At 44.2% G+C, this 140,668-nt stretch overlaps 12 protein-coding genes, 3 long non-coding RNA genes and 2 pseudogenes across 20 annotated transcripts; 6 read left to right on the top strand and 11 right to left on the bottom strand.

Annotated features, from left to right (window-relative positions):
* The first annotated feature begins 17,795 nt into the window (after positions 1–17,795).
* LOC127772597 (jasmonate-induced oxygenase 2-like) lies at positions 17,796–24,239 on the top strand. Its single transcript, XM_052298542.1, has 3 exons — positions 17,796–18,519; positions 19,190–19,523; positions 23,708–24,239. Exons 1-3 carry the CDS (start codon positions 18,029–18,031, stop codon positions 23,987–23,989), a joined length of 1,107 nt encoding a protein of 368 aa, XP_052154502.1. The 5' UTR covers positions 17,796–18,028; the 3' UTR covers positions 23,990–24,239.
* A 4,937-nt stretch (positions 24,240–29,176) lies between these two features.
* On the bottom strand, positions 29,177–33,146 carry LOC127775148 (uncharacterized). The gene is made up of 3 exons (XM_052301464.1): positions 32,831–33,146; positions 32,377–32,741; positions 29,177–30,002 (listed from the first exon to the last, which is right to left on the bottom strand). The coding sequence occupies exons 1-3, from the start codon at positions 32,990–32,992 to the stop codon at positions 29,561–29,563; spliced, it is 969 nt and encodes a 322-aa protein (XP_052157424.1). The 5' UTR covers positions 32,993–33,146; the 3' UTR covers positions 29,177–29,560.
* A 3,274-nt stretch (positions 33,147–36,420) lies between these two features.
* LOC127772564 (putative serine/threonine-protein kinase-like protein CCR3) lies at positions 36,421–39,515 on the bottom strand. Its single transcript, XM_052298500.1, has one exon. It carries the CDS (start codon positions 39,137–39,139, stop codon positions 36,752–36,754), a length of 2,388 nt encoding a protein of 795 aa, XP_052154460.1. The 5' UTR covers positions 39,140–39,515; the 3' UTR covers positions 36,421–36,751.
* Positions 39,516–45,026: 5,511 nt separating this feature from the next.
* Positions 45,027–52,016, bottom strand: LOC127774548 (phosphoinositide phospholipase C 2-like). Of its 2 annotated transcripts, none has more exons than XM_052300807.1 (8): positions 51,416–52,016; positions 48,535–48,731; positions 47,565–47,700; positions 46,998–47,470; positions 46,772–46,889; positions 46,264–46,413; positions 46,050–46,136; positions 45,027–45,639 (listed from the first exon to the last, which is right to left on the bottom strand). In XM_052300807.1, the coding sequence occupies exons 1-8, from the start codon at positions 51,755–51,757 to the stop codon at positions 45,346–45,348; spliced, it is 1,797 nt and encodes a 598-aa protein (XP_052156767.1). In that variant the 5' UTR covers positions 51,758–52,016; the 3' UTR covers positions 45,027–45,345. The 2 variants fall into 2 exon arrangements, with proteins under 2 accessions (XP_052156767.1, XP_052156768.1); XM_052300808.1 differs by lacking the exon at positions 51,416–52,016 and adding an exon at positions 49,538–49,669.
* Positions 52,017–59,192: 7,176 nt separating this feature from the next.
* On the bottom strand, positions 59,193–59,663 carry LOC127773252 (uncharacterized). Its single transcript, XR_008017554.1, has 2 exons — positions 59,529–59,663; positions 59,193–59,438 (listed from the first exon to the last, which is right to left on the bottom strand). It is a non-coding gene; the product is annotated as an uncharacterized LOC127773252 (long non-coding RNA).
* Positions 59,664–59,726: 63 nt separating this feature from the next.
* On the top strand, positions 59,727–60,735 carry LOC127773249 (uncharacterized protein At4g08330, chloroplastic-like). Its single transcript, XM_052299285.1, has 2 exons — positions 59,727–59,869; positions 60,009–60,735. Exons 1-2 carry the CDS (start codon positions 59,802–59,804, stop codon positions 60,349–60,351), a joined length of 411 nt encoding a protein of 136 aa, XP_052155245.1. The 5' UTR covers positions 59,727–59,801; the 3' UTR covers positions 60,352–60,735.
* Positions 60,736–62,442: 1,707 nt separating this feature from the next.
* LOC127773251 (uncharacterized) lies at positions 62,443–66,852 on the bottom strand. 2 transcript variants are annotated; one of them, XR_008017553.1, is made up of 3 exons: positions 65,948–66,852; positions 65,176–65,311; positions 62,443–64,679 (listed from the first exon to the last, which is right to left on the bottom strand). It is a non-coding gene; the product is annotated as an uncharacterized LOC127773251 (long non-coding RNA). The 2 variants fall into 2 exon arrangements; XR_008017552.1 differs by having other exon boundaries at positions 62,443–65,311; positions 65,948–66,048; positions 66,683–66,852.
* Positions 66,853–73,135: 6,283 nt separating this feature from the next.
* LOC127773239 (uncharacterized) lies at positions 73,136–81,311 on the top strand. Of its 3 annotated transcripts, none has more exons than XM_052299272.1 (5): positions 73,136–74,242; positions 74,409–74,742; positions 74,851–75,633; positions 76,240–77,340; positions 78,163–81,311. In XM_052299272.1, the coding sequence occupies exons 2-5, from the start codon at positions 74,547–74,549 to the stop codon at positions 80,934–80,936; spliced, it is 4,854 nt and encodes a 1,617-aa protein (XP_052155232.1). In that variant the 5' UTR covers positions 73,136–74,242; positions 74,409–74,546; the 3' UTR covers positions 80,937–81,311. The 3 variants fall into 3 exon arrangements, with proteins under 3 accessions (XP_052155232.1, XP_052155231.1, XP_052155230.1); XM_052299271.1 differs by having other exon boundaries at positions 73,136–74,311; positions 74,413–74,742; XM_052299270.1 differs by having other exon boundaries at positions 73,136–74,311.
* A 1,431-nt stretch (positions 81,312–82,742) lies between these two features.
* On the top strand, positions 82,743–84,492 carry LOC127773248 (uncharacterized). Its single transcript, XM_052299284.1, has 3 exons — positions 82,743–83,080; positions 83,277–83,398; positions 84,042–84,492. Exons 1-3 carry the CDS (start codon positions 82,789–82,791, stop codon positions 84,204–84,206), a joined length of 579 nt encoding a protein of 192 aa, XP_052155244.1. The 5' UTR covers positions 82,743–82,788; the 3' UTR covers positions 84,207–84,492.
* A 1,458-nt stretch (positions 84,493–85,950) lies between these two features.
* On the bottom strand, positions 85,951–88,849 carry LOC127773246 (tetraspanin-6). Its single transcript, XM_052299282.1, has 3 exons — positions 87,851–88,849; positions 86,888–87,207; positions 85,951–86,124 (listed from the first exon to the last, which is right to left on the bottom strand). Exons 1-3 carry the CDS (start codon positions 88,349–88,351, stop codon positions 86,085–86,087), a joined length of 861 nt encoding a protein of 286 aa, XP_052155242.1. The 5' UTR covers positions 88,352–88,849; the 3' UTR covers positions 85,951–86,084.
* Positions 88,850–91,063: 2,214 nt separating this feature from the next.
* LOC127773243 (uncharacterized) lies at positions 91,064–92,459 on the bottom strand (annotated as a pseudogene).
* A 4,412-nt stretch (positions 92,460–96,871) lies between these two features.
* LOC127773247 (uncharacterized) lies at positions 96,872–98,435 on the bottom strand. The gene has a single exon (XM_052299283.1). It carries the CDS (start codon positions 97,913–97,915, stop codon positions 97,316–97,318), a length of 600 nt encoding a protein of 199 aa, XP_052155243.1. The 5' UTR covers positions 97,916–98,435; the 3' UTR covers positions 96,872–97,315.
* A 4,471-nt stretch (positions 98,436–102,906) lies between these two features.
* On the bottom strand, positions 102,907–104,291 carry LOC127773244 (uncharacterized; annotated as a pseudogene).
* Positions 104,292–109,827: 5,536 nt separating this feature from the next.
* LOC127773242 (isovaleryl-CoA dehydrogenase, mitochondrial) lies at positions 109,828–113,743 on the top strand. 2 transcript variants are annotated; one of them, XM_052299278.1, is made up of 14 exons: positions 109,828–110,068; positions 110,176–110,317; positions 110,591–110,715; positions 110,832–110,899; positions 111,009–111,049; positions 111,142–111,251; positions 111,511–111,587; positions 111,808–111,858; positions 111,932–111,996; positions 112,186–112,340; positions 112,449–112,489; positions 112,563–112,617; positions 113,031–113,087; positions 113,426–113,743. In XM_052299278.1, exons 1-14 carry the CDS (start codon positions 109,958–109,960, stop codon positions 113,570–113,572), a joined length of 1,245 nt encoding a protein of 414 aa, XP_052155238.1. In that variant the 5' UTR covers positions 109,828–109,957; the 3' UTR covers positions 113,573–113,743. The 2 variants fall into 2 exon arrangements, with proteins under 2 accessions (XP_052155238.1, XP_052155239.1); XM_052299279.1 differs by having other exon boundaries at positions 109,832–110,068; positions 110,832–110,876; positions 111,001–111,049.
* Positions 113,744–114,445: 702 nt separating this feature from the next.
* LOC127773250 (probable serine/threonine-protein kinase PBL26) lies at positions 114,446–117,337 on the bottom strand. The gene is made up of 5 exons (XM_052299286.1): positions 116,877–117,337; positions 116,363–116,580; positions 116,073–116,262; positions 115,419–115,810; positions 114,446–115,234 (listed from the first exon to the last, which is right to left on the bottom strand). Exons 1-5 carry the CDS (start codon positions 116,983–116,985, stop codon positions 114,821–114,823), a joined length of 1,323 nt encoding a protein of 440 aa, XP_052155246.1. The 5' UTR covers positions 116,986–117,337; the 3' UTR covers positions 114,446–114,820.
* Positions 116,451–122,662, top strand: LOC127773254 (uncharacterized). Its single transcript, XR_008017555.1, has 5 exons — positions 116,451–116,588; positions 116,961–116,995; positions 119,795–121,012; positions 121,102–122,139; positions 122,243–122,662. It is a non-coding gene; the product is annotated as an uncharacterized LOC127773254 (long non-coding RNA).
* A 2,608-nt stretch (positions 122,663–125,270) lies between these two features.
* On the bottom strand, positions 125,271–128,551 carry LOC127773241 (L-type lectin-domain containing receptor kinase VIII.2-like). Its single transcript, XM_052299277.1, has one exon. It carries the CDS (start codon positions 128,476–128,478, stop codon positions 126,163–126,165), a length of 2,316 nt encoding a protein of 771 aa, XP_052155237.1. The 5' UTR covers positions 128,479–128,551; the 3' UTR covers positions 125,271–126,162.
* Positions 128,552–140,668: the final 12,117 nt, after the last annotated feature.

Below are 140,668 nucleotides of genomic sequence, written 5' to 3'. Positions count from 1 at the left end.
TCATCTTCTTCTTCTTCTTCTTCTTTCTTTCTTTCTTTCTTTTTAATAATCCGATGATTTCAAATGTTCCGATATTTATATATAGGATAAATCGATTTTCATGAACAGGATGAAGCAAACATGAGGCAATAGCCAGCCACGCGAGCCAATGTCATAATCCGTTATGGAGTGCAACGTACGAACAATTTGTTTTTATCTCTACTATTATAATAATTGAAGATGTTTTTGCTAAATCTTTCGTACGTCACTAGTATCCAAGTCGTTGTCTGATACACATGTAAGACGGTTTGTATACGAGTTAATCTCAACTCCATCCCACCCTCACGCTTGCAAGCCCCCATATATCTCGCCAGATCGTTTGTTTCCGTTTTCAGCTGTGTTTAGTTCCTAAAAAAAGTTGGAAGTTTTAAGTTGGAAGTTTGGAAAAAAAAGTTGGAAGTTTATGGCTCTGTTTAGTTCCAAAGTTTTTTTTCCCAAACTTCCAACTATCCATCCCATCAAACCTTTCATACATAAACAACTTTTTAGTCACATCGTTCCTGTCGGAGATATGGGCCTGGGGGTATGCGAAGTGAGTGGAATCTACCTTCCCATCATGCCACGTGTCCCTACAGCCTGGTCCTGTCCCCGCATTCCGCGAATCGCAGGAGCGGCCGGGGGGTCGGGGCCTCGGGGTGCCACGTCATGCCCCTCGGGCCCTTGCACTGCTTTGCCCCGAGGCCCTCGCCCAGCCGCCGTTTGGCGAGGGGAGCAAGCGAGGAGGGGGCCGAGGCTAAACTTCCTTTAATACGCGCAACGCCCCAACTGCCCCCTGTCGCATTTAATGCAGTGGGGCAGATGTGCGGCGTGCTAAACTGACGCGCGATGGTCAAGAATGACCGGTCTGTGACCGGCCTGACGCCGGTCACGTCTGACTGGACGGACAACCGTGCTCCCACGTCGCATCTGCTTCCGGTGGAGTGGAGGTAGGTATGACCCGTCCCATCGGGGGGTCATTCGGACGGCGGCCACCACAAGTCTTCACCTATTAATGAGGGAATGATAGAGCTGTCCCCCGTGTCAGGCGAGGGACGGCGCTGGGCCCCGCTCAAGGACAAGCTGTGGTTTAGCTTCCAAGCGAAGGCACGGGTCGAGTTCCAGTCAAGATAAGGTGGGTCCCCATCTTATAGAAGAGTAGGTAGAGGCGGTGCATGTGGTATCCCCTTGAGGTATAAAAGGAGGACCTTGCCCACCGAGAAAGAGGACGACTCTCAGAAAACCTGAGCTTGTGGAGGAGGGAAGTAAAAGTGTTCTCCCGAGTTCAGGAACCCTTGTAACTCTTAGTCTAAATACCATACACAGGAGTAGGGTATTACGCTTGATAGCGGCCCGAACCTGTATAATTTGGTTGTCTGCGAGCTAGCTAGGAGCCTTCGGGACGGATACGCGATTTCTAGAGCGAGCTTCTTCCTCCGGCAGAACTCACAAAAGGGGGGTCTCACGATCTCCTGCTAGAGAGGATCACCCCTCGACAGCTGGCGTGCCAGGTAGGGGGAAGTCGCGTGCTTTAAAGAGAAGTCGTCGCCTTCTGTCCCAAGTTTCCCTTGACCCTCGACGATCATGGTCGAGGTCCTGGAGGAGGAGGTGGTGGTGTTCACCCCCACTCCGTCTGGGAGTGAGGATGCTAGCGAGAGCCACGGCCCTCGTCACCGCCGCCGCAACTCTCCAACTCCTCCCCGCCGTGATCCCTCGCAGAGGGAGGACCCCACCCGTTCGGGTGGTTCGGCCCTCTCCCCGCCCCCAGGCGGAGGGAGGCCACGACGCGTCGGGGCACGGCGCCGCCTCACTTACGGTGACGGCGGCTCGCCCCGAGGCACGCTTCAGGCGGCGGGTGCCCTTCTGTGGCATCCCCCCGTGAACTCGGAGCCGGAGACCCTTGTCCAGCGCTGGTTGGACGACGTGGCCAACTTGGTCACCACTGCCCAGCGGCAGTTGGCCGCGGGCGGCCGACCCGCCGTCACCGGTACGTCGCATACCCCCATTGCCCTCTCCTCGTCAGCGAGGAGGAGGGCCCGTCGATCAGCCACGGCCTCGAGGCGGTCCACGGCTCCAACATCGTCGGGGGCCTCGGGAAGCCGGAGGCGTCCCGACGGTCTCTACGGGGAGCAGGACGCTCGAATCAATATTGAGCAACGCCGGGACGAGCGCCGAGCTGCCCGCATGGGGGAAGGCGCCTCCTCATCTGGAGTGCCGCGTTCCTTCTCACGAGACGGCCCTCCCCCACGCTCACCCCTGGAGGGACTGGTTGTAGGGCATTCGTGGCGAGTCTTCGGAATGTCCGGTGGCCCCCGAAGTTTCGCCCCAACCTCACGGAGAAGTATGATGGCAGCATCAATCCCTCCGAGTTCCTCCAGATCTACACCACGATCATCATGGTGGCAGGGGGCGACGACCGGGTCATGGCGAATTATTTCCCCATGGCCCTCAAGGGTCAGGCGCGCGGCTGGCTGATGACCCAGCCCCCCGACTTCATCCACTCCTGGGAGGACCTGTGCCAGCAGTTCGTCACGAACTTTCAAGGCACATATCCCCGCCCAGGAGAAGAGGTGGACCTACACGCTGTGCGGTGGAAGGACGACGAGTCCCTCTGCTCATACATACAACGCTTCTGCCAGGTCCGCAACACTATTCCATGCATTCCGGCCCACGCGGTCGTTTATGCGTTTCGGAATGGCATGCGGCATAACCGCATGCTGGAGAAGATCGCCTCCAAGGAGCCCAAGACCACTGCCGAGCTCTTCGAGCTGGCGGACGAGGTGGCTCGAAAGGTAGAGGCGTGGGCCTGGAACTCCCCCGGCACCGGCGCAGCGGCTGCGGCTACCCCCAGTCTGTTCCCCGCTCTAAGCGGCGAGATAGAAGGGGCAAAAGGAAACTGGCCCGCTCCGATGACGAGGGCCATGTCCTTGCAGCTGAAGGGCCCTCACGGGCCCCGCACAAGGGAAAGGCCACCGGTGATAAGCCAAGCTCCACTGCTCCATCCGGCGAGGGCCGGTCGGCGGACAAGTGGTGCTCGGTGCACAACACTTATCGGCACAGTCTCGCCGACTGCCGCTCAGTCAAGAATTTGGCCGAGCGGTTCCGGAAAGCCGATGAGGAGAAGTGGTAGGGTCGACGAGAGGGCAAAGCCCCCGCGACCCCAGCCGATGACCAGCGAAGGGAGACCAAGAAGAAGGCCCCCGCCGATGATGGTGATAAAAGCGAGGATCTGGAGTTCCAGATACCTCAGGGAACCGTCGCCACGCTCGACGGGGGGGCTTGCGCTCACACCTCCCGCCGAGGCTTCACGCCATGAGGCGAGAGCTTCTGGCCGCCGTCCCAACCCACGAAGCGGCTCGGAAGGCGCGCTGGTCGGAGGTGAAGCTCACCTTTGACTAGAGCGACCATCCGACAGTGCTCGCTCGAGGTGGGAAGTTGGCCCTCGTGGTCTCCCTGACCATTCACAACATCAGGATTAAGCGTGTCCTGGTTGACGGGGGGGCCAGCCTGAGCATCATCTCCCCAGTCGCCTTCGACGCGCTCAAGGCCCCGGGGATAAAGCTCCAGCCGTCGCTGCCGATCATCGGCGTGACTCCGGGACACACGTGGCCCCTCGGCCACGTCGAGCTCCCGGTAACCTTCGGCGACTCCACCAACTTCCGTACCGAGCGGATCGACTTCAATGTGGCGGACCTCAATCTGCCCTACAACGCGGTCCTGGGCAGACCTGCGTTGGTGAAGTTCATGGCCGCCACCCACTACGCCTACCTCCATATGAAGATGCCGGGCCCTAGTGGTCCCATCACCGTCTTTGGCAATGTCAAAGTCACCCTCGCCTGCGAGGAGCAGCGCGCCGACAACCTGGCAGTGGCCATGGAGCCACAGGCCCCGGAGGCCTCCGCGTCCCGCGCCTCCAAGAAGCGCCTCACCACGGCTGACGAGGTGCCCGTCAAGGAGATCCCCCTTGGCGATGATCTGTCCAAGACCGCCAAAATTGGCGGGACCCTAGACGCCAAATAGGAAACTCCGACGTCTTCGAATAGAAGCCGTCGGACATGCCCGGGGTCCCCAGGGAGGTGATCGAGCACCGCCTCGCCTGCGGCCGGATGCGCGACCCGTCCGGCAAAAAGTGCAGCGTCAAGCCCCGGAGCGGCAGGCCTTCATCCGAGAGGAAGTGGCGCGGCTCCTGGAGGCTGACTTTATCCGCGAGGTTATCCATCTGGAGTGGTTGGCGAACCCGGTGGTCGTCCCAAAGGCCAACGGCAAGCTCCGGATGTGCATCGACTACACGGACCTCAACAAGGCATGCCCTAAAGATCCCTTCCCTTTACCACGCATAGATCAGATAGTCGACTCCACTGCGGGGTGCGACCTTTTGTGTTTTCTAGATGTCTACTCTGGGTATCACCAGATCCGCATGGCTAGGGAAGATGAGGATAAAACTGCCTTCATTACTCCCGTGGGCAGCTTTTGTTATACAACTATGCTTTTTGGGTTAAAGAATGCTGGCCCTACTTTTCAGCGTATGACTCGTATTACTTTGAGTAATCAGATAGGGCGCAATATAGAGGCGTATGTCGATGACCTGGTGGTAAAGACGCGCCACCAGGACACGTTGTTGTAGGATTTGGCCGAGACTTTCGACAGTCTTAGGTCCACACGAATGAAACTGAACCCCGACAAGTGTGTGTTCGGTGTGCCGGCGGGCAAACTCCTCGGTTTTCTAGTCTCCTCCCGAGGCATAGAAGCTAATCCCGAGAAAATACGCGCGATAGAGAGGATGCGCCCCCCCAGCAAGCTTAGGGATGTGCAGTACGTCACTGGATGCATGGCTGCCCTAAGTCGATTTATATCGAGGCTGGGAGAAAGGGCGCTGCCCCTATTCAAGCTCCTCAAGTGCTCCGGGCCGTTTGTGTGGACGAAGGAAGTTGAGCAAGCTCTCAATCAGCTGAAAGCTTACCTCACCTCCCCCCCATCTTGGTAGCCCCGGGGCCGGAGGAACCGTTGCTGCTCTACTTGGCCGCGACCCCCCATGCGGTGAGTGCCGCCCTAGTAGTCGAGCGCGAAGAGAGCGGACCGGAGGCCCCCTTGACTCGCGATGGCCCTTCGTCCCCCGAAGGCCCGGTGCCCGAAGCCCCCAACCCCCGGGAGGACCCTGAGGACCCCGTGGGAGGAGGGGAGGCTTTGGCGAGTGGTCCCGAGGCCTATGGTCCTGACATGACTCGAGACCCCCCAGGGGCCCCCGGGCAAGGGCACCCCAGATCATCTGCCCCTGACAGCACGGACCGGCACCACCGAAAGGTGCAGCGGCCCGTCTACTTTGTCAGCGAGGCACTCCGAGACACGAAAACCCGATACCCACAGGCCCAAAAGATGCTTTATGCAATCTTAATGGCCTCAAGAAAATTGCGCCACTACTTCCAAGCGCATCGGGTTTCCGTAGTGACATCCTACCCTCTCGGCCAAATCTTGCACAACCGAGAGGGCACCGGCCGGGTCGTAAAGTGGGCCATCGAGCTTGCTGAGTTCGACCTGCACTTCGAACCATGGCACGCGATCAAAAGCCAGGTTCTGGCTGACTTCATTGTGGAGTGGACCCTAGTGGACGACCCTATTCCGTCCAACGTTCCCTCCCTCCCCGGGGATGGAGAGGACCCAAACGCCGACATTCGTAGTGGGCACTGGGTTATGCATTTCGACGGCTCCCTCAACCTTCAAGGTGCAGGTGCCAGAGTCACGCTGACTTCGCCAAGAGGGGACGTCCTCAAATACGTCGTTCGGCTCGACTTCCAAGCCACGAACAACATGGCGGAATACGAAGGACTCCTCGCGGGGTTGAGGGCGGCGGCCGGAATGGGCATCCGCCGTCTCCTGGTCCTAGGCGACTCCCAGCTGGTCGTGAATCAAGTATCCAAAGAGTACCAGTGCACCGACCCACAAAAGGACGCATATGTCCGCGAAGTGCGGCTCATAGAACGCCACTTCGACAGACTCAAGCTCCGTCACGTGCCCCGACGCGACAACACAGTCGCTGATGAGTTGTCGCGTGTCGCGTCGGCACGAGCCCCACTACCCCCGGGGACCTTCGAGGAAAAACTCGCGCAGCCGTCGGCGCGAACGAACCCCCCGAGGGACCCCGACACCACGCCCTCCGCCCCGACCCTTGGCGACCTACGGGCCTCGGGGCCCGAGGGGGTCGGCCCCGACCCCCCTCGTCAGGTCGTTTGGATGACTGACATCCGGGCGTATCTCGACAAAAATACTCTTCCTAAGGATCGCGCAGAAGCTGAGAAGCTCGCGCGCATCTCCAAGCGGTACGTGCTCGTAGAAGGGACCCTCTACCGGCGTGCCGCCAACGGGATACTCTTGAAGTGTATTTCTCGGGAGCAAGGCATCGAGCTCATAGCCGACACCCATCAGGGTGAGTGCGGGGCCCATTCGGCCTCACGCTCTTTGGTCGGTAAAGCCTTCCGATAAGGTTTTTACTGGCCGACTGCGTTGCAAGATGCCCAAGAATGGGTCCGGCGGTGCAAGGCATGCCAGTTCCACGCCAAGCAAGCCCACCAGCCAGCCCAAGCCTTGCAGGTCATCCCACTCTCTTGGCCTTTCGCGGTCTGGGGGCTAGACATCCTTGGACCATTCAAAGCGGCTCGAGGCGGGTATCAGCACCTATACGTTGCCATCGACAAGTTCACCAAGTGGCCCGAAGCTTACCCGGTCGTCAAGATCGACAAGCATTCCGCCCTCAAGTTCATCAGGGGCATCACGTCTCGATTCGGAGTGCCCAACCGTATCATTACAGATAACGGCACCCAGTTCACCAGTGAGCTATTCGGCGACTATTGCAACGACATGGGCATCAAATTGTGCTTTGCCTCGCCCGCCCACCCCAAGAGCAACGGCCAAGTCAAGCGAGCCAACGCCAAAATCCTCAAAGGCCTTAAGACCAAGACATACAACGTCCTGAAGAAACACGGGGATTCGTGGCTCGAGGAGTTGCCCGCCGTGTTGTGGGCAAATCGGACCACTCCAAGTCGCGCCACGGGGGAAACGCCCTTTTTCCTAGTGTATGGCGCCGAGGCGGTCCTGCCTTCGGAGCTTTCCCTGGGATCGCCTCGCGTTGCGCTGTACGATGAGGCCAACCAGGATGATCTTCGCCGCGACGACCTCGACTATCTTGAAGAGCGGAGAAGGCGCGCGGCTTAGGGCCGCCTCCAGCCCCGGCTTCCGGGCCGTGACCTCCCTCGGCCCCCGCTCCCGGGTGGCGCTCCGCATGGATCCGGGCCTCGGAGTCGCCCCTGGGAGAGACGCTGCCGCCGCTATCGCTCGCAGCGGGTCGAGTCCCGGCTGTGGTGAACCCAGGGCAGACCCGGTGTGCGGCTCGTGGGCCCCGCCGGGAGGCTGTGAAGGTCCCGCGGCCTTGGATCGGCCGAGCCCGGGCCGCTCCGGTCGTTCGGACTTTGTCCCCTGCGAAGGGTCGGACCCCGAGATCCCTTGGGAAGGAATCTCGCTACAGAATAACCCTGATCGCGTTAACAAAGAAAAAGAAGAGGAAGGAACAAGAGACCGAGATGAGCAAAAAGCACCGAAGCGGGTGCCGGCAGTCGTACCTGCAGGGAGGGCGGTTGAAAGTCCACTTCGGGGGCTCGATGAAGCTCCCCTGACATGGCTCCGTTTGACCTATCTTCTGGAGTTGCTTCTTCTTCCGTCCAGCCTCAGGCGCGGCGGGACGCTTGTGGTCCGCCGGTGGTCGGTCCGCCACGTGCTCGGCGCCCCCTCCACGCGGGGGAGAGGGCGGTCGGGATTCGGACATCTTCCGCTTCCCTTTCGGGTCGCTGGCCGAGTCGACCCCGGGTCCGCGGCTCGGGCCGAGAGCCCTGGAGCTGCCACCCCCGCCTGGGCCACTGGTCCGACTCTCGCCTGCGGTCGCCCCGCCGCTACCCGCGCCGACAATGCCACCACCGGCGCCGCCCCGGCGGGACTGACCCCTGCCGGCGCCGACGGCCGACATCACCGCCAGAATACTCTCCCGGTCGCGGTCGCTGCAGAGGGGAAGGATCCCGTCTGGAATCAGTGTTTGCCCGGCGGTGTCCAAACCCAGCACCCGCCGAATCACCGTCTTCACGTCCTCCTCGCCCCAATCCCAGCGCTCGCCCACATGCGTGCGCATGGGGTCGTTGGGTCCAGTGTACTCCCACGCGCCACGGGGTCGATCTTGGAGGGGCGCAATGTAGCGGCGGAAGTAGTCGCCAAAGACCATTGCCCCCGTGAGGCCCAGGCTTCGCAGGCCCCTGAGGCGATCCCGCACTGCGTCATACTCCTCTCCTAGCTCCGAAACCGCCAGCCATGCGGCGGATCGTTCGGGAGGGCCGGCGGGGAGCCGAAGTCGCGGGTGGTCCGGCAGCGCGATGTAGAACCCGTCCTTCTTCCAGTCCTACCATTTCTTGCGGAGATGACTCTCGATGTATTGCCCCGCCGTGCCTGGCTGGGGCTGGAAGTAACATCCCCCCACCACCGCACCATGCAGCAGCTGCGGGACGAAGAAAGACTGGAACAGCCGCATCGTCGGCCGCACCCCGATGAACATCTCACACAAATGTGCAAAGATGGCTAGCGTCATCACGGCGTTGGGTGCGAGATGCAAGACATGGATTTCGTAGAAATCCAAAACCTCGTGGAAGAATCCGAAGAATGGCGGGATCAACCCCGCCATAGCAAAGGACAAGAGGTGCACAGATCGCTCCGGGTACCGCGGCCGCGGCCGCGACTCCCCCGCTCTCACGGCGGCATCTTCCGGCATGATCTTGCGGGGGAGACTAAGGTGCCTATCCGCCGTAATGCGCGATGCCGGAAGCACTGCGTCGCCAGCATCTTGAGCCATGATGACCGGCGGAGAAACAACGAGGGGCTTGGTGTGCGGAGTAGCGTGGAGAAACTTCCTTTAATGCGCGCAGCGCCCCAACTGCCCCCTGTCGCATTTAATGCAGTGGGGCAGACGTGCGGCGTGCTAAACTGACGCGCGATGGTCAAGAATGACCGGTCTGTGACCGGCCTGACGCCGGTCACGTCTGACTGGACGGACAACCGTGCTCCCACGTCGCATCTGCTTCCGGCGGAGTGGAGGTAGGTATGACCCGTCCCATCTGGGGTCATTCGAACGGTGGCCACCACAAGTCTTCACCTATTAATGAGGGAATGATAGGGCTGTCCCCCGTGTCAGGCGAGGGATGGCGCTGGGCCCCGCTCAAGGACAAGCTGTGGTTTAGCTTCCAGGCGAAGGCACGGGTCGAGTTCCAGTCAAGATAAGGTGGGTCCCCACCTTATAGAAGAATAGGTAGAGGCGGTGCATGTGGTATCCCCTTGAGGTATAAAAGGAGGACCTTGCACACCGAGAAAGTGGACGACTCTCAGAAAACCTGAGCTTGTGGAGGAGGGAAGTAAAAGTGTTCTCCCGAGTTCAGGAACCCTTGTAACTCTCAGTCTAAATCCCATACACAGGAGTAGGGTATTACGCTTGATAGCGGCCCGAACTTGTATAATTTGGTTGTGTGCGAGCTAGCTAGGAGCCTTGGAGACGGATACGTGATTTCTAGAGGCGAGCTTCTTCCCCCGGCAGAACTCACAAAAGGGGGGGGGTCTCACAATCTCCGGCTAGAGTGGATCACCCCTCGACAGTTCCAATTTCAACCAAACTTCCAAACTTCATTGTGAACTAAACACAGCCTATGTGTGTAGGAAAGTTTTGGATGTGATGTGATGGAAAGTTGGAAGTTTAGGGTAGTTGGAGGTGAACTAAACACACCCTTCCTTTTATCGTCAGAGATCACATCGGACACGGGATTGCAAGAACATGCCCATCCAGCTTTTAAGATTAAAGATCCCAGTCAAATTGGTCTTACAAGTTCGTTTTGCTTCTAGGTCAAGGAAACTGTCGTCAATCTTGTCAAAGATGAGTAGATGGCGAAAATTGACGAGGCAAAATTAAGAAGCTGTAGCCTGGCTATCATTAGAAAGCGTTTAGTGTCGAAGCCGCAACAACCTTGTTTGTTGTACAATTGTAATTTAGGCACCCTTTCTTCTTAATAAAAAATGGACCTGGCAAAAAAATATCTTGTGAAATCTATATACCTACTTAAAAAAATACGTGCTTCGTCCGTCATTGTTGTTTGAGTCTGAGTCATCCGTCTTTAAAAAAAATCCCTGAGCAAATCGGTCGATTGCTCCCAACACCTTTGTCCCCAATTCCCAAAATACATGAATCACAAAATCACTCAATTGCAATCCCAAATCAAAATCAACAATCCCCACAAAATCAACATCCCAAATCAAAAATAAAATCCAAACCCTAACCCTAGCCGCCTCGTCGTCGCTGTTGTCGTCGTCGTTGTCATTGTCGTCATCGGCATCGCCGCTTTCCGCCACGACCGGCTCCCGAGCCCACCGCCGCTCCTGGTCGCGTCGCCATGCCGGGGATGGGGAGCAGCAGCCGCCGGATTTGCTGTTGCACCGGACCACTGTCAGATGCACATGCGGTCGCCGCCGATGCCGCCGCCGCTGTCAGATCCGCCGCAGGAGGGAGCCGAGAGGGGTCGGCGGGAACCGCCGCCGCCGGATCCGTCCTCGACCGCCACCACCGCGGTCGGATCCATCCGCGGTCAACGTCATCGGATCCGTCGTGCGATGGAGGTGAGAGAGGGGGCGAGGGGAAGGACGGTCGGGAGGAAGATGGGGAGATGGAGCGGTGCCGTCGGGAAGTGGGAGGAGTAGCGGCAAAGGGGGAACGTTAATGATTTTAGGGTTAGATTTTGGACGGTTGAACTTTTATATAGTTCTGGATAAATCAGGACCGTCCATCAGATCGGATGGCTCCAGCTTCTCTCGTGTCGGGTCGGGCGCCGTTCCCAGGCCGCCCACACTATTGGGCTGTGTGTAATCTCCTGACGGAATAAGTTCACTTTATGTCCCTAAAGTTCTCCGACTCTGTTCCTAGGCCGCCCACACTATTGGCCGCCTCATGGGCCGCGTGTACGATCCGTGCGGAATAAGTTCACTTGAGGTCCCTTAAGTTGAACTTTTTTTTATTTCATTAGGAATAGATTTTCTTAAAGAGCTCATATCATGTAAAACTAAACCCTAATAATCTAATATTTTTATATTTGGTATAATTTTAGTTTACCCGTTGCAACGCACGGGTATTTTTTCTAGTTAAGTAGAAGTATATAGTATATGTAAGAGTACACATATATGTATATATAATATCTATCTCTACTATTATAAAAATTAAAGATGTTTTTGTAAAGATTTTGATACGTCCTTCAAGTTTAAGTTGGTTTCTTGCTATGCCATCCGATTCATGTCCGTGTGTGCGTTTCATCATATCAAGTTCCTATTACGAACATCATAGCTTTCCTACTAAGTTTCTACTTTTGACATATGGGGGGGTCCCTAATGGGCGACTGGTCGCGCCCACGCCCAGGCGCGCGACCACCCCCCAGTCTCTAGTCTCTACTATATACTAGTACTACTACTACACTATAACTAGTGTAATACTAGTATTAATGTAGTAGTATATGTATATACATGTATATAAACTTTGTGTGTACGTATAAAAAACCTAAAAATACGTGTATACAAATTTTATAAATATGTATACAAACTTTATATATGTGTATAAAAATCTAAAAAAATACATGTATATAATTATTTTTTTTTATTTTTATACACATATATAAAGTTTGTATACGCGTATACAAAGTTCATATATGTGTATACAAACTTTATATATGTATGTATAAAAATCTAAAATAATATACATATACAAAGTTTGTATACACGTATACAAAGTTTGTATACGTGTATATAAAGTTTGTATTTTACACGTATATAAAGTTTGTATACGTATGTATTATAAAAACCGAAAAAATGAAAAAGATACGAAAAGAAAAAAAAGGAAAGTACGGAAGAAAACAGAAAAAACGGAAAAAAAAAAAGGAAACTGTACACGCGCGGTAGAAGAAAACAGGAAAAAAAAAAAGAGGGGGGAACCGTACGTACGTGCAGTCCGCCGCTCCTCTCCACGCGCGACATGTGTCCAGTCGCGCGCCAGAGGGCGCTCGCGATTAATAGCTGATTAGGAATTTCGCGACATATGTGCACATACGTAGAAAATCCCTACGTAAAATCCACTTATCCTAATAGGAGTTTTTGGGATGGGCTTAAGCAGAGAACTGAATCGGGCTTTTTTCCAAGACTGGGTTGAGATATTTATTGGGCTTTTTTGGGATGGGCCTTCCATTGAGAAAAGGAAGATATATGCTCAATTCTTTTCAGCTAATAATAGGCGATTTATGTAATCTGCTCGTCTCCATGGCTCCATATGCATATAAATGTACATCCAATTCTTTTAGGGAAACTACTGTAGGAGAGCATCCTACACATGCACATCCAATTAAGCTCTCTGATGCAAATATGTAGTTGTACATGTTTATGAGGACATGGCAGGATCGCTCCCTGCAATGAAGCAAACATGTCTAAATTAAATCCCAATGGTTTCATACATATTGAGAAAATTCTTATCAAAAAATACATATTGAGAAAATAAGTGAGTTATGAAATACTATTGTACATGAGAACGATCATGTGGGGTCTGGACCCTCGTATCAATGACATATATACGCTGATATTTTTCAACTTCATGATCTTCGCGGCAGTACCAAGCAAATTGGCCATTTAATTAACCATAAATATTAATTACTTTTTCCCTGCGTGCACTTTTTTTTAGTCTGAATATAAGTATTTCGTTCACTAGATGTAATTAAATCCGAAGCCTAATTTCTCAGGAAAATCCTCGGCCGATCGAATGGAAACAAAAGACAAAAACCTTCCCCAAGAAAAGAAAAACACAAGTCGCTTACAATATATGGGCTTCAGCCCAAATGCCAATTCACCGGCCCATTACAGACTAAGGCTGTGTTCTGTTCAGTGTTCCCAACCCCTCGTGTTCCGTGCGCACGCTTTTCAAACTACTAAAGGTTGCGTTTTTTTAAAAAAATAGTTTCTATACAAAAGTTGTTAAAAAATCATATTGATCCTGAAAAAAAATAACTAATACTTAATTAATCATATGCTAATGAACTGTTCCGTTTTTCGTGCGGTAGATGGGTTCCCAACCCATAGAAAAGAACACAACCTAAGGCCTCACGCATGCATGAGTTTACAGGGCCCAGTCCATATATATGCTCCTGCAATGCCGGCCCACTGGATGAGTAGAAGAATCCAGTCCATGTATATACTCCCCCTGTCTGAATTCTGAAATCTGAATAATTGGGAATAACCATCTCATGCCAACTCTGAAACTGCTTCAGCTAAAGTTCTATAAGTTCAATCTGATATACGAAACCAATGCAACAATAATTCTCTTGTGTCCCTTTCTTTTGAACGCCCAACTTGTTTTCTTCAGTACGAATTCACAGGGTTTCAAATGGTTTCATTTGAAATCCATTCATTCCAAACATTTTTGTATACATCTGTCAATCTTAGTGCATGGATAAAAAGCTCGATTGGTCTGGTTGTCGGTCGCTTGATCTTTCATGCACGTGGACAATACCATGAACACTAATCATGGCAAATCTTAAAAGTATATATACACAGTTGACAGCAACTTCATCAGTTGACGACAGCCACACGACCTTAATCCTGAAAGTACTGTTTAGTACTATATATATACCAAAGCATACTCCGCTATCAACTTTATGTCCCACTGTCCCAACATTTTTTTCAATAATGGAACACGACACTTCGATCAGTCTCTGTACCCAAAGATGCACAAAGACACGCCACTGTCATTAGCTAATCCAAATTGATTGTTTTCTGGCATTAGCAGTACAAAATTACTGCTAATTCAGTCTCTGAAATCTGAATGACGATCCATCTTTTTGACAGCAATAACGATGAATCGAGGTGAGGTCAAGACTGAAACTGTGAAACATGCATCTCACCATCAGTAGGAAAAGAGGCATTTAACAATTTGATGATAGCATCGGAGATTCAGAGGTGAAAACTTTGACTCGATTGATTGATCAATCTGCTCCATGATAGTATTACTAAATCTTTCAGATAATGCATCGACGGATCGACAGCAAATAATTCCACTGCCAAATGGAATCGGACAATGCCAAGTGCATGCATGCGTCCACGAGAAAAATAAAAAAAGCAACCCTGAAAACAACAGCATGCAGCTAGCTAGCATAGCAATATTGTCTTTCAGACAGCAAGACATATTTACATATTGCATCTTAACTCTGAACTTTGGAAGAAGAGTATTGTTTTACATCTCACAGAGTTGGCCACTGTTCAGTTGTTGCTAACTGTAAAGATTAAGATGCGTCAAAGTTAATCTAGGTCTCAAGAGGTAAACTAAATCTGCACATGAAAGGAAACAAGATGGACAGGCTAAAAAGCACAGAAGCTGACGATAAAAACTTGTGCTTTTTCAGCATGAAACTTTGCATCAACTATATTGATACGCATGGCATGAGGTTTCTTGTCGGCTATGATGTTATGGAAATTTTGCAGGTGCAGATTAGCCTGAAAGTGAAAGCCCATCTAGCTAGAGGGGACAAATAGAATGTGCAGACAGTGGTGCAGTAGTAGAAGACAAGTGTAATCCTTGATATGATTCAACTTGCTTGCATTTGCATATCTTCTTCAGAGAGAACAAACAGAGAGTACCAAACTCAATGACCTTTCACTTAATGTTTGCATGAATCGATTTCCCACCATCTCGATGTGATGTGATGTGTGTGCACAACATATGGACAAGTGGGCAAATCTTGTTTAAATTGACCCAATTGAATTATTGGTTCCTTGCATGCAGTGTGACTCAATGTGCTTTTTATTTCTTTTCCTCGAAAAACAAAGACTATCCTTTGAAAATCAGAACAGAAACAACGATAACAAAAAAAAAAAGAAAAGAAAAAAGGCCCTCATCATTGTGGTACTCATCAGTTTTCCACCACATTTTCTTAGATTGTGTTTCACATGCTCTATGCTCTATATGTTACATAGTACGATAATGCTAAATCATATATATTCCATATATGTACTACTATTTTATTTCCATCATAAAAAATGTACCAAATAATATTTTAAAAGGACAGATAATTCCAATATGTTATGTGTGGTACAAGAAGATTCTAGGCATGGCATGGGCTTGAAAAGTCAAAGTGGGCCGGCCTGGAAAAGTGGCAAAGGCCCTAATGCTGATCACTAATATAGAAAAATCTCTTGATTTGAGCCAAACAGCCAGTGGCAGTGGTCAAGACAGGTCAGGTCCTTGTCACCCCCAAACCTGAACAACCAGTGGAGACTGGCACTAATCAGGGATTCAGCCATTATTAATAGCCTCATTTCTTTTCCTAATATGATGTATGATTTACCTTTTTTACTAGTATTATCATTGCAGGAGTAATATTTATTGGTCTCTGGCTGACATTATCCTGTGCTTTACATAACTTAAAGGGAATGAAAGAAGCAGGACCACGTGTGATTTCCTACTCCCTCTGTTTCATAATATAAGGGATTTTGAGTTTTTGCTTGCAACGTTTGACCAGTCGTCTTATTCAAAAAATTTTGAAATTATTATTTATTTTATTTGTGACTTACTTTATTATCTACAATACTTTAAGCATAACTTTTCATTTTTTATATTTGCAAAAAAAATTTAAATAAGACGAGTGGTCAAACGTTATAAGCAAAAACTCAAAATCCCTTATATTGTGGGACATAGGGAGTACCTTATTTGTGCATGCAGCCATTGAATGCTGCAGTGTGCAGGAGTATTAATTATTTCATCAATATAGTTAAATTTTACAGGAACTAATTATGAACTGGCCCCCATTGCTAGCAAACTATACTGAACAGTGCAATACTATCTCTGTTTTCGAACTGGTCCTCCGTTCTCGCATCAATATAGTTTCCAATGCACGTGACAATTTATCTGTCAGTCTTTTTCTTTTTTTAATGATAAATCGAGTAACAATGCTATCTATAAATCGATAGAAGATGACGTGTGCGTGAAAGACGGCGAGCCTTACAATGAAGAAAGAAGAGGAATCAAGGGATAAGATGCAATGTATATAAATGGACATTATAATTGAACTTTTGGCTCCTTTGTTACAAGTTGAAGCTTAATTTCCCAACAACATGTCAATTAAGCTTTTTACATGGAGAAATTTTGTAATTCTTAAGAAAATACCTTGAGCTACCTAAATTTACATTAAAATCTTTGTTATATTGAGATAATTAATACCTGTAGGTACCAAAATTTATACTAGAAAATATGGTAATTTCTCAAGGATAATAAAATTACCTTTTACATGGTACCTAGTGACTAGGTTTCTAGCTATCAATAGTTTCTCAATCGTTAGCCTCACCCAACACTAACTTTTTTTTTAATCTTAGAATAAAACAACAAAGGCTCCCATATGGAGAAATGTAAAATTACATTCTAAAATGTAAACTAAGAGTCATAGTAAAATTATATTTTGTACAATATTCAATAATTCAATGCAAGTTACTTCACTAATTTTCTTCACTCGCACTTTCCTAATTCCCTGCTATAAATTTTCAGGGGCCTGAAGTCTAGCAAATCTTATAAAATTAACAAATAACAAAACAAACTTGTTTATTTGCGTGCTGCTTATGATAATGATGAATCATGATTCGATCGAGTCGGTTTCAAAGGTACGGAGTGACAATGATCTGCCAAGATATTACAGCAACATGGTGGGTCAGTAAATAGTTGTTTTCCAGCTACCATACAATACAAGCAGTCAATTAACATGTCCAGATTTACCCTCCATTTATTGACAGAGATGGTGGTGGGCCATCTCCATCTCTCTCAAATAAGATGGTGATTTTTTTTTATTTTTCTTTTTGATATGGGGTTGGGTCACTGTAGTGGTAGTAAGTGGCACCACGCCGCAGAGCAATCAGACACGCACGCATATAAACCCCATAGAGCCAAGCACAACCTGATCCTCCCTATTTCAGTCACGTTCCCTATTACAATTAGTAGCTTTCGTCCTCTTGCCAGCTTCCTACCTAGCTACTCTCTTCTCGTTCCAAAATAAACGAACATAATATTTAGGATAATATTTAGGATGATATATTTAGGACTATAAATCTGAATAACGTAGTACCAGTATATTTATTTTGGTATTCCTCCGTTTCAAAATATGCATCACAGTCGATAGTAGGCTGTTACTCCCTCCGTTTCACAATGTAAGTCATTCTAGCATTTTCTACATTTATATTGATGCTAATGAATCTAGATAGCATCAATATGAATGTGAAAAATGCTAGAATGACTTACATTGTGAAACAAAGGGAGTATATTTTAAGACGGAGGTACTAGCTACCTGCACAAAAATTAATCAATTACTAGTTACACTAAAAAGCACAACAATTTAATGTTAACATGATTCCTGTAGTGCTGCCGTCCAAATCAATCAATAAATATATACTTCCTTTATTTCAAAATATAAGATACAACCGTATTTTTTATGTCTCACATATAAGGCGTGCGTGCATGTATATATTAATTATCACCTCTTAGTTCTTTAAATTTGGTTTAATTTATTTCCTGTACTATTAAGTCTTCTAATCACACTGTTTGCATGTATGGATGTAATTATATTCTTTATTTGATCTCTATGTTAGAAGTGGTTGAGCCTTATCTTTTAGGATGGAATGAGTATATATACACACACCACCCTGAAGCTGGAGGCTTGCAGTGAGTCGTACAAGTGTAGAACAACACTTGTGTTACCTAGCTTAGTTATCTCGTTGCCAGCTGCACAGTTCCAGCTTCAGTTTCAGCTAGCGCTAGCTGATCCACTAATCACATCACTGCGTGCTTAATTAGCTAGGATTAATCGATTCATAGATATCTCCTACAAATTCCAAGTGAAACAGCAGCATCAGCAGTGGCTAGCTGAGTGATCGATCGATCATGGCGGAGGCGGCGGGTGATGGGGGTTGGCCGGAGCCGGTGGTGAGGGTGCAGGCGCTGTCGGAGAGCGGGGCAGCGACGATCCCCGACCGGTACGTGAGGCCGGAGACGGAGCGGCCGTCGTCGTCGTCGGAGGCGAACGCCGTCGCCAACATCAACATCCCGGTGGTGGACATGTCGTCGTCTCCGGGGACGGCGGCGGCGGCGGTGGCGGAGGCGTGCAGGGAGTGGGGGTTCTTCCAGGCGGTGAACCACGGGGTGCCGGCGGCGCTGCTCCGGCGTGCCCGCGGCGTGTGGCGCGGGTTCTTCCAGCAGCCGATGGAGGTGAAGCAGCGGTACGGCAACTCGCCGGCGACGTACGAAGGGTACGGCAGCCGGCTCGGCGTCGACAAGGGCGCCATCCTCGACTGGGGTGACTACTACTTCCTCCACGTCAGACCACCCCACCTCCTCTCCCCTCACAAGTGGCCCCACCTCCCCCCTGACCTCAGGTACGCATCACTCATCCACTAATTTCCACCTATAATTATTACTATTCAACACAAAATTCCTCCTTGCTCCCTCCGTCCCATAATATAATGGATTTCAGATGAATATGACACATCCTACACCGTGTTTAGTTCCAAAGTTTTTCTTCAAACTTCCAACTTTTCCATTACATCAAAACTTTCCTACACACAAACTTCCAACTTTTCCATCACATCGTTCCAATTTCAACCAAACTTCCAATTTTGGTGTGAACTAAACACAGTCCTAGTATAATGAATCTGGACATACGGTATGTCCAGATTTGTTGTTCTAGGATGTGTCACATCCATCCAAAATCCCTCATATTATGGAACGGAGGAAGTAGTTGTTTTAGCATTTTTCTTAAATGTTAGTATAAGGCTGTGCTCTTTTGAGGAGTTCAGAACATTTCCCTCTCAACATGCAAAACAGAATAATAGACTAGCGCGTGATTAATTAAGTTTTAGCTTACAAGAACTTGAGAAACATATCGATACGACTATTTAAAGAAACTCAAGTATAGAACTGTTTTTCTTCCAAAAACACAACCTTTAGCAATTCGAAAAGCACAAGCGAGGGAATACAAGTTTAAAAGGGAGAAAAGGATAGGTCCTAATTACATGTGCAAAAATACTAATTAATATATATGTATAGGGAGACGACGACGGAGTACAGCGAGGAGGTGAGGAGGCTATGCGAGAGGTTGATGGCGGTGATGGCGGTGGGGCTAGGGGTAGAAGAGGGGAGGCTACAGGAGGCGTTTGGTGGTGGAGAGGGTGCTGGAGTGTGCGTGCGGGTGAACTACTACCCGCGGTGCCCACAGCCGGATCTAACGCTAGGGTTGTCCTCGCACTCCGACCCCGGCGGGATGACGGTCCTCCTTGTCGACGACCGTGTCAAGGGACTCCAGGTTCGCCACACCGGTGCATGGGTCACCGTTGACCCCGTGCCTGGCGCCTTCATTGTCAACGTCGGCGACCAAATTCAGGTATTTGCATTACATACATTTCAACCAGTAACTATTACACGTGTGTTATCTACCACTCCAAAAATGCACTGGATTTCTTTTTCTACCTCCATATATATAATTTTATTTTAATTTTCACCTGCATTTTCCTCCTTTTTTTTCTTATAAATATACACAATTTCTCCGGTTTAAAATGGTCGTCTTCACGGCCTCATGGGTGCACCGTGTTCTAGCTAGTTTTTTTTCCCTTTCTAGTAGTTAATTTTCTCGATTTTTTTACTCCTCTTCCAAAAGTATGTAAAGATGGTGATGCATGTGTGTGTTAGTTTTGTCAAACACACATATCTATCGATCACATCCATCAATATAACCTAGTTATTATCTCATCGATCGATTCACATAACGATATTAATAATTAGTGGGCTATATTAGGACAACGAGAAGGGATTAACACAATCCATAAACTAGTAAAGTACAGCCAACCTACTACTGTTACCTGACGTGGATCGAAGAGGGTAAAATAAAACAATTAGAAAGGTAGGATGTTTACGTGGTATATATCCAACCTTAGCTTCTACTTGCAAGATAGTTATAGCAAAGCTCCAGATTTTTTTACATGATTAGTAGAAGAGGTGGACATTAAAAATGTTTTTGTCCCAGCATATTTTTGGTTGTTTTTCACGTGGCAACACACGTAATTCGGCAGTTTTGACGGTCACATGCTTCAGTTTGATTTGATCGCTACTAGTATCTAATATATAAATAGTTTGATTGTGATGAAAGGGATTTATATGTTCAGTAATTAGTGTTCTTTTGATACTTGTAATTAAGTTTATCTATAAAATATGAATGGTCAAACTAATGAAACAAACTATGTATAAAGTCAAAATTGTCATGCATTACGAGACAAAGGGATCGAGTACTATATATATAATAGGCTAGCTAGTGCATATGCATGTTGGTAAAAATAATAGGCACGTGGGAAAAAATAATGAACCGTCTTCATGGTAAAATATATGGAATAATTTGTAAGGGCAGCCATAGTGGCGGAAACAGCTTCTGGGTATGTTAGGTGATCGTCTGGACTCCGCCACTACCGTTATTATTACCGAATGCAATCAATATATGTAAAATTGATCGGTCGTCGTGAAACGCTATTAATCGTTCGGGCTTGACGACGATGCTAACTCCGCCACTGAACAACCACATAAACATAAAAGAAAAAAGAAATATACATAATCTTAGAGTTCATCAGTCCAAAATATAAACATTTCTATACTAAATATGGCCTTAGGCGCACGCATTCGAGTAGAGCCATGTGGCTGCGCGAGATTCATGTAGAGATGCTATTGTTTTATGGTTATAAGAAATGAGTTCTTATGAAATAAATATCTTCGACGCATGTTTTTTTCCTTTTTATGGATGCATGCATGACATACTACCAGTTTTTTTTTTTTTGTTGAAATTTGATATTGTGGCTAGTCGATCATTGGCTGAGTCGTTTAGTCCTCTGTATATATATGCATTTTCTGTGGTCCTAGCTATGACGACTATTCTAAATTAACTAGAGGACAAATTTAGGAGTTATCACATAGTACTGGACTAAATGAAATAACATGACTAATTTATGTTTCTTACTCCTTCTGTTTTTTTTAAATTATAAGTTGTTTTAACTTTGACCAAAGTCAGAGACTTATAATTCATTTAATTTATGCAAGTCGATAGATAAAAAATAAAACTGATTATCTCGTGCGTTTGTATTGTATGCGTCCGTCACCAGGCGAGAAGAATCGGAGCCGTTTGCTAGCAGCTATCTGTGTGTGAATGCATGCCTACTAATCAACCAATTAATCAATTAGGCTAGCTAGTTGCTGACGTGGTGGTATTTATACGTACTCCGTATGTACAGTATGCGTACGTGTACACACAAGTTTGACCTTTCTTCCAACGTCATCAGCTAGCTTGAATGTTTGTGCAAACACTATATAAATAAATATGTACTGCACCTATCAACTAAACCAAGCAATGATCATGTGCTTAATTTGTGTTTGTTTAGTAGGAGAAGGTTAATTTTCTCATCTTAAAAAATATAATTAAACATAACATGATGATGATTAACACTACCGTAAACCATTGATCATCTTTTCTGTGGCTGTATTCCGGATTGGGCATACAACAATGTGCAATCATGAATGCATGTCTGTCACTTGTTAGCCCAACCACACGAATCAGAGGTAGGAAAATCACTCCCCAACAAACTCCCTGATCTCTAGACATGTGTTGCAATTTTTTTCCATCTTGTTTCCTTCTGCAAAAAAATAAAAAGAAAAAAGTATTCTGGCAGGGTTTTCAGTGGCCACATCATCTGAATATGTCTGCAAAATAGGAACAGTATGCTACAATGCCCTTTTCTGCTACTATATATACCCTTTGTTGATGCTAACCTATTGCTACCAAATTTTAGAGAGAAGAATATATTGCTGATAATCTTAGTTGCCTAGCTAGCTAGCTAGCTACCAAAACCTTGTAGTAGTTGGACAGATTTGTATATGGGGGCGATTACGTTCTTATCTCTGTTTTTCAACTCTAACTATCATTGTGTTTAGTTCTGAAATATTTCTTCAAACTTTCAACTTTTCCATCACATCAAAACTTTCCTACACATATAAATTTTTAACTTTTCCATCACATCGTTCCAATTTCAACCAAACTTTTAATTTTGACATGAACTAGCCTATAATTTAATCGTACGTTCTTTAAAAAACTTTGTGATTTTGTCTTGTTTTTCTTAACTGAAGCATGTGTAATATTTGCATGGTCGAATAAAGTTCAGGGTAAATTAAATAGGTAGAGCAGTAGTAGCAGTTGCAGACATAAGGCTGTTGGCAGTGTAGTGCATTTGTGCTGCTAGCTCCTGTGAGCACGTTTTCCACAGGGCCATGCAAATGCAAATGCAATTCAGAGCAAAGGAATGCCTTTATTTCACATCCCAACCTTGCAAGGTCCCCTACACATCTCTCTGATTGCTGCTCTTCCTTCATGGAGTAGTATATAGGACCAGTACTGCACTGCTCCTTTGAAGTAGTAGGATGCTTTCTTTGCACGCCAGACATATCACTATCTACTTGCATCACACTCACACACCCGTGAGTATGCCTCGATCGGTTTAATGCGTCCTCAAGAGATGAGGAGTATTTTTTTTTTTTTTTTTGCCGGGAAGACCTAATGAGGCCATCTGAATGTAGAGATGCAGAGTTGGGGGAACAAGCAATTAGTCTTATACTACCTCCGTTTTTTAACAGATGACGCCGTTGACTTTTTCTCACATGTTTGACCATTCGTCTTATTCAAAAATTTTATGCAAATATATAAGATATAAATCACACTTAAAGTACTATGAGTGATAAAACAACTCATAACAAAATAAATTATACTCCCTCCTTCCCTAAATGTTTGACACCGTTGACTTTTTTAAACATGTTTGACCGTTCGTCTTTTTCAAAAACTTTTGTGATATGTGTAAAACTACATGTATACATAAAAGTATATTTAACAATAAATCAAATGATAGAAAAAGAATTAACAATTACTTAAATTTTTTGTATAAGACGAACGGTCAAATATTTTTAGAAAAGTCAACGGCGTCAAACATTTTGGGATGGAGGTAGTAATTACGTAAATTTTTTGAATAAGACGAATGGTCAAACATGTAAGAAAAAGTCAACGGCGTCATCTATTAAAAAACGGAGGTAGTAGTTATTTGTTTTTCAAAATCCTATTAAAAATATAGTTGTGTGTGTAATTTTCGTTGCCACCTTACCACACCAAAGATGCTTAATTTATGACGGCAAGATAGTGCAAAAATTCTAAATAAGTAACTATATTTCGGTAACTCGGAAAAATAATTAAGGTTTCGATTTGGCTATTTATCGTGCATATGAGTTTTATCTAGCCTAGAGTTGCACCCGTTCTTGAAAAATACTAAGAACTCATTTGGAATAGAGGAATTTTATGAAAATTTAAAGGAAATTAATAAACTGTCCTTTTAAACATCTTGTAAAATTTATGCGTTCCAAAGTAATTAAAGAGGTCTAGTACTCTAGTGTGTGGTGGTCATATAAATTTTACTATACCTTTAGCTAGTAGGTGCATTATTATCTAATAAAGAGGAAATTTGTGAATTAATTAATTAAATTTAAACACAGGTGGTGACGAACGCATTGTACCGGAGCGTGGAGCACCGGGTGGTGGTGAACGCGGCGGAGGAGCGGCTGTCGATCGCGACCTTCTACAACCCTCGGAGCGACCTGCCGGTGGCGCCGCTGCCGGAGCTCGTGTCGCCGGAGCGGCCGCCGCTGTACAGCCCCATGACCTTCGACGACTACCGCCTCTACATCCGCCGCAACGGCCCCCGCGGCAAGTCCCAGGTCGATCGCCTCGCCGCCGCCGCCGCCACAATACCTAATTCTACTACCACCACTCAATAATATCATCATCATCATCATCATCTCCGGCCATCGCCGCCGTCGCCGGCCGTCGCCATGTATGATTCATAATTAGTTAGCTGATTAGTAATAAATTAATTAATATGGACATGCTAGCTAGCTACTAGCTATATGTGCAGGCATGTGATGAAATGGAATTGATTTAAGTTTGTTGCGATCTGCAATTGATCGTCTTGTCATCGTCGGTTCTCGATCAAATTAATGATCAGTTTATATACTAGTATTCTCTTGTTGTTCTATCTGATTTGATTCACTAATCCATGTGATTTAACAAGAGGTTATCCCTTCTAGCTACCTATAATTATTAACTAGCTATAGCTAATAGCATGATTAGCTACTAGCATATGCGCACATCCTCCCACGTCACTAATTGATCATCACATGGTTAGTTATATCTAGACTCTCTTCGTCTCAAAATAAATAAATCTAATATTAGAGGCTGATCAATATGTACAAATTCGTAATACCAGAACGTTTTATATCTCGGTTTGTTTATTTGGAGATCAGGAAAGTATGAATAAACATATATGGATCGATATGATCTCTTTGGAATAATTAATTATCTAATTAACTAATAACTGGCTAGTTAGCTCGAGGAAGATACTAAGATAATGACATTACTTGCTATCTACCAAGGAAACTCCTGGTCATGATCATCACCTTAACCATAGCCACAATGGAAGGCAAAGGTGAAGACAAAAGAAAAAAGGGTTAAAAAAAGAAATCGAAACTCCATTATTGTTGCTTGAAAATGACATTGGAAAGCATATATGGACTAATTTGCTCAAATGCATCCACAACCAAATGGTATCCCAAAATATATTATTCCCTTCACCTGGCACGTGAACGAAAACGATTTCTCGTCTTTGTCAGCGACATGTGTGTGCAGACTAGCTTATATTACATGTTTTTTTCCCATTTGTGTGTTCATTCGAAATAACGGGTGTCAAGAAAGATAAGGGGGGACTTGTGCACGCAGGTCACTAACGTGTCGATCAATGAGCGAGTGAGGTTTTTCCTAATTTTTTTTCTTCTCTGACTCAAAATATATGGCGTTGTTAACTTGTCCTATAGCGTTTGACCATTCTTCTTATTTAAAAATAAATATTATTTATTTGTTGTGATTTGTTTTATCATGTAAGAAACTATAATATTATGTTATACTTTTACATATTTATATGAAACTTTTAAATAAGATAAATATTTTTTTAACGGCTAACACTAAACAGTGCGAAAAAATCAACACTGAAAATAATCAAATGTTATGAAAAAATCAACAACGTCAAACATTTTAAAACGGAGAGAATATATACACACCACTACGCATGTACACTAAACATGCACACTCAACTCACTGAGTGTGCTCTCTTAATTAACACCGGCTCAAACAGCGAATTAAATTTAAAAATATATCTCTTTTTTCATTATCTTGCGTTTATATATCTATGTGACGAAAATTTACACAAATATACCTCTCCCGCAGTGTGGTTACGCGGGACCGAGATGATCCCGCATTACCATTCCGCGGGACCGGCGGTCCCACAGCCCAGCCATGCAGCACCGCCTCGCTCCCGCAGCCCGGGAGAGCGGTATCGTGGTGGCACACGGGGGGACACAACCACCGCGTCGGTCCCGTGGACCAGCCGCATGGCACCGCGCGGTCACGCAGGCCGGCCGCGCGTGACCGAGCAGCCCGCTGCACATGCATGCATATATGCAACACATGCATGCATATACGCATGTATGCACACACACGGGTCGATGCCGCAGGGCAGGCCTGCGTGACCACGCAGGACTGGGTTGTTGCGCGCGGGAGCGGGGGCGTCGGCGAGGAGCGACGGTCCCGCGTCCTCATTCCGCGGGAGTGAGCGGTCCCGCGTCCCCGTTCTGCGGGAGAGGTATATTTTTGCAATTCTTCTCCATGCATATATATATATATATATATGCAATATATTTTAAAAGGAGGTATATTTTCAAAAAAAATTTCCTCAAACAGCTATATTGTTAAAGACAAATCACTAATCTCACTAAATTTAAATTTTTATTGAAAGTGCTCACCTGCTCCTATAATTGATTTTTGAACTCCTGGTAGGGTGGAACCATGCACACACGCCTTTAATACTACACATCTAGTGATTTCCCTTAGGATTTTACATTTTTTAGATTAATAAAGGATTCCTCTATAAGATAGTCATGAAAAGTTCTTTTTTAAGGCAAGATAGTCATGACAAGTTGAATGTACCCTGTGACGCGTTGTTTGGAACATAGGGATTTTTTCTCAACTCCTATGGGATGAATTGTGGTCATGATATTTTAAAATCTTCAGTCTTTTACACCCCAGGTATAGAATTGGATGTATCGAATCTGTACACGTGGATTTACACCAAAAATTGGTTTCATAATATCATAATTTTAGCAGGTTCTATAAAATGCCTTGGTAGAAAATAAAATAGCTACCAAGAGTTTTGCTTGGAGCTCTTGGCGACACCCAAAATAATGTGTTTTTTAATATGTTTTTTCTAATAACAAATAATGTGTTTTTTTGAACATGGGAGGACTTGATCAGTTGTCGGTACATACTGCCGCACCTGCAAAATCGATCGTTATCTGATTATAAAGGTAGCAACCAATAAAAAGGAAAAGGCATAGCGTTGTCTGACAACCACAATGGGAAAGCAAGATATACTCCCTAGCTAGGCAAATATTTTCTGATGGCTATTTCGCCCCTTTTTCCTAAGATCTTGATGGACCACTCTTGACAGCAACCATCTTAAAGGGGCATTATAGCTGGCCATTAATTTGCATTATTCGTAATGTCATCTGCTTGTCATTACATAAACATTGACAAAGTGAACCTCTTGGAGAATGACAAATGAAAACATCATATTCACCGTCATGATGTTGTGTTCCACGGGATGCAATCTTTGATGAGGAGATTAGTGATGAAATGCTTAGAGGACGCCATCCTCTGGGAGGAATGTCTTAACGTTAATGATAGAGTGGTTGTTTCCTCGTGAAAGGAAACCCTTTCCTCCTCTTTGAGATACCCTGTAATCTGATCCAAAACTGTGTAATCCCTCTTTTCGAACTGTTATATGAAAAAATTCAGGTGGAAAAACTCCCCCCCTCCCTTGACCATTCTTTAAAGAAAAAACATCATAGTATATCATAAGAATACAACAGCAACATTAAGCATACGTTTGGTTAAAGGGTTGAGATGAATCGGGTTGGGTTGAACCTATTTTTCAATGTGTTTGGTTAGGGACATGTGAGATAAGATGATCCTTGATAGAGAATATTTCCCTAAGATCCAGTTTAGCATGATCCTTCAAAAATTGGCGGACCAATCCAACCAACTTTTTCTCTGGTCGATATGTGGGCTATTACTTCAAAAGTATGATCATCATATCCCTTATGCCAACAGATAGATGGGATAATCTCATCCTAAAAAAAAAAAAAGATGAGTCACACCTTGTCCCCAAACCAAACACATGCTAATTGTATATTCTTTCCCTTGCCCCTTATCGGTTCTCGCTAGAATATACCAAGAATTTACCATTACTAAAATATAGGGTAGATAACCAAACATACCAATAGTTTCGATGCTGATTTTCGGTTGTTACTTGCCGACACATCGCGAGCCTCTTGTTCAGCAATCCATGACACTCTTGTGCTTCTATTATTATATTATGATAACTCCATATCAAATGAAGCCTTTCTGAATTCCCCCAGGATCAACCTCAAGTCACCTCAACCATTGGTTTGCGATCCGATAAATTTTTCCAATCCCCTAAAGTCCACACTAGAACTGTAGTATTTCTACAACTAAAAAGGGAAATATGCACTGTTGCTACACTGTTTTTGCACTGTTGCTGAGCAGTGGAGCACCTACGGACACGGCAGATCATCATCATCTCCTCAACCTCCGGTCTCCCTCTCCGACAGCGACTCCGGCCAGCGACACCGGCCGAAAAGGCCAGCCAGCCGTCTCACTGGAAGACGGCAATGGCGATATTCCGGCCAGGAGAAGATGATGATGATGAGACCTAGTTGCTGAAACCCTTTCTTAGGACTTGTTCGGTTAATACTTGTGAGGAAAGGATCAGAGAGAGAATCTTTCTTAGGGCTTGTTTGGTTAATACTCATGAGGAAAGGATCAGAGAGAATCGAAGAGAACTAATTTTAGATCTTCATAGATGGTGAGTGATAAATCTCTTTCAGAGTGAGATTAACCGAACGTCCAAACAATGCCTCAGGAGATTTTGGAATAAGAATTCCAGGGGATTTCAAAACGTGCCGTCAACTTCATAGGGGGTTAATACTCGTGAGGAAAGGATTGAAGAGAATTGAGGAAAATTAATTTCACACTTTTATAGATGTTAAATAAACTTCTTTTAGAGTTGGGTTAAGCGAATTAAGGTCTCAGTAGGATTTGGAATTGGAAATCTAGGGGATTCCAAAACGTGCCGTCAGCCTCATGAGGGGCACTCGGACATACCTCGTCCAAGAAGATCACCATCCTGCTTTTAACGCTTGCAGTCTTCACTGACAACAATCATCGATCGACGGACAGGAACTTTCTGGAATCTTACCACCATGTCGTCGTCTTCACCATTTGAAGCAGCAGATGAGGTCAATCTCAGGTAGCAACTATAGCAAGGAAAACACTTACGGAACCCACTGGATCTTATCATCACCATGTGCAAATTTATATGTCATATATCAGCAAAGCATTCCCCATCTGTGCATAGTTTTCACTGTTGATTGAGCAGAGTTTTCATTGCTTTTACTGTTTCTGTGGATGAGGCCTGACTGAATGTATCTGTGGATCAGACCTGGCTAGAAACACTGCAAAATGACAAAATGGCAGGAGTAGTTTTCAGGAAATAGCCAAGAAAAGTTGAGATATGACCCAAGGATTACTTGTGTCTAGTAACAAGCACTCCCTCCGTCCTAAAAAAAAAAAAGGCAAACCCTTGGTTTCCGTGTCTAACTTTGACTGTCCGTTTTATATAAAATTTTTTTATAATTCGTATTTTCATTGTTGTTAGATGATAAAACATGATTAATATTTTATATGTGACTTGTCTTTTTAATTTTTTTCATATTTTTTTCAAATAAGACGGACGGTCAAACGTTGGACACGGAAACCAGGGTTTGTCTTTTTTTTTGGGACGGTGGTAGTATATGCACCTGGGAATTGAGATATGGTCCAAGGATTACTAGTGTCCAGTTGCAAGTATGCACCTGGAACATATTTACAAGTGTTAAGCTAGGAGAAAGAAACAAAGGAACGTTTTAGGATATATCTCAAGGAAGGAAAATCTGCTTTTCCACAATGAAGCTGAACACATTGACAGAATGAACTGCTGCTACTCTGTTAGCAGTTGGCAATCAATTGGAGTAATGTTGGAAATACCAATGCAAACATGTTCTTCAATACTTGCACCGAAGCAGTGATTGTACATTCAGCAACTGTGATCAAGCCCTCTCAATGTATTCCCAACTGCTAAACAAACGACTAAATACAGGTTCACAATATTGTACTACCAGTTAAGGCTTAGGCAAAAGTTGCTGGATCCCTGACTTTTGGTCAGACGTTAGATTGGTGGGGAACTTGATCTGAAACCTGATCTTCAGATCCCCTTTCTTAGACGGTTCCTTTGTGATTGGCATCCCTTCGCCCTTCACAACCTCTTCAGAAGTAGGATTGATGACGGACTTCACTGGAACGGTTAAATTCCGCCCATCCAGAGTTGTCAGTTGGACTGTGCAACCGGTCAAAGCCTCCACGAGCGAGATCCTATGCGTGTAAATAAGATCATCCTTGTCTCGCTTGAATCTAGCGTGCGACCGCTCTTCTATTATAAACACTAGGTCTGATGGTATGATGTTAGGCTTCTCATTGCCTTTCTTGGGAAAGGTTACCTTTGTACCCTTCTTCCATCCAGGCTTGATATCGATTGTCAGGATCTCCTCCAGGTTTGTCGGTTTCCTGCACAAAAACATAGAAACATTTTGTAAAAAGGGCACGGAAATAATAGGCCTACCTTTTCCCCGAAAAGTCAAAGCTCCTTTTACGGCAAAGAAGAATTTGAAGTTTCAGAAAATCATTGAATGTCATACGTAACACCTTGGCATAATCAATTATGAAGCCTTATCCATGCAGCATACAGTAAACCATAATAACTTTCATATAAACAATTACGCATATTTATCCATGACATCACTATAGCCCAAACACTAATAATCATCAAGATGCCCGATATATGAGGTTATATTATTATCTTTATTTACAAATCACCAAACAAACAAACAAACTGTATGAATCATTTGTCTAAGCTTTAGTTTTCCAAAGCACCATTATTTCTGCCATTATTTTTTATGCTACTTTTTTCAGAAGACAATGGACTTGATTAAAAATGATTGCTACGTGTCGAATGACAATAACAAAAATTGACATAAAACTGACATAACAAATAGTAAATATCCTGTAGTGCTGCTCCAAACTCAATTAAATAAATACGGAGTAGGTTCTTTCATATTAGGTAAGTCATCTCATACCATTACAGGTTCCAATGGGCCATCTTTGCATACTTAGAGGACAGACAATGCCCTAAGTGTTCTTGAAGATGAAATTTTTATGTCAACTAAGTGCAGTAAGCTTTAATTTAAAAGGAGTAATACATTTTGTTCAGGTGCTCTCATAGTCATAAGTATGCCTGACTTTACTACAGGCTATACAAAAAATACCTAAGAACTAAGGGCCCCAACCACTGTAAGTAAACAAGTAAACACAGCACCACAATACATCTATTCTGAATGCTGAAATTAATGACAATTGTCTATCTCTGATGGTGGACATTAAATCATCCCACAACAATAAAGCCCAATCACCAAAATCTATGCATGCCTCTGAGCACTCTGATATCCATCCTATTTGTAATCTGTGGACTTAGTACACAAGCTAATTATGCTCAGGAACCCAACATTCTAGAAGTTAAACCCTCCAAGATCCGTTTTGAATAGGACCCCTAATTGCAGCAAAATATAAGCTATGAACGTAGTAATAATTTTCCATCACATAACAGCGTCTGCGAGAAGGCAATTGTCAACTGTCACACCAGCTATCATTAGATGACAAAGTGGAAATAATACTTTTTTTTGTCAGCAAGTACATTAGCTGACGAATATTGACATATTGGTTACAAACAGTACCAGAAAAGGCAAACAGGGTGCACAAAAATATTAAAATGCTACTTTATTTTAATGTTTATACATTATACAGTAGTAGCTCCGTAGCTGCAATGTCAGAAAGTGTTTATTGAGAAGGATTCTTTATGAAGCTGGAAAGGTTATAAAGGTAGAATTTATTATTATCTCAAACAAACCATAACACAAGAGGACACTAGCAGCATGCTGAGCTGGATGTAGATCGGATTTCTCAACACGTGGAACAGTTTATGCAGTTTACAATAAATACAGACCATAAAAGCATTCCTCCGTTACTGAAATAATCTATTTCCAACTACACATAAATGATGCGTGGAGCTCAAGGTTAACGCTAAATACGAAGTTTACATCAGGCTACATGGAGCCACACCAAAGAGCTAGGGTTCAGTCATATCAGTTATCGTTCAAAAGTTAGATTAAGCACCAAGAGGCTATACTCAACAGAAGTAATGAAGTATGGATTGAAGCACACTAATGCTTGCACATTTTTATGCCATCTCAATGGAGCAAACATACAGGAAAATGTGAAGTGGCATAACCCATGAGGACATCAGGCAAGCTAAGCAACTATTGCAATGTCCTCACCTTCTCTCATGTCTCCTCTCGTGTACTACCCTCAATCTTCCTCTCCTCTCAACCTTCCTCCCCTTTACTCCGTCTTCCCTACCATTACATTGTGCTATACATTAACTAATCAGCAATTGCAATGAGGCCGCTGGTTCACCGCATGACAGAATAACGTCTAGAACATAAAGGTCGCTATGAGGTTACTCGTCTGGAGCATGACAGAATAAAATCTAGAGCGACAGGATTATCTACAATGGCAGGCTAAAATTAGATTATGTACAATGTCAGGCTGGAATCTAGAGCAACATGATTATCTAAGAATCAATGGCAGGCTAAAATTAGATTATCTACAATGGTAGTCTAGAACTAGTAGGTGCATGCTATGAGGCAAGAAGAGCTGGTTACCAAGGGTGCTACTGCTACTGCCTAACCTCGCAGACTCGCTCACCAAGATCACAAATACACAACAAATTAACAGCAATGCCAATTTTTACAAGGAACTCTAAGCAATAACCTGTTTGATTTGAATCGATTTGAATAGAAAAAAAAGGGAGAAAAATCTGTCTCACCCAGTGGCGTCGAGGACATCCCTAGAGATCTTCATCTTCTTGGTGGCGCCCCTGTAGAGGTCCTCAAGGCTGCAAGCCAGCTGCCGCTCGATCGCCGGAGCTTTCGTCGCCGACGTCTCCCCTGCCCGGGGGGACCCACCGAACCCCGGGAACCCGGCGCCGGGGGCGCGTGGCCCCGCGCCGCCGAATGCGCCCCCGAACATCTCCGAGAAGATCTCCTCGGCGCTCCTCGGGCTGAAGCGGAAGCCTCCTCCGCCGCCGTGGGAGGAGGAGGAGGAGGTGGTCGGCGGCGGCGCCGCGCCGGCCTTGAGGCCTTCCTCGCCGAACTGGTCGTAGATGGCGCGCTTCTGCGGGTCGCTGAGCACCTGCACGGCGGCGGAGGAGGAGGAGGTGGGTGAGTGAGAAAGGTGGAGTGCGGCGGCGGCGGCGATGGAGGAAGGGGAGGTGTACGGACGTCGTAGGCCTCGGAGACTTGCTTGAAGAGGGAGTCGTCGGCGTGCGGCGAGCGGTTCTTGTCGGGGTGGTGCTTCATGGCGAGGCGGCGGTAGGATCTCTTGAGCTCCTCGTCGGTGGCGCCGCGGCCCACGCCGAGCACCTTGTAGTAGTCCAGCCCCATCGCTCGCTGCTGGGCTTCGATCGATTCGACGGCGGCGGCGGCGGCGGCGGCGGCGACGGCGAGATGGGTAGAAGAAGAAGAGGGTTATCGTGGGTTGCTTTCTTCCTCGATGAGATGGTTTTTATCGCTTTTTTTTTTCGTTCGAGAAAAGATAAATTTGTAGTAGTCTGTTTTGATTTGATACTCCACCGTTTTTAGCCATTAACGTAGGTATTTATATAAATTAATTAATGAAGATAATGTAACGGGACATCATCGATGGTAGAAGTTTGTTACGACTTTGTAAGCTGTATACAAAACTACTGCCTCCATCTCTCTTCTTTTAACATAAAAGAAACGCATTACAAACTCACCCTATAAGTGCACACGCCACCCCTATAATTATCTCCCTTCTTAAATATAAGTATTTTGGTATGGACAGAGTATTAAGAAACTAGGTAAAAATAATCTAATGAAAGTTGTGATTTGTTGATATAAATAAAGTGGGTGAATAAATTAAATAAAGAATGTTTGGATTCATTTTGATGAAAAACATCTCATTTTGGGACCGAGTGTTGTGTTGGAAATAACTTTATTTTAGGACAGAAGTTGTAGTATACTCTTGCTATGAAAAAAAAATCCTAACTATATATCTAAACATAGGGTATGTCCAGATACATAGCTAGGATTTGGTTTTTTTAATGGAGGAAGTAGGTTACAATGATGGATTAGTACATATTAAATGTCTATATTTATATGATAATATCTGCTTAGAATTTTAAAATATTAGGAAATAACAAAATAAATTATCTGTTCTTAAAAAAATTGCTCTTATCAAACAATGTAAAGAGTTGTCTGTGGATTATTTCAGAAAAAAAAAAGAATCATTTTATCACCACTTGATTTGTTTCTCTTCTCTAACCGCAATTGTGGACCATTGACTTGGAACCAACAAAAAGCATTCATCATAATTTACTTAGTCTTTATTTTCTACCATCCTTTTTCTTCAGTCTTGGAAGCAATGTCAAACAACTTCACTTGTTTCACTATTTCTGTTTGAACCTGAACGAAACCAAATTTGATCAAAAGAACCCAAATATGAGTACTCTTTATTATTTGCCATGGACTCTCAAGTCAAATTTGAGGAAGTGAAACAGAGAGATAGGCAATTGAACTATCTATACAACACATCTCAAAAAAAAAAGGAACTATGGGCCTGTTCACTTTGATGCCATTTTCAACCTTACCAAATTTTGGTAAAATTGCCAAAAAAAAAAGTGGTTACATTTAGTTTGCTGCCAAATTTTGGTAACTATATAAGAAATCCTGCCTGCCAAAATTTTGACACAGTTGCCAAAATTTCGGCAATACCAAAATTTGGTAAGGTTTTTTTTTTATCAAAGTGAACAGGCCCTATACAACATGGACCCAAATGGCCCACTGGGCACAGTCATCTGTAGGCCTTGAACATCATCAGCCCAGTCCAAAAATCATGGCCCATAAGGCCATAAGAAACCCACTTAGAAATTAACGCTTAATCTATTACTCTATATTATATTATATATATGCTATAAAATTTGCAAGATCCTTTCAAGACAATTTTTTAAAGTCTGCAGGAACATCATGTATAAGTATAAGTATGATGAAAAAACATATGATTAAGAGAAAAATTGCAGCTAGAAACAATATTCGGTAAGAAAGAAAAAGATTAATAAAACAAACACTTTTGAGCTGGAAAAAGACATCTCCAGAATTCAGATAACCTTCACTTATAATCCATCAAATCAAACTAATCGAGGGGACGAAGTTTCGGTTTTGGCTATTCAAATGCGTCCATCAGCAAAAGCAGAATCATGAGCTCACGACAATGGAAAGGCATAAGTTTCGTCAAAGCTCATTTTTCACAACCGCTTTTGAGCTTTCTGCTGAATAACTTTTGGCCGCCTCAAGTCGGCTGCATTATTTCACTTGACATGCCCAGCTGTTTCTTACTCATCTTGCTAGTAGCTCTGTGTAAAGTGGAGGCTAATTTGCAAGCTAAAAAAGATTCATATTATATACTGCAATCCAGCATGGCTGCAGTGCTGCTTGCAAAGAAAAGGTCATGTGTTCCCATACCTTGACAATAGATTAATTAATTAAGGTGAGTGCCAAATGGAAAGTGACATGGTTGGTGATGGCAAAACCAAGCTGATTGATCATATGTCCTGACAGTGATATTGTCAGTAGTGATTCATCAGAGATTAGCATTTTGTTGTTTGTGGTTTTTGCAGGTTCAGTGATCCATAATCTGATGAGACTGTTTTTCTCCAGACCAAGCTGATTGATCATATGTCCTGACAGTGATATTATCAGCTGCGGTTCATGCCGTTCATCAGAGATTAAGCATTTTGTTGTTTGTGATTTTTGCAGGTTCAGTGAGCCATAATCTGAAGAGACTGTTTTTCTGCAGTATATCTCTGCTTTTTTGTGGAACAGGATTACAGGAGGGAGTGCTATTAAGGCACAAGCTTTTGCGTACTCAAATCGAATGATTGTTCTTCCTCAATCATTAGATACTAACCTTTACTACATTTCACTGACAAACATACTACCAGCTTTAGCTTTCTGAAAATTTCAACACTGTGCATCTTCTTTGACCTGCTCCACTATCCATTTCAAGATATATTGAGTCTTTAAGAAAAACAAAAGATGTTCTTTTTCCTTTTCTTTTCAAGCATGATGGGCATGAAATGTGGGGATACCTAGATTAGATAGAGTAGATAGATAGTATAACTGAAGCTGAAATGCAATTTAAAGCAACAAGACGAAGGATTTGTTTCACCAACCATATGGATGCGGCCATTTTCTTCTCCTCTAATGTTCCTGTATGGACAAAATGCAATTTAATGCAATGTTGTGTAAGGTAGGAGTAGGACCATAATGTACTATGTCAGGGACAAAGATCACAGTAATTAAATCCCTATGCATTTGTACTAATATAATATACTACTACCTCTCTATGAAATGTGGAGATAGCATTTGTCGGCACTACTGTTTACTAGGGCCTAATGGCGCTAATGTAATCCCTAATAGAACTATTCTCTGAAGATTAGTAGGAGCTTTGTCACTCTAAATGTACAGCATCTTCTTGAGTTAGAGTGTCCTAACAAATTCAGCTCACAATTGATTAATGGCATTTGCTCTCTTGCTGAATTATGGTCTTCCCATCATGATTAGTGTGGGTTGCATAAGGATCAAGGAAGAAGAGTACATATTGATCATGGAAGAGTACAGGATCCACGACCAAACCGATGTGAATGCAGAGAGAATGGAGAAAAGTAAACGGCCTCCTTTTGTTGTGCTTGCATTGTGTATAACCATGTAGACCAACCAAACAACCAACTGCTCTCTTCAATTCACACGCAATTTGTTGAAATTTCACTTGTGAAAATTCAAACACGATAAAATGATATGGCATGGACCATTCAATTGCAATTTGCAGAGGCAAGAAGTTATGCTTCCATTATCGAAAGAATTGAATGAAATCAATGTGGTTGGTTTCTTGTTGAATGTTTGTAGTAGAAAAAAAAAAGAGAGAAATTTTCTCATCTATGAAAAGAGAAATCAGTTCAATACAAAATCATGTACAGCCACCATGAACAAAATGTGTGAGAGAATCACACAAATGATGTTCTCCTCTAAAAAAAATGAAGTGAAGCAACAAATTTTAAAATCTCCTTCCGGGGCTAATCACAATTTGAAACTCTGGATTTGAATTAGGGAAGCTACTAATCTCAATCAATCCATCCTACTCAACTCCATGGACGTGATGGAGAGGCTGGCGCTGGACGAGCTGTTGCCATGGCCGGCGGCGCCGCCGCCGGTGGCGCTGTCCTCGCAGAGCGCCACCGCCGTCTCGAGGTTGGCCACGATGTCCGCCATCGCCGGCCGGTCCTTCCCCTCCAGCCGGACGCAGTGCACCGCCGTGTAGGCGACCAGCTCGACGGCCTCGGCCTCGTGCGCGTTCGGCTCCGGCGCGCGGGCGTCGAGCACCTTGCTGAGCTCGCCGGCGACGATGCTGGGGACGGCGTAGTCCACCACGCTGACGGGGCTCCCGCCCTCGGCCTCCTTGAAGATGGCGCGCTTCCCGGTGAGCGCCTCGAGCATGACGACGCCGAAGCCGTAGACGTCGCTCTTGACGGTGAGGTGGTGGAGGCCGTAGTACTCCGGGTCCATGTACCCCACCGTCCCGGCGGCCTTCATCGACAGGTGCTTCACCTCCTCCGTCTCCGGCCCCATCAGCGACAGCCCGAAGTCCGACACGCGCGCCACCCAGCTGCCGTCGAGCAGGATGTTCGACGACTTGATGTCGCGGTGGATGATCGGCGGCACGGCGTACGAGTGGAGGTAGTCGATGCCGCGCGACGCGTCGAGCAGGATCTTGATGCGCAGCTTCCACGACGTGGCCACCGGCGACGCGGACGGCGAGGACGAGCCGTTGGGCTTGGGGTGGAGGTGGTCGTAGAGCGCGCCGTTCTTCATGTACTCGTAGACCAGCAGCCGCTCGTCGCTCTCCTCGCAGTAGCCGACGAAGCCGACGAGGTGCTTGTGGTGGAGCCGCGAGAGGAAGGCCAGCTCCGACCGGAACGCCGTCTCCTTCTCCTGGAACTTGCGCGCGCGCGGCCCCGACTCGCCGCGCTTGATGGCCACCTCCCGCCCGTCGGGGAGCTTGCCGCGGTACACCGTCCCGAAGCTCCCCTCCCCGATCTTGGCCTCCGCCGCGAAGTCCTTGGTCGCCGCCGCGAGCTGCGCGAAGGTGAACTCCTCGGCGGGGTCCTTGAACGACGACGGCCCGCTCCGCTGCCGCGTCATCACGCGCGACAGCTGCCGCCGCAGGCGGCCGAGCGACCCGTTCGGCGACCCGTACGGGCTCGGCGCGCCACTGCCGACAGCTGCGGCGGCGCCGCCGCCGCCGCCGCCGTTGTTGTTGCTGGCGATGTTGGGCTGGACAGAGTTGTGCACCTTCTTGTGGCTGCAGAAGCCGAAGAGGAGGCAGTAGACGATGGAGCAGAGCCCCGCGAAGCAGCCCACCGCGCCGACGACGGCGAACGCGATCCAGCCTTTGGACACGCCGCGTCTCGAGCTCGGGGTCGCCGGCGGCGACGGCGTACGAGGAGACGGCGGCGGCGACGTGTCACAGAACCTTCTGCAGATGACGTCGCCGGAGACCTTGCAGAACCTCCCGGAGTCCGGGAGCGGGCCGCATTTGCACGAGCTGTTGTCGGAGACGCAGACGCCGGGGAGGATCGGCGGCAGGTTCACCTCCGCCGCCACCAACCCATCCCTCGACCAGCAGAGCAGGCTGAAGTTGGCCGACACGAGGCCGCACGTGAGGTTACCGCCGGCGACGAGGAGCTCGAACGCCGTGCCGACCGCCGGGTAGTAGAGCGTGGTGGTGGCGCCCCCGAGGCTCCAGCACGCGGCGGTGTGGTTCGGCCGGAGGAGGCCGCACGCGTGGGAGTCTCCGACGGCCAGGCCGTCCACGTACAGGTCCTCGCGCGGCGCGAGCACGCCACCGCCGGAGCAGAGCACGCCGCCGTCGTTCCTCCTCACCCCGCACGCGCGGGAACCTCCCGCGGCGAGGGCGGAGACGGAGGCGTTGAGAAAACCCGCCTCCACGGCGCCGCCGCGCGGGCCCCAGCACCGGACGGCGGAGGTGCTCGTCTCCACGGCGCAGGTGAAGTCGTCGCCGGAGACGAGGGAGGCGAACCCACCGCCGAACCAGAGAGGGAACCGGTCCCCGCCACGCCACCACCGTATCACCCGCGCCGCGGCGTCGTACGCCGCGACATGGCCGCCCCCGACGGCGAGCTGTGACAGCTGGCCCGGGCCGTTGTACACCCGCCTGAGCTGACCCGGCGCCGCGGCCGGCCAGCAGAAGAGCGCGCGCCCCCCGACCTGCAGCCCGCAGACGAACGCCCCCCCGCCGCCGGACACCTGGGAGAAGCTGACGAACGGCGCGACGGCGGCGGAGGAGGACGAGTTGGTGGCGGAGGCGCAGTAGACGGTGGAGTTTCCCTCCGCGACGGCGCAGGCGGTGGGGCCGGCGGCGATGGCGACGGTGGAGGCGGAGGCCGGGGCGAGGAGGAGGAGGGGGAGGAGGAGGAGGAGGAGGAGCGGGGTCATTGGATGAGGCGGGCGGCGACGACGGCGGCGGTGGCCGTCATCTCATCGGGAGTCGTGTACGGCTGCGCGGGGGAAGGAGAGGAGTACGTAGAAGAAGAGGAGACTTGTGAGAGGAAGGCGCGGATTAAATTGCTCAAATTAAAGTGCGTGGAAAAAAAAGGGGAGGTGGAAAAGGAGAAACACGACGAGACGCGTGGCCGCGTTGGGTCGGTCGGGTCGTGGCCGCGTCGCGCTTCCCCGGTTTGGTTTGGTTTTTTTTCTAGCCACGCTGGCTGAGACTGGTTTTATTGCGGTCCGCCACGCGGACACGACACGACACGCTACTGGGGTGGGTCAAACCGGGTCGCCGGACGGACGCGTCGGATCGGGTGCCAGGCTGGAATGGGTAACGAACAAAAGAGTGTGGAGTCACGTTGCGTTTGATGAACGTTTCGAGGCACCACCGGTTCCGAGGAGTATGTCAGTCCAGTCGTAGCGCCACACCACTATCACTCCGGTCAAAATTTATTTGTCATTTTGTACTACTACTGGTAGGATCTTCCAAATACTTTCCCTGCGTGTACTCTCTCGTTTTCTCATACATATGGACAACTTCTATAGATTAATCTTAAAAAATACTTTAATGAAAATTATGTATTTATTGATAGTTGTACATATACTGTAGTACTCAAAGAGGCAATGTCTTTATCTAAAACAATAATTATTTTCAATCTAAAGAAAATAAAAAGATATTTTTGCTTTAGCCTTTTTATGCTTGAGTTGGAACATACTATAAATGAGAAATTGTTATTTAGCTGGAGGAAACACATAGTAAAATATTGTGGGCCTGTTCACTTTGTTGCCAAAAAAACCTTACTAAATTTTGTCATAGTTGCCAAAATTTTGTGGCAGAATTTCTTATATAGTTACCAAAATTTGGTAGCAAACTAAATGTAGCCATTTTTTAGCAACTTTACTAAAATTTGGTAAAGTTGAAAATGGCATCAAAGTGAACAGGCCCTGTGTTAGGCTACTAGCTTAAGCCTCAATTCTTTTTAGAGTTAATTGCACTTTGGTCCACCTTTTATTACCAAAGTTTCACTTTGGACCACCCTCTAGCTAATATTTTCACTTTAGACTAGGTAAGATTACCTTTGTTGCAGTTTAGACCACCCCAAGTCACTTTTCTAGCTACATCTACCTTCTAATCTTACGAAGAATAGTCTATATAAGTCGGAAAGATTATCGGTTTATGGGTGCCGATGTGGTTAAAGTCATTTATGTGCTCGAGAAAAGTTTTTGGGGTGGTTCAAAGTGAAATAGAGGCAAACTAATCTAGTCCAAAATGAAAAAATGGGTTAAAGGGTAGTCCAAAGTGGAACTTTAGTGATAAAAGGTGGCCCTAAATGCAATTTACTCTTCTTTTTATTTGCAAACCAGAGCTATAATAGATACGGATATGTTCTTTATAGAAACTTTTTTCGTGGTAGGGAACTACCGTTGATTTACATTACATCTTAGCATGTTTTATGAGGCGCATTCGCAAGTGTTTGTTTATAGTGTGCGTAGGACAATAGATACTGGTGTGCTCATATGTGCTCTTCGCCTCTTCCTTGTTATCGAAAAAAACTTGTTATCGAAAAAATATATAATAAGTTATCCTAAAATATGAATCTATTGTACCTAATCAGTTGAATTAGTGGTAAAAGGAAAAGGGCTTTATCTAACACCTATTTTTTTGCAAAGTAGTAATACCTGCTAAAGTTGGGGCTTCTGTGGTGTTGTATTGTATGGCCATAGTTTTGGCTTTTGACTGGACTACTACTATTCATGGTTCAAATGTTATGATGGTCTCAAGTAAACAAACTCCAGGTAAACGTCAAAAAGGCATGTTCGAAACACGTAATCTATGACAATCTAAAATAAATACTACTATTCTACTAACTATATACTGTTCCCTGGTCAAAGCACCGAAATCAATTGTGTACAATTGCAGCCAAGACTATCATTGTTCTCTCCAAATGCAGCATAGTTCATAGTTAACCCTGCATCACCTCTCCTAAATTAAATAAAGATCATTATTGCCAAGAAATTAAAGAACCATATACTACTGCAGGCAGCAGCTTGTGTGTCCTACCATTGCTCTTTTCCTTTCAAGCTCTGACTGAAAAGAAAAAGGAAAAGAAAGTGGGGGAAAAAGAAATAAATTTGCACAAAGCAAAATTGGAATGGCTGGCCGGTGTCAAGAACGAGAAGCAATCACCATCATCGCGTTGCAAAATTACCAGTAGGATTAGCCTAATCTTCCGTGTGCGTTTCGCGGTCAGAATCAGATTCTGGTGCCCGAATCTGGCCGTCAGGTCGGCAGCTTCGCATCCCCTGCAGTTGTTGTACTGCTTCTGTGCTACTGTGCCAACTCTGAATTTCACCTAATGCAGCCGCCACTTCTGTTTCCATTTTTTGTTTTTTTAAACAGCCTGAAGAACAACCTAAGGGCTCATTTTGAAATGTAAGAATTGAAAAGAGTAGTAACAGAAAAAAAATATAGAAATTAGGGTGATAGTATAGTCCTTGGGAGGATTGCTGAATTGTGTTGTTTGGAAAATTTTCTATAAGCTTGGACCTTACGGTAGATTTCCTCTAAAATTCCTACTCCAAACAATTATATATTTGTCCATTTTACAGGAATTTCAAAATCCTTTGTTCTAAAGAAGTATTAATAAGTATGTAGGAAGATCATACAAAGATTCATATCTTACCCATTCCTTCAAAAAGAATCTTTCGATTTCAAAGGAGCCCTAATTGGGTTCATAATCTACTCACCAATCTAATAAGTAACCTTTGTGGATTACAATACTAAACTTCTAATGCTGATCTAGTGGAGTATATTTAATTACAATACATCGTCTGGTCAGGTATAAACTTGACGGCTGTCATCGCTGATTTCGTTCTGAAAGATCATTGACCAGGTCACTATTCTCATACTTTATTCTTGTATATGGCAACTTAATTATACTAGTAGTAATTAGTTCTCTCCTAACACGTGCATGTGCGATTAATGAGCCAGTTCTTCACCTGATCGATTGACTTTTTTGCAGCTGTGGCTGCTACTACGAACCATCAAAACTAGCATTGACTTCCACATGATCAGTTGATTAGCTAATATTACTGACATGCCTTTTGCATGCTTGATTAGTTGCTGATTTATGAGGATACAGTAATAGACTAGCTTTACCATGCTTTGGACTTTTTGTTTAGCCATGGAAGAAATCAAGGGCACACGCTACTCCAGCTTGTTTTGTGTACGGTCATGATCCGACGGTGCAGGGAGTGCCACGTTCTCCAGTCATGCATGACCCAAGCTGGGTCAACGGTCAAAGCAGTCAAAGGCAACAAGGTTAGCTCGTTCAGAGTCCAAGTCAGGACTAGATTAGTAGTACTACGAGGACTAGCATGTTTCTGGAAAAATGCTTATTTTGTACATGTATATATATATCCACGTCATGATAATACTAATATGGTAAAATGTAATTTCAAAGATTAGACATAGAATACTTAATTGGAGTTTGAGAATGAATATTACTTATGGTTGTAGTTTGTCATCACACGATATGGCATTTGTTGTCATGTCATCTTTCTTTTTTAAAAAACAATAATCATAGGGTGTGTATCCTAATTATGCTGAGGCTGAAAGTGATTTTAGAGTAATTACGATATAATTGTCTAAGATCTATAAAACTTTATTTATCTTAAAAGAGATATGGAATACTTGTTATGAGTTGTCACCATATGATTAGTTCTGAATATTTGATCAGAATTCAGAAGTCCAGTAGAATACAGATATGCAGGTATCTTGCATGTTGTACTGTACATATGCGTATATAAATACAGGATCGATCGATGGGGGCAGGATGGCTAATCTGCTCCTTGGGTGTCTTTCAATTCCGGGTTGTTGTTGTTGCTCTTCGATTCACACATGAATGGTGACAGATTCAGATTATGGATGGTGGATGTTGCTTTCGTTTCTCTGATCGTTTCCCACTGTTCGTTCACACCTCACTCACCACTCACACTGAATGATCCTCCATTTATGTCAAGACAGTTAGTTATGGAGGAGTTGGTTAAGTATTATTTTGTCCAAGCATCTCACTCAATACTAAGTAGTATTGATGAACCCCAGCACAGCATATTAATACATGAGTACTATACAAAGCTAGGCAGCTAGCAGGATTAACCCAAGAATTAACGTGCATGAGAATTCTGAAGTCTGAAGAATGAAGAGCAGGTCAGAGTAATACTGGTCCTGAATTGCGTGCAATTACAGGCACTACAACCAGTCTTGGTTGGAATCTCTCATGATCCAGGCAGGAATCCTTTCTACACGTTATGAGTGCCACTTGCTGTCTCTACTTGTCATCTTAACAATGGCAAATGGAATCCTTTTTCTCAAGGCTAATAGGCTATGAATGAATCTTGATATTTTGGGCCATTAATTGGTGTGCCAGCCGCGTCAGGATCGTTGGAACTTTGCCGTCAGAATATTTTTTTTAGATAATGGAAGCTTTATTAATCTCAGTAAAATTCTATCAAGTGATACAATTATTCTGAGAGCACCTCCGGCTTCTGCACCCAAAGAGTGCACACAGCCGTCAGAATATGGTTTCAGGTTCTAGAAATTGGGTGGACATCCTCTTCTTCACTGGAAAATTCAGAAACCTGACTCAGAAAAACCTTCTGTACTGAAGAAATGACTAATCCTCTGATGAACTGCTTATCTCGCATGACTAATCCGCTGTGTTACCTCACAGGAAGCACAGTTTCAACATGGATGGAAGATTCAAGATTGGCCGATGAAAATGGAGTTCATATGAATTAGTGGTGGGGATGCAGTGGAACACATCAACTTCAGAGTTGAGAACGGTTGGTACCGACAATTAATACATCTTCCAAGTCTCCGCAGAAGATGAATTTATATTAATACCACTTTTCATGAGAAGATGAAGTAGCAGTAGCAGATTAACATTATCTCTGGCTGGCAATGTTGTCTTCTTCTTCTTCTTCTATTCAGTTTCAGCATGCCATGTCTGACCGGCTCAATGCATGCAGAAAGTCAAGAGCCGGCTGAAATTTGACATTGAAACCGTAAAATTGAATGGTACTGCAACTGCAAATATGAGTTCTTTCTTTTCCATGATCTGTCACTTTTCATCAGATCAGCTTCTACTCTAAATTAAACCAACTTTTCGTTTCAGATAATAGGAGTAGGAGTACATCACAACATCCTCTGCTCTTAATAAATGATCTGTCACTTCATAGAAACATCATTTTTTACCAGCTATCTTGAGGCCTCAATATTCATGTCAGATAATTAATCCAGCTTCCCTCAGATAGCCCGATGTGCTTACTGCTGAATTCCAGAATTTAGACAACTTACAATTGACATTTCTGCTTTGTTTAAAAAAATCCAAAACCATGTCCTAAATGACCTTTACCACACGCTAGAATCGCCTTAAAAACATCCATCTTTTCCTGTCCTCATAAATTTTATGCAGCAACTATCTTCCCTTTGACTTACGTTTTGAAACCTCAAGATTAATACTATTAAACTTGGACTTAGTCTTATCGACGCGTGGTCAACCTCATCTACATGGGAGAAAAAAAAAACCATTACCCAGGCATGGATGTAGCTTCAGCATTGAATTGAATTCCAAATTATCTTGGACTTGGCTACTTGTAGATCAAAGACAATTGCACAGCATATTGAAAGCTAGAGGTCTTGTACATAAACATGAAAATAATTAAACACCTACCTAGTTGGCCTTTGTGAGTGATTCCTAACAATGATTTGTGGCTCAACACCAACATGTAATCAATGGCAACACCTTGAAATTAAAAGAATCCTTCCCTCTTTTATTAACACGTTTATTAATCAATAACAAACAATGTACGTACAAAATGTACAATCACACCTTCCGTTTCGCACAAAATTTATTCTTTTTTAAAACAAAAACTTCTAAAATTTTATGTACTATATTCGTCCTAAAACATAGCAAACCAGAACTAGATAGGACATATCCAGATTCGTAGTATTAAGATGTTTCCATCTAATCCTACATTGCTATATTTCGGGACGGAGAAAGTACGATCAATGCTTCATCCCTCATGATATCATACATGGAACTACTACTACTAAGACGATGACGATGATGAAGAAGAAGATGGAGTAGTCAGGTGAAGTCGAAGCGCATGAGGAGCTTGACGGAGCGGAGGGGCTCGCCGCGGTGGTCGCAGAGCCTGACGGACCGGATGCCTCGCCGGAGCTCCCACACCGGCAGGCAGGTCTGCCCGCCGAAGTCGTCCTTCTGGTGGTTGTCGGACTCGTGCACCTCCACCCGGAGCAGCGCCAGCTCCGGCACGCTCAACGGGAACTCGAACTCGTGATCCCATGCCGGAATCCACGTGTCCATCTTCACCTTCGTCTGCTCCATCCTCGTGTCTGCTTCTACTCCGGCTATACCCACCTGCAGTAGTTTTCAGTTTTTCTTTTCTTGTCAGCCATTTGCCATGTCTGAAGTCTGAACTGAACATTCAGAGTTTGCTTCTCTGTGTACAGCTCATTCAGAGTTTCAGTACATCTTAGGTAATCGATTAATTTGTTAGATATGTAGTACTCTCTTTGTTTTTTAAAAGATGAGACGTCGTTAACTTCTGGGCTCACGTTTGATCTTCGTCTTATTTAATTTTTTTTGCAAATGCATAAGATATAAATCATGCTTTAAAGTAGTTCTAGTGATAAAAACAACTCACAACAAAATAAACTATAATTACGAAACTTTTTGAATAAGATGAATGGTTAAGCATGTGTCTAAAAGTTAATGACATCATCTATTAAAAAACGGAAGTAGTACATGAGATTGATCAGAATGCTAACCCTTGCATAGAAGTCTGGGGGTGAGCATTTGTCGAAATGTGTCTTGCGGAAGTCGAATCGCCATCCGTCTCCCATGTACACCGTCACCTTCAGATTTTGTAGCATTGGCACAATGGTTACAGACTTTCAGTTACTGTAGCAGATATGAAAAATAGTAGTAGCACATTTGGGATCTTCCGGTAATAAAAGGAAATTTAGCTTTTGTCCAGTTTACCTTTAGTCTTGTCTTTACTGGTAGTTTGGATGTAGGATCAAACAGTTTATCTGGATCGTTGTTCATCAGAATATCAGGCTTTTTGACGTAACCGCAACCGCCGTTTGCTCGGAACATCCCCTGAGTCAGCCACAGCTTTCTTCCATGGCCCTGAACATGAATGGTAGCAGATAGCTCAGATCAAAGTGGGTGAACTATTATGTATCTTCACAAAGCCTTTTTTTTTTTTAACTATTCAGTACTTTCCTTGTGCTAGACCTGATTTTAGAAAAAGACACAAAAAATGTTTCCTTGCTACAATCCTTTTATACTGCAACTCTGCAAGAGGATATCCCAGTTCACTAGTTCAAACTAAGTTGTGATTTGTTAAATAGAATACCACTCCACTATATGTAACACAATTGCAATGCTGAACTGAAAAAGTAAACATGATGACTCATGTGCTTATCATGCAGAATAAGACCATTATTAATAGTGTGACAGAAATAACATAAATTGCACTAGTTACCTGCATGTTTGCTGCAACCATCTGAACTCCATACCTCCAACCCATCAAAGGATTATAATTCGAAGACGTAATGCGCGTCGACCGAGGGAATATCCTCAGCAAGTTCCACTGCGTAAACCTGAACAAAAACAAGAACAAGAACACTAACCCTGTCAGACACAGAGTTCAGTTCAGAATAAGCTGTACATGCAAACTAAACCTGTCATGTTACTAAAGCTGAAATCACCTGATAATGTGAGCTCCATGGGTGACAATGGCCTTCTCGTAGGCCTTCTCCCCGAGGCTGAGGCGCGTCACCATGTCGGGATCGACCTTGAGGTCCTGATCCATGTCGTGCTTTCTTCTTGTCAGAGGGATGGCGATGAGGCGCCTGTACTCGTTGTCCACCCCGTGCTGCGTCTTCTTGTCCGTCTCGGCCTCCTGCATCTCCTCGTCGACGGCGGCGGCGGCGACTGCTTCCTCCGCCGCCGCGCATTTCTCTTCTGTCGTCATCGCCGTCGCCGCCACCTTGTCGTCGGTGATCTCCTCGCCCCAGACGCCGGCCTCGTCGGCGTCGGCGTCGTTCTTGGTCTGGAGGTACTCCTTGGGCGGCTTCGTCGACACGATGATCTTCCCCTTGAGCTCGTCCGGCGAAGGGAATTCCGCCATGTTCTCAGTTTCAGAGACGTAGAGCATGTCACCGAACGTCTCCTTGATCATCTGCGCGAGTGAAAATCCATCGATCGATGCCGCCATTGTCAGTATATGGAGGAAGAAGAAGGTGAGGTGATCGAGATGGCAAATGCGTGTTCACCTTGGCGACTTTGGATTGGAGGTCGGGAGTGAGGTGATCTTCGAGGGTGAGGATGACAGGGTAAGGGGAGGCGACGAACGCGTGCTCCCTGATGGCCTCAAGGCATTTCATCAGACCCACCGGCGATGTCAGCGTCCTGCGGGAGCGAAATCGTCGTCAGCTTCTTCTCCGGCGACGGCTGGCAACGGTGAGCTGAAGCCGACGGGTCGCGGCGCGCGCGGCGGCGTCGTGAAGCAGGCCGGTGATGGACGCGGCCCATGGGCCACCTCATTGCCCATGGGCCTACTCTATCTCCTAATGACGGGCCGGTAGATTTATTTTGGCCCATATAGGTCCATAGTTTGGTCTGGTTTCCATTTCATTAATTTAATTTAATTCGTTGAATCTGCAGTAGTTAATTTGGTTTTCTAATTAATTAATTTAGGACAACCCATCAGCAAATACACAACGGCTAGGATAGCCACTAAACCTTTTTTTTTAATTTTAATGCACTTTTAATCATAGTCACTGTTATATTGAACATAAATTTCATAAATTAACATAGTTAACAGCTACTTTCATCCAAAAAATATGAGTATTTTAATGTTTTAGAATATAATAAAATTAAGATAAAATTCATACCACGATTTCCATCGCCTAGTTAGGATGAGTAGTAGATGATGAAATTACATGAGAGGACGATTGAAATGGAAAATTAAAACAAAAAATTAGAGTAATTTTAGCGTCCAATATTTGGTACCAATTTTTGGGTACCTCGAGGTACTTTATAGTGTAAAAGTTGATATCCAAGGTATTAAAATTTTATGTGCAAAATGTGGTACCTGGAGGTATAAATATAGGATGGGTAAAATTGCTCAAAATCTGTGGACAAAGGGACTAGTGTCGTATAGCAAAAATCTGTCGTGAATTGAAATTAAGGATGCAATGGAGATTGGAGGAAGGTAGGATGGTGGTTGATCGAGCGGATTACCTGCCGTGGAGGACCTCGACGGCGTCCTTGGCAGCGTTGGGCCAGAGGTCGAGCTCGATGACACGGACGCCGTCGTGGAGGGCCTTCACGATGGGCACCTCGCTGCACCCGCTGCTCAGCTGGTTCCCCGTCAGGTATGAGTTGTGCCCCGTGTAGATGAAGTAGTGTGACAGAGGCAATCCCATGTCTTGATATACCTGCACCCATAACATAGAGAGACATCTGCTTATTTTGTAGCTATATCTTTCAACTTATTTGTATAGCGAGGATTATTTTTTTACATGAATATATATTCAGTTTTTACGGTTTGGTTTTGGTTTATCGAGTAACAAACAAGGGAAAAAGTTATGTAGGACTTCGGTCCTTCGCTCACCGAAAGGACTTGATATTTTCACATGGCATGTGTCCTAGGCGAAACCGCAAAAGCAGTCTTCTCGTAGCTCTGCGCATGGGCAGCAACATGCTCATCTGAATTTCCCCTTCTACACTATTGAATTGTACACACCGATCCCCCCCCCCCCCCCCCCCCCCTACTTCCCACTATTAATTGAGTTGTCTTTATCTAAAAAAATAGAGTTGTACACATCAACCTCCCTCTTCACTTCCCACTATTGAGTTGTACACACCGACCTCCTCTTCACTTCCCACGATTGAGTTGTACGCACCGACCCCTCTATAGACTTGACCAATTTCTCCTCCACACCATTGAGTTGTATACACAGATTCTTTTCACTATTGTGTAATACATCCCGAACAGTTTAACCCAAAAATTTAAGCTGATGAAGAAAAACGGACAATTCACTTATATTTCAACACTTCCCTTCACACGAGGTCCCCCTCAAACCTCAGATAGAAATAGGTTGCATTTTTTATTTAATTATATGCCAACTAGGGTTTAAACTTGGGACTGATACTATATTGAGTTGCATGCGTCGATTGGTTTGAATAAAAAATTTAGACTGATAATGAAAGACGGGAATTCACTTATTCCAACATCATCGACCTGTTCTCCATTCTCATATGACCAGGGACCTTATCTTCTTTTGTTTTGGAGGCGCTTGTGAGAGCTCATCCATGGTCCCTAGGTTGCCTCTGCCTAGGCAACCGCAATGCCAAGTTGCCAACGGACCACCTGCCCTTCTAAGCCAGCTGAAAGTGAGGATGGAAGGTGGAGATGAGAAGAGGGGGAGAGGGAAAAAAATCAAACCAGTAGAAGAAGCCGCTTTAAGATTTTGTGAGGGACACTAGTGAAGAAATATTGAGTCTGTTTGGTTCAGTTCAGCTGCTAAAGGTAGCAGTGAAACACAAGGTTCACCAAACCATTATGGGTGGAGTTATCGTCACCCAACGGTTTGATGATTATCATGATAATCACGTGGTTACTGTGAAAATTGTATGATTATCACGATATATACCGTGGTTTCACAAACCGAGAAGATTATCATACGTGATAACCACCATAATAACCGTATGGTTTTGTAAACTCTGCCGCAACACTCATATTAGAATTTTGCTTGCTGAGTCCTGCGGCAGCCACAGCTAGCTCAGTCCACGCGGAGAACTGGAGAATCTTTCGGGTCTGTTGCTTGAAATTGATACAGGTACTAGGTTGGCTATATTTTTCTTTGGGTGTCAGTTAACAATGTTTTTACTTAATATTGCGTCAGTCAAGATCCGAGTTGCTAGCAATTCATTTGTACTTCCAACGTAATACTATCCAGTTTGTATCGATCGAGGAGCAAGTGACAGAAGGTACTAATTAAGACCTGAAGAGATATAACACCGGAAGCTAATTAAAGACTGCGTTTAGTTCACGTCAAAATTAAAAGTTTGGTTGAAATTGAAACGATGTGACGGAAAAGTTAGAAGTTTATATGTGTTAAAAAGTTTTGATGTGATGAAAAAGTTAAAAGTTTAAAGAAATATTTTGGAACTAAACACGCCGAAAGTAGATCAAGACTGTCCATATTAACTGCTTCTATATGAGTCTAGGTGATCCTTATCGATCTTTTGATGTCTCATCTGACCCACCATGTAGATGCTAATGTAAGCTTCTACTAGCTTCTCATGTGCCTAACTGTTAATCAACAGTACAGTGATGCATCATGTTTTGGCACCAAATAGAACAAGCTTTAATCTATCTTTTTCCTAATAACCAACCAACTGCTCCTCTACCTAATTTAATTTACTAGTTTATCTGGCCATAAAAAACTATTAAATTAATGCCAGATAGTATATATACACAAAGGATTAGTAATATATATATGGCACTAAAAAAATATTCCCTTAGCTTTTTTGCATGGCCATGGTTAGCCTCTGTATGATTATCCATGTACAGTATCTGACGATGAAGGCCTTGCCTAGTTGCTCCTGAATGTGAATTAATTCCTTATATATATACGCATAATAAGTAACTGGGATATAGTTTCTATAGAAGAACATAGGCATGCACATATATCTGTAAATTATCTCTTTTTCTGTTTTGGTTTGTTCTGCTTTTTGTTCTTTTTTTCTATCTGATAATTCCCACACCTAATATGTAATCTGTAAACCTCATTTCTATTAATGAAATGACTATAAGGTAAAGCCTACTCTACATTCTTTCGTAAAAAAAAAGGAAAAGCATAGGAGGAGCATTATTATCAATTATTATTATTATTATTATTATTATTATTATTATTATTATTATTATTATTATTATTATTATTATTACAGATTGATTTCACACTCATTTGTTAATAGTAGTATCTATTGAACACAAGAGTAGCTAATTAAGCTATATGATGGAGGAAGAGATCGTCGAATCCATGCATAATCATGATTAATTAGGTGTTAATTACGAGTTTAATTAGCTAACTAATCACGTAAATTAAGTACGTACCCGTTTCTGAGGATCCAGTGCAGCGTTGGCGTCGCTGCACAGCCAGCGGTGGAAGCCCTCGACGGTGAGCCCGCCGCCGGCGGCAGCGGCGCCGCCCTTCCTGAGCAGCCTCTGCTCCGCCGCGAAGGCCATCACCTCCCTCGCCGTCGCCTCCAGCTCGTCGTCGCCGCCGCCGGCGGCCTCCCCCTGCACCTCCCGGAGGAACCGCCTCAGCGCCTCCTCCCCCATCACGCCGCCGCCGCCGTCGGCGTACGCCTGGAACACGTCGCCGAGCTCCTCCGACGGCTCGTTCGACGCCGCCCTGAACCGCCGCAGGAAGCAGCACACCCTGTACGTCGTCATCGCCGGCTGATCACCGCCGGCGACTTCGCACGGCTACTTACTTTTTAGCTAGCTAAGCTAATCTTCTTCTTGATCCGTGATGACCAGCTGCTTGCTCAGCTACCTAGCTATATATATACACATAGCGAGAGAATCTATTAATTATATATCAGATATATCGTCAAAATCCCTTATATTTTGGAACAGATCGACATGGTAACTTAGATATATAAGAATGATGATGAGGTAGAAGAAAACACCCGCTGAATTAGCCCAAGTGGTGTGGCAGTGCCAAATGTGCATGACCAATATATGCAATATAAAGGGCTAAAGGCAATATGGATCATTCACATATAGGCATGTTAATGCTAAAAAATCGTTGAGAAAAGGGAACAGTGGATGGGGACAGGGCATGTAGAGTGGTTGCATGCCTTGAATTCTTTGATAGATGCATGTTGTGTCAATGTGTTTTCTAACCCAGGACCAACTAACACACAAGACTATTTGAAAGTTACTTTTGTGTGCTTTGTGAGGACACCAATGACTGACTTGCTAGTGGAATTGCAGGCTAGCAGGCAGGGAAAATGTTAATTAGAGATGAGGCCAATGAACCTGCTGGTCGATCAGTCATCAGTGGTCACCACACTGTGCATGCACGGATGCCTCCTATTATCTCAATCGCTGCTGGATGCACATGGTTTGTCTCTTGTAGGCTGGGGATGGATTTTCACCCTTTAAGCTAGGCATATCCCTCAATTTTACATGTTATTTAAATATTTATGAAAACATATATATGAAAACGTTTGATAAGATAAACCAATATATATGTGATATATTACTTTAACATTTCACAAACATGCAAATTCAAATTCGGCATATGATTTTGAATATGTGTACTATTTATATGCACATTTGTTTTCTTATTACAACTTGTATATGTTGAATTTAAACTTGTATATTTGTAGAGTGATATATTATTACATATTGATTTATCTTATCAACTTTTTCAATTTTTTATAATTATTTGTATAGCAAAAAAATATAAGAGGATATCTCCTTAGGGATGATATTACTTTTCCCATGTAGCCTTACACATTTGGGTATCGCACTGTATGTGTATTGATATGTGGATTGATATGTGGGTCCATGAGGACAGTTTTGCACCCCGCTAATAATTAACAAGTCTGAAAAATCTGTATGCATATGATATATAGATGAGTGTTTTTTTTTCAGGCAACTTGTCTCAAGGTGTCGGGTGTATTTTTCTGGCACATTGGATAATATGTCATGCATGTGTATTTTTCTGGTAGATGCCAGTTACCTTACTAATGAAATGGCACTTCAATTTTTTTCATGGCACAGTGTGTACATATAGCAAACAGGGGCTAGCAGATCGCCTGACCATACATATATATAGTTTGTGTACATATACAAATATGCCAATCCTATGCCCATCAGAAAGGTTAGTGAGTACCTGTCGCCAACGTGAATCTCGCATGCAAATCCCCTTCAATTCATTTTTCATGTCATTTTATGAAGGCTTAAGTGAGAACCAGATAGAGCACATCATGATGAAGCTGAGTCGCCTTCATTGGGTCTTGCCTTTGATCCCTCTTTTTGTAACACACATCAATTCATAGTGCGAAAAAGATCCATGGGCAGACGGTCAGACACGTCAGCTACCTTGGCTGTAGAAGCCAACAATTTTGATCATACTTTTAATTTGTGGTTTTGTTCTTAAAAAAATACTTTTGTGGTTTGTACGAATCTTATGATTCACTTCGAAATTGGGCTTTTCTCCGTACGTGATTGATTAATTGATTTAATTTCTAACAGGACTTTATTATGTACTCCCATGACTCCACCACCACAATACTGGTGTTTCCCCTAATTGTTTTCTATATATATTTGTAGAACCTGATCAAGTGTCTTAGGATGTGTTCGGATAGCCTGGTTCCCAACCTTAATAGTGCATGTGCACGGAAAACGAAGCAGTCCATTAGCGTGTGATTAACTAAGTAGTGTTAGCTATTTTTTTTTAAAAATGGATTAATTTGGTTTTTTAAGCAACTTTCATATATAATTTTTTTGAAAAAAACACACCGTTTATCAGTTTGAAAAGTGTGCGCGCGGAAAATGTGGGAGAGGGGTTGGGAAGAAGGGGTGCCAAACACACCCTTAAAACCCCTTATAGATTATCTATATTTCATATAAATTTTTAAAGAAATTTATGTAGAACTCATTAGTTCAAACATTGTTCCATTAGAATATTGAATCCTCTTCAGTCATGCGTGTTCCTTAATTAAGCACTTGTCTTCCAGAAAGGCCGAAATATATACTTGTGTCGTCACTTTCATAATATTGTACCAATTAATTTTTGGAACACAAACACGATAATATATCACCATTCATTTTGAGAAAAAAATCAAATGTATATATTCTAGCGTCATCGAAAATGAAGAGAATAAAAATAAATGGGCATGTACGAGCAGCTGGCCATATACATACGTATTGTCTCCTGTTTAAATATATACATCATTTTTCTCTCATTTCTTTTGCTTCCTTTATTTCTCTTTTTCCCTCCGGCAATAGGTCTTCTGGCCTGTTGTGATGTGCAATTAAAACTTTTTTTTTCTAATATACAGACGTGCAATTTTTTTATACGTTCGCGAAAAAAAATATATTGTTGAGTCCTGACTGTCGGTTGTACGTGTCCAGGCATCGAAACCTCTGCTTTTCGCAGATCATATTAATTAACAACAGTCGCTTACTTTAGTTTGTTGCTTTGGCGATTAATTTTCCAATCATTCAGCATAAACTAGTTACTAGGGATAATTTAATTACACAAGTAGGAGTATTTATCGAATCTTGCCAGGAAATATGGTTAGTTCCCTGTCGAGTGATAGCAGATAACATTGTAAATTAATCGGAGCTAGGTAATCGGGGATAAAATTATTCAAGCGCCATGTTAAAGCCGTGTCCAAGTGTTGGCAGTTCCATCGTTAAGTTGGTCAAAGTTTATAATGAGCTATACCTGAATGATTCGATTTTGCTAGCTAAGGTTACATGGATGACATTTTTTTTTACAAATGATTTGGTGCTGCCATTGTTATATTTGCAACCAATGAAATCGGGCCATGCATATGCTAGTTGGTTAGCGCAAATCATAAGATTATTGGTGTAACATCTTGTTTTGCGGATATCATGGATGATTATGATGTTTGTGTCCGGGAGACGACCACAAATCTTGTCAGATTAAATTTTGTTCATACCTGATTAATTGCCACCGTGGGTTACAATTGATAGCTAGGTTGTTTTTGTGGATGGGAATTAATTCCCTTTTAATTAATACTATGTTTTTTCTACAAACCGACATAAGTCGGTGAAAATTTTATTGGATAAAGTAAAACTAAATATAAAAACTCAAAAAACATATGCATATGGATTTTAAGGGATGGCCTCTTGTTTGATTTTCCCCACCAAGACTGTCACTGGCATTCTTTGTGATTAAAGACTCTCTGATTTCTCTTCCCCCAAATCTCCCATGATGGCAAGAAGATGAGCAACACATCTCTATTTGGGTAAGCCTTGACAGAGGTGGCTAGCTTTTCTCTTTCGTAGGCTTAGCAGTTTTTTCCTTTCTTTTTATTTTTCCTTGTCCTCGGACAATGGCTTTTTGATTTAACTAAAACTCTGCTTTTTTCTAATATATTAATAATGTGATATTTGTTTACGCGTTCATGAAAAGACATATGACTAGCGCTTTCCACCACTCATGTGTGGACCATCAGACAACAGGCTTAAAGTTCGCAAGATTAATTATACGTTTGATAGCCATTGCGGATTGAAGCACATTACCCCAACCGATATAGATGGAGCTAGCCAAGCCTAGAACAATTAGGGTTTAGCTAGCTTTTCAGCTTGTTTATTAAACCCAATTATTAAAATTATATTATAATTAAAGTGGTAAAAATATGTGATGACTAGTATAAATATATTAATTGGTTTAGTACCTTTTAGACAATTTCTAGCTCCAATCCTGCCAAGAGCTATCTCGTGCAAAAAGATATAGTAGCGCACTAGCTTGATGTACATGTTTTGTCAATTAAGTCTCAAAGAAATTAATCATGTCTCTTATGAAAACTAATCCAAGTTGAAAGAGAGAGGCATGTAGCTATTGCCACATCCTACATTGACTGTTAAACCACTGCCATCGAAGTGAACCATTATGCCTGGTTGTTTAAATATCAGCATCTATCCCTAAAGGTCGATCCGTGTGATGTTTCTTCTCAACAGGCGAACATGCGTGATTACTGTTAACCAGACACTGACTGCGTTATTATTATATGTTTATTTATCCTGTTGTGATTTGCATATTTGATTCATGTGTTAGCTAGCCTTTGTTCGTTCCATTGGATGGATACCAATGGCAGACACACGTTTCTCTTTCTGGGCCACTGGGATGGAATTATAAATTATTGGTGGTGGGACGCACAAATCCGGGCACGATCAAGAACAGATCGAGATATTAATCCAATTGGGAGTTTTGGAGGAGTTTGTAATGCTTTTGAGAACGAAATGTAGCTCATCTAGTTGGTGCATTGTGGAGAGTTGTCAGGGTAGGTTTTAATTAAGGCTGTGTTCGGATCCCTGCATTCCCAACCCCTCTCCATCGTATACCGTGTGCACGCTTTTTAAACTGTGAAACGGTGTGTATTTTTTTAAAAAAAAGTTTCTATACGAAAATTGCTTAAAAAATCATATTGATCTATTTTTGAAAAAAATAGCTAATACTTAATTAATCACGCGCTAATGGATCGCTCTGTTTTCCGTGCGCGCTGTGCGTGTTGGGAATATATACTTCCGAACACAACCTAAGGGTGTAAAAGCAAGTTTAATAGTACAATCAACTATTATCTAAAAAAATAGTATAGTCAACTACTAGCTCCAAATCATCTATAGCCAATTTAATAGCTCATTCATATAATAGTTACCTATAAATATATACTACACTATAAATACATGGTCCAACCTCTCATACACACATAATATTTTAGAGTCCGTGCAGCAGCTAGCTACAAATATAGCTCGTTTTTCTTCTCTCTCTTCTCTTATCCCATCCATATATGTTTATAACTGATTTGGAGCCTGCTATTATACTCGCTCTAAGTGTCTAACCTGTAAACCTTACTTATAGGTCCAAATAATTCGCGAACCCGCTTATTTTGACCTATAAGTAGATTTACGGGTTAGCCACTTACATCCCTAAGTTTGATCCCCTTTAAGACACAGGTTTCTCACCATTTTATTCACTATCAATCATAGTATATGCTAAGGTCCTCCTTAGCATCTTACTGTAAGCCTTCGAAAAACGGATTTTCTCTATGCGATGAAGTTGTCTTTTTTTTCCCTCTCTTTTGAACCCAAATCGATTCCTCTACGAAACTTGAGGAAAATTCACTAAATGTCTTCCGAAAGTGGACGGACAAACCATATTCAAAAATTAAACTTTAAAATTCAAAATAAATATGGATCGACAATTGAGAAGCGGAGCATATGAATTGGGCGTTATATATTATCGGAATAAGTTCATTTCGTGACCCTCAAAAGTGATCGAAATCTAATCCGTGACCCTAAACCACAAAACCAGATATCTCGACCCCCAACTCTTAAAACCGGTGCAATTTGACTCCCTCGGCGGTTTCGCTGACGTGGCGCCTACGTGGCAGTATTGACTCGGTCTTCTGTCCAAGTAGCGTTGACGTGGCACTTACGTGTCATTAGAAATAAAAAATATGGGTGGGACCTATTTGTCATTCACCAAAAGTACGGGTGGGACCCACTGACATGTGGGGTCCACATATTATCCTCTCTCCTCTTCATCCTCCTCCCTTTCTCTCCCTTCTCTCTCTTCCCTCCCCTTCGCACGTCTGTAGGGATGGGAGCTGGAGCGCCGGCGGCGGGGAGCGCTCGAGGGCCGGCAGCGGGGAGCGCTGGAGGCTCGGCGAGGCTCCCGCCCCTCGCATCCCCCTCCTCCATGGCCGTGCCATCGTCCATACGAATCTACTGCTCTGCTTGCCTATCTGCAGCTTTGCTCGGTCGGTCAGCCCTTTGCTTGTTGGCTTGTTGCTTGATGTTAGTACACACATGCACTGCCTGTTGCTACCGCTTGCTAGCCGTAGCCCTCATCTGTCGCCCCTTGCCGATTGCCTTGGCAACCAGCAGGAGAATGCTCGACGCAGATGCCTCCCAACTCCTATGTGGTCGTGCCGTTGTCGGCCGGCTCGGCATGCTGACCACGTCCATCGGTGGTACCGCCGCCTCCCTCGCCCGCGCTGCTCCTCCCGCCTTCAACGCCGCCGCCGCAGGTGCAGAAGAAGCCACTGCCGGATGCCGCCATCTTCGAGAGGATGCCGACGTGAGTCGCGGTGGCGAGACGTAGGCGGCCCTTACGTGTTCGTGGGCACGGCGGGAGAACTGCGAAGGCAGGTGCGTCGTGGCCGGCAGAGAGGGCGTCGAGCGCAGCGGTGGATAGTGCGGTGGTGGGGCCGAGGGTGGCGAGGACGCGGCCGTTCTCGTGGCCCGTTTTCTTCCTTCCAACGGCCAACCTTCCACGGCGGCCTCGATCTCCGCCGCCGCCGCCGCTCTGGCCCTCGCGCGCACGTCGCTGTCGCCGCTCCAGTGCCACTCCCGGGTCTCCGCCGCTTGCGCGCTGACGCACCGCCGCCACCAGCAACGACGCCGCGGGAAAAGGGGGGAGGAGGCTGTGGATGGAGTTGGAGGAGGCGCCGGCCACCGCCGCTAGCTCCCGTCCAACGCTCGCGAAGAGAAAGAGAGGGGGAGGATATGATTTATATAGGTCCCACATGTCAGTGGGTCCCACCTGTACTTTTGGTGAATGAAAAATGGGTCCCACCCATATTTTTTATTTCTAATGACACGTAAGTGCCACGTCAACGCCACGTGGACAGAAGACCGAGTCAATACTGCCACGTAGGCGCCACGTCAGCGAAACCGCCCTCCAAAACCGCCAAGGGAGTCAAATTGCACCGGTTTTAAGAGTTGGGGGGGTCGAGATATCCGGTTTTGTGGTTTAGGGTCACGGGTTAGATCTCGATCACTTTTGAGGGTCACGAAGTGAACTTATTCCTATATTATCAAGATATACAAAGAGAGGCCGGACACAAACTTATTCACCGGCCTCTTAGCCCAGATTGATCAGTCTCTTTGAAATTGAAATTGGGCCTCATTTAGTCTGTTAGGCTTTCAAGCTTCCAGCCCAGTTTAGTTCAACGCCCATTTTGGAAGGTCAGAACTAATGAACTACGTACAGTACTAGTAATCAGTAGTACTGTACTGAAATCATATTACTGAAATGGAGACTTCTTTAGGCGTTGACTTCTCCCTTTTCCTTTACTATTTCTTTTCTCTTGGCTAGAGTACACAAAACAAATACTTAATTAAATCATTGTTGTTTACTTTAAAAGTTGTAGCACTCCTACATGTGCACTGTGATTCTCTCAGTTTTGTACATCAAGATAAGAAAAAAAAAAGAGTCGATGATAATACTATTATTAGTGCTTATCCAGATTCCAGGGTCGATGATTGATTGGGTTGGTTGGAACGTGCGATGGAATGATCGATCGATCGACGCCGTGGCGCTGGGAGCACCGGCCACATCAATGAATCATACTGTACTAACCTGCATTAATACCACTAATCAGTACAATTAGTTAGGAGCTCTGCATAGTGCATATGATATGGTAGGAGTATCAATCTTGGCTCGTCGTACCTGCCGTGGTCGGTCCTGACCCACACGTTCTCCCGCCCAATTTCCTCGCAAAATCATTAGCCGCCCCAGCTTTCCTCTGAATTCCACACGCATTGAACCATATATAAACTCCCCCATTTCTCGATGAGCTCGTCGATTGGTGAACACAACATCATCAACTACCAACCCATCCAGCAGAATCTAGTTAGTTAATTAAGGAGTAGTGTGCTAACTACGACTTGGAAGAAGAAGAAGAAGAAGAAGCAGCAGCAGCTGAGCTCGATCAGCTCGTCAATGGCGATGAAGAAGCCAGATCAGCCAGCTCTTGATCTTCCCAGTAGCCTCTCCACTGTCTCCTACTGGTCAGTCTCTGATTACGATCATCATCTTCTTTCTTGATCCAATCTAGCTTGGCAGATTAATTAATATACGGTATTAATTAAGTAGGATTAATTAGTAAGGAGTAGCTTACGAATGGATGAAATGTGTATGTGTTGTCAGCTGCGGGGCGTGCGGGTACGACCTGAAGCTGAGCTCGTCGGCGAGGGACACGGCGGGGATGGTCGTCGCCGGCGGCGGCGGGGGATACCGGAGGCGGCGGGGGGTGGTGAGGTTCGGCGCCATCGACGACGCGAGGTTCGGGCACGTGGACGAGTTCCGGTGCGTGGACGTGCGCGCGCGCCGCCTCTTCACGCGGCGGACGCGCCTCCTCTGCCGCAAGTGCGGCGCCCACGTCGGCTTCGCCTACGACGACCGCGCCGCCCGCTCGCCGCCGCGGCCGCGCTACGACATCAAGATCCGCGCCCTCCACCCCATCGAGGCACCTCAGCCGTCCGATCTCTGAATCAAACGAAGCTTCGCGTCTCGCGACTGAATTATTGGCGCAAGGAAGTCGCTGTCCGAAATGCAAAGTCGCTGGATTTGATTGCTTGCATCGAACGAAATCGAAATGTACAAAACTTCTAGTGGACAGGGTCCCTTTCTTGCCATATTTTCTTCCTCTTTTTTTTTGAAAAAGTAAATGAGCTGAATGATATTTTCCTCCTCTCTTTTTTTATGTCAAAAGTAAATGGAGTTGAATTATTGTTCTTGACTTTTTCTCTGCTTTGTGTTTAGTTGTTCGGCCGGCAGGCCGGCCTGCCTCGAGAGGAAATGGCCAAAAAGAGTCTTGTCCTAGAGAAAATTTGATTTCATCCTTTGATTGAAATGCAATTTCGATTTGCACATAGTACATACGACTTGGAATAGCCTGAAATAATTCTCCGAACGGCAACAAAGTTGTCAACTGAAGAAGAGATTTACTCCTACGTAGGCTCAGTTTAGTTCCCAAAATTTTTTTCCCAAAAACATCACATCAAATCTTTGGGCAGATATATGGAGTATTAAATATAGATAAAAACAAAAACTAATTGCACTGTTTGCATGTAAATCGCGAGACGAATTTTTTAAGTCTAATTAGTCCATGATTAACCATAAGTGTTACAGTAATCCACATGTGTTAACGACGACTTAATTAGGCTCAAAAGATTCGTCGCGGTTTCCACGTGAAATTACTCATTTGTGTCCAAAAACTCCTTCTAACATCCGGTCAAACGTTCGATATGACACCCAAAAAAAATTTCTTTTCACGAAGTAAACAGGGTCGTAGTTGTATTAGTGAGTTTTTTTTAAAAAAAAAATCCATGTGCTCCAGCAGACATCCAGGTGACATCCTGAAACTATTTCATATACTCCCTCCATTTTTTAATAAATAAATGACGCCGTTGATTTTTTCTTATATGTTTGATCATTCGTCTTATTCAAAAATTTTATGCAAATATATAAGATATAAATCACACTTAGGCTATGTTTGATAGTCAGGGTTCCTAACCCCTATCCCTTGTTTTTCGCACGCATGCTTTTCAAACTACTAAACGGCGCATTTTTTAAAAAAAGTTTCTATACGAAAGTTGCTTAAAAAATCATATTGATCCATTTTTGAAAAAAAAATTAACAAATACTTAATTAATCACGTGCTAATGGACCGCTCCGTTTTCCGTGCCGGAGGGTTAGGTTCCCAGCCCAGGGGAACAAACGTCCGGGTTAGGTTCCCAGCCCAGGGGAACGAACGCGGCCTTAAAGTACTATGAGTGATAAAACAACTCATAACAAAATAAATTATAATTACGTAATTTTTTTTAATAAGACGATTGGTCAAACATGTGAGAAAAAGTCAACGGCGTCATCTATTAAACGGAGGTAGTACAACATACAAGGCGACAAATAAAATCAACACCTGTAGTTGCTTGCTTACTTACCACCGTGCGTTTCTTAATAAACCAAAACTTGTTCGGTCGAGGTACCAGAAACTGACAAAGATCACAAACTTGTTCTGGGTTTATTGTCGCAACTCCCTGACAAAATATCCTGAAAGACTGACCTTTTGGTCAAGAATTCAAGACCCCAGGAAGCAGAATCTCGGCACCTTCCGCCCTTCATCTATATTTAAGAATCAAGATCCATCATCAACTGTTGTTTACTGCACTGCATATTTATCTTCTCTCGAAACACCACAGGCAGAAGACACAGGAAACCATAAGTATTTTATATAGAGGACACAATGCCGAAGTGGTTGAACTGAATGTGCCTTGCATCTGCAGCTACCATCTTCTGCCGACACCAAGTCCCCTATCACATTCTCTCCATCATCATCGTCATCATCTTGCAGGAACAATGGTGAAGTGGCCAAGAGGGAAGCAGAGGCAATACTGTCTTTACTGTGAGTTACTACAGTGTGGGGGTTTGGCACTTTGATCATGGAGCAAGTTACAGTGCGGTACTCTAAAGTACCATATGGGGGCATGGGCCTGCACAAGTACTTCCGTTTGCGTGCAAAGTCCCTCTGAGATATAAAGAACTTGGAAGTACGCCTCCATGCGTCCCTCATGCTTTGCCTACCATATTCCCTTCTTTCTTTACCATTGGAAGCATGGCATCAACTGATTTCTAGAGTGACAAATGACAGGGTAGTCTGCAAAAATCAATCACTGAATAAGTACCAAAACAGTAGGATTTAATTTCAGTAAAAGAAATATAAAGTAAACAGCTAGTGATACATTGAGTATGGGCTGGGTAGGTCACCTCCTTATCTTTTTCTTTATCCAACAGGGCTGACATAAGGAAACTGATGTATAGACTAGTATATGATAGTATAATAACAGAACACAAGGCAACAGGCTTTTGCCCAACCTTATAATTCCTGGATGAATTGACAGATAGTTCAAGAAACAACAACCGTACCAGAAAATATGAGTCTTTTGTCTCTGGCCTATGATTGCAACAGAGGCAAGCTAGAATTCAATCAGAAGGAGCCCTTCTTTGGTTGCTCTTCTACCTCCAAGTCTGAGATATCAGTGTTTGGTTATTTTCTCTCAGTATATGGAGCATGATCTAATGGGATTGAATGAATACATCTAAAAAAATATTCAACAAGAAAGCACCCATAAAGATGTAAAAAGTTACTCCACGTCCAAGTTCTCTGTTGAAAAATACATCTCGGGCATAGTAAGGGCATCAAAGTGATTGAGGTGTCCATCGATGAATGACAATGTAACTTACATGATAAATTCATTTTCAAAATATTGAGACAAGTTCTCAAGTTTGCAATAGTTCATAACTTACAGGATAAGATTACCAACAGAATGCTGATGATCATTTTCTGCATTACCTTACAAGTAGAAGCAATTTCTGTAAGCTTATTTGTTGTTCAAGTTCATATATAGATTGATTCTGCCATGCCACCTTTAATCATGTTTGATATGATAATCTGCATTTTCTTTAAACTTAATGTGTAACAGTTCTGTTTTTTTTCCTCGGCTCTCTTAATTGTTACTTCATTATGATAAATAGATGAACTTGCCAGAACAAAGCTGGTCAATTCAATGTTGATATCTGTGCTTGTCAAGCATGAACGAAAGGCAAATGCTTGCTCTATTTGCAGAAAAAGAACTGTTAAACCGATAAGGAATATTGTTATACGCATTAGTAGATGCATCAACCAACTTGTAACCTGCCAAAAAAGATACTAGCTTTAAATTAAGTCAAATGCTCAGGGGGCAGGGGTACTCAAGGAAAGATTGCAGAGAGGCAAAACCATAAAATCTGAAGCTGTGAGGAGTGCTGAAGGTCAACCTTTGAGAAATGAGGCTAAAGCTGTGTATCAGTGTATGCGCAAGAAAATCTTAATGTTATTGGTGTATCCACTGAAAAAGACTAACAAATCATGTATATATACTTCTATCGGGAAAAAAATGAGTGCTCTAGTTGTGGGGCTTCCTAGTCTAGCAGCCTCCGTTACAAGCTCACCAAATTATGCTCAAGATGTTTAGTGTCACCAAGCTGGAATGATGGATTAGACAAATGCCACCACGACACACAGTAATATTAAGGAGTGGTGAAGAATAGAATCAGCACTATAGAATTGAAATGTCAGGCTAAATCTGTTCTATCATCAATAATGAATAAAACCTATCGCATTACACTATGGAAAGAATATACATGCTGGCATCCCTATACATCTATACCTGGATACAGACTGTAAAATCCGCAGCAAAGACCATCAAACTGTAAACTGCCTTATTTTCATATTGTTCATTTGGATAGCTGGAATTAGTACATGAAGTCATCACTCATCAGAACAATTGGTTAATACACTGTCCATGCAACTTTAGCTAAAAACAAAAAAAAAAGTTGTCATGGTTACATAATGCTTATTACTACAGGTAATGTTTAAAGAACCAACAAGCCTAAGAGCACTTAGAATATACATATTTCAGTTATACCATTAGTGAGAGTAGATGCTAATACAAGAAGGCGCATCCATGTCACCATGTGTATGAGCAGTCCAAAAGGTAATTGTATTCAACTTTAGCTAGACTGACAAACGAATAGTGCATCCAAGTTATCTATCTTCATTTGAACTTAATCCGGGCCTTAATCAGGGGTGGAGGCAGGCCTAGGGCAGCTAGGGCTTGAGCCCCAGGCCTGCCTTCAAAAACTTGCTTAAATTTTATTGAGTAAATTGTTCAGAAAACTAATACTCCATTAGTCAAGCCTTACCTTAGCCCTAGTCTTATATAATTTCTGGCTCCGCCACTGGCCTTAATGGTACCATTGCTCATGAGTTCACAAGTTCTGTTTACAATGGAAGAGCTTAACAATGCAACACTGGATCAACAAGATGATATTTGTCATATTCTGTTACTTCCTGGATGAGAAGTTTTAGAACCATTCTGGGTAAATGCTATTTTGCTTTGAGGGATTTGTTTTTTATGGAGTCAGCAGACACAAATAGGATGAGAAAAGATCCTGATCACTAAGAGCTTTTACCACGTAGAAACTTTCTTTAAAACTGAGGTAATCCCATGCTTAAGGTCCAGCAGTACATTCCAAGCATTATTTAACCTAGTGTTCTGAAGAACATGTGCAAACTGAACTCTGAAGACAGATATGAATAACAAAAAATAGTAGACTGTAAACTAGCAAGCATATTTGTAGGTGAGCTAACATCTAGCTGAATTAACCAAAGCATGATTCATTATTATTAACGGAAGGTGCAAAAATTCAGCCTCCCCCTTCTCCATACCTATCAAAGGTTCACCTTATCACTACCTCAGCTAAGCTGATTTACCTGCTTTTATGGCAGAAGTAATAGCTGACTGCTGCCAGTTAGCTCCTAAAAATTTAGGAGAAACTCCAATACATTCAGCATCCCAAGAATTTTGTCATATTCCATCGTGCTCCAGATATCATTTATAACACTTTGCCTGAACAAAAACAGAGGGGGTCATTATCTTCAAGTTCTAAAGATTTTAAGAAAAAGGGATTTTGCTATCAGATACTTCTAAGGAAGCAAAACTAATAAGCCTTTCTGAGGCCCATGGGAGGTACTGTATAAACTATACCACGCGAGGTACAAAAAGAAAACTCAGAAATGACATGTTTGAACAATCCTACAAAGAAACACAACATGAGTCTAAACAAATAATCGAATAAATGGTGACTCTCAGTAAATTGAAAAATTGAGTACTATCGAAGTACACGGTAAATGCAGTTACTAATTACTATAAGTCCGCATCAGCATAGGTAATGGAAAAAGTATTTGTCTAGTCATCGATTCTGAAGCTTCAAGAAAGACATGAAACGGCATAGGAAAGTTATAGTGCTCTCAAGCTATAGTAGCTTTAGAATCTATATTGTCTGGGCAGTTTGAGATAAGTAATCATGACACCACTTAAGATTCCACTAAAAACGTTTTGAAATGGTTTAGCAGCGAAACATAACTGTATAGCGAAAACAAAAAGGATAATGATAAGCTCAAATATATTTTCCCCCCATCCATAAAGAAAACAAAGCTAATGAGAGTGTCTTGTCCATGATCAAGAAAAAATGTTGTCCTTTACCTGGGCTTCTGGACACTAGACAAGTACTACCCATCACCCCCCACGTCATCCAAGCCGCCTGATGAGGACCTGCATATATCATCCTTCAAGAGTTTTTGTTCCTAAATGAAGAATTGAAGATTAGACTGGTGTGTTTTCCTCACTAAACAGTACTCTCTCCGTTTCACAATGTAAGTCATTCTATCATTTCCCATATTCGATGTTAACGAATCTAGATATATATATTTATCTAAATTCATTGACATCAATATGAATACGGAAAATGCTAGAATGACTTATATTGTGAAATGGAGGAAGTAGTAGTCACCTAGTACCAGCTAGACCAACATATAGAGCCAAAATACGTGGCCTTTAACCATAGTTTGCAACATCCACACTCCCGCTCCATCGTTTTTTCCAAGATTGTCCCGTCAAATCAAACCGCTTGAATCATCAAAACCACAGAGAGTCTTACAAGCCGTTCGTGATGTTGCTGTTACGGCAGTTGGGCGGAGACGAAGATCCACGGAATATTATTACGGATTTAGACGACGAAAAAGAAAAACACAGCACGAGATCGAGATGGAGCCAACGGATCAAACCAACAGCCAAAGCGAAACCCAGAGACGAACAGTGCGTTTCGAACTTGGACGAATCCGCCGCGAATCGAGGGAGGTAACAACACCGGAAAAAATGGCCGGAATCGGGGAGAGGGCGAAGGCGAGGGGGGGAGATCGTCGCACCGCACGCACCAACCTTTGCGCCTTGGAGTTTGGAGCCATCGCGGCCTCGCCGGCTCCCGCTCCCGCTCCCTCTACGCCGCCGCCGCCGCCGCCGCCTCGGCTCATCGCCGGCTCGCCGCCGATTTGGATTTTTTTTTTTTTTTGCATTTTGAGGGAATCGAATGGTGCGCGCGTGTGGAGCGACTTGCGCTGCACGTGCGCGAGTTGGTGGGTTGGGTTGGTTTTAGGGTTTGACCGACCAACGCAAGCGGGCTGGGCCAATGAGGTGGTGCCACGTGGATCGGTCGTCGCGGTTGCGCGGCCAGGTGGAAGGTTTGGTCAATGGTAGTATTTGGCAGTAAAACATGTGAAAACCAAACAGACATCAATGGTAGTGTATAGTACTTTTTTTTCGAACACGCAGGAGATCAATGTACACGCATTTTACACACAAATACAGTTCAAAGGTATTTCTTGATTTTTTTTTAATTATTTTTAATTTATTTTTCCGCAAATTTCTTCATAAACAATCACATAAGGTTTTTCAATTTATTGCTACGTACAAACAAAAGATTCGGATAAAAGGCTTGTTTGGCTTATTATCATGCTAAAATGATGATAATGTCAAAACCTATGCACATTTTGGTAGCATCAAATTTTGGACAACTAACCAAACTACTATTTAAAAGCGCCAACAATTTGATTGAGCAATCGTACTATAACGTCAAGGTCGAAATACAACGTACCGAAAGGGAACACAATATAACCATATTTAGTATCAATATATATGTTATGATTTATTCCCTAAAAAGTATGCTAAATTTGCGGAGTCTCCTAATAATCTAGTAATCTACTAACTCCGTCCCAAAATAAGTGCAGTCGTGGATATCCGTGTCCAACGTTTGACCGTCCGTCTTATTTGAAAAATTTGTGAAAAATTTAAAAATATTTAGTCACACATAAAGTATTATTCATGTTTTATCATCTAATAGTAATAAAAATACTAATCATAAAAAATTTTCAAATAAGACGAACGGTCAAACGTTAAACGTGAATAGTGTAAAACTGCACTTATTTTGAGACGGAGGGAGTTACCATATAAGTGCTGGAGGGAGGAAAAAAATACAAAGAAATATTTAAATGGGAGCATCTTGCAGAAAGAAAAACAATGGGTAGCTCATGCGTGCAGAGGTGGACCACAGCTTACTATACTGAAGCCCTTGCAAAAAAATCCTCTTTTCTCATTGCGGGAACAAAATCTCACGTGCTACATGCCCCCACGCTATAGATCCCCAAGATTTCTTGCCTTGTTTTTCCCACGCAAAACGCAGCCCTCGAAAGCAAAGCTCACATACTGTACTAGCCAATGACATCTCACATGGCCTTTGCTTCAGAAGTGAGACCATTCAGTCACTACTCGCTGCTTGCTCATGCTTAGCCCCCAAATGGTCCAGAATCCAGTGAGCTCAGTAACAAGGGAAAAAAAATTACCACACATGTGTATATGTTTGTCGTATGGGGTTGTTGGTTTGATGCTTCATGTTGCCACGACTTCAGGGCATAGAGCAACGGATTGGGGGTCTCAACAAGTGCCCCCAAACCTTCACATAGGAAAAGACAATCGAAACTACCATCAAAGTTGTTAGACCCTTCTTAGATGGGACTAAAACTTTTAAGTCCCTATCACATCGGATATTTAAACAATAATTATAAATATTAACGTAGACTATTAATAAAACTCATCCATAATCTTGGACTAATTCGCGAGACGAATCTATTGAGCCTAATTAATCCATAATTAGCCTATGTGATGCTACAGTAAACATTCTCTAATTATGGATTAATTAGGCTTAAAAAATTTGTCTCATGAATTAGCTTTCATTTATATAATTAGTTTTATAAGTAGTCTATATTTAATACTCTAAATTAGTATCTAAATAGAGACTAAAGTTAAGTCCTTGGATCCAAACACCACCTTATGTTCACTCCCCACGAAAAATAAAAGTTGCTATGTTCACATTTGTAGGGGTAGCTTGGGTGGGCCCACCGTAGCAATCACTTTTCCATGCAGGTCTAATATCAAAATCACTTTCCCCATTCTTTCCCCACCTCTCTCTCTCTAGATCTCTCTCCTTTAGCAAATCGTTGCATCATGCCCGCATCGCCGCCGCCCAACTCCGTTGCCTCTCGCCCTAACCTCTGCCTGCCTCCATCATATCTTGGCCCCGCTCGGGCCGACGAGCTGGTGGTGGATCAGGAGCCAAATTCTTCTCGGCGGCAGTCCTGCTCTCACCATCAGTGGTGTGCTCGACACATATCAAATCGATGGTGGCCCGAGCTGACGAGCTCCATGGAGGCAAGGGTGGTTGGGCTAATAGATGAGCTCAGCGCCGGTACGGATCTAGCCGCGAGGTGGTCAGATCCGATCGATTGTTGTTGGTCCTCTTGCTTGGCAATCAGCGGTAATCGGGGTCCTCTTACTCATCGGCGGCAAGCCCTTTTGCCTCGTGCGACGAGATGATGAAAAGGTGCTCTCCCTTTCCCTCCTCTTTCTCCACCTGGATCGATGGATTATCACACGTGTTCCTCGCTTTTTCTCCCCAAGCCACTTTGCCTTCTATAGGTCATTATGCCACCCTACGAAGCCACTACTCCCATCCACCGTGGCAACTGAGCCTAGCTGGAGCTCGAAACCACGATATGCTTTCATGGCATTGGGGAATTCCCTTATACATGTGTTTGGTTGACTAGTACAGTCATGGGCTATCCATACTTTTCATTCTCATGGCACCACACGTCGAATGCTCACTTTTATAGCTAGGCTTGTCTAAAATGTGGTCGGATAGACACATTTGTCATGGCAAAATTATAATTTTCCTAAATTGTGGTTTGGCAAACACCTCGTAACTTACATGAGCATAAACCATTGCCGAGTTTGTAAGGGTGTATTCATCTTTCTAGCTATAGATGCTAAAAAAACAATTCATTTGTTTTTGCTTCGGTGTTTTTGTATCTCCTTGCACAAAGGAGTTGAGGCATAAAGGGTTCTCAATTACACATATGCGGATTCAATGACGATCCGTTACTACAACAAAATGACACGGTGTATAAGGCAGGGGCTAGGAGTGTGAAAACATAACTTGTAGGGGTAGGCTGAATTGTAAGCAATTTAAGGAAATAAATTAAAACCCTGCCTCTACATCAAAACTAGATGTACACAACCCAGAATTATAAGCATATATAGCAAAGGTTTGCCGATAATATGATCGAGCCACACAATTTGCCTCAATAGGATATGGTAAACTTATAGAAACTCTACTTTGTCCTAGTTACACAAAACATAGACAAACGAAATTACATTTAGCATGTAAACAATATACACTTAATGCATTAGGGTGGGGATGGTGTTACGGTATGACCCGCTCAGGCTTAAGGAAATCACCTTAATTTAGTTTGATATATTCATGTGGCTAGGTTATAGGCTCATGAGTGACGCGAAGCTTAAGGCCGACATCCAAATCTCTCCATTCTAGAACCAACATCACATGCACCAGGTATGTCTTATGACTTCTCTTATTTCCATATTGGTGATGTTCAATGAAATTAGTGAGGACCAATAAAATTTCTATTGAGAGGCCAAAAGAATTATACTAGGTTATCTCAATGGTATTCATAAACAACTATAGTATATATAGTCTTTTAATCTCGTGGTACTTTTAACAACTAGAGTAGCCCATTTTAACCTCAAGGTGCTATTTCAATATTGAGAAACACATAGCTACTAGTGTAGTCTATTGATCACTAGTAAGCATGCACGTGAAATCCGCATTCAAAATGTGGTTGCCTCACAATTTTTCTGTGTAAAATGTGATTGCCTCACTTTTTTTTTAAAAAAAATGTGTAAATAAGTATTTATCTCAAGTTGTGTAAAAAAATTTCCCCCCCAAAAAAAATGTGTAAATAAGTATTTGCCTCACATTTTTGAAAGTTGTGTAAAAAAATGTGTTTCCCCCCACAAAAATGTGTAAAGTGTCCTAATAGTAATACTTTTTGCTTGATGCTCGAAGAAATCTTTAATGTCAAAAGCTCGTAGTAGCAGCAACGTTTAGAGGAGGCAAGAAAAATATTTTATATATGTTGTAATGCTTCTTTTTCAATAGGAAAAAAAAACGAATTACCCCACCCCCGAACTATGACGACGGTATGAATTACCCCCCATGAACCACAAAACCAGATATTTTGTACCCTGAACTATCTATACCGAACGAATAACTCTCCTCGACACAATCCAAAGCGGTATTGTCCTACGTGGCGTGCGCGTGGCATTCCAATCAGCATTTTTTTTAAAAAATGGTGGGGCCCCACCTGTCATACTCTCCCACCTCTCTCTCTTCCCACTTCCTCTCAATCTCTCTCTGTCTCAGATGTGGAGCGGTGAGTTGGTGGCCGGCGATGGGCGTGGCGGGGGCACAACGGCCGTGGTGGAGAGGCGGGCGGCATCCGGCGGACGGCGGCCGGAAAGCCACAGCGGTCGGCAGGTGGCGTCGCCCTTGCGCACCATCGGGAGCAGCTCCAGCTCCACGCGTGGTCGAGCTCCAGCTCCACGCATGCCACGGGCACCACGGGCACGGCGATGCGCGATGTGGCGTTGGCGGCGGCGTTGTCGTCCAATTCCTTGCGCGGTCGAGCTCCAGCTCCACGTGCGCCCTCGCGGACTCCATCTCGACCACCTCCAGCGCGCGCTCCAGCTCCGCCACATCGCCCAGCCATCGCCGTACTCCTTCGCCTTCCTCCTCCTCTCCCCGACGTGCTCGCTGCCGTCCATCAGCGTCGTCACCGCCTGCGCGACGTCACCCCGGGTGACCGCCATGCCCTCGTCGCCGAACAGCAGCACGGGCGTCGTCACGCCAACGGCGAGCCGATCGTTCAGGAACTGCTCGATCGGCACGCCGACGCTGACCGCAGCCGCCGCAGCTCGCCCAGCCGTGCTCGCAGCCACCGCCACTCACCCAGCCGCGCTGGCAGCCGCCACAGCAGTCGCCTCCGCTCGCCCAGCCGCACCCGCAGCCGCCTCCACTCGCCCGTCGCCGCGATGTCGTCGTCTGCTGCCCGCCCCTGTGCGCCGCCGTTCACCGCCCGACCCTCCGCATCGCCGTTCGCCGCTTGCCACCGACGCCTCGCCGTGCACACTGCCGACCTGCGTCCGTGAGAGAGAGAGAGATAGATAGATTTAGGAAGAGGAGAACTATCAGGTGGGTCCACCAACTTTTTATTAAAAGAATTGTTGACTGGACTGCCACGTAGACCAAAACCACCGCGGATTGGGTCGAGGGGGGGTAATTCATCCGGTTTACATAGTTGGGGGCTGAACAATGTCCGATTTTGTGGTTCTGGGGGGTATTTCGGTCGACCGCGATAGTTTCGGGGAGGGGGGGTACCACACGTGGTGTTGTTTGGGCGTTCGGTAATTATGTTTAGATGTTTCACTAGTTCATTTGTTTCTTTTCAAATATTTGCGCGTGGTATTTTTAAGAATATTTTAGTTAGTATTCTACGATGTTGCAATTCTGTACTACATTTGTTTTCTTAAAAAATATTTTAATTATTTGATAATTTGCTTAACTTCACTTTAGTAAATAATTTATCTTTAGTGAAATGAGGGCCTCTTTAGATTCCTGGCAAAATTTTTCACCCTGTTACATTGAATGTTTGACACATGCATGGAGTATTAAATATAGGGAAAAAAACTAATTACACAGATTATGTAAATTGCGAGACAAATCTTTAAGCCTAATTACTCCATGATCTGACAATGTGGTGTTACAGATTAATTAAGCTTAATAAATTCCTCTCGCAGTTTACAGGAGACATCTATAATTTGTTTTGTTATTAGACTACGTTTAATACTTCAAATGTGTGTCTGTATATCTGATGTGACGCGGCAAAAAATTTTACCCTTAGGGTGCGCTCTTTTCAGCTTACAGGATTAGATTCTCCTCGTTTTCCGTTAGCACGTTTTTCAAACTGCTAAACGGTATATATATGCGAAAACTTCCTATAAAGAAGTTGTTAAAAAAAATCCAACAAATTTATTTATAAAAAGTATATATTAATACGTAATTAATCATATGCTAATTGTATTTCTTGTTTTGCATGCGGCTAAACTGTCCACTGCCACTGCTGAAATGATCGCACCATTAGATGTAAACACAGCTTGAAACATTATAATCGTGTAGGAATTTAATTTGAATTCAAGTGTTAGAGATATCCATAATATAAGTTGTTTTTTTAACGGAGCCGGACCGCGATTTTTCCTACATGAACCACATCTAAGCTTTGACAGACAGAAAGAATCACACCCGTCCATCGTGGGATGGAGCGCTCTGACAATGCCCCCTCCCCTCCCGAAAGGCCCAAACACAACGAAACCACACGAGGATACGAGAGCAAAAATTATCCAAAGTTGCATTCTCTCCATCACCATCACACAACACCGGTAGCGTAATAAAATCCTACTACTTCAGCAGCCAGCACCCGCCGGTGGAATCGCACCCAAAAGCTTCGCTAGTCGATCGCTACTAGTACCAGATCAGAATCATTCCAGCAGTAGCAGCAGTAGTAATCCACCCCCAATCCGTCCAACCCAACCAACCCTCTCCTTCCTCCCCTCGAATTCTCTTGCATCTCATCGTCTCCATCCCCGATCCCGATCTCCCCCCCCTTCTCCTCCTCCTTAATGTCTGGTTTAGCGTCAGATCGGCGCGTCGCTGCGGGTGGAGCAGCCCGATATTCCCGATCGCGCGTGGGCTCGCTGTTAATGGCGTCCACGGCGGCGGCGGCCAGCCGGCGAGTCGTCGGCGGCGTCGAGGACGTTGGTTTGGAGTTGGTGGCGAGGAGGACGAGGAGGAGGAGTCCTCGGTTTGCCCGCCCGTCCGCGCGAGCGATCCTGGCCGTTGATCGTGGGGCAGGGGGTATTCCCGTAAATAGCGTGGTGGGGCGAGGGGTAGTAAGGTAAATTGAGGTGGGGGTGGGGTGAGGTAGGAAGGTTTGTTTGCTTTGCTTGCGTTGCTGGTCAGCCGCCTGGTTGCCCTCGCTCTGATTTATCCTTCCCCTTTTTATTTTATTTTTTAATTACTAATTAATTAAAGAAAGGGGTGGTATTTTAATTCGGAATTTTGGGGAGGATTTATTTCTTTATTTTTTTTTGTGCGGGGGGAGCGGACGTAAGGATGCGGATCAATTGGGGTTAAGGGGCTGGGGTTGCGTCCGCTCTATCGTCTCACGTTGTCACAGGCCGCGGCCTCCTCCGTTTTCTCTCCTCTCCTCTCTTCTCCTCCCCACCTCTCCCCCCTCTCTCCTTCCTTCTCCCCTGCGCCGCGCCCGCCTCCGCCTCCGCCTCCGCCTCCACCGCCGCCGCCCTCCCTGCACGCAGATCAGGGCGCCTCTGCCTCCGCCCACGCCGCCGCAGACGCCTCGCCGACGTGGGGGGCTCTCGGCGCCGCCGCCTGCACCTCTGACTGCCTGCCTGACTCGACGCCTCGCATCTCCTCCGCCGCCTGTTCGACGGGTGGCGGTGAAGGGAAGGCTTGGACGAGTACGTCTCTTAGCGACCTGCGACGACCGACGAGCGCCGCCGCCGCCGCCGCCGACTCTGCCGGGGACGGTTAGTCGTCGGCTCGTGGTACCCCGTGGCGAAGGCGGCCGTGGATTTCTGGTGGTTGGTTTTAATCGTGGGGGAGGCGTGTTTGGGTTTGTTGTAGGTAGCCCCGGGATAGGAGGAGGGAGGAGGCGCTGCCGAGTTGGCTTCTTCGCCGCGCGTATGTGATTTGAGGCGGCGGACGGAGCTGGGGATTCGCGCGGGCTGGACGACGACGACGACGACGACCACCACGCCGTGGATGCCTCCGCCGCCGCCGGATCGGAGGGACTTCCTGTACAGGGATGGCCGCAGGCACGACGGCGACCCCCTCCCACCGCCAGCCCCCACGCCGCCGAGGTGGCGCGACTCGCCCTACCACCCGCCGCCGCCGCCACCGCCCCTCCGTGACCACTCGCGGCCCTCACCTCGCCGGACGCCGTCGTCGGCCTCCTCAGGTAGGCCGTTCGCTCACAAATCGTCAGATCTGATGCTGCCGCCACCTCCCCCGCCGCCGTGGACTTCTCCTCCACCTCTAATTCGCCGGAACCGCTCTGCTATTTCAGACGGCTATTACCGACAGGGCGGCGGCTCCTACGACCGCTCCTACCCCGATGAATCGCTCGGCTACACGCCGTCGCGCTCAGACCGGTACTGGCTGGACGACGACGGTGGCGGTGGCGGCGGCGGCTATAAGGGTTTCAGCCGGTACGGTGGTGGTGGTGGTGGTGGCAGCCGGAGGGACGGCCGTGACATGCGGGGTTCCTACCGGAGGTCGCCCTTTAGGGGATACGGGAGCGACTTCTCCAGAAACCACCAAGAACACCCGCCTCCGCCACTGAGGAGGTCGCCCCTGAGATCAGTTGCTGTACCGATGTCTTATGACCCTCCTGGTGATAGGGCTGATAGGGGGGATAGAGACCATCATCACCGTGTGACTCCTTGGCGGCCGCTGCGCCGGAGGGAGAGCAGATCTGATGCTGCAGACGCTGCTGGGGCTGGACCTGTGCCTGTTGGACAGGCCGCTGCAGCAGCGGCCTCAGAGAAGGACGTTTCAGCTCGGTCCTCAGCCGTCGCGGCTCCTCAGGTCTCTGAGGAGGAGGCACCAAGGAAGAAGCCTCGGCTTGGATGGGGGCAAGGTTTGGCCAAGTATGAGAAGCAGAAGGTGCAAGGACCTGCAGAGTCTGCTGAAGCTGTTGCCGAAGGCAGCCCAACTGCCACCGAACAAAAGGGAATCACCCATACACCAGCACCCGCGCCTTGTGTGTCCCCAGTGGCGGCACCATCACCCGCGCCTTGTGCGTCCCCAGTGGCGGCACCATCACCTGCACCGCCATGTAAATCACCAGGTATGCAGCCCATTTTGACCTTGTTCTCCATGTTGAAACATAGTTGTTTGTACCCTTTCTTTTGTCCTGTCATTTTTCTCTTGCGTGTCCTTGTATATGAGCACAACTTAGTTTCATTAATTCTATACTGAGCTAATCTAGGTATCTGCCCTGTTCTATTGTTGAATGATCCAATCAGTTCTATTATTTGGATCTCACTCTCGCTAGGGATATTAGAGCCAATGTGTAGGAAACACTATTCACGATTATTTGTTGAAGACAGTAGATACTATACAGAAAAAGAGTTTCTGCTTTGAATATCATGTTCGTGCTGCACAATTGCATTTTGTTATAGCTGTGCTACCAATTTACCACATAAATTGAAATGCCCTCAACAATACTTACATTGTCCTTGGATCTGCATTGATCCTGTCCCCTAATACTTGGCTTTATACCTTCCCGTGATTTAGTTATATGAGATTACAATGGCATATTATTCCTGATTATTTCCTTTCTCTGTTGATCATGCTAACAATGCATTCATGTAATATACTGTGGAAGATCGAAAAGACAATCATGCTGAGTATTTTGCTTGCTGACTTTCTCCTTTACATGTTCCAACTGCAGTCCCTGAAGATAAATCCTGTGAACTGACAGCAAATACAGTCACTGAATCCAATAAAAATATCCCAGGACCTGACGTTCAGGCTTGCAATAACGAAGTCCCCACTAAGTTAGATCAGCTTGAGGGTGATCCCATTGATTCGCTTGCAAAGGTCCTTTCTGAACTGGTGCAACATGAAGATTCCTGTTCTGGGGATTCGAAAAGACTGTCCAATGTCAGTAAGTTATTGTTACTGAAGGAAAGCATTAGCAAAGAGCTCGAAAAGACAGAACTTGAGATTGACTCCTTGGAAGGTGAACTTAAATCTGTTAATGTGGAAGCCAGAAATAGAACACTCAAAGATCCACCTACAGCTGTAACTTATGCACAAAATCCTTCACCTTCACCTGTGAAAGAACAAGGAGAGCTGACCCCTTCTCCCAAGATTTCTATGGAGCAGGATGCTGATGTAAAAGGCTCAGAGCTCATGGAAGTAGAGACAGCTCAAGCTCATAATGCAAAAGCAGTTTCTTCAGAAGAGAGTGTTGCTTGTCCTGGAGTTGCTCTGGGTCAGGTCCCTGCCGCTGCTGATGTTATCCCATCTGATCCATGTGGAAAAACTGGTTCTGGAATTGATGTCAATATTGAGCAGCGCGAAGAGAATCCATGCCAAGAAAATTTTAATGCCATGAAAGCAGATGGAAGCAGTGACTTGGCCACAAGGCCTTGCTCTTATCGTGAAGTTAAATATAACTTAATGGATCAAATTATTGCTGCGAACAGGAGTGAAGCCAAAAAAAATTCTCAATTACTATTTAAGCCTGTGCCAGCTGATCGGTCCAATCTTGATTTATTGGCATCAAGCTATCTTTCTAGCCAAATGAAGAATGATGTAATTATCAAGAAGAAGCATGCCATACTTAAAAATCGACAAAGATTCAAAGAGCAGATTCTTACCTTCAAGTTCAGGGTGCTGCGTCACCTCTGGAAGGAGGATGTGCGACTTCTTTCTGTAAGAAAGCAGCGCTCTAAGTCTCATAAGCGCACAGACCAGAGCAACCGATCATCACAGAGCGGATCTCAGAGGCAACGGTCCTCTAATCGCTCCAGATTGGCTGTACCAGGTTAGATTTTCATTTCACTAGTTAATAATTGCCAGTTCAAAATGTTTTCTCCTGCCCTTTAATATTTGTGCACAGCTGCTGCTTAAAATTTTACTTGCTTTCATGTGATGTGGTGCCAACTTCCATGAAGTTGAAATTGTTAATGTTCCAGTAAATTATGCAGCAAGGTGGTTAGCAAAAACATGGTACTTTTTACACTTTGGCCTCCATGTCGCCTGCCATTTTTTGTTGTCAGATTTTGCTAGTCTACCCGCCTTTCGGGTTTGAACTTGTCAAACATTTTACCTGGCTTGTTTGTTTGTAACAAACACAGCAAAAAGTTATGGACATAAACCGCTTCAACAAGGATATGTAGTCAACTATGGGAGTTTTATTGAATTGCCGCTGTACCATAAGAATGTTGATCGAGTCATTTCTTGTCCCTGAGAGGAAAAACTAAAGTTTGTGTGTGTGTACATATTCTCTATCGTTTTATAGTCATGAATAAGTTGGCACAGAATGTACTGTGCTTTTTGGCTAGCTTGTAATGACCGCATTAGGCTGGAAAATGCATTCAAGGATGACTAAATTGCATTAGACTTAGTCTAGACATGGTTGTAGTAATAGAGAAGTGGAACAAGGTAGTTTTTATTATGGCAGTATTTGTTTGTTGGATATAACCTAGACATATCTGCACCAGTTACTTTTTGCAAATGTTATATCTGATTTTTATATGTAAGACTAAAGTTTTTGTTGGCTAATTCTGTAGTTCTTGCTATCTTCCTTGCTAAACAGTTTTCTTGTGATCCTCTATTTGATTATGTTTTTTTTTTTCTGATGCAGCTGGTAATTTAAGCACATTTCCTATCACAGAAATGTCAGGTGTAGCAAGGAAGCTGTTTTCAGAATTTCAGCTCAAGCGTTGCAGAAATTACTTGAAAATGCCTGCACTGATTGTTGACGAAAAAGAGAAGGCAGGTGCTAAGTTTGTGAGCAAGAACGGTTTAGTTGAGGATCCTGTTTCAGTTGAGAAGGAGCGAGCTTTGATAAATCCATGGATTCAGGAGGAAAAGGAGATTTTTATGGAGAAACTTGCAACATTTGGCAAGGATTTCTCCAAAATATCCAGTTTCCTTCAGCACAAGACAACTGCTGATTGTATTGAGTTCTACTACAAGCACCATAAATCTGATAGTTTCCGAGAAGTTAAGAAACTTCTTGATCTTCGGCAGCAACAGCAACCTGCCAGCAATTACCTAGGAGCAGTATCTGGAAAGAAATGGAATCCTGAGGCAAATGTGGCATCACTTGATATGCTTGGGGTGGCCACAGAGGTGGCAGCCCAAGGCCTTGAATATGTGAATGAAGTGAAGAAAAATTCTGCGAAATCTATCCTGAGGACTGTTTGTGGTGTTGATAATTCTACCAAAGGATCCGAGAAGGATTGTGTTGGGGATGTTTCTTTGCACGAGAGAGAATCTGTAGCTGCTGATGTCTTGGCAGGCATATGTGGAACTCTCTCCCCAGAAGGCATGGGCTCATGCATTACCAGTTCTGCTGATCCTGGCCAGAAGATAGGGATCATCTCAAGAATGGAGCATCTTTTAACTCCTGAAGCAGATAAAAACTTTGATGATGACGGCACTCTCTCAGATCAGGAGTGTGAAGTTGACATAGTTGATTGGAATGATGATGAGAAGTCAAGTTTTATTGAGGCTATGAATAGATATGGGAAGGATTTCGCTCGAATTTCGTCATACGTGAAGAGCAAGTCATTTGAACAATGCAAGGTTTTTTTCAGCAAGGCTCGGAAATCACTTGGTTTGGATCTGATCCATCAAGGTGCTGCTGATGCTGGTTTCCCTACAGGTGATGCCAATGGAGGAAGGAGTGGTACAGATGGAGCCTGTATTGCTGAGATGGATTCAGCTATCTGTAGTGCACAGTCATGTCCTAAAGTGGAGATAGATGCATGTCCTGTTTCTGATGGAGAAATTCAAGGACATAATCCTCTTTCTGATATTGCCTCTAGGCAGCCAGAAGCTGACAAATCAAACATGCCTGATGTTGTGGACATAAATGTCGAGGAAGGTGAAAGCAAAGCAGAAAAAGACTGCAGCATTCTTGTTGATCATAAACAGTTACGTGAAGACATTAATCAAACATCATGTGCTCGTATCGACATTAACTGTCCTGAGAGCACAGATAAGCTGCAAGACATAGAGGATGTAACACCAGTGAACATGCATGGAGATGATCTCATGGCCACTTCAGTTGAACAGGTTGCGGCAGCGCATGTGGAAAGTAGATCCAGTTTACATTCTGAAGGGATTGGCATTGATGTTTCCAGGATCGAAGGATGTTCACATGAGAGTACAATTGGTAAAGGTGGAAAATCAACACCGTCTGTTTGCTTGCCTGCAGAAAATGGGGTTAGTAAGGAAAATATCATCCACTTCAAGAACATGGATGGTGCTTCCTCCATTAGTCCTGCATTTACTTCAAATTATCAGCAAAGTAAGCTGGCAGATCCAATCCAATCAAAACCGAAGCCCCTTACCCCAAAGGATTTAATGCCTGTCCAATTTAGTTCGTCGCTGCCTGATCCTACCTCAATCTGTTTTGAGGGTATAGCTGCCATAACTACACCCAATTTTGAGGATCATGGCAACAGAGCCAGCATTGCTTCAGGGGCAAAAGATGTGAACATGTTCCCAACATTTAAAGACCAGTCCAGTAATCGTCATGATGCACTGTTTTCTAATGTCGATGGGTACATGCAACAGAGACGAAATAATCACTTTGGAACTGAAGTATGTGGCTTATCTGAAAGCACAGGCATTTCCCAGTCGGACCAGTTCACAGTATCGAAATTCCAGAATGGCAGGCCCAGCAGCTTGGGCCTTTCGAATGGAAATCTTGGGGTTCTATCGACTGGGAGAAGAGAGGAAGCACGTGAAGGCTTGTTTAGGCCTTGTTCTGTCAAGACAAGTGCTGGGAATGAGGAGCAGCAAAAGCGGCCTGGTGATGTCAAGTTGTTTGGGCAAATTCTTAGCCATCAATCATCCTTGCAAAGCTCTGGTTCATCAGTTCATGGAAGCAAAAGCAAGCCCCCCTCACCAAAGGTTGATAAGCCAGCTTCTTCTAGGTTGTTGAGTAATCCAAGGGAACGCCTGGTTTATTCTTCCAGGCCTCCAATCATTGCTAACTTGGGGCTAGAGGAGAGAGCGATGAGGAGTTTTGACCATATGGATGGGCGAACAATACAGCCTGAGCCTATGGTTATGGTGGCAAAGTGTCAGAGACCGTCAGCTGGTGTACCAGTTTACTCAACCAAAAATGGCGCGCTCAGCGTGTTTGCGGAATTTCAGCAACCTTCAATGCCGCCACATACATCAGATCACAAACTACTAGAAAACTTTGCCGATCTTCATAAGAGGAATGGAATCGAACTCCTTTCGGGGTTCCAGCAGCCTGGGAGGCTTGGGGGTGCTGGGGTCCTGGTTAGCGGTGTATCTGACCCTGTGGCTGCTCTCAAGGCACAGTACGGCTCTGGTTCGAAGATGTTGAGCAGCAGCAACGACGTGGATACATGGAAAGACATAGGAAGCAGGTAGCGTCTGTAGTGTTGGTAGCGGCAATAGTGCAATGCTTTCTTGCTCTCTGTATCATACTTAGTTTTTGTAACTTGGGATGAAACTAAACATGGGAAAGTGAATGGCTTTCCTGTCCATATTGTTGTAGGATTTGCAGTAGAAGTTCGTTTAAATTTATCGCTGGTATTAACTTTTTGTACCTTTCTTTTTTGCTGCAGCCGCTCCATACTTGATAGTTTTTACCTGTTAACAGTGATGTAGGTTTTGCTAGAGGTGTTGGTCATGCTGTCCGCTGGCTGACAAGGATGTTTGTTGGTATGTCTATCAGTATTTATGCAGAAACCTCACACAGATCATTGTAATGTGGTAATGATTCCTAACTGAGTTTACTCCTTTGCCTGCTGGAGTTTTGGTGAAATGATTCCAATGTCTTGTTTGTATTGTTATTGCTGTGGAGTACATTGCCAAGGCCTTTATCATCTGTATACAACCTGCTTCCATGTCGTATGTGTTTTTTAACTTTTCTTTCTGGCTATCTATATTACTGTATACTAGTATTGTGCAGTTCAATCAGGTCGGATTTGTTTCGATTTAGGCGCACGTGAAGGTGCCGCTTTCCCTATGTTACTGATTTATTTAATTTCTTCTTGTTTCTATACATATCAGATCTTGTAGTTTCTTTTCACGAGTTCATTGTGATGTCTCGGCTTTTCTAGCTAAGCTCGTCGTCGGGGTTGTCCTGTCTGCTGGTTTGGTAGACAGAGGAGCAGAAATATAGGGCTTGCTTTTTTTAATGTCAAAATGAACTTTATTATAATTTGGTAAGACGTTACTTATATTTTGGTATTATTTTTATGAATGGAAACATTGAGAATTATCAAATTTTGATAGAATACTGTTGGTAACATCATGTCTAGTTTGTTACCCTATCAAGACAAACTAAGTAACGTTAAAATTTAGTAGGATTTAAAATAGCAATAAAATGAACCAGTCTCTAGTCCTTTTTCCCATTTCGATATGAGATGAGATGAGATGAGATGAGGAGTGCAGAGTTGTGGACTGGAAGAGAGGGGAGGCATGGGGACAAAGAAGGCTCCAGTAGTCACGTAAAGTGTTGGATGCGCCACACAGCCTACATGACAGCGACTCGCCGCCTTCACTGATTCGTGATCGTTAACCAAAAGGAAATACGAGCACCGATCATTTATGCTACGCCCGTAGATCAAGTTCAACAGCTTGGTGTAATAAGACTTTCTTTTTTTCTTTTTAACCTTGACCTTTACTGGCATTTTTCAGTCATCAACTACTAGTACTTTTCAATTTTCCTACCTGACTTATACTACGTATAATTTCCTAATTAATCTCATGAAATTAATGAAAGGAAAAAATACAAATAAAATAGTAAAATACAGTAAACGAAACTCTTTGCCGTAACTAGTAGTATTGGAAATAATAATTAATCATATAATCACTGTATTTTCTTTTTCCAATTTCCCTCCAAAATTTGCCGGGCCATTTAACTATTTGTGTTACTCTTAGATTTAACATTTAACTATTTATCACCAATGTATCAATGATATGTGAGCTCTCATGTATCAATGACATGTGGGTCCGAGTGAAAAATCATTAATTGCCATATTTAGTGCTACTACTATGAGTTTGGATAGATTGCTATATTTAGGGACGAAATAATTTTTCCGAATTTAGTCGCCGCAGTCGAGTCATTGGGCCGGGCCCATATCTTTCTTCTAAAACGCAAGCGGCCCAACACAACTCCCGGCCCATCTAAGCAGCATGCCACGCTGCTACACCTTCTTCTCCCTCTCCGCGAAAAACCCTAGCCCACCAAAAACCTTCTAGAACCTTTTCTCCCATGGCGCTCCTCCGAGCTCTCCGGCGAGCCCTCCCGCCGCTATCCTCCGCGGCGGCGGGGGTTCTCCTCCGGGGCGCGACGCGTCATGCTGCTCCTCTCCCCCTTCGTCCCCCGCCTCTTCTTCGGCTGCTGGATCCGATCGGGCTCCGCCCATTCTCCGCCGCCGCCGCCACCGCGTCGCAGGCGCCGTCCATGGGGGCCGGCCTCTTCAGCGGGCTCATGGACACCCGGTTCCCGAAGCGGCGGCCCGGGTTCAAGTCCCGGCGGAAGAGGGCCAGCCTCCGCCCCAAAGGTGCGCCTCCGATCTCTCGTCCTCCTCTTGTTTGCTAATAGTAGTTGAAAATGGTGTGATCCGAGTGATCCTTGCGGTTTCTTCCCCCACAATTTCTGCGTCTCTTACCGCGCGATCCTTCGGTTTGTTCGATTGTGCGATGTATGGGTGATGGGTGGATGCTGGTTATGCTGATTGTTGTAGCATTTCGCGACAGGTCCGTACTACTGGGTGAAGTGCAAGCCTGGGGAGCCTATCCCGGCGAACCAGCCGAATGAAGGCAGTGTGCAGGGAAGGAAGGAAAAGAAGAGGATCAAGCAGCGCAAGGCCTTTATCATGGTGCGCATTCCTTTTCTGTTATCTGCGTGCGTGCTCGTATGTTGTCCTGTTGATGTTGTTGTAGGAGTAGTGGCAGGTTCCTTGATTTTGCTATTGATCATCCTACAATCAATATGTCATCCTTGGTCTAGTGTTAGGCTTGAAATGCTTTCTTAACTAGTCAACAAAGTCTTGATAGTGCTCTAGTTGTCACGCCTCGGCAAAATGTTGGTAGTGGTGGATGGATGCACATTACTCTAGTTCTCGTGCCACCGAGCAGTAGCAGGCTACCATAGTCTGAAATATCATGATGGAACTGGACAAGCTAATTATTGTTACTGTGCGTAGGTAATTTCTATGGTGTTCAGCAATGTTTAAATCCATATCCATATGCATGTTTTTGCTGTTCTTGCTCTTCTAGTGACTCTTTATTCCTCTTCCACAATTCAAATTATGTTAGTTTTAACTGTGCTATTTTTTATTGACATTTATAGCCCAAAAGTATTCAAAACGGATCTTTTGTGATGTTGCTGGACACATATGCCTAACTACTTGGATCTTCATCTTATCAAATTACTTGTATCTCAGCTCAATTTCAATGTCAATAATAACATTCCATTTATTTCTAATCAATTGGTTGTGATCATATCTGTTGTTTGTCCAGGATGAAAAAAAGAAGCGCAAAGCACAATATTCTGCTGCTGTTAAGAGAAAGGAAGCAGAAAGGACAGAAAGGAAGATGGCTGCAGTGGCCAGAGAGCGGGCATGGACTGAAAGGTTGGCTGATCTTAAACGGATTGAAGAAGAGATGAAACCTGCGACGGCTTAAGTAGCTCCCTCGAAAATGGCAAGAAATCTAACCCGCTTCTTCTGCTGCGTTTTGTCCCTGTTATTTTGGATGACATATATGTTCTGTGCTATTCATGGATGTAACAATCCTTTGATGGGACATTAGTTGTACCGCTTCTATCAACAGTATTCTCAAATTTTTGTTCCCTGTATTGGAGTATCTGTTCTATGTTGTATCTAAAATAAATGATGTGATTTTCGTTTTGTGCCAGAGGCCAGGAATGGCCAACATGGCAACATCTGCAACCTACAATTTTCAGTGCATTTATGTTACAGAATTTCGGAAGAAGCCATTATAGTAATAACTGCCAACAACTGTTTTTGTTCTGTTAATCTTCACCCCTTCCCTATGTATTCCCTGAGTGGCTGAGTCCTGATATCTTGGAAGAATAGAGCAGTTTTGTTGGATTGCAAGCTTAATTAAGGTAGAACCTCTACTTCATTATGCATGAAGTAAATCCATGCTGGTGTTCCATGATCTCGAGCTGTCAGAAGTAGTCACTAATCCCTATTTATTTGCCAGACATCAACTGCAGTATTCTACTTTTTTTTATCCATGGTACAGCCAATTCCAAACTCCATATTTAGCTACTTAGCAATTGTGTTCTACAGTTGCATTTGTGTCCATATGTTAATCCCTTTTGATAGTCCTTACAGCTACAAGTTCAAAACCTACTGTTGCTTTTCACTTTTCAGTTATGTGCTATCTTCTTGAATCCTGTGATAGTGTTGTTTCTAGGAATTTGAGGACACATGAATAGGACTGTGTAGGCTAAGCTGGAAGTTTTGAGCTGCAATGGATTGTAGTCATTTGTACTTCAAAGCACGGGTCTGCTTGTTTAGGAATCAGTAGTCTCTCGTTGGACTCACCTGTTACTGAAGGTCTTCATGGGTTGCAGAGATGTGCATATATTCATATTGTTTATTTCTTTCAACATGTTGTAGAATTTGGTCAGTCTTTCCAGAGTTCCTTGATAGAAGATCCTGAGCTGTCATCATGACATGGACAGTGGATACTTTGCTTCCGAAATGTAGGTTGTTTCATACACGTAAGACATCTGCTGTAGAAGCTTTGCATATCTTTTGTGATCTGCGGATCATCCTGATTAGGTACAATTGCTGCCTATCTACTGGAGATAAAATTCCCACTTGGACTTGTAAAGGTTTAGGGTGAACATTTTCTGTGGTAATTGATACAATCAATGATCACCACCTCATTCCTCACTGTCACATTGACTCTGCTTGTCATCAGATTCTTATGTTCTTTTTATCAGTTTTATCCTTACTCATTACACATATTTTTTTAGTACCTATTAATTATGAACTCGCCATCTGAAATATTGTTTGTCCTATATTCAGAGGCTGGAAACATTTCAGTAGTCTAAACTGGTTTATCATAGATAGATAACCTAGATATATTTACATGCACGTTACTACATTGAAGAAAATTATGCTACACAAGCAAGGATGATTTTTTTTTAACATCGAATTGCATTAAAATATCTTGAGCACTGAAGAGTCCCTTATCAACTTTTAGTGAAAGATAAAGCGCCTATTTCCCCCTTAGTTATCAACTACAATTTCTACATAATGAGAAAAATACATGAGCTACCATACTGAAAAGGCCTAGATAAACCTCTTTGCTTTATCATCTGCTGAGTGCTACTTTGCATTTCCCAAATATGTACAACAGCTTAATTATTCGCACTGAAGGAAGATGTACATATGAAAACCCAGAGAGTTGAAGACTTTCAGATGTTCAGAGTACAATATTGAGGAACTGAATCAACTCTCAGCTATTTTAATTTTCTTGGGCAAGATCAAAATATCATACAAGGGTAGAATACAAATAGCTAGCCTAGTAGAGCTGTTCTCTCCTATCACGCCACCATCGCCACCTGCAACAAAATTTAAGCCATAAAGCAATGTTAATCATCACAGAGAAGACATCAGAGTAAAAAGAGTTAGTAGTACACTGCAAGAACTCTGCTAGTACTTCAGAAGCACAACCGTAAATTTCATCATCAGAATATATATCTAGTTTCATTGTAAGAACTGTACTACTACTGGTACCGCAGAAGCTTAATCATGCAATTGAAAAAAAAAGAACAGTTTTTTTCCCAAATAAAGTTCTTGCTTTTTGAAGAGAAAAACAGAACTGTTCCTTGGCAATTGAATGATCCATTTTGTTTTCAGATTATCGTCAACCATAAACCCATCAGTTTCTTAATACCTAGCTTAAGTGCTTAACCAGGCATGCACCAATGCGTTTCTCAACACTTCTAAAACACATATGAGGTAAAATGCAAGACAAAAATAAAACAAGAGAGTGGGAGGCAACAAGAAAAAAAAATCAGGGCATAATCAACATGCAAGCAAAAGCAACAAGAAGAGGAAGAAAGAACAAAAAAAGAAAACGAAATTCTGGTGAAAACAGCTAGTAGTAGCTAGAAAGCACTAAGAGTTTGTCAGCACTGAACAATTAAACCAACCCCAAACACAAATGAGGTAAAAATTAGAATGCAACCAAAAACAAAACATCCAAGCAAAGCAAAACAACATCAACAACAACTAGAAGAAAGAACAAGATAATTTTTTTTTCAAAGAGAAGAAGAACACATCAAGTATATTAAAAACAAAAGCCTAATTAATTAAGAGTACCAGTAGTAGTCCCATCGGGGGTGGATCTTGTGCATGCGGTTTACCCCGTAAGGGTACTCGGAGACGGAGCGGCGGGCGTTCCTGAAGGCGCAGCAGCCGCAGGCGCAGATGCAGATGAGCACCACCAGCACCATGACGTTGAGCACCGAGATCTTGTGCCAATCCTCCCTCACCTTCTCCATCACCCCGGCCCTGCACGACTCGCACCCGTAGCACAGTATCCCCGCCGCGTTGTTCCACCGGAAGCAGTCCTCGTCCTGCGCTCCGACGGCCACCCCGCCGCTGTACGCGCACGCCGTCGGCGGCTTGCAGCACCCCGACTATTATGGATACAATACAATTAATCATCTTGAGTAGTTCTTGAGCTGTATGATGCATAATCTTTGATAGATGAAGAATTGATGATGTTCTGATGAAGGTTATATATATATGTGTATGCAAACAATCATCTCATTTTGAGTTGTTGGGAGCTGTAGTGTAATCTCTGATGAAGAAAAGATGATGGTTTGATGAAGGTATATATATGCGAACAAAATCATCTCATTTTGAGTTCTTGAGAGCTGTATTACAATCTTTGATGAAGAAAAGGTGATGGTCTGATGAAGGTATATATATGTGAACAAAATCATCTCATTTTGAGTTCTTTAGACTTTAGCTGTATAATCTTTGATGAAGAAAAGATGATGGTTACAGATAATCTCATTTTGAGTTCTTTAGACTTTAGCTGTATAATCTCTGATGAAGAAAAGATGATGGTTTGATGAAGATATATATATGTGAAAAAAATCATCTCATTTTGAGTTGTTGATGAGCTGTAGTATTATCTTTGATGAAGAAAAGTTGATGATGTTTTGGGATGAAGGTATATGCAAATGCAAACAGAATCATCTCATTTTGAGTTCTTTGAGCTGTATAGTATAATAATCTCTGATGAAGAAAAAAAGATCCATCAGTTTTTGTTACCTGGATTGGGGTGAGATCATGCTGGAGGTAATCCATGGGTGACCAATTGGCGATCTTGGGGCAAGCCTTGGATCCAACGACGCATGCGAGCGCGGGGCGCCAGTATTTGGCGTCCTGGATGTGCTTCTGCAGCCAGGACGAGTAGTCGGAGGTGTGGTACTCGCGGTAGGGGCGGCCGGGGACCTGGGTGCCGCCGCCGCCGGCGGTGACGGCGAAGCCGAAGGCGGTGAGGCCGAGGAGGAAGGCGATGAGGAGCATCATGGCGAGGAGGTAGAGCCACAGCGCCCACGCCACGTGGAAGCAGGCGCCCACGAAGCCGGCGAGGGAGACGAGGAGGACGACGAAGCCGATCACCAGCAGCGGCGTCTGCAGCATCGACGAGCACGTCGCCGTCGACCCCTTCGCCATCCACAGCCCCGCCCCGATCACCGGGATCGACGCCAGCAGCGTCGCCAGGTTCAGGTATCCGATCATCACGTTGCTGAATCTGTAAGGATACATATCTTTGATTTCTTGATTGAAATCAACAAGTTCTTGCTCTTTCTGAATCTTCAGAACAAGAGCTTCTTGTGTTCACTGCACTGGACTTGGGCTTATTATATGAAATGAGATGGCTATCTATCTAAATATATATATGTAACTATGCTGTTCTTGCTGAGATTGCTTCACTTGTACTGAGTACTGACTGATTGGTGAGGAGGTGTTCTTCTTGTTCTTGCTTTGGGGTGATCAGGTCTGGTGCAAGCAAGCTGCTTTTCTTATCACCATGGACTAGCTTTTCATCCTGATGACTCTGCATGTGTCCCTGCAAGGTGTGTATTCTAATGCCCACCTTTGCTTGCTTTGTGGCTGCCTGCTTGTCTTTAATAATGCTGCTGCCTTGATTGTTTTGGAAAATCTAGCTAAGCCTCCTCCTTTTTCTCCTATCTTGTTCATTGTTAAATCTTTCAAACTTTAGCTTTCAGAGGCGCTTAATCCATCCTTACATGTGTGTGATTATTTCAAGGCATTTCCGCGTAATCCGCCTTAGCGCTTTGTTTCTTTGCTTTTATATACCCAACAAATTAAAGAACTAAAATATGTAGCATGTAGCATTATTCTGAAGCTTTCTGTAGCTCAACAGTTTTAAGAATTTAAGCACACCAGAGCTAAGGTCACTAGAGCCCTTGAACACCAAACAAGGATACTGTCATGATTTGGCCAGAACTCATATGCTCTTTTCAGTTCCACTTGCTACTGGTCTTCCTGTTCCATGGAATAAGAATAAAACATCCACTTCATATGCTTCTTGGGTATTGATTCTGTGTGATAAAGCACTAGAATAATACAATTATGGTGTGTGATTGTTGGCTAGTGTGGATGCCTTAGCCTCCATCCTGATGCTTAACCATGAAGGAAAAAAAAATGAAATTGGGATTCTTGGGCTTGCAAGGATAAGGAGGAGGCACAGGCAAATGCCTTTAGTTTCTTCACAAGTGCATCAAGCAATATTAGCTTTATGGCCATATCACACTGGTATCATCACTTTGCAAGTAAAGAAGGGCCCTAGTTGAGTTGCCATAGAATCAGTGGCAAATAAAAAGAGTACCCCATCTTATGCATATTGCTTTTTTTTTCCTCCTCTGCTCTCACCTTTTGGTCCTTTTCATCAGGATGCCATGGCCAATCAGGTCAAGCCGATTGGGATTTGTTCAAAATGACAAATGTGGCGCCGTTACACGCGAAGAATTTTTTATTTTTCAGTGATTTGAATAATAACAATGGTGGTTTGGTTTACTTAGATGCTTGCTTGCTTTCTTTCCTTCGCTTTTTCTTTGCTTTTCTCTGGGTTTTGATATGAAGGAATGTTGTAATGCTTGGTAGACAGAAAGCACACAAGGCACTGGAATAATCCAAAACATTCAGTAGCTAGCTGTAGTAATGATATTATTGTTTGACATATGATTGCCATTGAAAATACAAGGGTTTAGGCTAATGATCTTTTTGGTTAAGTCTCACTTTTTTTTCTTTGTCAGATTTGCTTGTTTTGATATCTTGATTCTGAGATACAGTTGCCTTGGTGATTCGCTACAGTCTTCAATGTTAAGTTAGCATCTCAACTAGCCTGAAAAACTGAAATGCAAAAATGTGGTGAAGGGATTGGGCTGAAGATTTGGACAGAAAATAATTTTTTAATTATCTAGTGAAAGTGTTTACCTTTTTCATGAACAGGTAGATAGTTTGATGCAGTGCAAAGTTCTGGAGGCAATGATTCTCTTGTGATTGCATTTGCAGTTGCATATCTGCATCCATTGCTGACATGAGAGGAGTAGTGGTGAGGAAAAAGGGGAAAGCTATCTGGTGGACACTGGGCAAAGCTCAGCAGGTTCTTGGACTTGGTCATGAAGGAAGAGAAAAATGATTCACTAATTAACATCCATATGAATTGGACATATACATGGATCTATGCATGAATATATTCAAAACCTAAAACATCTTATAATATAAATGGAACGGATGAAGTAGATTAATTGCTCCTTTTTTAGAGAAAGGGGTAAAAGAAAGGATCTCCTAGCCCAAGTGAAAAATGTTTCGTCTTCTGTCGAGTTTATAAAATCTACTCCCTCCATCCCAACATATGTCCTATTAAGTTTCTACAGTGTCCCCATTATATTGTGATTATTTTTTTCATAATATGTTATCAACAACTACAAAATTAACATCATATGAAAATATTTTTAAATACAAGTCTCATATATGACAATAAACACATATTTTTTAGTTTAATTATTAGTCAATTTTTTTTGAACGAACCGACACAAGATAGTGCCAATTTCATTGAATAGTGTATGAGAAAAAAATTGTACAAGTATATGGAATTTTTTTTTAAAAGGAAAAAACGTGAGTCCTAAGGGACTAGGCTACAAGGCCTTTGTTCCTGCCAAGATCCAAGTTTTTGCCTCCTCTCTGATCTTAGCTATTAGATTTGTTGCCGATAGCTCTTTGTGTCTGAACATCCACTGATTTCGCTCTTTCCATATTTCCCGAGTCAAATTTTTAAATGTTGATTTTGTGAAAACACTGACATATTATATTTTTATAAACGGAGGGAGTAAATACAGTACTTTTGCAAGGGGTACCAAATTACATGTACCAAATTTGTTTTTCAGACTAAGCAATGAGAAATCATCGATGATCAAAGTATAAAAAGTTTGACAAGATCTTATCAAAAACGTCAAATATAGATTATAACTGGGGTATGGAAGTACTTAAATTAAATGTAGATCATAAACAATGCTGTTATATATCTCATGAACAAATTAAGCTAGACGAAGTTTAGAGCACGGATTTGACGCTTCTAATGCCATCGTCGTCGAGCTCGGCGTAACGCCTCGACTTGTGCTTGATCATACGGAGCCCTTCCTTCCGATGATCGCCTGATCCGCCGCCATCGCCGGTCGCCGTCGCCGGAGCCGGAGGCAGCACCTCCAGTCCGGTGAACACCGGGAAGGTGATGTCCTCGACGTGGTCGTTCATGATGTTGTCATCGGTTCGCGCGAGCTGGAAGAACCTGGCGATGCAGAACCTGCCGGAGCCGAGGACGACGAGGTGGGAGCCCCAGCTCGGCTCCCACTCCTCCGGCAGGTCAAGGTCCTCCCAGATGTACCCCGGCGACGGCGGCTCGCCCCTCGCGACGGGGGAGAGGTCGGCGGCGCACGGAGCACTCGCCCTTGGCTGCTATGCCGAACCAGAGCTTCAGCTCCGGGACGTACTCCGCCTTGCCGGCGAACGGCAGCGCCCACTCGCCGGCGCGGCTCCAGCTCCGGCTCGCCGTGTCGAAGCAGTAGGTGCCCACATCGCTGACGGACACGACGATGACGTGTCCGATCACCGCGTACGACTCCACCATGCCGCCGGAGTCGAAGACGAACGGCGGCGGCGGGAGCGGGTTGCAGTGCCAGTACTTTTCCCACGGCGGTGACGTTGGCTCGGGCTTGCGATGGTCGAACACCTCGAACTGGAACAAGCTGCCGCCGCCGCCGCCGCCGCTGCTCTCCGGGCGGAGGGTGTTGTCCATGACGTAGAGCTTGCTTTCTTCCTCGCCCTGCGCGGCAATGGAGACGGCGACGGGGGAGTCGCCCTTGGGAGCGTGGAGGCTGGGCATGCCGGTGAAGCGGTTGCCGTCGGCGTCGTAGAGGAAGGCGCGGCCGGCGTGGTCGGCGAAGACGACCTTGCTCTCCGACTCAGCGAGAGGTAAGCAGTCGAAGCCGAATCCTCCCGCCGGAGTTGGGGGAGACGGCGCCATGCTGACGATCGACGGCAGCTGCCGCAAGGTCTCCACCGCCTCATGTCGTTTCATCTTCTTCTTCCTCCTCCTCTCGTCGTAGTCGTTCAGCTTGGGCCACTGGAATTCGTACTCCTCCTCTCGTTGCACGCGCAGATCACGCGGCCCCGCGGCGGCGGCAGCGGCCGGAGTCGGGTAGAAGAGCGGGTGGCGGGAGAGGTCGATGCGGCGGAGCGAGTAGAGGCCTCCACTACTTTCCACCAGCAGATTCACGAATCGACGGAGGTGGCTCATAGTCGATCGATCCGCTTGACGCCGCCGCCGCCGCCCACCGGAATCGATGGAGGAGGGTTTGTCCGCGGCGGCGCACGACGTACGTACGTACGTATGTAGGGGTGGGTCGGCGAGATCGATCGATGGCCGCGGCGCGATCATATATGGGCCCGGCCCATTGATAGTCCAGCCCGTGGTTCGATGGCATGCATGCACCTCAAATTGGCTGGCCCGATAGATGCTAGGCAAAATTGATGTACCGATATGGCTGTTATGTTTGGTCTCAACCCTTATATTTACACGATCATGCTCACAAGGGGAAAAAACGGAATTGTTAAAAATGGTGAAGGTTAGGGAAGTTATTAGTTGATGATAACATCATTTAATAGCCCGAGACACCGGAGAAAATTTCAATAAAAAAACAAAAGTATAATTAAGAGTTGAGAATTAAAGCTACTATTACATCTGCTGCTCAAAAGCAATTAAGAGGTGAAAGTTAACAACATTAAATAGTCTAAGCAAGAACTCGATAGAAATGACAAAGATAGAAAATCCAACATCAACCTAAAGCTAGCTATTAGTTCTCACAAGCCCTTTCAATTGAGACCATATTTCACTTAAAAGGATGTTGGTACTATAAGTACGCTCTTAATTCTAAGCACATTTGATAAGTCCTCCTCAAGTGCCTGTGCTGTTGTTGATGGTTGTTAAGCACTACTGATTTTGACCGTTAACTATCATAATATATAAAGGGAGAACTAACATTTCCTACACATATGCCAGTTATAAATTGTCCGTGTTATAGATAAGACATACCTAATGGTCTTGGGTTAGGCTCGGCGGGACCCACCATATACCAAGTCTTATATGGAATCAAATCTCATAGGGACCACCTATACATTTGTCGATAAATTTTCTCCTAAAAATTTGACAGATGTAATTATAGTACAGTCGTAGTGTAATTACACTGTAACTTGTATGTAATTACACTGTAACTTGCATATAACTATAGTGTAACTTGTATGTAAGTTTCACATAATTTTGAATCGTTAGATCTATTACAAGATTTTTGTTCTAGTGAGAAAGAAAAAAAAATCACAGCACACATATGTGAAAGGATTTGTTCCCACGACTTCCATTTTACCGAAATAACATGTTACGGAGAGATTTTCGAAAGTTATATACAAGTTACATTATAGTTACAGTGTAATTACACTACGATTGTACTGTAATTACATCTGTCAAATTTTTAGAAGAAAATTTGTTGACAAATATATAGCAAAATTGAATCTCATATACGAAAAGTGTTCCGGATAAGGAAAAAGAAGCAGAGTTCTACTCAGGCACTACAAGGTTTACACGGATCGTATTCATACTTGTCTTCTTAGTTCTACTTGGACAATGGGACATCCGAGGGTATGAATGCAAGACTCGCTAGGAGGAGGAGAGGCATGCTAACAAGCCAACAGAAGCCAAGTCAGAGAGGCAACAATGATAACAACACAAGCCAACATAGATCTAGACCAACAGAAGGCAAGCTTATATAGACATACTTAACTGAGCCACAAAGACCGACATGAGGGATCTAGCGTTACCTCTAATCTCGCTGAGTTCATATTCGAGGAGAAGACTACACTAGCCGTTGACTACGTGTTGGAGATCCGTGCTGCCAAGCCGACACCGACTAGATTAGGTCATCCAAAATATTGTACTCGAGTGATACTGATATTTATAAGAGCAACACCGGCTTCGACAATAGGAGTGGAGCTATTACTTGTCAGTTAAGGGGCCCGAACCTATATACAAATCCTTGTCTCCGTCTCTTCCACCTCAATCTCACGTATACCCTGGCACCAACGATCCCCGTACTCTACAAATACAGTTGTCGGGATCTACTCCCTCGACATAAATAATGTAGTTGCATTTGTATTGGAGAAATACTATGTATGCAGGGAATATACCATAAAAGTTGGTATGTAAAGAAACACACTTCCGACGAATCACGTGAGAGCACACGGATTGATGGGCTCACAAGTCAGACCAAACCAACTTAAATTGGGGCCAAAAAACTATGCACCGACCAAGGGGCCCACCTGTCATCCCCTTACCAAAGGCAGCAGGGAAAAGTTGCGACTGCCATAGAGCCCCTAAAAGTTGTGACTGCCAACGAATTATTGTGAAGTCCACTCTCCTTGTGGCCCTCACAACGCCCAGGCTAGGCTATTAGTGGGCCAAGCCCATACATGATCCTAGGCTAGATCTTGCTGCCGCCATCGATCGATCTCACCTACCCTACGTACATACATTGTGCACTCCTTCATCGATCGATCGGTACACCGCCGGCAACAAACCTTCCATTGATTCCGGTGGGCGGCGGCGTCAAGCGGATCAATCGACTATGAGCCACCTTCGTCGATTTGTGAATATGATGTTGAACCATGGAGACTTCTACTCGTTGCACCGCATCAACCTATCTAGCCTAAGCCTAAGCCTTCCATTAGCTGTTGTCCTTGGTTAAATTTTGTTCTCAAATATACACGCACATTCCCTGTGATTCGATACCCTTGTAATACTCTAAGGTGAAGTGTTACAACAGTATTCATGCATTTGAGGATTTGTCTATGACCATCACAAATACCAACACTACCTCTACATTACCTTGCCCCAACCCATTCTCCGTCCATGCTTGGATGTGTAGATGTCAGTTGCCACCTGCTTTAGCAGGAGGACCCACCATTGTAGGTTATGCGACATGGGGAATAGGGCCAGGGGTTCAAAATCAAATCATCAAAGTGATTGAAATCACGAAAAAATCAGAATAGACTACATGAAAACATAAATTGTGTTGCAACAAAATTCCAAATCATGGTGGCGGCGGAGCAAAACAAACTCCACGAAGCATCCCCCAGCTTGATGCCGGGGACCCATCTGCCCAAGTGCGACTTTTGCTGGATTAGAAGTGTGTCCCGCCAAGGCCACATTTTTCCAGATAGGAATGGGTCCAAAACAGCCGTAAATTTAGTGTTTTATGGACCATCCAAGCAACATTTTTTTCAAGGGTGAATAGCTAATATGGTCCCTGAAGTTTCGTTTCAGGCCCAGTTTAGTCTTTGAGGTTTCAAATCGTCCAAACAAATCCTACAAATTAATCATTTGGGTTAATATAGTCCTCGGACCCACAAAAAGTGCTACGTGAGCATGCCAAGTCATCCTCGCATGCAGCGGTACGAATGAAATGACCATTATACCCTTATATACCATATAAAAAAGAAAACAAATGTTGCACACATGTATGATCGTTTTAGAATTGTCACTTACGATTGCTGCAACCAAACACTGATCTTATAAATTCCTTTGTCGGCCACCCTCTGCAACAATGTTGGGCCTAAGTTGGCCTGTTATTATTTTTTGTTTGTGTCTTTTCTTTCTTTTCTATATGGTATATAAGGGTAGAATGGTCATTTCATTCATGCCACTGCATGCGAGGATGACTTGGCATGCTCACGTGGCACTTTTTGTGGGTTCAAGGACTATATTAACCCAAATGATTAATTTGGAGGACTTGTTTGGACGATTTGAAATCTCAAGACTAAACTGAGCCCGAAGCAAAACTTCAGAGACCATATTAGCTATTCACCCTTTTTTTCAATGGGTAAAAACTTTCGGGCTAGTACATTACACCGGTTTCAAACCAATGACTGAGCTTCCAAGTAGTCCCTTAACGGAATGGAGTTGGCACCATGAAAGGAAAATCATCTCTAATTGTGACACAAATCCTTTGCGCCATTGACATATGGGCGTCATTTTTCTCTGGTTCCATATACAAGCTAGACTATTCAAAGCCACTAGCTCTTAGTCACCAATATGTATTTATGATTTTTCTGTATATGATAGCTTTACCAATTTTATCGATAGTTGCGTCGTTTCCATATTATAATTCGCTTTGGAATGTGATCCTATTAAGTTTATAAAATCTACTCCCTGCATTTCAATATATGATCCTATTAAGTTTTTACGATGTCCCCATTATATTGTGATTTTTTTTCATAATATGTTATCAACAACTATAAAATTAACATCATATGAAAATATTTTTTAAATACAAGTCCCATATATGGCAATAAACACATAAATTTTTAGTGCCAACTTGATTGAATAGAGTAGGAGAAAAAACTATACAAGTCCTAAGGGACTAGGCTACAAAGGCCTTTTGCTCCTGTCAAGATCCAAGTTTTTGCCTTATCTTTGATCTTAGCGGCCAGATTTGTTGCATATAGTTCTTTGTATCTGAACACTCACTGATTTCGCTCTTTCCATATTCCCTAAGTCAAAAATTTTTAAATGTTGATTTTGCAAAAAGCAGTAACATATTACATATTATTTTTTAAAATATGGAGGGAGTAAATACAGTACTTTTGCAAGGCAACCCACCTACATGTACCAAATTTCTTTTTCAGACTAAGCAATGAGAAATTATCGATGGTCGATCTTATCACAAACGTTAAATATTTATAACTGGAGTTTGGAAGTACTTAAATTAAATGTAGATCATAAACAATGTCGTTATATCTCATGAACAAATTAAGCTAGATGAGGTTTAGAGCACGGATTTGACGCTTCTAGTGCCGCCGTCGTCGAGCTCGGCGTAACGCCTCGACTTGTGCTTGATCATTCGGAGCCCTTCCTTCCGATCGATGATCGCCTGATCCGCCGCCATTGCCGGTCGCCGGAGCCGGAGCCGGAGGCAGCACCTCCAGTCCGGTGAACACCGGGAAGGTGATGTCCTCGATGTGGTCGAGATGCAGTCTTGGCCAGGAGCCTGTTCGTTCATGCTGCCGCTGCCGTCGCCAGGCGCTGCGCCCTGCCTAGCTGCAGCCTGGGCAGTAGAGCACAAGACACACTGAAGCAGAGACACACAAGAGAAACACTTACAAGGGCAAGAACACACACAGGCAACCGAGGAAGATCAAGCGCAGACCCAGATACACCGTTTTCCCTTCCGCGTCACTCCCAGGGCAGGGGCGACACGGGAGGCGACCCAGCAGCTTCCGCCACACCACCCCCATCGCCCTCCTTCCGCCTCGCTGCCGGCTGAGTGGCTGCCGGAAACCGCACAGCCGCAAGGACGGCGGCGGGGCCCTCTCCCCCTGAGGTCGCGGCGTTTGGAGCCCACGACCCCGACCTAGCTCCGGGGTGGCGACTTCCGCGGCTGCAACGTGGAGCTCGACGGTGGCGCATGGCGTCGGCGAGGTGGCGGCATCGATGACGGTTGAAGAGGTGGGCATCTGGGCCGATGACAATGAGGCGGCGGTGCTGGCTCCTGCACTCTCCTGCGGGGAACTGGAGGGGGGGATCCCGAGCCGCCGGCGGCGGCGATGCGCGTGGATCCGGCGGTGGAGGCGGCGGGGTGGCTGGTTCCGGCCCCCTCCTGTTCGGATCCGGCGCGGGAGGCCGAGCTCCGATCCCAGGCGGCGAGGCGGCGGGGTGCGGAGGCCGTGGCGCAGCCGTGAGGAGGCGGGGGCGGCCATACGGAGCCAATGGCGTCACACGGCCGTGAGGAGGCGGTGGCGCGACCGTGCGGAGGCGGCAGCGGTGACGAGGTTGCGGGGAGGCAACGGGGAGGGAGAACTGTGGCTGTGGAGGCGACCGTCACGACTGCTGTCGAAGTGGAGGCGGGGAAGGAGTTGGGCGCCGGAGAAGGACCGCGGCGTGAGCCCGGCGACGGCGGTGGTCTGCCGGTGAGATGCACGGCGCGGTGGTTTCACGGCCACGGGCGGCTAGCCGGGGAGGCGTGGCAGATGGCCGCATTTGGTTGGCGTGGCCAGCGGTAGTGGATGTCGGCACGGCACGAGGTGGTGTGGCCGGCGGCAAGATCGGCTTGGCGTGAGGAGACACGGCCAGCGAAGGAGGCCGGTACGGCGTGAGAGGCGCGGCGGGCGGCCAGTAGCGTCTTCACGTCTGTAACAGTTGCTGGTGACACGCTTGCGCCACCCACGGCCGGGAGCATCCTTGTCTTCGCTATCAACCATCGGCGTGTACCTTCATGGCTACAACTGATGATAAGCTTGGACTAGTCGCCGTCGCCGGTGCCAATTATTTGTGCATCCACCGCCAACGTGCTCAAGTTTGGAGCCACCGATCACAATTAAGTTCACTTCTTAAATTAGTGGTGATCTAAACGAAAATTTGATAATAATTATATTTTGTTAGTCTTTGATTTAATGGCGATCGTATCTTATATTTTGGGTTGGGTTGGAGGAAGATATAAGAAAATTAGTGTGCGGTGTAGTATTTGAAAAGGAGAGTATACACGGAAGGAAGGCACATTGGCACCGGTGGAGGAACAGAGAGTATATAACACTGCTAGTCTACGACTGACGTGGCAGTATTATCACTGTAGAAGTGTAGCCGCGAGATTTTATCGATGGCCTACTTGCGCGTCCTCTCGTGCTCATGTGAAGCGCCGCATGGCACGAACGTAGGGAACAGATCCACACTAAAATTTTACCTCTCCCATAATTTAAACACATGTATAAAGAATTAAATATATATACTTAAAAAATAACTAATTACACATATTGCAACTATTTTACGAGACGAAACTTTTAAGCCTAATTGCTACATGATTTGATAATATGATGTATAGTAAACATGTGCGAATGATAGATTAATTATACTTAATAAAATCGTGTCGGGGTTTACTGATGAATACTATATGTAATTAGTTTTTTATTATAGTGAGGGGAGCGTTTTAGTTATAGCCCACGTGCGGTTTAGCGTATCCTAAATGTATCAAAGTGCGGGATATCATATTTATCTGCAATCTCATACAGAGTATACTAAATGTATTTCTCTCTTAACATAGTTTGATAAACCAGTTTTATTTGTTATTAATAACTAATATAAGTTTTACTTTTAGCGTGTTTATTAAAAGAATATTAAAATTTACTTAGAAATTTCCACAGCAAAGCGGGAAGAATCACCAGTTTTAATAGTTTGATGTACCGGCGAAAATCAGAACTACACTTCTAACACAGATTCGTCACGTCCCTTGTCAAACACTAGTATTCACAAGTAATAAACGCAACACTGAACCTGCTAACCACAGCTTTCACGCGAGAAGATGCCCTCCAGACAACGCATAAGTAAGATAAAAAAGATACAACAGGTATAGAGTTGTCTCCTACAATCAGTTGTCCCTAATCCCTTCTTTATATAAAGTTAAGACCCACTAACTGCAATTAAGATCTTAAAACTCAATCCTCAATGATCCACGTCATCAACATTTCTCAGCCGTTGGATCAATGGATTAGATAACTTCACAGCCGTTGGATGAGAAAAACGCAGCACGCTCAGATGAAAACAGCCCAACCATGTTCTCTCAAACAGCCAACCCGTGAGGCCCATCTAGCTAATCCGATCCAACACAGCCCAACCATCATCTCTCACACAGCCACCCCCGTGAGGCCCATTTGGCTAATTCGATCATGGCCAATTCAAGAGTAAAGGATGTAGGGTTTTTGTTGGATCGGTGTGGCCGTGTAGGGTCTCGTCCTGAGTCGGAGTGGTGGCGCCGGCTGGTTCATCCCTAACAGACTAAACCATCCACGCCACAATGCCGTTGCGCAACCGTTTCTCCTCCTCACGCGAACGCTGCGCTCGCTTGCCCCCTCCTCTTCGGCCCTTTGGTTCCCCCTTGAGAGCGTAGTTATTACCGAGCTGCGTACTCCCTCCGTTCTGTTAATTTTTTTTAAATATGTTTGACCGTTCGTCTTATTCAAAAACTTTTGTGAAATATATAAAATTATATGTATACATAAAAGTATATTTGACAATGAATTAAATCATAGAAAAAGAATTAATAATTACTCAATTTTTTTAATAAGACGAACGGCCAAACATGTTAAAAAAAGTCAACGACGTCAAATATTTAGGGACGGAGGGAATATTAAAATAGGGAAGTCGAGTAGTCGGTGAGATATGTAACTGATGTGCAGCACCAAGAAGACAAAATCATCCGTGGATTTCGGCTTCCCTAGCTATCCAACAAATCTCATCGACCATGGCCAGACTTTCTTTTCCTCCAGCCGGGAGCTTAGAGAACGAGCCATCGGAAGAGTCTGTCATGGATTAATTTTGATCACCTGCACTCACGGGATTCATTTGCACAAGTTCAGGGTCTTTTTGTCATCTATGGCTGCAAAGCCTGAGGCTCAGATGGGAAGTGATGTTAGTTGTTCAACAAAAAATATTGTGCCTGCTTCATCTGTTGCCCAACTCATGGTCTATAGCTCGTAATGCTGCGCTATGTAATATGACCGCTCTACGTTTCTCATGCTGATCTATATTACTTTTATTTTATCCATAGGGAAATCACTTTTATAGCCTCCAAAGCTGTAAGCAAGAAGAAATCATTCATATTGAGATTGAATAGTATTAGCAAAAGGAAGCTATTTTAATCAGTTGAGGATTGGACATAATTTATTTCTCTCTTCATTCCATCAATGGTTATTTGGAGAACTACTTCGATACTGCAACAATTTTCTTTCTATATATCAATATATGTGCTACACAGGAATCGGTTATGGCAGTTTGTAGAACTATTTGGTTACCGCAACAATTTATTGAAGGTATGATCATGCGTCTCAAACTCCTCTTCCTTAATTATACAAATTCAGCTATTCTTAGAAAATAAAATATATATCAAGAGAATATTTGGTTCTCGATCTCTCCTACAAGAGGTTCATAGTCCTCAATGTCGGCCCATTCAAAAGGTCTTAGAGAGCATGACTCTTTCGTTCGATTGGTCAGTCTTAAAACAAAGAAATTAGTTTTGTATGAAAGCAATCAAATTCCTTTGTTAATCAATTTCAATATTTTACTAATATGTTTACCACACTAAGTTTATAAATTTTAATATTATTCACAAGATTTCCCGCTGCAATGCGCGGGGCCTCATCTAGTATTATTAAACTGTACATAATAGCCCCTTCCCTACACTGGTAAGAGGCAACCCCAAAAGGCATTCCTTCTCCCCGCCGAGCTACACCACCCTATTCTCAGCTGCTGCACACAGTGAGTTCTTCCTTCTCCTTTCGTCCAGTTTTTTTAGGGTTCTTGTATTTTTTTGGCTCAGATCTGGCGATTTGTAATGTGATAGTTCTTGATCTGTGATGTGGAAGTCCAGAGCTTGGATTAGCTATTCACACATTCCATTTATATTGAACTTGTTCAGATTATATAGGGTTCTTGCATGTATGTTCGTTTAGCAAATATTGCTATAGTTTAAGTACTAAACATATACAATTTATTTGGTAGGGTTCTTGTACTGAACATATACAATCCAATTTTTTCTAGGGTTATTGTGTAGTTGGCTCAGATCTGGTGATTTGTTATGTGATTGTTCTTGATCTGTGATGTGGTAGTTCCTGAGCTTGGATTAGCTACTCACAAATTTGGTAGTTGTATGGTTTATTTATAACTTGTTCAGATAGGGTACTGCCGTACTGGCATGTATGTTCGTTTAGCACATATTTCTCTAGTTTAAGTACTAACCATATGCATTCCAATAAATTGGTAGCAAATTTATTAAAATGGCACACGCGTATACTCGGAATTGTTAATTTTTTGATGAATATGTAGTACATAGATGGAGAAAGGGAAGGTACCAAAAGCGCATTGGGATGCATATGCTTCCAAAGTGTTCTGTGAGATATGTAGGGATGAGGTTCTAGCAGGAAATAGACCAACAGCTGCCTTGAGTCCCCTTGGCTACAAAAACTTGGAAGAAAAATTCTTTGCACAGACCGGGCGGCAATATGACCGTACAAAATTAAAGAATCGTTGGGACACTTTGAAGACACAACACAAGATGTGATAACGACGAAGACTATATGCCACCAATCAATTCACCTGAAGAAGAAGAAGAAGGATATGTTGGCACAGCATCTGATGACAGTGATATGTGTGTCTTTCGGGATTCTATTGCAAACTCCTTGGTGGCAAATAGAGGACGTGGTAGATACTTCCTCCGTTTCACAATATAAGTCATTCTAGCATTTCACATATTCATATTGATGTTAATGAATCTAAACATATGATTGAATCTAGACATATATGAATTTGTGAAATGCTAGAATGACTTACATTATGAAACGGAGGGTGTAGATGACAATGATATGTGTCCGAGTGATGGTGTATTTGGCTATGTGCTTGATGAACACATATTAGTGCAAAGTAACCTTTTGTATGTGCGTGACAGACACATTGCAATGACTTTATATTGCGATAATTAATTTAACCTTTCTCATTGCCTTAAAAATGAACACATTTTTTTATTCCTATCATTATGAAAAATGAATATTTACAAAATTATATGCACACAAATTATATATGGAAGGGTGTAATCTATCAACCAAATAATTAACAAGAGATCAAGACCACCATCTACCTCAGGGGTATTTCAGACAATTCAGCCTCTCAGCTCACCAGCCAACAAACCTAAAGAAGCTCCCCCAAACAGACCCTCCTCAGCTTCTCAGAATCTCCAGCTAGCTTCTCAGAATCTCCAGCTCCCCCAAACAAGCCCTTAAAGTAAGCAGGAACACCACCTAGCCAAGTTCCACTAGTCCATTGCAGCCAACTAAAAGCAGTAGCAGAAGGCAGGAGATTTCAAGAGCTAATCACCCAAGCTTTAGAGCACCGACTCGACGTTGTTGATTTGTTCGATGAATGTGCATTTTCTGGACTTGTGTTTGATCATACGGAGCCCCTTGGCATTCTGTTTGCCTTTCCCTTTGCCATTGCCCGCAGCCTTGTTGTCATCAGGCAGCACTTCCACACCACTAAAGACAGCAATGGTCTGATCAATTTGGTCTTTCATGTAGTCCCTGTTACCCGATGGTTGGAAGAACCTAATGATGCAAAACCTTCCTGAGCCAAGATTGACGAGGTCAGACATCCTGCACGGACGCCAATCCTCAGGAAGGTTGAGATCCTCCCAAATGCAGCCAGGTTTTGGTGGCTCAGCTCTGACAACAGGTGAGAGATCGGAAGCACATGGGGCATAGTTGTTCTTGGCGGACACACCAAACCAAAGCTTGAGCTCAGGGACATACTCACCCTTGCCGCAGAATGGCAGCATCCAGTCACCGGCATGACTCCAGCTGCAGCTCACCGTGTCAAAGCAGTACGTCCCAATCCCCTTAGTGGATATGCAGATGAAATTTCCCACCACTGCATAGGAACTCACTGGAGAGGGAACGTAGCGAGGGTCACGGACAAAAGGCGGTGGCGGCAGTGGGTCACAGTGCCAAGCCTTAACCAAATATTCTGGTCCTGGCTTGCGATAGTCAAAGGCCTCCAACTGGTAGCTACTCCCCGTGCCCCTCTCTGGCAAGAGGACTTCCTCCATGACATAGAGGCGGCTGTTGCTGCTGCTGCTGCTGCTTTCCCCTTCTCCTTTTTCGCCTTGGATTGCAACCGAGACTGAGAAGGGGGAATACTTCGGAGCATGGAGGTTGGGCATGCTTGTGACGCAATGCTCATCAAGGTCATAGAGGAAGGTGCGTGCAGCCTGGTCTGTGCATATGATCTTGCTCTCCGAGACAGAGAAACAATCAAACTTGCACATTTTATCAGTTGAGGATGGAGTCGGTAGCAAGCTGACAGTTGGTGATGGAAGCCGAATGCTCTCCACCTCAAAAACCTGTTTGCTACTCTCGCCATAACCCTTGAACGGGTAATATACATATCCTTCTTCTCCTAGGCTGGCAGATCTTGGACAGCTGACACCTCTGTTGATGAGTAGAACAATGGGTGTCGAGACAGGTTGAGACGACGCAGTGAGTAGACACCCTTCTCACCGTTCTCCATTAGTAGATTCACAAATCGACGGAGGCTCATGATCGCCCTTTCCTTAATATTAAATCCTGACAAGATTCAGAGGAATTCACGAGTAAGAGCACAAATTCAACCCATCCTGACTTCCTCCTTTGAATAAAAAATGTAAAAGGAAAATCAACCCATTCACATTTCTCCATTTCTTTGTGTTTTTGTGTATAAAGAAAACCAACCCATCCCCATTTTCTTTCAATAGGAAGGAGGATATGAACCTCATTTCCTTCCAACAGGGAGGATGAACAAGGTTGCACGTTGGTGTGAAAAGAAAATTGTACCCATCCTACTTACATCTGTCATCCGGTATGTATGTAATGGACCAGCAAATGCGGAGAAACAAATAATACAGTACCTACGATTAAACCGGACGCTGCCTGAACATAAGAGAGTAAACCTAAAGTGGGGCATGGGGTTTCCAAATACAAATATTTTTGGGGAAAAGCTGTTATTACTACTAAGGCTAAGACAAAGAGAAAACCTAGCTTAATTCCAGATATAGAAGAGAGAAGGTAAGGTAAAGAGATAAGGTGTGGGTAGAACGAGAGGGATGAAAAAGAAGACAGGATTCGGCACGCGCAGGTGCTCACCGGAAACAGCAGGATAGGTGGAGACCGGCGCAGGTGGCGGGTGAACTCGCGAGGAGACGGTAGTCGAGGCCAAGGTGTTAGGAAACGATAGGCGAACAAACGATAAAGAACAATAGATCAATCATAAAAGACATGAGATTTAACGTGGAAAACCCTCCCAAAATAGGAGAGAAAAAACCACGGGCGCCAGCCAGCAAAATATCTTCACTATATCTGAGGTGAGGTTACATCGCCGCACGGCGGCTTACAAGAGGTATATATATAGTGGAACCCTAAAAGGGATGATGATCCGTACCGCGGGGGCTCCGCCCCCGTGTCACATCCGGAAGTTCTCCTCCTAAGCCTAAAATCGAATTAATAAGAGACCCTAAAAAAATACCGGTGCAAAGCAAGAGTTAACCCTATTAAATCAATGCAAATAATAATTGGAATTGGCATGTGGAATTTTTCTTGAGTTCTACATGTCGAAATTCACTAACAAGATTTTTAGTGGAATTTTCAGAGCTCTCGAAATAATTATAACCAATTAAAATCGAGCATGCAATATTTTAAATCCCAGGGAATTCTTTTCCTCCTTTTTCTTTTTCCTTTTCCCTACTTTTCCTCTCCTTGGGCCGTCGGCCCAGTCCACCCGCCGCGCGCGCGCCCTCCTCCTTGTGGGCCGGCCCAAGTCGCCCCTCCCTCTCTGCCCGGGACGCCGACAGGTGGGCCCCACCTGTCGGGCCCGTCTCCTTCCTCCAGCCGGCGCCGCCGCGCCCGCAACCGCCGCAGCGCCCACACCTCCGCCTTCTCCGGGCCACGTCAGCCGCGCCCGCGCGTGCGCCGCATCTCCCGCACCCACTTCCCCCTCTCTCGCGCCCGCGCCCGCGTCCGAGATGGCCGGGATTCGATTTTCGAATCCCGCCTCTCTCTCCTTCCCCACTCCCCACGTCGGCCGGCAAAATCTCGCCCCTACCGGCCACGTCCGGGACTCTCCTCCCCTATTTAAGCTTCCCCGTCGCCCCCTCTCGCTTTTTCCCCATCTCGCCGAACTCCCTCGTGCTCCCCATCGCTCCCGCGCCGTGCAACCACCCGCCGCCGCCGTTTCCGCTACTCCGGCCGCCGCTAGGGTCGCCGCCGCACCGCGCCGTCGCCGCCGTCGGGTTCGCGAGGCTAAGCTCCGCGCCGGCCGCCCCTTCCCCGTCGAGTTTCGTCGCCGGAATTCGCATTCCCTCGCGCTCCGGTGAGTTCCATCTCTACCGCCGCCTTCGGCCATGAATGCCGGTCGCCGTGGTTCATCTCCCTCCCTTTAATCTCTCTCTTTTCCTTCCTTAGGGCACCCCGAATCCCATCCGTCGGTTGCCGTCATCCTCCCGTGGCTCGTCGTCGCCGTTCGCCGTCGTCTTCCTCCGCGCCGGCCACCCTCGGTGAGGCATCCCTCCCCTCTTTTCCCCTTCCTTCCCCTCCTAGTGTCGCGCTGCCGCTTCAAGCCGCGCGCCGTCGCCTTCGGCCGCCACCGCCGCCTCCCGTGCCGCCGGTCGCCGCCGTCGGCCGCGTGCCGTCGCCGCTAGCCCTAGCCGGCCGGTCGGCTTTGATGCCGAGCCGAGCCTGGCGGCCGCCTCTATCGCCGCCCGTCCGATCGGCTCGGGGCCGATCTGGACCGTCGGTCCCGTGGACCGGCGGTGGACCACCCGCGTGGTCCCGGTCCACGGTGAACCGCCCCCCCCTTGAGTCGCTGCCGAGTGGGCCCGCGTGTCGGCGCCCCTTTCCTCCCTCTCCCGAGTCGCTGACCAGTGGGGCCCGCCTGTCGGCGCCGCGCCTCCCCCGTGCTGACGTTAGCCCTGGAAAAATATTGCGCAATAAATTATTTAAGGATTTTTGTTATAGTAATAAACACAGTGAATCTTCTAAAATTCATAACTAATTCATCCGAGCTCCGTTTAAGCCCATTCAAGTCTCAGTAAATCAAGGAAAATGTGTAGAATCCATTAAAAATGGTTTTGTTCTCTGTTTCAGTAGTCTTATAGCCTGTTTGCATTGTTTGCCTTGTATGTCGCTAGATTCCGGCTCTTCCGACGCTCCGGTGTACTTCGAAATAGTCGCCGAGGTTCCTTCAGCAGCAGAGCAAGGCAAGTCATGCTTGTCACTTGATCATATTGATCCTATATTGCAAATGTCCTAATGTTTTCTTTCAAATACCGCATTTGTTTTGCAATTATACTATGGGATGGTTACCTATTGTTACAGCCATGCTTTGTGGATACCATGCTCCTTTGTTAGCTTGGGTTATAACATGATTAGACTTTGGACTAGGAATTGCTTAGCCATGCTTAGTTCAACTAGCACACAATGGGGAAATCTCATTTAAAACCTAGACTATAGGTTTATATGATAATATTGGATTAGTACCACCGCTCTGGTGTTGGTTAAATAAAATGAATCACATGGTGGGCTGTGGGTGCATGGTTTTGCTAGTCGCGCCCATGGCAATTAAGGACCGGTTCGCGGGAAACCCTGGAAGAACTTATCGTACTTACCACAAGCCAGCGTGGGCAACGGCTGGGCTTGTAGTGTAGCTTTCCTCTAGTCGACGCATCCAGGCAAGGGTGGGCGTGATGGAGTTTGGATGGGCCCTGCGACGGCCTATGCGGCTTCCGGATTCACCTAGGCACGAGAGGGGACTGCCCGCTGCCTTGCGAGGAGTGGGGGTGAAACCTGAGGTGTGGTGTGCTTGGTTAGAGGGGGTTATGCGAAGGGTCCTGTCACGGCCTCTTTCCGGTATGTCGTGGTGGCATGTCGGCGCACGGAAACGTGTCGTGGGGCTGTGTCTTGTGGGTACAGTTGTACACCTCTGATCAGAGTAAAACTATTCGAATAGCCGTGCCCGCGGTTATGGGCGGTCAACCAGACTCACCGTGATTAGACTCACCTTAGTTTAGTCTAATGATATTGGAAGGTATAGGTGGATGGTTGGGCCTGTTGCAACGTGGTGTAACGTTGGACAGTGGATGATTAATACTGCTTAATTATTACAACTGTTTTCGCATTCAATTCCTGTTTATAAATGCCAGTATTCATGCAAATGAACCTGTTTAGCTATCCCTTGTTGAATCCCTGCATCATATCCCCCATTCCGGTATGACTTGCTGAGTACAGTGGATAGTACTCAGTCTTGCTCTATTTTCCCCCAATCCCAGAGCTCGAGTATGTGTCCGATGGCGGGTTCTCTGAGGAGTAGGCTTCGTCCGTGCCGTTGAGGATGCCTGTGGAGTGGTGTTCCCGCTGCAGTTCAAGTCAAGGACTAGCTCCAGTTATCTTTTGTTTTTCCGCTGCATTTATGTAAGACTTTTATGATGTTTGTAAGACGTGGATCTGTATGTCAACTTTGTCGTTTGTGTACCCCGGCCGGTCCTGGACGGGGGTTTTAATGCACATTCTGCTTGGAATTCTATTCGGGAATTTCTGGGCTCCGCCCCCGCACCCCCGGGCGTCCCCAGGCGCACAACCCAATGGGCCAGCTTCAACCTTCGCTCCGTTACGGCAAAAGCTGGCCTTTATTAAGTGCAAATGAATTTGGATCACAACTCAACACGAGGGAGATCGACTTGGAGGCGGCGCCGGCGCCGGTGCAGTCGCTCTCGCGCAGCGGACGGGGAGGGGATGCTGCCTGTGCCTAGAAGGGAGAGTGGAGCTAGGGTTTTTGGTATACTATAATGCGATTGGGGCTTTGAGCCTTCAATTCCTCGCTGCGCTGTAAGTCTATTTCACATCCCTCATCCCTTAATCCTAATTGAACCATCTGCTTTTACAGCAAAATCGGGTATAACGTCTCCCTATCTTCAAAAATCAATGCAAATCGACTTCTTCGATGGTTTGGTGAGTGATTTTTTCTAACGCTGCAGGGGTGGAACCCACATGCTTTAAGGAAGATGTCCTCCCGCGACGCCTTGGTAGCCCAAGACTACCCCTGATGTCAAGCTGCCTCCTCCAAGTCATCGGTTGCCCATATTCCCTAATAAGGCAAAACGTATTGAGGAATAAAAATTAATTTATAGTTAAAACTTTTATATATTTGGTCGTAGTGACTTAAAACCAGCGGAGTGATTAATCTCTTCTTGTAATCTGTTGCAGGAACAACTCTACAAAAGGATTGTTGTTGTGTGGCATGATGAGAAAGCTACATGGCGACTAGAATGCAGGCATGACGGATACAAGTTGTTAAACATTCTAATCAAGCTTTCTGGTTAATTTCTCTATGAATTTAAATATATATTGAGATGTCTCTTTCACGCAAAATATACGAAAACATATAGGATCTTGCCTCTTCCCATGTAGTACCGCGCCACCACACAATCTTGCCCTGTTTTCATTTGCCGCTCGTCAGTGTGCATCAGCAATCAAAACAGGAGGTGTTTGGAACCCCGTCTGTGAGATCTTGCATCAAAAGAAGATGAATAGGATAACTTTGGGAAGCACTCCACTCCTGTGATGTCCACCATGACTCGAGAGCTAACAAGTTACTAGTATTATCGATACCCTTGTACCGTGTATCCTGCATTGTCTACATACTAGTACTTGTTGCACCTGTGTCTAATCCTTTTACGCAGAACCAATACGTTTTGATAATATATTTGTTTTGCGTTGAAAATATTGTTATATTCTTTTTATAAACTAAGTTAAATTTAAAAAGATTTGACTAGTAAAATTATAAAATGAAACGAAAATAGTGCTAATGAGCAATTATTTTAAAAAAAGGAGTGAGCAGTACTCCATATATATGTAGATAAGTTAAAGAAAGGAGGTCAGTGAGTCAGCAGAGTACCGGTCTACCTCTGCTGCTTATCTGAAATTTCGGAGTCTGAACTTTGAAGTTTGAACTGCACCGCATCGTCGGCTCCAACTCGACAGGATAGGAGCCAGACCACCCACCTACCTACAGTACTCCACCAGATCAATCCCAACACGCCTCTCTCTCTTCTCTGATTGATTACTACTCCACTACAGTACTAGTCCAAGGCGGGCGGAGACGGCGACGGATTGCGCGGGCGCAAGCACCACTCAAGTTCGCTTCTCCTCCTTCCCTGTGTAGTGGAGCGAGGCGACGCCATGGCCGCGGCGCAGCGCTGGCTCCCGGGGATCATCCGCCGAGGGGACGGGCTCGCGCGGCGCCTCTACTCCTCCGCCTCCTCCCTCCTCTTCGACGACACCCAGGAGCAGGTTCGTGCCGTGCCCGGTGCCCCCACCGCCGCCTTCCCCTCCCATTGTTAACCCCTCCGCCGCGCCGGAATCGTGCGTGCTCATGGCTGGATGTATATGTTGTGCAGTTCAAGGAGAGCGTGCACAAGTTCGCTCAGGAGACCATCGCCCCGCACGCCGCCGCCATCGACGCCTCCAACCATTTCCCCAAGGACGTCAACCTCTGGAAGCTCATGGGCGATTTCAATCTCCACGGCCTCACCGCCCCAGGTCTCTTGTGTACAATTGATACTCTCATCTCTCAATTTTTCATTTGGTATGTCTGCTGCCCTAGTCGACACAATCTCGTCAAAATGTGCGCTCAAAATTTGTTACAGCAGGTGTCGAATTTGATTTAGATTTCCGTCAAATTTTGTTTTAGATATGCAGCAACATGGTGACATGTACGCCCATGTCTCAAATCTGTCTCATTGCCGTTGCCAATTTTAGCTACACATGCCTGCACAATGATTTAACAAGGCCACCATGTTCTGTTCTATACAGAGGAGTATGGTGGGATGGGGCTCGGCTACATGTACCACTGCATTGCCATGGAGGAGATCAGCAGGGCGTCCGGCTCGGTCGGCCTGTCTTACGGCGCTCACTCCAACCTCTGCATTAACCAGCTGGTACTGTTCTGTCTACTGTCATTGTAACATGCCATGAATGAGCCATTACAATTGGACAAAACAATCTCTGCTCAATACAGTTATAAACTTGTGTTGTGTCTGATGTTTGTTTATAGGTCCGGCATGGCAGCCCTGCCCAAAAGCTCAAGTACTTACCAAAGGTGCTTCCCCAAATCATCAACTTGTACTGCTTCAGTCAGACTCCAGTGTTAAACAATTTACTCATTTAGTGTTCTCAGTGACTGATAATGGATCCTGTTAATGTGTTTTACCTTTTCTCTAAAGCTAATCAGTGGGGAGCATGTGGGGGCATTGGCGATGAGCGAACCTAACTGTAAGTATCATTTGGTCTCTTTACTGTGCTGTTCCAGTCCTTGGCAGGATTTGTGAGCTAATTCCTTCTGGCATGCCTATTTCTACTTTCAGCTGGTTCTGATGTTGTCAGTATGAAGTGCAAAGCTGAGAAAGTAGATGGTGGTTATGTCATTAATGGGAATAAGATGTGGTGCACCAACGGGCCATCTGCTCAGACACTGGTAATGCTCTCAAGTCCTTTTGTAGATTCACTCCCTCATGATATCTCCTTTCATGTTCCGTTTTCCAGTCATTAGCTCTGCTGGGTTTTTGTCTCTTGGTGTTTCAACAAGTTTCATTTGGCTGCTCTTGCCTTCGCAACAACTGTATCTGCAGATCCAAAACATCTCTTAGCGGTAGCTTCCAGAAAAGCAAGTTATGTCTGTTTATAGGTCTATAGACATAATAAGCCTGCTAGTTCACTAAAGTTGGGAGTTTCAGGTTGTGTATGCAAAAACAGATATAGCTGCTGGATCAAAAGGAATAACCGCGTTCATAATTGAGAAGGGGATGCCCGGGTAAAGAACTACTCCATCACCTATTGTATGCATGATCGTCAGATATGTTACTATAATATTCTGGTCATGTAAACAAATATGAGATAGATGATATCATGATATTAAAAATGATTGAAGCTAAGACCAAGGCTTTGGATGGACAAAAGTTTAGGATTATTATAAATTATACTGCAAAGATGTTTATCTTCCAGAATTTTCACTCTGAACTGCACTTCTGCAGGTTCAGTACTGCACAGAAGTTGGACAAGCTTGGCATGAGAGGAAGTGACACGTATGTTTTCTATTTAAGAGGATAACCAAAAGAGTTGCATTAGATTCGTATCTTACATATATTTTTGACACAGATGTGAGCTTGTGTTCGAGAATTGTTTTGTGCCCCATGAAAACGTTCTCGGGGAAGAAGGGAAAGGTATTAACTGCTGATTGTCGTAAACTTAGTCAGAATTCTTGTTTCTATCCTGAGATATTTATTCAGTTGTGTACAGTACAGTTGTTTGCATCTACCAAACTGCCACTGTACACACAGAAAACTGTCATAATTCTAGCCATTGATCCTGTTATCATCCTCAAAGAGTGAACAGTTTTTTTCTTGTTGCAGGTGTTTATGTCATGATGTCAGGGCTTGATCTAGAAAGACTTGTGTTAGCTGCAGGTCCTATCGGCCTCATGCAAGCATGCCTTGATGTAGCTGTTCCTTATGTTCGCCAAAGAGAGCAATTTGGCCGTCCAATTGGTGAATTTCAGTTCATACAGGTATATCCAGGAAACTCTTACATATGTCCTGTTTTATCCTGTTTCTAGGTGCAACATTTTGTTAACAGACGTCTGGTACCAACCATAACAAGTTATCTTTTAATGCAGGGGAAATTGGCAGATATGTACACCTCCTTGCAGTCATCAAGGTATGCATATCTTCTCAAGACTTATACTGACAGGTTTAAGCATATCCTTACTGCAGCTTTCTTTGTTGTTTAGGTCATTTGTTTACTCGGTTGCTAGGGACTGTGACAATGGTAAAGTTGACCGCAAGGTACTTCTCGAAGACCCTACGCTATTAGTCCCTCCGTTCCAAAATAAGTTGATTTCTAGCAATTGGGATTCAAATTACTATGGAGGGGAAAAGACCAAAGTGGCCCTCATTAATATGAAAGTAGTATTGGTGGGTTGGTAGGTAGGTAAGGGGTATTGAAGGGATAAACCTCTTCCATTTGTGAACCAACGGTAGGTAAGAGTAAAGAAATCAGCTTTTTTTTTTTCGGGACAAACGTTAGAGTGTAGAAACCAACTTATTTTGGGACGGAGGGAATAAATGCTTAATTATTGCATCGCCTTCATGTAGTTCTTCTATTCACAACAAAACTGTCTTCATCTCATCTAATAATTATCATGGTGGTAAACTGTCTTCATCTTCATCTATATAATAATATTTTTTTTATTATTCAGGATTGTGCTGGTGTGATTCTCTTTGCTGCTGAAAGGGCAACCCAGGTTGCACTTCAGGTGAAAACCTTGTCTTCATTACATTGGATTCCGTGTTCGCTCTGTTTTTTTCCTCATGAATTATTCGGAACACGATGATTTGGCCCTATTTAGTTTTCTTTTGTTTGACAAATATAGTTGACTTATCAAAACTGGCACTTGTGATCCCATTACTGTCATTTGTCTTCCTCGGAATTCTGCCGCACTATTTCACTTTGGATCTTTCGTTTCTATGAGATTAACAATTTGTAACTTATGTTCTTTTAAAAAAAAAATCAAATTTTAAACTAGTTATTTTCAGTATTATCATTTCTTTTTTGTGGTCTACTAATTAATCTTAAACCTTCTTACCATGGCAGGCAATACAGTGTCTTGGTGGCAACGGATACATAAATGAGTACCCAACTGGCCGATTGCTGAGAGATGCAAAACTGTTTGAGATTGGAGCTGGTACTAGTGAGATAAGAAGAATGATAATTGGCCGCGAGCTCTTCAAAGAGGAGTGAAACTATTATTTTGGAAGCCAGGTATCTGATATGTATAACTTGGGGAGGTGAGCATGATTTGGACAATTTGTACACATCGTCCCTGATGTCCTATATCTGATAATTTGTCCAAGATTTGTCATGACTTTGTATATTTCCAATTTAATAAGAAATAAAATGCACCTTTCTTTACTTGTTCTGAGGTTCTTTTCAGTGTCTGTAGACCATAAGGTTTTTAATAGTGACTTGATGTGTAGTTGTGTTATATCATCTATCATAGTATTAGTACAGAGGCAAGAGACGGTAACCAGATACTTTGTTAGAAGGACATAGGTTTAAGCAAGTATGAGTAGCCTTTTTTTTTTTACGAAAAATGGGTAGCACAGCTGGAATTCTCTTTCAGATGTTAAGTTTTAAAGTGACGTGTTAGTGATCAAAACTCATCTCAGGGGAGAGCAAGAGTCCATGCCGATATCTGCTTGTTTTATTTATTTTGCAAAACAAAATAGTGTTTGGACCTTTGTTGATGGGAAGGAAATTTCCTGTAACAACTCATTTTATTAGTAATCGAACTTCTTTCCTACTCGTGTACTTAGGTACACAACTCTGCATTGCAGGATCATGCATTTTGTTGAGCTGAGAATGTTGAAGCAATAAAGTCTGCCTTTTTATTTTAATAGCTTAATTTCTTTTTTTAATGTGCGGTTAGTGCATTGAACACACCAGGAAATCCAACATAGAAGTCACTCCAAAGGTAATCTCTTGCAGCTTAGGAGTACAATAAATAAACCTATGTCTTTTGCGTCAAATTTAGGCAAATACTGTATCAGTCACACTGTGTCTTTGCTGTGACCTGTTCTTGCTAGGTATATAAGCACAAACCAATTCACCTGTTTCTTTCTATTATGGATCCCTGACACTGACATTGTTACGAGTTGAGGACAATAATAGATTTACAGTTCTAATATGTATTTTAAAAATTTAGCCCAAGGATTCGCTCAGAATTGCAAAATTACTTGTTATATGGCAACCTTTTTTTTTTTAAAAAAAATAACTTTTTACAACCTGTCATCATCAGTAGGGCTGTAGGGGCTATGGTGCAATGGTATTAATCCTGGACAACCTTTATGAGACAAGAATGTCATTTACAAATTCTAATTCTATATGACAATTCATCTCTAAGGCTTGCACAAAATTGTGTAACTTATAAGTTAGGAGAGAACCTAAAAAACTATGCTCAATGGATTTATACATAGCTGCTACCGGTTTTTACAACCTGTTGGTTTCAGTGGGGGCGACAATGCCCTGCAAGTGACTTGTTTTCTCTTGGATTTGAGCTTTCTGTTTTTGCCTCGTGGCTCCCCATTCGATGGCCTCAGTAACTGCTCGTTGACGATCGAATGATCTTTGATCTTGCTTAGTGCTACCAGTAAATGAGGGATCTTTATCCTGTTTGTTTTGGGGCACAGTGTTAATCTTCTCTTTATAGCCTGAGGGTACTTCTGCGAGGAATCCCAATGCGACAACAGTGTCACTCATGTATGGCCGAACTGAGGCTTCCTCTTGTAGGCACATTGCTGCCACGGCCACAGCCTGGTTCAAATCTCCCCTTGGGTAGTCACCTCTAAGAAGTGGGTCCACCAGCTCATGGTGCCTACTTGGATTTTTGAGCATGGGTTTGGCCTGTTGATCACAAATAAATTCAATGATCAGAAACTTTGTAGAAGGGCATCTTATTTGACTATTTTTTATCCAAAAATTTCATAGCGTTTTGTATGTTCCATTTGTTTGAAATATGACCAAGTTATAGAGGCAATTGTATTCTGATCTGAAATGCTGGTCTAGTTAAAGTACTTTTAGTGCATACCCATTTAACGAGGATTTGATCACATTCTGGTCTGGATGAATCTACAGCTCTTCTTCCTGTGATCAACTCAAGTAGAAAAACCCCAAAACTGTAGACATCAGTCTTGGTAGTTAGCTGGCGTGTCTTTATGTATTCTGGAGCACAGTATCCATATGTGCCCATCACCCGAGTTGAGATATGTGCCTTCCCCCCAACAGGGCCTAGCTTTGCAAGCCCAAAGTCTGACAGCTTAGGGTTGTATTCGTTGTCAAGAAGGATGTTGGGTGATTTGAGATCCCGATAGATGACAGGTGGATTAGCCTTCTCATGGAGGTATTCAAGCCCTTTAGCAGTTCCATGGGCTATCTTCATCCTGATATGCCAACTTAGTGGTACTTGATCTGGGGTGTTTTCTGCAATAACAATTGAGCTTATAAATCCTTGTTTCATCTAGCTATTAATTTGCTACGAAATGCTAACAGTAAATAATCATGTTACAATGTTGTCTGTATATTCTTCAGAGTATTTTTCTATGATGACAATTATGATAAAAAAAAAGTAGGCACTTGTGTTAGCTTTGTGATCACTAGCATCTAGATTTCATCATGGATTAAACTGACTGTCGTCAAGTTAGCATTGGCACTTGTGTTTGAGAAGAAAAAAAAGACCACTTACCTAGCAAGTGGTCTGCAAGTGAGCCATGGGCCATGTACTCATACACCAGTAATCTTTGATCTCCGTCTGAGCAATAGCCAACCAAACTGACCAGGTTTGGATGGTTTAAGAGGCTGAGCATCATCACCTCAACTAGGAACTCTTTGTTACCTTGAAATCCACTAAGATCCAGTCGTTTGACAGCTACAAGCTGATCATGTATGGAAAAATAATTGAATCAGTGAACAATTTGAGACAGGTGAGCTGATTTTATATGAAGAATGTTTGCCACTAATCGTTATTGTGTATACCTGGCCATTTTCAAGCTGTCCCTTGTAGACCCTGCCAAAGCCCCCCTCTCCCAGAAGACGGTCAGAACGGAAGTTATTGGTGGCTGTCGCTAGCTCACGGAACGTGAATTTTTTTCCAGTTCTGGCAGTAACTGGGCTTCCATTGTGTGGTTCAGTATTTACTGCTGCTTCAGATGATTGCTTGTGGTCTGAGGAGACACATGGCAACTTTTCCGATTCTGCAGTGGTGAGTTGTAGGATACATTAGACATAAATTTACACAATTTCGTTCTGTTCTTATTTACTTGGATCTAGGTGTTTTCTATTGTTATTCAAATTCAAATCTGGATTGATTCAAGGTTACAAAAGAACTGTCAGAAAACTTGAATAAGTATGACAACAGATGCATGTGAAACTGTTAGGAAACAGATAATGTAGAATGTAATAGCTACATAGATTTCATTTGGAGAAACATGGATTCCTTTTGTTGCTTAGGCCTAGGAGTAGTAGCTGGGGTATCCCCCAATGATCTTACCAGAATTCTTGAGGGATGCTCCATGTTTCTTCACAACTGTGACCTCCCTTGCCTCCATCCCCTTTGACTTCATCTTCTTTTCAGGCTTGAAGCATGAAAAGCAGCTCATCTTCGTCAATGTATGAAATCTCTCTCAATCCCTGTTTCTTCCTTTTTGTCTCTTCTTACAATCGATAAGCCTCTGTTGTGCACAATGGGGGCAGCAAGGGTGAGAGTTTTATACAGGCTCCCCTTCTCCTTCCTTGCTAAAAAGATCCTGTATCCAAGTTACAGGTTCTTGTGCACTGCAACAAAAAAGTGATCCCTGTGATGGATCTAGTCAGTAAAAAAAAATTGTGGTCAGATAAGAGGAGCATTTTCTTCATGCCTCTATGGAGGAGAATGGGAACCAAGAATAGAACATCCCTTTGTTTTTGGATCATGCTTGAATTCTAAAATTAGACAATTTGCTTATTTGAGAATGTGCAACTTCGAGAACACGCTACTTGTGTTGACTCCCTGGTTTCATTCTGGAAAATGGATTGTTTTTTGCCTGCTTATTAGAGTGTCTGATCTGGGTGACGCACTGGTTATCTGGTTCAAACTTGATCATAAACTGTATGGTCATTTTTCTGATTTAGATCAGGTTTATCTGGACATCTATCTGCTTTCTGAACCAATGAACCATGCCTAAGTCGACTCCTGTTTGTAATCCACCAAGTGGCTCCTGTGCTGGTTGAGCCAAATTGCTCCTGTTTTGACTGTATACCTTAAACTCTTCTCTTCTCCTCCTCTAATGCAATTGTTAGAAGGCCCTTTTCGTCCAAAAAGATTAGGCACTACTGACAAAATCATGATCTATCTAGTGAAATGTAGAGTGCTCCATTTGCACTCTATTTCCAAACCAAACTAGTAATCAACACTTCTGTTATAGGGGAAATACGTAGTGCAAACCTGGAAACTACCTTAGGATCACAAATGGACGTCTGAGATATTTTACTCCCAGATTTAACCATGAGTAGTTTTTTTACTAAGTCAAAAAAACCCAGTAAAAAAATTTACTCGTGGTGACGTTGACAATTCTCAGACGTTCATTTGTGTATCCTACGATAATCTTTAGATTTACACTACATATAGAGTTTGCACTGCATATTTTCCCTGTTATAGGCTTTGATCAGCCCTTAAAAGTTAAAAAAAAAAGAACTGCTCTCAACTCCTACCTCCCAAGGGACTTTGGTTGGTTGTCTGGTACTCTGGTACATGAATGATTGTACTGGTGAAAGTCCTATGCGAGCAATTTGGGTAAAGTAATTTTTGCTCTTTTTTTTTATTAAATACAGTTTCAATTATCTAAAAATAATAATTTTTGGGTAAATGTATATGAAAAAAACCCAGGGCATGTAAGGCACTGTTCTGTCCTTTGTAGCTTTCCCTGCAGGACAGGTATGTTAAGCTAGCATACGCATACGTGTTGCACCAGTCAAAGGCTTTCCATCGATTGCACATGGTTATATAATCTTAGGTTAAATATTTTGTTGCCTTAAAAACCCAATTTACATGTAAATGGGGTTATGAAGGATGCCAATATGGGTCATCAGAAATTGATTATAAAGTTCATTTTTTATGCACGTTCTAAAATTTTATTTCCTCCATTTTTAAATATGATGTTGACTTTCAAGATGACGTTTGACCACTTGACTTGTTATATGCAAAATATATATATATATATAAGTCATTCTTAAATTACCTTAATGGTTCCCATAAAAAGTACCTATAAATCTTTTCTAAAACTTTTTCAATATTTTATTTTTATTATTTTTCATATACATATATATTTTTTGGGTAAACTAATTTTGAATATACGGATATTTAATATTTGTATTTATCAAAATGTACATGATAAAAACTCTGAGTAAATGAAAATCACAATTTTATTTATATTTTAATTAGTGTAAAATTTAAAATTGGTAATTATCATATTTGAATCTTGCAAAGTCCTTTTTTTTATTTAAGTAACTATTTTTGGTATTTTTAGTTCGGAATTTTTCGTACCTTTCTGTTGTGAATTGCATTCTTATGCAAATCAACTTGCTAATTTCTGTTGGTTTTAAATCGGACGTTCTATTCTTTTGTAGTTTAGAATAGAGTTCTTCCAATTCCTAAACTTCCTTCTAATTTATTTCAACTTTAGAAATTTTATATTGTATTTGGCAGTGACTATTGTTTTAATCTGAACCATTGTAATTGTGTCGTACATAGATGGATGGATTGATATATATATATAAATATATAGAAACACATTCGATCACTTATTGCACTATGTATGCCTATCAGTATGACATAATTATGAGGATAGTAATTTGATTTATGGTTCAATTCTGTATGTGAAAATTTAGCCCTAGTGTTCACCCATTATTGCAATATTATTTCTTATAGGACAGCTTAATAAATTTGCCTGGCAATTGGCATATGTAAGCATAAGCGAAACTGGCCTTTTCACTTTCTACAACCTGTTGGCTTCAGTAGAGGCTATAGTGCCATGGTATTGATCCTTTTTTTTTCCAGGTCGGCCAAAAGTTCGGTCGACCAATTTCATTAAGATTGGGAGAAAGGATCATTACAATAGAAGCTTACAACGACAGTATGCTGTCGAAATAATTGGGGAAAAAAACCCCAACCATGTAAGCCATGGTATTGATCCTTGACCACCTTTTTTAGGCAAGCATGTCATTTACGAATTCTAATTTCTTTATTACAAGTCAGCTTTAAAGCTTGTACAACATTGCAAATTTACAAGTTAGGAGACAGCCTAAAAACTTTTGCACATGGTTCTATACATAACCATTACTCATATTACAACTTGTTTGTCTTGGGGGCTACAATGCCCTGAGGTTGAGCTTTCTTTTCTTTAATTTGAGCCATTTGTTTCTGCCTCACAGAGCCCCATTCGATGGCCTCAGCAACTGCTCGTTGACGGTCAAATGTGCTTTGATCTTTCTTGGTGTTACCAGTTACTGAAGGATCTTCATCCTTTCTGTTCTGGGGTTCAGCGTTAATCCTCTCTTCACAACCTGCGGGTACTTCTGCGAGGAATCCCAATGCAACAACAATGTCACTCATATATGGCCGAACTGAGGCTTCATCTTCTATGCATATCGCTGCCACGGCCGCAGCTTGGTTAAAATCTTTGTCTGGATAGTCACCTCTAAGAAGAGGGTCTACCAGCTCATGGTACCTCCTCCGATCATGAAGCATGGGTTTGGCCTGTTGACCACAAACAAATTCAATGATCAGAAACTTTGTAGAAGGGCATCTTATTTGACTAATTACTATCAAAAATTTCGTAGCATTTTTTTTATGTTCCATTTGTTTGAATTATATGACCAACTTATAGAAGTGGTTGTACTCTGATAAAAAAAATGCTGGTCTAGTTAAGTGTTTTTAGTGCATACCCAGTAAGCCAGGATTTGTTCACAAACTGGTCTGCAGGTATCCACAGCTCTTCTTCCTGTGATCAACTCAAGTAGAAAAACCCCAAAACTATAGACATCAGTCTTGGTACTTAGCATGCCTGTTCTTACGTATTCTGGAGCACAGTACCCAAATGTGCCCATCACCCTAGTTGAGACATGTTTGTCTCCCTCAAAAGGGCCTAGCTTTGCAAGCCCAAAGTCTGACAGTTTAGGATTGTAATCCTTGTCAAGAAGGATGTTGGGGGACTTGAGATCCCGGTATATGACAGGCGGACTCATCTTCTCATGGAGGTGTTCAAGCCCCTTTGCGGTTCCATGTGCTATCTTCATCCTGGTACGCCAACTCAGTGGTTCTTGATCTGGTGTAATGTCTGCAATAGCAATTCAGCTTATTAGTCTTTGTTGAATCTAGTTGTTAAGTTTCTGCCAACTGCTAACAGATAATCATGTCACACTGTTGTCTGAATATACTTCGTAGTATTCTCCTAAGCTAACAATGTTGCGATCAAAAGCATATATTTTTTTGGTTTCCAGATAAGCATTTGCAATTGAATGTGTTAGCTGAGGAAAACAAAAAGACCAGCACTTACCAAGCAAGTGGTCAGCAAGTGAGCCAAGGGCCATGTATTCATATGCCAGTAGTCTTTGATCTCCATCTGAGCAGTAGCCAACCAAGTTGACCAGGTTTGGATGGTTTAAGTGCCCGAGTATCATGACCTCAATTAGGAACTCCCTGTTTCCCTGAAATCCATTACGTTCCATTTGCTTGACAGCTACAACCTGAACATTTATTGGAAAATAATTGAATCAATTTCAGACAAGTGAGCAACATTTTATCTGAAGAGTATTTGCCACCAATCATTATTGTATATACCTGGCCATCTTCAAGCTGGCCCTTGTAGACCCTGCCGAAGCCCCCCTCTCCCACAATACAGTCAGGATGGAAGTTGTTGGTCGCTGTCGCTAGCTCACGGAATGTGAATGATCTTTCAGCTTTGGCAGTAATTGGAATTCGTTTGGGAGGTTCAGTATTTTTCGCTGCAACAGATGATTTCTTGTTGTTTGAATGGCCACGTGGCGACTTGTCAGATTCTGCAGTCATAAGTTGTAGGATATATTAGACAGAAATACAGAATTCCAATTTGTGCTTATTTATCTAGACTAGTACAAGATTACAAAAATATCAATTGTTTATAGTCTATCCATGTCATATTTGCAGAAATCATTTTGATCTGTCATGGTTTATATTTTGGACTTAATGATACGTGACAAGAATGAGTGTGACATGACATCAAATGCATGTATCACTGGCACAAAAGTACAGAACAGATAATACAGAATATAATGGTTAGGCAGATTTAATTTAGACAAATACAGTAATATATATACACAGGTATCCAGAAGGGACTAATGTGGCGCAGGAGTGCTTTTTGTCCTTAGACAAAGGTACAATGTATGTCTGTCAGTAGAGGTTTAATGGAATCTAATCTACATAGTGATTGCATGGAAGAAGGGAAGATATTAAAGGACTTCAAATCTTGGAGGTTTTCTAGAACAGTGCATCTTCTAGTTTTTGTTTGTCTGATTTTGAGCTGATGCTGCTACCACTCAACCTAATTTATGCTCAGTTTGAATGAATAGCATATGAATTATCTTTTTGTTGGTAAGATTTGCCTTACCAGAGTTCTTGAGGGATGATCCATGTTGTGAGGAGGCTTTCTTCACAACTGTGAACGGCATCTCCTCCATCCTCTTTGACAGCATCTTCTTGTCAGGCTTGAAGCATGAAAAGAAGCTCATCTCTGCTCACTGTATGAAAATCTCTCTCAATCCCTGTGTCTCCTTTTGTTGAATTTACAATCCCTGTGCCTCTCTTCCCTTGCAACTGATAAGACTTTTGGTTGTGCACAACAGGGGCAGCAAGGTTATACAGGCTCCCTTCTCCTTTGCTAAAGATTCTGTTGTCAAGTCACAGATTGTTCTTGAACATGCGCAAAAACAAGAGGAGCATTTTTTTTGTTTGTTTTTGAAGGGCCACATTAGGAGCATTTTCTTCATGCTTCTATGGAGGAGTGTGCTGAACCAAGAATAGAAGTCTCTTTGTTTTTGGGCCATGGTTGAATTCTAAAATTAGATAGGGTGCACTGTTGAGAATTACCGTCTTCGCGAGCATCCTGGATGCAACTTCCTACTTACTTAGAAAGTTCAGGTTCTAGTAACCGAATCCGCTGGATTTTTACTCATGTTGTCTTCTTGGTTTGAGTTTTAGAAATTGGACTGTTTTGTCTTCCTATCAGTTATTGAAGTGATCTGATCTGGATTGTTCAAACTTGATCAAAAACTGTTTGGTCACTCATAGCTTCTCATTTAGATCAGTTTAGTCTGGACTATGGATGCCTGCCTGCTTGCTGAACCATGCCTAATAGACAGGCAATAGAAACCAGAATCCTGTGAAGTTACTGCTCCATCTGTATCATCTTTAACCAACCAAGCAAGTCACCTGGCACTTCAGTTAGAGCAGGTACAATAGCAGGCTATTAGCTAGCTATAAACATATTTTAATGAGATAAAAGATGAGAGAGAAGAGCAGCGGGCTACATATCTGTAGCCAGCTGCAGCACGGACTCTAAGACGCAATGTGTGTATGACAGGTGGGACCATATATTAGTAGTATAGTAAGCAACTATGGTATAAATTGGCTATTAGATTGGCTATAGATGAATTGGAGCTAGTAGTGGGCTATACTATTAAACTTGCTCTTATAGACTTTGAGCAAATAAGCACCCTGTCAAAAAGTGAAGAACTGTTCTCAAATCTCATGAGAAAAGGACTCAGGTTGTTTGATATATGAATGATTGTACTACTGGTGAAAAGTCCTCTGTGACATTGAGGCTGTTGTGATCCAGGCATGTGAGGTACTGTGCTACCCCTTTTTGGTCTGTGATGCAGTACAGCCACGTTGAGCCTGCAGGCTAGTAGTATTGCACTTGCAGTTGCAGTCTTGCAGATACTCTCTCTCCTGACTGTCCTGTTAGTTTTGTTTTGTTTTCATTCTCTAACAACAAGGTTAAGTTATTAATCTCAGGGTGTTTGGCAGTGACTGAGTTATGCAGAATCAGATAGTACATGTGCTTGATCAGGGTCATTTCCCAATAAATACACCGAAAATTCTGGCCGAGATTTGCCGACGTCTCCAATGGCTTCAACTGCAACAATACGCCATTGAATTGAAGACGCCATCTGTGAAAATGTGGCTTTGCCTGCCTGTCATGCCGGCTGCTGATCTCTGCCATCAGAGGCCCAAATTATGGTCCTCTCGTGTCAGCAACCTCAACATGTGATGTGGGGTTGTGGGTGCTGTACCATATAATCCATGAACTTAGGCTGTGTTTAGATATAAAGTTTGGATCCAAACTTCAGTCCTTTTCCATCACATCAACCTATCATACACACAACTTTTTAGTCACATCATCTCTAATTTCAACCAAAATCCAAACTTTGCGCTGAACTAAACACAAGCTTATTGGGTGGATAATTTGTGTTCAAGATCTGGACATCCATCTTGGAGACGTCACGATATTTATTCCTTCGTATAAAAAAAATTGCATATGACCGTGTTCAATAAACAAGGACTACAATGTCGTATGATGCAGAGGATGGGATTTTTGTTCCATTATCTTAAAAAAAACGTTGCATAAACATTAGCAATCTCATCATAGCTTAAGAGAGAAACATGGTTTGTGATGTGGTGTCCTAATCTTTGTAGAAAGGGAGGAAAAGAAGAAGAAAAAAAAAATCCTTATGTAGTGTTCTTTCAGGGGGAGAAAATTTATGTAGTGAAACATATCATAAAGATGGAGACTAGTGTTAGTCATGTTTTGGCACTGGTCAATTATCCCTTTCTTTGGCGTGATTGAAGAGTAGGATGCTTTTAGGAAAAAAGAAGAGACAACTCTACAAATGAAGTCAACTTTTTAAATTACCATCACTCCCAAAATCCCATTCCTTCCCTACAAACACAAGGCAATGCTTAGTGAGGGCCCCCTACCTTTTCCATCAAAGCTATGGTTGCTTTTCAATCCCTGCTTGACAATGACTCCATACCATCCAGCACAAGAATGAAAGTAGCTGCATATTCTCATGATCCAATTTTCTCCCTCCATATATAATTCCATTTCTTCATCATTCCAAATGTTGGCCTAATTCGATCAATCGCATAATTCCGACAAAATCGTTTTCAGTTAATTCATGTTAATATGTCAGAAATTCAGAATTCGATCAGTTTTCGTTTGTATCTGGAAGATATCTACAAAATGTTTGATGAGCTAAACATTTTCATAGCTACAGTGAGATGATGAGCTGATGTATAGTACCACCATACACACAAGCCTCCAAACCTATGCAGACAAGAGTGTATGATGGTTGAGAAGCAACACTTGATGGAGGAGGATGAGACATCCATGAAAATGGTCCATTATTCCCAAACCTCAGGCTATCCTCATGAACTTCATTCCAAACTCCTATGTCTGGTTCTTGTGTCCCTAATAAGGCTCATATGGCATGGGCCCGAATTGGCAAAATATTTTAGTAATAGAAGATTGTAATGTACCCTTCATCGTTCAGAAAAAAAAATATTTCGGTTTCTGTACCAATGATGCCAACAAAGAAAAAAAACACAAGTAGTCAAAGCGTGTAGATGAACAGTACTCCAGTACCAATTATTTGTAAACGTAGGAAATACACAGATGTTCTATCTTCTTATGTATAACCCCAATCAACATCAACACACTAAAAATATAATGAGAATTTCTTATATCTTCCGCTGTATTATTATGGAAAAGAGTCTTAACACCAAAAACACACCATTGCAGAGGATTTCTGTCAAGCGGAGAAAACCGGTGGAATACCGGAAACCGAAAAGACCAGCACACTGTTGTGGGCTCCAAAACTGTTCCGGGCCCACTCGACAGTGACAGCGAGATCACGGGACTAAGCAAAGCCAGGTAGGCAAAGTATAATCGATCTATCCAGGCTGACGTTGACAATTCCACGCTCATCGAATCAGTTAGTTGAGCGTGCTTGAGTGAGTGACACTATCAGTGGCTGTGGCTGTCTTGCTTTAGTTAGTATACAAGTACTACTAGTAGTAGACAAGCAACAGCAACAACAGTGTTAGGATTAGTGGCAGCTACTAATAACTCAGGCTAAGCTATTGGTATCTTGATAATCCAATTGAGAATTTTGGTTGGTGGCTCGAAAGAATGAATCATGGATGACTTTCATGCGATGCTCCTAAAAGCAAAGCTAATAATAAGTAGGAGTAATCACTAGCAGATAGCTAGAACTAGAAGAGGTGATCAGTAATTATGCAGCACTAAGATTGGAAGGGAAGATGCTTTCCTTGCCATGCTGCTGCAGCAACCAGCTCAGCTTCCTGCCCAATTGCTCAAGCATTGGATATTTCCATTCCATTGCACACCCAACAAGTCATTCCTATGCAAAATGTTACTGTATTTCAACAAGATATTTTGTTCTTCATTTAACAAAAAGAAGGTACTTTTGTTCACAGAAATCTGATGAATTAATCTGCTTGCAGTTCTGTGAAAGAATTTGCGAGAATAATGGATTACTGGATTGAACGAATGAATCATCTGATTGATTTCTTGGATTATTAATTATCAAGATAAGTAAGTAGGAGTATTACAAATGGAATTTTGAGCTCAATGCTAATCTATGTACTCAATACATATACATACAATTGGAGAGAAAATTACCACCACTAGAATCTAGTAGGATTAAGAGAGAGAGAGAAAAAAAAAACAAGGCAGTAAAATTCACCGGGCGGCGTCGCCGGCGGCGGCGGAGCTGAAGGCGGCGATGTCGTGGCCGCCCTTGCGCAGCGTGCTGGTGAGCGAGGAGGAGCTGAGCGAGTCCGACGAGGAGTCGTCGGAGAGGTCGTTGAGGCCCAGCGCGTTGTAGTCGGACACGCTGTCCTGCAGGCTCAGCAGCAGCTGGTGGTTCGCCGAGAAGCTCATCGACGGCCTCGCCGCCGGCACGAACGGCGGGTCCGCCTCGCCGCCCAGCATCTGCACCACCGCCCTCATCCCCGGCCGCAGCGCCGGCTCCGGGCTCGAGCACGCGAGCCCCACCAGCATCGCCCTCCGCATCTCCGCCTCGTCGTACTCGCCGCGCAGCCTCGCGTCCACCGCGTCGAGCACCTGGCCTGCGCCATGGAGGCTCCACACCCACTCCACCAGGTTGTTGCACCTCCCCTCCGTCGCCCCGATCGGCCGCCGCCCGCACGCCACCTCCAGCACCAGCGCGCCGAAGCTGAACACGTCGGTGGCCTCCGTGGCGCGCCCCGTCAGGAGGTACTCCGGCGCCAGGTAGCCCATCGTGCCGGCGGCGGCGGTGGCGTCGGGCGACTCGCCGTGCTCCGCCTGCCGCGCCAGGCCGAAGTCGCCGAGCCGCGCGCGGTATGCGTCGTCGAGCATCACGTTGCTGGACTTGACGTCGCGGTGGATGACGCGCCGCTCGCACTCGTGGTGGAGGTAGGCCAGCGCCGAGGCCACGCCGGCGAGGATCTCGCGGCGGTGGCTCCACGGGAGCACCGGCGAGGACGCGTCGAACAGCGCCTTGTCGAGGCTGCCGTTGCGCATGTAGTCGTAGACGAGCAGGATCTCGCCCTTCTCGTGGCACCACCCCTGGAGGCGGAGCAGGTTGCGGTGGCGGAGGCCGGCGATGATGGAGAGCTCGGAGAGGAACTCCGACCGCGCCTGCGCGCCGTCGGCGCTGGCATTGGTGCAGCGCTTGACGGCGACCATGGCGCCCGTGTCCGGGATGATGCCCTTGTACACGGTGCCGAACGCGCCGTTCCCGATGACGCGGGACGCGTCGAAGCCGCGCGTGGCGGCGCTGAGCTCCTTGTAGGTGAACTCCCGCGGCGAGCGCGCGAGCGCCGCCGCCGACGCTAGGCTGTCGCGCTTGTCGGCCACCGCCGCCAGCGCCGTGGTGCCGCGCCTCCTCGCCCTGGCGCGGCGCGCCAGCGCCCACAGCGCGAAGCCCGCGAACGAGACGGCCACGAAGGCCCCCGCCGTCGCGGCGCCCGCCACCGCCGCGTGCGCGGGCGGGTGCGGCGATCCGGCATTACTAATCCCGGCCGTCGAATTGGCCGGAGCGCTCGCCACCGCGACCGAGCTGGTGGGAGGCATCGAAACCGTGGACGCCGGCGGCGACGGCGTCGTCGTGGATACGCCGGGAAGCTGCGGAGGCGAGGGAAGCATCGGATTAAGACTCGCCGGAGGCGGAGCGGCTGACGAAACCGGCGCTTCCGGCGGCGGGGACGAAGGCGTCGCCATACGCGGGGACGGCTTGGACGGCGACGAGGAGGAGGAGGTGGGCGTGGAGAATGTCCACCACTCGACGGCGTGCATCTCGGTGCTCCCCTGCGTGGAGGCGGAGAAGCCGACGAACGCGTCGCCCTTGACATACTCCCCGAGATCGAGCGGCGCGGAGAGCACCGGCTCGGCGGGGCGCTTGGGCGAGTACGAGACGAACACCTCCATGCCGCTCTTGGGCGAGTACTCGATCCACGCGTTCACCGTCCTCCCGCTGGTGAGCTCAACCCCAACGCCATCAAGATCGGCAACCACGGCGGACACCATGCTCCCAAGATCCAACCCGACGTGATTCCCATTCACATCCTCGAACTGCACATCCATGAGGGTGTCAAACTCGACGGCGGCGACATCGGACGCGGCGGAGACGCCGATGTAGGGCCCGGCATCGCCGAGGGTGACCCCGTCGGAGGCGAGGACGAAGGCGAGGCCGCCGCCGACGGAGTCGGCGTTGAGGGTGGCGACGGTGAAGGCGAACTGGGTGGAGAAGCCGCCGCGGAGGGCGACGGGGGTGGCGTAGAGCGCCCGCCCCGCGCCGGAGTTTGGGACGGGGAGGTCGCGGGAGAGGCGGATGGTGCCGTTCTTGAGGTGCGCGTCGCCGAGCAGCTTGAGGCTGCCCAGCGTCAGCGTCGCGTAGTCGAAGCGCAGTGCAGTGGACACGTCAGCTGCCACGGCGGCGAGCAGAAGCAGCAGGAGGAGGAGAATCGGCGGCGGCGGCGGCGGTGGTGGTGGTGGCGCCATGGGTGGTGGCATGAAGACGAGGAGGATGAGTAGACATGGGAGGTGGGAGATTTTAGAGGGAGAAGTGGTGGGGAGGGGGGGGACACGTGCGAAGCGCAGCGGGGGAGGCAACGGTAGGGAAGAAAATGGGGGGTGTGTGAGGTGTGCAGGGGCAAATCGTCTGCTGTACTGCACCTGCAGTAGGTGTCACTGGCACGTGGGTCCCACCTGCTTCGGGCCCACATGTCAGTGACGTATACTGGTATGTGCATTACAGCAGAGGATCAGTGAACCATCAGCCATGGACTCCATTGTGTTGTGAGCTGCCTTTTTTTTTTTTTTTTTGGGCGGGTGCGGTGGGAGAGGGGGTTTGGAGCGACGTGGTTTTGGTGGGGTGGTTGCACGGAAACGCACGCACGGGCACGGACACGGGAGGGAGAGACTGGTTGTACACGAGCACACAATGACATGCCTATCGACTGCCGCGCCTGCACGACGACGACGCGCGCCGCCGCCAACTCGAACGGTAACTACGGGCTACGGCGACGGCCGGGCAGCTCGCACGTCCGCGTCGTGGGCGCGCCGCGGGCTCGGAAGCGACCGTCACAGAGGTTAGGTATTTGTCACTCCGCGGCTGAAATGATTTTAGGTTGTATCGTTTTCGTTTATGCTTATAATTATACACGAGTCACTTATTAATGATTAAAAATAATTTATGAGAAAAAATTATATGCATGTGATTTACGAATAATTTATGAATAAAAGTTTTATATTTTTATTAAAAAATATTATAAAATAAACTATGATTAGAAAATCACAAAATCAACTTTTAAAAATAGCTTATATATACCGGCATAAGTGAAACAATATCTAGCGTCTATTTATCTTTGATGGATTCGAAACGATAAACCGCTTTTCAAAAGGAGGTGTATGTTTTTTTTGGAAATATATAGGTACTAAATTTAGTTTTACTACTTTCTTCACAACACTATAAGTCATAACATCATGTAATGAGTACATCTACGTTGTCAATAACTTCGATCTACTTAATTAAATAGTTGAGATTATTGTTTATAAGAGTATTGTAAAGAAAAAGGTTAGTACGTCTAGCTATGCTTTCTTTTTCTAAAATAAGGAAATTCAACTCAATGCGTCAATTTAGGTACTAATCGCTACGGATCTCAAGATTTCATGTTGTGAGGGGAGCCAAGCCCTGCAATGGTGGTGGTAGTACTGGTAGCTTTGAGATCCATGGCGATTACGTGAAGGCTGGCGTAAACTACACTAGAAAGACGTAGACAATTGGGATAACATACAATATATACTGCTGCAATATACTAGTAGTACCAGTCTGTAATATATTTCAGTGAATGTTTATTTAATCGAGTCAAGCAGAGCAAACGAGATCGATCCTTGGATTTCATTTTCTAAGAGCAAGTTTAATAGTATAGCCAACTATTAGCTTTAAATTATCTATAGCCAATATAATAGCCAATTCATACAATAGTTGCTTACTATATTATTAATACCTGATTTCACTTGTCATACACACATTACTTCTTGGAGTCTGTGCTGTAGCTGACTACAGATCTGTAGCCCGTTGCTCTTATGTCTTTTTATTTATCTCTTTAAAATATATTTATAGCTGGCTTATAGCCTACTATTGTACCTGCTCTAACACAGATTTGCTCCGGTTCCCAGACCCCCACATACTCATACAGTCATACTGCTACTGTACTACTGTCTACTATTACTAGTACAGTAGTAGTCCTCATTTTGCATTGTCCTGACATTAGCCAGCATGCCATTTTATAACCATTCAATTTACACTTTACATATACACCGCATTCTTGTACTTGTACTACCTACATATACCTTGTGGAAATACATGGAAATCCTTGATTAATTAGCTGTGTCACATGCGTGCACGCTACCAATGGAAATGGATCGGCTGCATCATCATCATCATCATCCAGAGCACTGCATGGAGACGCTCTACAACTTGCTGTAGTTAGCTAGCACTAGTGCTGGCCTTCGTCCTTAGTAGGAGTAGTTCTACACCTATAAAACAACCACGTGTTTCATCCGGTTTGTTGGAGCATATGAGATACTCCATCCATCCTATAATATAAGATTTTCGGTTCATTATACTAAAATATATTGCATTCACCTAAAATCTCTTACATTATAGGGTAGAGGAGTATTGTATTGGATGTGAGTCCGGTTTCCAATCCATTATCTAAAATAAATAGTAAGATATTGCACGGAATATGTATATATAGCAACAAATATAGGAGATTATACCTTCTTTCAAAAAAAAAATTTTTTTTCCTCTCCTTTCATACACATGACGTGCCGAGAGTTTAAATTTTATTTTTCAAATGAATTTAAAATTGGTATAATTATATATATGCTGATATGCATTCATGATGACCAAAAACCCACTCCAATTGCAAGAGAGTGACACCGTGTCAATGACAAAATCATACGAGTGGATTAACATATGGATCGATCGATGGATCATACGGGCCAGCTAGCTTGGCTGGCGTTTCTTGCAAGCTAATTCATCGGTCCGAAGTATATCCATAATCATTACCATGTCCCAGGAATATATAAAATTGCACGACAAGTATATTCTATATTGAGTATACTTCTATATGTATATGCACACATACCTGCCTGCACAAAGGCTGTAGTTTTTTTTTTTTAAAAAAAAAATGAAAAATCTTCTGGTGCAAGTAAAAGTGTTGGCGAAGGCCTGTTCTGCAAGGGCCATTAGTGCCATGGGCCAGGACCCATTGGGCCATGAGCAGGCCCGTGGGTCCCATTATGCACAGGGCAGTCAGCGCAACGGTAAGATAAGCCCAACTCCCCAAATGCTACTCCAATTCAGGTCCACGTCAACCGGTCCATACCCCATGCCAACACTACCTCAGGTCAGGCGTGTAAGTGGCCAACCCACGAATTTATTTATAGATAAAATAAGTGGATTAGTGATTTATGTTTGTTTATAAGTGAGCTCACGGGTTAACCATTTACACCCTTACATCAGGACTTAGCCATAAAAACAAATGGAAAAACAATAAGGAGCTAGAAATGGATCGATATGATCAAGAAATTTCTGAAACCGACCTTCAGGCTGTACCTTTTGCCGACCAGTTATTACCGTTCTAATTAATCCTCTATGAGAAATCAGAACTACCCGCAACACATCGACGCAAATGTTGGTTGGATTGATCAGTGATGGTAGCAAAATCCCAACTAAAATTCACTAAATTCAGAAATCGTCGGGGACTTTTGTTGCAGAGCAATACGAACTAGCTAGCTAGGAAACATACGTTGCTCGCTGATGAACAAGCAATAGAAAGTTTTGCAATTCGGCAACGATCGAAGTCTAAGTAAAATGAACTAGATTGTGAGGCTCATGTGATGCATCGGCATCGCGTCCTCGACGTCGCCGGCGCCGGCGAGGCGAGGCGAGAGCGGCGTGTCATCAGTGACGGCAACGATCGATGCGGCGGCGTGCGTAACAAGTTGCACGCAGTTTTGAGTTTCTCAACATTACCAAATTAAATCTTGTTACTTCCCAAAAAAAATAAATTAAATCTTGTTACTTCTTCAAACTCCGGCTCGCAAGTGATAAAATTGGCTTGGCTTAAATGAGCTCGGTGTACATTGGCGTCTTCTTCACTCCACGGATGCATTTCTGACGAAACTGTTGGAAATTTGGTCATAATTCGACATATTTTAATCCAAAATAACAAGATAATAAACATGATATTTACAATGGGATTTGATCCAGTGACAGTGGTGAATGTAATCAACATGAGCATGCTTAATGTAGAATAAGCATTAACAATCACATAATAACACAATATTGACATTGCGATGAACATTAACAGTAAAACTTCTAATTGAAATAATGTAAGAAGGTTATACCCCAAGAATGGTCCTCCGCTGGAGTTTGAGACAGTATTGCCTCCGTTGGTGTTGACGGGAGCCTCCTTCTCCTTGTATCCAGTGTTGCCGTTGTCTCCAGTGTTCGACATATTGGTGAAGGTGAAGTAGATGTTGATGAACAGTGAGTAGTCGCGCGTAGCGCTTCCCAAAAACCTGATCGCCCGCCCGTCCGTGCAAACGTCGCAGCAGCGCGTGGTTTCGGAGGCCTACTCTCCCAACGCGTGTGCACACACTCGTCGGGATGGGATTACCGTAGCAGCAACAGCGTTGGAAAATGGATGAAAGTGTGTCTCACTGTTCTCGCGGGAGATCAAATCCATTCTCATTTTATAAGAGGAATGGAAGATGAAGAGTAAGAGTCATGGAATAGGAAGAGGAATAGAGTAACTAATTGTCATCAACTAGCCATGAACCATCCTCCACTACACCACCATCAACCAACAATCAATTAGGAGTAATTGATGTAAGTTACCAATGGAATAGGAAGAGGAATAGAGCAACTAATTGTCATCAACTAGCCATCAACCATCCTCCACTACACAACCATCAACCATCCATCAATTAGGACTAATTGATATAAGTTACCAATTCCCTAATCAAATGGATTAATTCTCAAAACTCTTCATCCCATTGATATTCCATAAAAGAATGAATACACATGAATTCCTAGCATAATGAGCCTTGGAATTTATTTGATTTAATTGATTTAAATGGATCAGTTACCCAATTAAATCTAACAATCCCCACCAAATTTCAAGGCTCATGAGAATGCTCTCTATTCCATAGCAGGTTTTATATACCAGTGTTTCGGTGAAGACTGTTAAGTTGAACTTTCACCTAGAAAAGGAGATACACCTAACCACAACTGAACAATGGACTATGCCTTGAATTGTCAGTCTTGTGCAGTTAGGTTTCACTCAATTCCATAACTGATACTAGGCAACCGTTAGTATTCCCTCGGGTTGGAGCTTATAAGTCATACTCCAGGCCTTTCATGAGTTTCTAGAGATCACCCAAATCTCATAGATTGTGACTAGCAGTCGAACTCATATAGGTGTGTTCCTTCTAAGATGTTCTGCAGGTCAACATCTCTGCTTAATGAAAGCCACTCGGAACACATTGAGGCATAAGCCATCCTACCATACAGAATAGAAGAGAAGTACATCACGAAAATGAGCCCATTTAAGGGTCTCTTCTCTCGGTTACACAATAGTTTGTTTCGCCATCCAAATTCACGGGATCTCCGATCACAATAGACAGGTTTCCACTATTGTGCAACTCTAAGTGGGTCTCAAGCCCATTTCCCTCGATGCACTGTCTATCACATTACGTGGTAGCCCCTTGGTAAACTGATCTGCCAGATTTTTAGCTGTCTGGACATAATCCAGTGCTATCACTCCGGAGTTTTTCTGCTTTCTGACAGATTTCAGTCTTCTCTTTACATGCCTAGATGACTTCATGTTGTCCTTCGAACTGTTCACCTTAATAATCACTGTTTGATTATCACAATTCATTAGGATAGCTGGCACTGGTTTTTCAACCACCGGCAAATCCATCAGGAGTTCACGAAGCCACTCGGCCTCAACTGTGGCAGTATCTAGTGCTGTGAGTTCTGCTTCCATTGTTGACCTCGTTAAGATGGTCTGCTTGCAAGACTTCCAGGAAACAGCGCCACCTCCAAGTGTGAACACATATCCACTTGTGGCCTTTATCTCATCAGCATCAGATATCCAGTTTGAGTCACTATACCCTTCCAGTACTTTTGGGTAACCAGTATAGTGAATTCCATAGCTCATTGTACCCTTTAGATAGCGCATGACCCTTTCCAGAGCTTGCCAATGATCATCTCCCGGATTTGAAACAAACCGGCTCAGCTTGCTCACAACAAATGAGATGTCAGGCCTCGTTGCACTAGCCAAGTACATCAATGAACCAATGATTTGGGAGTATCTCAATTGATCCCTTGCTATTCTTCGGTTTTTCCTTAATAGCATACTGGAGTCATAAGGAGTTGGAGCTGGCTTGCAGTCACTATAACCAAAGCGACTCAAAACCTTGTCCACATAGTGAGATTGCACGAGTGTAATCCCACCCTCATCTCCTCTCAGTAGCTTAATGTTAAGAATAACATCAGCCACTCCCAAATCCTTCATTTCAAAGCTTTTGGACAAAAGGTCCTTAACCTCCTCAATCACATTGAGGCTGGTTCCAAAAATCAATATGTCATCGACATATAAACACAAGATCACTCCCTCTCCCCCACCATAGCGATAGTACACACATTTGTCAGCTTCGTTCACAACAAAGCCAGCAGATGTAAGTGTTGTGTCAAACTTCTCATGCCATTGCTTAGGTGCTTGCTTAAGGCCATATAAGGATTTCAACAGTTTACACACCATTCCCTCCTGACCTTCTAGTACATATCCGTCTGGTTGATCCATATAGATCTCCTCTTCTAGCTCTCCATTTAGGAAAGTTGTCTTAACATCCATCTGATGGACGAGAAGACCATGAGAGGCTGCCAGAGCAAGTAGTACTCGAATCGTGGTCAAGCGGGCAACTGGTGAGTAGGTGTCAAAAAAATCCTCGCCTTCTTTTTGGGTATAACCCTTGGCCACAAGTCTTGCCTTATACTTTTCAATTGTACCATCAGGCCTAAGCTTTTTCTTGAAAACCCATTTGCATCCTACAGGCTTGCACCCATATGGACGCTCAACAACTTCCCAAGTACCATTAGACATAATTGAGTCCATCTCACTGCGTACCGCTTCCTTCCAATAGTCAGCGTCAGGAGATAAATATGCCTCTTCTATGGTTCTTGGAGTGTCATCCACGAGGTATACAATGTAGTCATCTCCAAAAGACTTTGCAGTCCTTTGTCTCTTACTCTTTCGAGTTGCTACAATGTTATCCTCCTCAGGATTTTCCTGAGGCGTTTGATCATTGTGTTCTATCGGTGCAAAGTGCTCATGGGGTAAAGTAGGTTCTTGACTAGACGTGCTAGGTGTATTTTTCATGGGAAATTCATTCTCAAAAAATGTGGCATCTCTGGACTCAGTAATTGTACCAACACGCATGTCGGGTACTCCAGAATTTACTATTAAGAACCTATAGCCCACGCTGTGGATAGCATAACCAAGGAACACACAGTCTAAGGTCTTTGGTCCAAGTTTACGCTTTTTGGCTATAGGTACATTTACCTTGGCCAAGCAGCCCCATGTGCGTAGGTATGAGAGATTTAATTTCTTCCTTTCCCATTCTTCGAATGGTGTTACTTCCTTATGCTTAACTGGAATTTTATTCAGGACATGACAAGCAGTCAAAATTGCCTCACCCCACCATTCCTTGGAAAGTCCCGCAGTGTCTAACATGGCATTCACCATCTCAGTTAGAGTGCGGTTCTTTCTTTCGGCTACCCCATTTGATTGGGGTGAATAGGGAGGCGTCCTCTCATGAATAATTCCAAACTCTTCGCAAAAGGACGTAAACTCATTGGAAAAATACTCTCCACCCCTATCTGACCTCAACCGTTTGATTTTCCTTTCAAGTTGGTTTTCTACCTCAGCTTTATAGATCTTAAAGTAATGCAATGCCTCATCCTTAGTTTTCAATAGGTACACATAGCAATATCTAGTGCAATCATCTATCAGTGTCATGAAATATTTCTTTCCCCCTTTAGTCAACACGCCGTTCATTTCGCACAGATCGGAATGAACTAGTTCTAGTGGTGCCAAATTTCTCGCCTCAGATGCCTTGTGAGGCTTGCGAGGTTGTTTCGATTGAACACAAGTATGGCACTTGGAACCTTTGACCAAAGTGAATTTTGGAATTAAACTCATGTTAGCCAACCGCGTCATACAACCGAAATTCACATGACAAAGTCGCGAATGCCACACATTGGACTCATCATTCTCGCTAATATGGTTCACAACATTTTTATTATTATTACACATGTCATCCAAAGAAAAACGGAACAGACCTCCGCTGTCATAACCTTTTCCAATAAAAGTTCCATATTTAGATACGACACATTTATTGGATTCAAACACAAGTCTAAAACCATCTTTACACAATAGAGAGCCGCTAACTAGATTCTTCTTTATTGAAGGGACATGCTGCACGTTCTTCAGCTGCACGGTCTTTCCCGAAGTAAACTTCAGATCGACCGTACCAACACCATGAACAGCCGCAAGCGACCCGTTTCCCATCAACAAGGAGGAACCTCTCCCGACCTGATAAGAAGAAAACAGGGAAATATCAGCACACACATGAATATTAGCACTAGTATCAACCCACCAATCAGGTGAATGAAAAACAGAGAGAACTGTAGGTAAAAAATTACCGTACCCCGATGTTCCTCCGCCCTCGCTAATAACCATGTTGGCAGACTTCTTGTCCTTGCGATCAGGACAATTCTTCGCCCAATGCCCAGGCTTACCGCACACAAAGCAGTCGCCCTTGGCCTTTCCCTTGCCTTTCTTCTTAAAATTGGTTGTAGCCTTTGGTTTGACATCAGGCTTGACTTTCTTGTTGTTGTTGTTATGGGATGCGTGAGGGTTCTTCTTTTGCACCAAATTGGCGCTAGAACCTCCCTCGATATTTTTGCTCCGGTTGTCCTTTGCTCTCGCCTTCTCCTCAACACCCAAAGAGCCAATGAGATCAGTAACACTGAACTCTTGCCTCTTGTGTTTTAGAGAAGTAGCAAAGTCCGACCAAGAAGGTGGCAATTTGGCAATAATGCCACCCGCCACAAACTTGTCCGGCAACTCACAGTTGTTGTTCTCAAGTTCCTTTGCCAGCATCTGAATCTCATGAGCCTGTTCCACTACAGAACGGTCATCGACCATCTTGTAGTCATAGAACTGCTCCATGACATACAGCTCGCTGCCGGCGTCGGAAACTCCGAACTTGGCCTCAAGTGCATCCCACATGTCCTTCCCTGAAGGCATGTGCATGTACACGTCCACTATATTGTCAGCGAGTACACTGATCAATGCTCCACGGAACAGGCAATCCGAAGCCTCGAACTTAGCCTCCTCCTCAGGAGAGAGAGGCGGTTCACTTCGTTTGCCCCGTGAAACATAGAAGCATTGCATCGCTGTCAACCACAGTAGTGCACGTGCTTTCCATCTCTTATAATTAGAACCATCAAAAGCATGTGGTTTCAGTGCTGCAGCAAAGCCAACTACCGAAAATGACCTATCAGGTTTTTGGATTGTTGGAAATTTGGTCATAATTTGGCATATTTTAATCCAAAATAACAAGATAATAAACATGATATTTACAATGGGATTTGATCCAGTGATAGTGGTGAATGTAATCAACATGAGCATGCTTAATGTAGAATAAGCATCAACAATCACATAAGAGGAATGGAAGATTAGATTGGGTAATTGATCCAGTGATATAAGTTACCAATTCCCTAATCAATTGATTTAATTCTCAAAACTCTTCATCCCATTGATATTCCATAAAAGAATGAATACACATAAATTCCTAGCATAATGAGCCTTGGAATTTATTTGATTTAATTGATTTAAATGGATCAATTACCCAATTAAATCTAACAGAAACTGCATGCAAATTAACACGTATGCCAGCGTGGTGGTGGTGTTCGGGTGCTTGATTTAGCCGGAGACGACGAGACTAAGCTGGGGATAGCCATAGCCGGCGGCGGCGCTCCGGCGAGGGGTCGAGAGTGAGGCGGTGGGTGGGGGCGAGGGGGTTCGGAGGAAGAAAACTCCGATCCCCTTTGGGATCTCTGCGGGCCGTTCGATGCAGAATGTGTGGCCCAGATGAGTGACTCCCGAGAAAGGCCGAGCATTCGGCCTCAATTTAGGCCTATTACGAAGAAACAGCCCAAGAAGGCCCATTATGGGGACGGAGAATTAACGTCCGACACTATAGTTCAAAATTTGACAAAAGATGATGAATGCAAACAGCTCAGAAGATCTAGAAAGTGTGAGACCTACATGCGTGCAAATGACCTGTGAGGATAGATTTGTAGGGTTGTTTTCTATAATCCACTTATTAGGGCCTCTTTCAAATAAAAGTTTTGAATTAATTTCCGTCATATGGTACAAGCCAAGATTTACAGTATGTTACTACAAGGTGGGCCGTATTATGGGATGCAGAGCGAATGGGCTTGGCCCAGCCCACATGCCAAAGGATCAAGTCAACAATCATATTACTATTTACTAGTATGAAGAAACGGATTCGCTAGATTTTTGTCCATAGAAAATAGGGAGAAAAACTTTCGATTTTTTGGTTGTCAGATTTGCCTCAAGATTCGTGCTGGTGTATAGAGGGAAAAAATTCACGTGAGAATTAGGGAACGAACTCAAGGCCTCGCTCCCACAAGCCGTGCATGCTAGCCACTTGATCTGTCGCAAGTTTCTAAATAATTAGACAAATTACATATTAGTACATTCCATTCCACTTACATCCGAGTTACAATATATATATACACTATGATTACATTTAAAAGATTTTAGAGAAATTGTCTTTCGACAATTTTACAGGTAGTCTCATGAAGAAAACATCGAACAACATATCAACTAGCCAAGGCTCTTCTTCCTCGAATGGCTTCTCCCCGACGTGTTCCAATATATAGCTTTGTCAATACTAAGATTGATACGGTGTTTGTAAACGTTGTTTGAAAAAGATTATTCACCGGATTATTTTTCTTGGACAATAATAATATGGATTATACATAATAGCATCAACTTTTTTTTTTATGAAAAAGATGAGCGCCCATAATAAAATACCCTTATTTATGCTGTACATTGCAGTGCAGAGGTGTGGTGGACAAAAGGTGAGCGAGTTGCTTTAATGTAGTGTCCTCTCAGTGTCCCTTCAACTAATGACATCTTCTTCTTGTTGCTGTTTGTTTTGTTTGGGATACTGCTTGACTTGGCCAGTATACTCAAGTGAAGCTACTGTACGAGTAGTAGAATGGTATTGGAATCTGGAGGAAAAAACATTACGGGATCCTATGCCTCCACAGTTGACTTCGTGTCCTCTATTTCCCCATTGGTCAAACATACACGCCAACCATTCGGATTGAGATCAGCTGCAGTGGTAACTACGACTGCAACTTAAGATTACAATATCTTCAGCCGTTCATTTTGATGATCAACCGTCTAGATTTACCGCTACATCGATCAAACCACAAAATCACCGTAATATTTTATTCTACAGTAGTTTGCTACAGTGCTATGACTAATTTGTGCCATCCGATTCAGATCAAACGGTAGCTGCTATGACTACATAAGTTGCAGTCAATACTACTACTACAGCTGATCTGAATCCCAACCATTCCATTTCCGTTTATTTGAAAGGCGATATTGCGAAACTTAATAATAAAAACACATGATTTTAATAGAAATATAAGTGTAAAATAGAAGACGACATATAAATGGTTATTCTTTTTTATATATATAGTCAATAAGAAAAAAAAGCATGAAAATAGATATAGGTGTCATTTTCTTTTATTTGTATTTTTCTCCTTTTACTTCTTTTTGGTCTTTTCACCGGAGAGGTTAATTCTTCTTCTCATTGAGGACACAGAGAAGAGAGAAGTAGGGTGTTATAGAATAACTCATGCATGTTGCATAGTGATGTCAAATACTACATAGCCCCACACATTTATTTTCGACCTGTCCCACCTCTCCTTGCGTCCATCTGTGACTACTGTAATGTATACATGTGCATCGTTTACTTGTATACATGCATGTACTACTAGATCTCACTTGCCTTGTGTATAATTGTAACGTAGTACTATTTGGTCCCTATCAAATTTCTTACCCTCTATAGCATGGCTCTTGGCTGCCAATGTGCAATTATTCAGCAAAACTAGTGATCATGCCACACTTCATTAAAGAAATACTCCCACCATTTCATAATATAAGTCATTCTAGTATTTTCCACATTTATATTGATGCTTAATTCATTAACATCAATATGAATGTGGAAAATGCTAGAATGACTTACATTATGAAACGGAGGGAGTATCTGTTTACCAAGAGCTAGGAATTTCGTGAAGCATGAGCCTGACTAACCATGGAAAATCTCTTGGCCTCACCCACCAAGGGTGAGACCTTTTTTTTATATAAATGATGGATAAAATTGAGATTAAGATAATTATTTAAAAATACAAATGAATGAATTATAGAAAGTTGTAAGTCGGTTTTCAAATAAAATCTAAGAAATTATGATGAAGTTCTCCTTTTTTTTTCTTTTTTGCAACAATATACCGTTTAGA

The sequence above is a fragment of the Oryza glaberrima genome, chromosome 5 (assembly GCF_000147395.1).
Source record: "Oryza glaberrima chromosome 5, OglaRS2, whole genome shotgun sequence".
NCBI lineage: Eukaryota > Viridiplantae > Streptophyta > Magnoliopsida > Poales > Poaceae > Oryza > Oryza glaberrima.
This window is presented reverse-complemented; position numbering and strand designations above follow the sequence as displayed.

Excerpts from the sequence above, each read along its gene's own strand:
- LOC127772564 (XM_052298500.1), bottom strand. The coding sequence starts at position 39,139 with ATGACCCCGCTCCTCCTCCTCCTCCTCCTCCCCCTCCTCCTCCTCGCC.
- LOC127773241 (XM_052299277.1), bottom strand. The coding sequence starts at position 128,478 with ATGCCACCACCCATGGCGCCACCACCACCACCGCCGCCGCCGCCGCCG.
- LOC127773246 (XM_052299282.1), bottom strand. The coding sequence starts at position 88,351 with ATGTATCCTTACAGATTCAGCAACGTGATGATCGGATACCTGAACCTG. Across the intron at positions 87,208-87,850 it reads ATGATCTCACCCCAATCCAG|TCGGGGTGCTGCAAGCCGCC; the intron begins GTAACAAAAACT and ends TATCCATAATAG. Across the intron at positions 86,125-86,887 it reads CCCCGATGGGACTACTACTG|GTGGCGATGGTGGCGTGATA; the intron begins GTACTCTTAATT and ends ATTTTGTTGCAG.
- LOC127772597 (XM_052298542.1), top strand. The coding sequence starts at position 18,029 with ATGGCGGAGGCGGCGGGTGATGGGGGTTGGCCGGAGCCGGTGGTGAGG. Across the intron at positions 18,520-19,189 it reads CACCTCCCCCCTGACCTCAG|GGAGACGACGACGGAGTACA; the intron begins GTACGCATCACT and ends ATATATGTATAG. Across the intron at positions 19,524-23,707 it reads ACGTCGGCGACCAAATTCAG|GTGGTGACGAACGCATTGTA; the intron begins GTATTTGCATTA and ends ATTTAAACACAG.
- LOC127775148 (XM_052301464.1), bottom strand. The coding sequence starts at position 32,992 with ATGGGGCTGGACTACTACAAGGTGCTCGGCGTGGGCCGCGGCGCCACC. Across the intron at positions 32,742-32,830 it reads AAGTCTCCGAGGCCTACGAC|GTGCTCAGCGACCCGCAGAA; the intron begins GTCCGTACACCT and ends GCCGCCGTGCAG. Across the intron at positions 30,003-32,376 it reads GATGTCCTCGACGCCACTGG|GAAACCGACAAACCTGGAGG; the intron begins GTGAGACAGATT and ends GTTTTTGTGCAG.
- LOC127774548 (XM_052300807.1), bottom strand. The coding sequence starts at position 51,757 with ATGACGACGTACAGGGTGTGCTGCTTCCTGCGGCGGTTCAGGGCGGCG. Across the intron at positions 46,890-46,997 it reads CATGGAGCTCACATTATCAG|GTTTACGCAGTGGAACTTGC; the intron begins GTGATTTCAGCT and ends GTTTTTGTTCAG. Across the intron at positions 46,137-46,263 it reads CAGTAAAGACAAGACTAAAG|GTGACGGTGTACATGGGAGA; the intron begins GTAAACTGGACA and ends CAAAATCTGAAG.
- LOC127773247 (XM_052299283.1), bottom strand. The coding sequence starts at position 97,915 with ATGGCCGCCCCCGCCTCCTCACGGCTGCGCCACGGCCTCCGCACCCCG.
- LOC127773250 (XM_052299286.1), bottom strand. The coding sequence starts at position 116,985 with ATGAGCTGCTTTTCATGCTTCAAGCCTGAAAAGAAGATGAAGTCAAAG. Across the intron at positions 116,581-116,876 it reads AGCATCCCTCAAGAATTCTG|AATCGGAAAAGTTGCCATGT; the intron begins GTAAGATCATTG and ends TCACCACTGCAG. Across the intron at positions 115,811-116,072 it reads ACTTGCAGACCACTTGCTAG|AAAACACCCCAGATCAAGTA; the intron begins GTAAGTGGTCTT and ends TTGTTATTGCAG.
- LOC127773248 (XM_052299284.1), top strand. The coding sequence starts at position 82,789 with ATGGCGCTCCTCCGAGCTCTCCGGCGAGCCCTCCCGCCGCTATCCTCC. Across the intron at positions 83,081-83,276 it reads GGCCAGCCTCCGCCCCAAAG|GTCCGTACTACTGGGTGAAG; the intron begins GTGCGCCTCCGA and ends ATTTCGCGACAG. Across the intron at positions 83,399-84,041 it reads AGCGCAAGGCCTTTATCATG|GATGAAAAAAAGAAGCGCAA; the intron begins GTGCGCATTCCT and ends TTGTTTGTCCAG.
- LOC127773242 (XM_052299278.1), top strand. The coding sequence starts at position 109,958 with ATGGCCGCGGCGCAGCGCTGGCTCCCGGGGATCATCCGCCGAGGGGAC. Across the intron at positions 111,252-111,510 it reads GGCCATCTGCTCAGACACTG|GTTGTGTATGCAAAAACAGA; the intron begins GTAATGCTCTCA and ends TGGGAGTTTCAG. Across the intron at positions 111,588-111,807 it reads ATTGAGAAGGGGATGCCCGG|GTTCAGTACTGCACAGAAGT; the intron begins GTAAAGAACTAC and ends GCACTTCTGCAG.
- LOC127773249 (XM_052299285.1), top strand. The coding sequence starts at position 59,802 with ATGGCGATGAAGAAGCCAGATCAGCCAGCTCTTGATCTTCCCAGTAGC. Across the intron at positions 59,870-60,008 it reads CTCTCCACTGTCTCCTACTG|CTGCGGGGCGTGCGGGTACG; the intron begins GTCAGTCTCTGA and ends ATGTGTTGTCAG.
- LOC127773239 (XM_052299272.1), top strand. The coding sequence starts at position 74,547 with ATGCCTCCGCCGCCGCCGGATCGGAGGGACTTCCTGTACAGGGATGGC. Across the intron at positions 74,743-74,850 it reads GCCGTCGTCGGCCTCCTCAG|ACGGCTATTACCGACAGGGC; the intron begins GTAGGCCGTTCG and ends CTGCTATTTCAG. Across the intron at positions 75,634-76,239 it reads ACCGCCATGTAAATCACCAG|TCCCTGAAGATAAATCCTGT; the intron begins GTATGCAGCCCA and ends TTCCAACTGCAG.